The 131,679-nt window shown below is 38.0% G+C and overlaps 1 protein-coding gene across 1 annotated transcript; it reads left to right on the top strand.

Moving 5' to 3' along the window:
* The first annotated feature begins 27,816 nt into the window (after positions 1–27,816).
* Positions 27,817–69,578, top strand: LOC145996958 (uncharacterized). Its single transcript, XM_083133550.1, has 5 exons — positions 27,817–28,447; positions 43,991–44,295; positions 57,895–58,972; positions 68,372–68,561; positions 69,234–69,578. Exons 1-5 carry the CDS (start codon positions 27,993–27,995, stop codon positions 69,546–69,548), a joined length of 2,343 nt encoding a protein of 780 aa, XP_082989676.1. The 5' UTR covers positions 27,817–27,992; the 3' UTR covers positions 69,549–69,578.
* Positions 69,579–131,679: the final 62,101 nt, after the last annotated feature.

Below are 131,679 nucleotides of genomic sequence, written 5' to 3'. Positions count from 1 at the left end.
TGCCAAACAGTGTAAATCAGTTGTTAGTGGCTAAATAACATAAAATTTGAAGGCAGTAACAATATTTTTTAAAAATACTGCTTTTTACCTAACTTTGTAAATTAAATACTAGTACATTTTGTCAAATTATAAATAAAATATACCTATTTCTTTGGTATTTGTACTAAAGTGAAGAAAATATTACTAAAACTTGGCTAGTACAGTAAATCTAAGAGTTTTAGCTTTATTTGTCCGTAACTGGATATAATTGTAACTTGTTAATCTCGCCAAACACAATCTTTACCTCAATTTTGGAAGCTAGCTGAACTTTAGCGTTTCGAATTACATATAGTGAAGGCCTCTATAGTGGAAAAATACACCCAGTCTGTAAAAATTTAGAAATGTTGTCTCCTTGTCTGTCGAACCAGACCAAAAGTGTTCTCAAGTGTTTCAATATATTTCTTAAAATAACTAACTTTTCAAAAAAAGAATACCTTGTGCCCAGATAGCTTAGTTGGTATAGCGTTAGGCTTTTAACCTATCTGTCCAGGGTTCGAGTCCCTGTCTGGACGATAACAATTTTTAAATTTTGTCATCGGATCTTTTGCAACAGTAAGTCGTGAGTAAGCTTTTAAGTTTCTCAAATATCAGCATCTTTAGCTAACAGTACAGCATAACCAGTATTATTATGATAGAAATGTTCTGGTGGAAGAACCTACACCTACTGTAATATCTCTGTGGTATTAACTTACATGCAGCCCATAACTTTTGGGATTGTTTCTCCTCCGTTACATTTCCTGGCCATTTACCCTTAGCGTCGCGATTAACCTCAGAAGCAAAAAAAAAAAAAGCGAAATCTTATATTTGTTCTTTTTATATCTCTGAAACCACCTATACTATAGAACTACATTTAATGAATTTTGCAGTCTTCCTGTTTGATCTGTTAAATAATCCAGTCAATAAAAATATACTTGCATAGAAAAATATGTTTTTCAGATACTTTAATCGGGTAATCTGCTTTTGCGTACTTCCTCCGAAATATACACAATCATAGTTCTTTATAAATTTAGCACCTGATATAGAATAAGTCGAAGTCTAGTTAGTGTTGGCCTGTAAGTGCTTCTGGAACATGTAGTTACTTGAAAAGCAAATATTGGGTGTATAAAAAATAGCATTCTTGTGAAACAATGAAAAATCAACCTCATTTCCTCGTAGCAATAGTTGCAACTGCTTCTTGCAGATTAACAAAGCTCTGGCGTGTGGGCCTACGTCACCTACAATCCTTTGTAAGGTTCGTGTTGTCCTATAAATTGTCGATATACATGCTAAGTCCCTAGTTACAGCCTAAGGTTTTAGTTTCAATAAATGTATTTTAGTCCTCGGAGACATATATTGATCTTAGAGTAAAAAATAAACCTCGTATAATAAACCAAATGGAAATAACCCAAGTGTTGATGCACCCAAAAAAGCCAGTAATACTTCAAAAATACCTTGAAAAAGGCTATAAAGCTAAATTATTCTTCTAGCATAGAAAAAAATGTGGAAAGTGGACCTATGGTCCATATAGTCAGTCGTCTGTGAACTTCGTCTTGTCCTGTGAATTGAGAATATATTGATAAATGGTTATATATATATTTTTTAAAAAAAGAAACAATGTTGGTAAGCGTCCAGTTATGGACCCATCGGTAAAGGGATTTCAGTCTTTATAGACACACAATAATTTTCGTTACACTAAAAATTTGGCCTCGTATAAAAGTAAATAGTCGAAATGATAAACATTTCGTGTACTTTATCCAGTAAACCTTAGCTAGAAATACAATAACAGCGTTACAGACATAAAAATTAAGCAAGCTTTGATATTCTAGTAGCACATAATAAATATAAAATATCCTTTAAAATACTCTGACAAATAGTTGTGGGTTATCTGAGATCAAAATTTTCAAGCCCTCTCTCCTGCATAAATAGGCTCTAGAATTCACTAAGCCTCAAAATAATATTGGGTACATAAAATAAAAAGCAGATGGAGAGTGATGCTGATCGCATCATCTCCAAACAGCAAAAACAAAAGTATATAGAGCCCTTCCTGATATATTTAGAAAACTTTTACCTAGTATAGCAGTAACAAAATACTCAGCAAACTCTAAAATAAACAAACTTTCCTACATAGCAGGCGTAACCTGACCTAAATAAATACATATAGAAATACAGAACCAAAAATAGCATAGTGGAAATCAGTAAACCCTAATAATAATAATAATAATAATAATATATTCTGTGGCTTACATTTTAGCTAAAAGTACTTTTTCTTTAGTGTTTTTTGAAAAGATTTAAATAAATACTAAACTCTAAGTTAAAAATTTGTAAATGTATATATGATACGAAACAAAATAAATACAAATTAATACATACCCTGCAAAAAATCAGTAAAAAAGTTGAAAACATCTCTTTGTGCATCCAAAATATAATAACAAATCCTTCCTGACTGGATTAAATTGTGTTATTTGAGTAATATTAAGCCTAAACTTGTAAAATAAAAGGGTAAAACTTGTCAAAACATACTTTTGCATCCAAAATTTAATTCAAAACACATCTAAATTGTGTTATTTGAGTAAACTAGAGAATAATACTGTAAACTTGGAAAATATATCTGTGTGTGTGTGTGGGTGGCAGTAGCGGCTCGTGCCTAAAATAACAGGTGAAGAAGTACATTTATAGGCAATGAAAAACAAATAGTAAGTTGAACTGAATCATGCTTGACTCACCTACGTTTTGTAGATCAAATCGATCCTTCTATCTTTCAGGGCTGCAAATCTATCGATAATGTCTTCATGGAAGGGTACTCAGAAATGCATGCAATGAGTTCGTTTTGTAATGTCTTAGAGTCACCACTGAACACGTTTTTTATTTTTTTGTAATGGTTCTGTATTTCTAACGAACTTCTCGATATTAATAATGCAACAAGTTCTTTGAAATTCCCACGATTAAGCGAAGACACGCTTTCGTCGTGACCCCTGAACGCAAGTTCTTGTTTACATAAATACAGCGTTGCGTCAACTATTAATTGTAGGAAAAGCCTATTTAATCTTACATTTTCATTGAACCGTACATTTAAAAGCCTACTATTTTCTTGAAGGGCATCTGCTATGGTATTCCTGTTTTTTTCAAAAACTTTGAATTGTAATTTACACTTTAAATGTTCCACCGAATCATTGTGCTTATGCAGAGAACGCGTTATATTGACAAAATCGTTATACCCTTCTTTATTCCACACATTGTATTTGTTGCTAAACAGTAAACAAAGCCAGCAGAACAACGATTGCAAATATCGACTACTACACAACCAAGGAAAGTCGACAAACCAGGAACTTTTAAATTTAATGTTGTATGATTTCCCTGCCTTTTTGTTCTCTCGCTTAACTGATATTTGAAGAATGTCAGTTGGCCGCCCACAATTTAAAACGTCTTTTTTGTCTTGATCCGTCCATCTGGAAAATGGTGTCTGCAACAAATTACACACTAAGTCATTTACTGGGTTCATTGTACAAACCACAGCTCAACACATGAACACAACACACGATTAGGAAACGCGAAACACACACGCGGAACAAGATCTCGCGAGAACGCAAAGATTTTGTCACAACCACTGGATGCAATGTTTTCTCCGACGAGAGAACTGATTCACGTAGAGGGCGACACCATGTTCAAGGCCAACGCTAGGTGACGTCACCGTTGCCATGACAACCGGCTAAGTCTTCCGCACCCTGGCGAGGTTTGCTCTTCGACGAACTCACGTGCGTAGCGCAGAGCGGCGTAATTTGAGTATTATCGCGTACGTTCTGCTGAGAAATAGTTTAATTTAACAAGCAAATGAAAAATGTCAATATTAATTTGAAAATTAGGTGAAAACATCTGCACTTGTTGCACTTGGCCAGCCGCCACTGGTGGGTGGGTGTGTGTGTGATGGTGTGTCTGTGTGTGTGTCTGTGAATGTTTGTGTGTGTGTGTGTGTGTCCAAAATGTAATAAAAAACACGTTCAAATCGTGTTATTTGAGTAAATATTAGGCTAAACTTGTAAAATAAACAAATAAAAGTTGAGAACACACACTTTGTGTGTCGAAAATGTAACTAAAAATCTTTCCTGAACAGATAGAATTGTGTTATTTGAGTAATAATAAGCCTAAACTTGAGAAATAAACAGATAGAAGTTGAGAACACACACTTTGTGTGTCGAAAATGCGACTAAAAGTCTTTCCTGAACAGATTGAATTGTATTATTTTGGTAATAATAAGCCTAAACTTGTGAAATAAACAGATAGAAGTTGAGATCACACACTCTGTGTGTCGAAAATCCGACTAAAAGTCTTTCCTGAACAGATTGAATTGTATTATTTTGGTAATAATAAGCCTAAACTTGTGAAATAAACAGATAGAAGTTGAGAACACACACTTTGTGTGTCGAAAATGTAACTTAAAAGTCTTTCCTGAACAGATAGAATTGTGTTATTTTGATAAAAATAAGCCTAAACTTGTAAATAATAAATTAAAAGTTGAAAAAATCTCTTTGTAAATACAAAATTTAATAAAAAATGTTGCCTGATTAGTACAAATAGTGTTATTTTGGTAAAAAATTAATATAAAGTTGTAAAATAATAAGTTAAAAGTTGAAAAAATGTCTTTGAGTCCAAAATTTAATAAAAGTGTTGCCTGAATAGTACAAATAGTGTTATTTTGGTAAAAAATTAACATAAAATTGTAAAATAATAAGTTAAAAAGTTGTAAAAATATCTTTGCGAGTCCAAAATTTAATAAAAAATGTTGCCTGAATAGTACAAATAGTGTTATTTTTGTAAAAATAAGGATAAGCTGTGAAAATGTTTGACATAAAGTCAAAGTTTGGTAAAAAATAAACTCAAAATTAAGTTAAATAGCACACAGTAACATACATTTACTACCTAAATCAATAATCAAAGGGTCCTAGGTTCGTTACCCCGTGATAAAAGCAAATGGTGAAAACTGTAGGCCCCGTCCCTAATAGCTCTCCCTTCTTCATAGTACAGATAAAAAAAACCTGCGCTAAAGCGTCCTGTGCCTTGAAGGAAAACCTGAGCGGAATATTAATTGGCGGCGGAAACCGGTTCTACAAGCGACGCATAGCTTAAGAGATTTGACCCTTGCTACTTATTTCCAGACATCCTTTGTTGTCTGGTTGAATCCCTCCCCTGCCCTACGGCATTGCATAGCTTTCCCCTGTTCTTGCGTACTGGTTAACCTTGAAAAAACCGGTTCTGAAAATCTACCGACGCGTTCTCTGATTGGTCAATCAGGATCTTCCTTTGTTCTGACGTTGTGACGTCATTTGACCTTGAACGCACTTCCCCCAAATTCCTTTCTCCTCTACCTGCGCGGAGTTCAAATTCTGAGACAGTATTCTGTCTAGCGTCTGAGATCATCGTCTTTAATACAATAATAACATACATTATTACATAGTACTAATTAATAATATTACATATCGCGGGTTCGAGTACCGGGACCGTCTTCTTTCGTACCATTACCACCGTTCATAGCGGTTCATAAACCATAGAAAACTTATTTTCAATATTATAAACATTAATTATTATAGTTTCATACATTACATACTTTGCAGTAATATATATAAAACGATATGAATAGCGTTAAGTACCTCTAATTACCTTCTATATACATATTTTTCATAAAATAAATAAATATATATTCATAAAAGTTATAAACATGCAAATACTAAAATGTAAAGTATTCTAAGTACTTGCAAATGAATTCTAAGTACATGCGAATTAATTAAAACCCGTGCAAATTAGTTATAAATACGTGCAAATGAATTGCGAATATTAAATAGCGACAGACGTTATCGTATTTCTATACTACTACCGTAGTATTATGTCACGTCATTTCAGGTGCTTGAAATCAAATCCTCCTAGGTTTATTCTCGGTAACTCCGTCTGTAGGCACTTATCCTGACCATATTATAATTCATGTAATGTTTAATCCGCGTGACAGGTGTCACTGGGAGCGATTCTGCGTTGTTGCGTTGCTTAGTTCAGTTCAGTTATTTAAAGCATCGTAACACTGTATCTGCGCGCTCATGTATCCCCCCTCCAAGTCTTCAGTGATTTTGACCCTGGTGAACAGGTATGCACATACACGTATCTGTTGTAGGTGTGATAGGACATTTTGAATTGCTTAGGCAGGTCAGCATATGTGGATATTTGCATTCTCTCACATACAAATTTGTTATATCGTATTTGGATTACATAGTAACGTACGGACTTATTACTTGTAAATACATGCACTAAGTTCCATCTATTATTTAGAATTATAGTTGCATGCAATAAGTTCGTTCCATGTATGGGTTTTAGGTTGACTGTGCTGCCATCTGGTGCTGCTTATAAGGTTCTGTAAAACAGAACGACCTCGAACGTGGCGATAACAGCATCAGTGGTGCCAACTTTTGAGAAACATTAAGTGGATGCAATAATATATAGATAGGCTGAGGATTTGGCCTAAAATGCATTTTTTGTTCCTTAGCCAGAGAATGTATAGGCTTTTACGTTTTAGGCTGTTTTTACGTATAGGCTGTTTTTGTCTCTTTTAGCCATATGTGTCTATTTCACAGATATCTGCATTTGGAATGCCTAATCCGTGAAAATTATGAAACCGTAGATGTTCATTAATTTTAGTGCCTATTTTGTATTTTCGGTGCTTTTGCCTGTTTTGAGAGGTTTTAGTGTCTCTATCCAGGTAGCCAGGGGGGCTAATGGGGCTGAAGCTCCCCGCCCGAAATCCTACAAATATCAAATTTAAATATTGTATAGTGGTAATTAATTTTACTCCCTTAGCAAGATTAAACATTAGATCGAAAATAGTTTAGTGTATAATAGAGGAACCAGGTTATATTTTTATATTTTACCATTTAATATAATATGGATCCACAGCTCTCAAAAAGTGTAATTTTGTTTGTGAGAGGTCACACAATGTAAACTTCATGAGTAAAATTTGATCCTAAATTTTAAAGCCTTTTTTAACGGAATGTCTAAAAGTTAATAACAATTTAACAAAATACAATAACTATGAATTTCAGTGTACACTAACTGTACAAAATGTAAGAAAATTAATACACAATAGTTGTGTTGGATATTCACTCACACGGTGGATCGAGCAGCAAAGTTTCTCCATTTATATAATAATAACAATAACAAAAAAATTGGATTAAAATTAGTAGAAATTTAATAATTTATAATAGTTATTAGTGTAAAATGACAATTATAACCGTGGTAATAATTATTATTGTCATTATTATTTCTACCAATCAAGTATTATTAGTGGCCTGTCCGACTCTAGAAATATTTCTGGCGACGCCTGTGCTCATAAGGGATGAGCCCCCCAAATAAAATCCTAGCTACGGGGTTGTCTCTATTGGTTATAAGAAGCTATTATCCTCCTTTACTTTCCTAATAACGATGCACATGGATAGTGTAAATAATATACTGAAAAGTATCATATTGGAGATGTTAGAAATCAGTCGGTAATTAAGTTTGCGAGAATTCTTTAAAATGTAAAACGATGAAACCTTTTGTCTTATCAAGTTTAGCGACATTTTTTTCTTACGTAAGATATAACAACAGGCAAATTATTGAGTGGGCTCGAGCCCCACAGGCCCATATAAGTTGGCGCCAGCATCGAGCAAGGTCTCACATACCTGTAGAGAAGGGGAGAAAGCTAGTACGCCGAGCAAAGCAGAGCACGCTGCTGCAATCGGCTGATAGCTGCAGCCGCGCTTTCTCCTCCATGCACTCACTTTCCATTTCAAGCGTTCATTGGTCGAGTCCTGCTTGCGCAGAGGACTTGTTTTCGTTCGGTTGCTTCAAAGATTGCCGGGACAGAGTATAGATCCAATCGTTTGGATTTTAGGATATATTTAACACGAAATGAGTCCTTCATATGGGGGCGTGGGGAAAGTTGTTAGGGCTATGTATTAGATATTGGTTTATCTTCAGTCGTTATTATTAATAAAAATTTGGAAGTGCATACTCTTATTAGCTCAATTACGAGTTGGAATTTAAACAAAAGACGACATTTCATGTGTGTACACTCTACTTGAAGCGGAAAAACAGACGCAAGCCTGAATAAGAAATAAGCATTGGTATAGTAGGGGACACTTTGCAACACTTTTCAGTTTATTTTTTTTTTATTCAAAAACTGTTACAGTTGGAACAAGTTGCAAATATGCTATGAAATGGTACGTCTTTTGGCTACTTAAGAAACAAATATGAAATTGTAATTTTGAACCTCAAGTGAGAAAAGTATGTTAATTTAAAGCAGGTCCGAGTGTTGCTATGTGCTCCATGCATGGGGTAAGTTGCAACAGTGTTTGGGGTACGTTGCAACGGTGATTATGCATTGTCAGAATGACACTCTTTGCAATCAATGAACACATAATAAGGATTTCTCTCCGCACACAGCAAATGGGACTATTCTTTTCAAGAACTTTGGAGTAATGTTTTCTTGCACTCTAATTTTCTTCTTGCCCTCTCCCTTTGCACTACTCTTCTTTGCATCTTCCAAAGCCTTTTTTTCAGGTGTGTCTGTTAGAATGGCACTTCTTTTACGTTTACGATTCGTAGTTTTCCTGGGTTCAGCCTTTGGGTATGGACGAACATTTTCAGGAGAGAAGGAAACTTTAGGTCTACTCACTACTGAAGACATGTGTGTGCCACTTGGACTCAGCATTTCTATTTGCGAATGCAAAGGTTCACTTTGAACATCACCTGAAGATGATGTAATTGGCAGTGCATCGCACCTGGCAGTTTGGACCATGTCATCACTATCAGATACGGGAGGCCTACTACCTACCTGTCCTGCTGGATTTGGTCGAGCTGAAACGAAACACGACGCAAAGTCGCTTTCTTGGAACACCTCAGAATTGAAGAGAAATATTCCTGTTTGAGCAAAACCTGATGTTATGTTGGTAGGGGTAACTGTAATCAAAAATGCTGTTTTAACTATCTGTGGTATGTAGTAGATTGTATGAGTTTTCCTGGATGATTCTTATGCCAAGAATCAATTGCTCGGCCACACACTTTCTTAAATGGACCAAAAACACTGGCATCTAACGGTCATAGTCGATGCGAATAGTGTGGAGAAAACGACAAAAGGGTAATATTATTATTTTTGCATTCATCTAAAGCTTCACAGCTGAGATTGGAAGAGTGGTTATCAATGAACAGAAGCACAGGAGAGTTTTCGTTATGATTCACCTGAGAAATGAAGTGTCGAATGAATTGGACAAACGTTTCTTCAATCATCCAACCTGAACCAGTAGCTGCTGAAACGCAGTCTGTTTGGCCATCTCGAATGACATAGTCCCGAAAGTTTTTACGTGGAAATATTAGCATTGGAGGTATAAAAGTCCCTTGAGCACTAACTGCCACTGCAACTGTCACAAGTTCACCTTTCTCTGCACTGCTCACTAAGCCAACCTGTTTTGTTCCTTTTCGAGCTCCAACCTTATTTGATTTCATGACAGTTGTGACACCAGTTTCATCCATGTTCCAAATTCTTGAGGATGAATAATTGTTTCTGGACAGAACTTCGGAAACTTTGTCAAAAAATATGCGCACATTTCTTTTGTTGAATCTGTACATTCTTGCTAAAGAAGTTGATTCAGGCAAGCGCACCGAAAGATCTTTGTTTCTTTACAGGAATTCCCTGAACCATTCAATACCAGCCATTCCTTTTACCGACCACGATGAAGGAGCACTTATATCAAACTTAACTGCATAGAGATGAGCCAATTTTCTCACTTCCTGTGGTGTTAATCCAAACATAATCTCACTGGAACGCTGCAAGTACATTTTGAAGATATTCTATTCTTCCTCTGAAAACACTTTCCACGGTTTCGCATAACCACAACTTATGTTCTGTCCCTCACGAGGACCACTTCCTTGTAATTTCTTCTTTTGTATGTATCTTCAGAGGGTTGAATAATGAATGTTGAACTCTGCAGCCACTTGTCTTAAGCTAAGGACTAAATATATGCAATCACATTTTTCTTTTACTTGAAAAGATTGTAAAATTAGTAGACAGACAATAAACCGTACTTCGATTTATCACATTCGGGACAGTGAACAATCTGTTGCAACTTGCCTCACCGACATGTTTGATTACGAAAGCTATTCTTGCCTCCACAAAAATTGCATCACATGGAAAGCAATATCACGTTCCACACCTTCAATAAACATGCTTTCAATTGACCACATGTCGCATGCTGTGGTCATTTATAGGAATTGCATATTAGAAATTGTAATAGATTCTTGAAAATTATTCGCCGTCCACAAAATTCATCTTTCTTCCTCCACTCTGACAACATCTGAAAAACTGGCGTAACGAACGGTTCATCAGAGACACCTACCAACGTGTGTTGGAACGACAGTAAGCGCAACGCAGTAGAGCCATCCTACATAACCGAAAAAAACACTGTTGCAACGTGCCTCCTGTTGCAAAGTGACCCACTTTACAGTGAAGAGTGAAAATGTAAACAGCAGATATTATTTTGCTCACAACTTGGTGAAGGATAAATTCACAGAACATGAACAGCAGGTATTACATTCGTTCATCTTGTTTCGTTTATGAGCTGAAGCCTATAGCTGCAAGTATTTAGATTTAGAAAGTTCTTTCGTAGGAGAGCTTCTATATTTGTGCCTTCGCTGCCCCTGCTGCGACCTCTCGTTTAGACAGAAATCTACGACTTCGACGTCATCATCCACATTCCTTCCACATCTGCGTCAAAGTTCAACAGCTCCCAAATTTTTTTTAGAACGAAGGGCAGTTTTATTGCTTCGGCTGGGGTTGGAATGTACGGTAGGGACTATGATTCAATATTGTGCATTTTTCTTGGTATAAATATCTGCACCATCAAAAGGAGTATGGAGCATGTAGCAAGAGATGTTTTAGAAGATATAGAAAACAAGTATAGTATTTGTATGATAGGGTAGGTTCTTATAAGAGTACGTGGTCTTGAAAGAGTACGCAATCAGAGTACTGCAAAGTCTAGCTTTTGCCTACCCGTGCTTCTTGCTCCGCGAGAACAGGTTTACCTGCTCGCCTGCCCACGGCAACGAGTCGACTTGCGTCTTTACTCGGGTTCCTCGTCTTCAAGGTGCTCTTCGCTTACAATGTACCGTCTCTGTACGCAATGCCAATTTCCAAAGTCGGCAGCATTGTGGGATGGTAGCTTCTAGACGTTAGCAAGCAACAGTACGGAAGGTTGCGTATGAGCATGAAGGAAGTAACATGCGGCTGGCAGGCACTGGGTAATTAAGAGGTAAGTAATTTACTGCCATTTCAGTGTACTATTACGCTTGTAGAATATAACGTCTGCCCAATAACGCTAAAACGGGAAGACAATGACCTGTATAGTAAATATCTGTGCACGCCTTGATAATACATAGGTGTGGATTTCACATGTCTAGTCTGATTGATTCTGCCATCTGGTGACAAAACATTAAATGTGGCGTATGCATTGAACAGTACCCAAATAATTCGCATGCGTACTCTTGAGGAACAGGGCAGTTTCTACGTAGTAAATATCCTTGATTCTCTGATATTTTTTAAAAAAAAGTCTGAGGTCACATTTTCTCAATAATTTTCTGTAAAATTAGAAGAATTTACGTACAGTGACGTGCACTGAGGAGTAGCTAGTCTAGCAGAGATAGATCAATCAATCTCACATCTCGAATTATATTCAAATCACAATATTTATTGTCTTGTTAAAGCCACCACAGCTCATATGCAACACCTTCTTTTCCACGCGCTACTCGTCCATCGGTGTTCTCCGCGGGTAAAGCTGGCTGGATACCCAGCTCGCTCTTCTTCCGCCAGACCAGTTTCCAGGTAGAAACGGCCGGCCCAAGGAAAAGGAAGATTTCTACCTCTACCTCTCTTGTCCCCTCGCCCCCCGCTGCAATGGTTGAAAGCCCAGGCTTTCAGGTCCCCCAGTCTATCTCCTATAGGACAGATAGGGGATTGGTTTCTCATAATTTTTTTGTAAATCCTGTAAGGAACACAGGGTAAAATGTTCTGCAGTACTTATGTTCTCTGTATTTACACAACCTTTTACACGTTGTACAATATGTGTGTATGTATAATATGGGATGTAGTTTTATTATTTATGAAATGGGAACGTGTTACTCGTATGTGCAGACAATAATGTTATGCTTTCTTTCTTCTTTCTTTTTCAAATATGGAATATATAATGATTAAATTACAAATATGTGCTTAGGCTCTCTCTGACTCTCGTTTTAGTAGTGTTTTATTTAAATATACTACTCTTTGTCTCTAACAGTCATAAATACGGATGTATTTATTTGGGCAAGAGAACGCGTGTTCATATTGTTGTTGGTTTGGTTTATTTTACTTCGCTTTTCTGCCACATTTGGTTATCGCGAAAATGAGGATTGTGATGATATGATGAAATTGGTGAAGGGACCTCATATGAACAATCCAGGCCAGGATTCGAACCCGTGATGAGTGCGCATTCTTGTCCTATGTGTTGCAGTGAATAATGAAATAATTTGGAATGAAAAATGTATCTCAGAACTCAAAAAGTCAAATGAATATCATTGAAGAAACTACACAAAAAAGTGTGTTGTGTTTTGTTACCTGTTACCAAATCAACCAAGCGTGGGGGAGTGGTTATCACAGCGCGCTACGACACCAGGAATTCCGGGTTCGAACCCCGACCCGGGCATGGGCGTTCCCTATGTTCGTCCCTTCATCAGTTTCATCGTATCATCTTCGCAATTAACCAAATGTGACAAAAAAGCGACGCTAAGTAACAAAAATGAAATCAATCATTCATTGATTGCTCAATTTGGTTTATTTTACTTCGCTTTTCCGCCACCTTTGGTACAACAAAATAGATGAAGGAACACACACAAAGAACACAAATGGCCAATCCGAGATTCGAACCCAGGATCTCTGGCTTGGAGTCAAATCAAATAGTTTTTTATTTTCGAATGTGGGTGGGGGTTACGTGTACTTTTTTCTAGTACTCATTCATAATTTTGCAATCCTTTCCTGTTATTGACATTCTTCTTTTTTGTAGGAATACTGGCCCTAAAGGGAGGAGGGGTGTGACCCACACCAACCCCCCCCCTTGTGCACGCCACTGACTGCTACCCCAAGTGTCGACGTCACCGCACGTCACTGTTTACGTACATTGAATCACAAATAAAATGAACAGTGCACCAGGAGGAAACCAGTCAGTACTCAGATATTTCAATTCAGCCTCATGAGGATGATGTTCAGCATCCGAGGAATTCCAATACTAGTGCAGTATCTCAAAGTACAGACTGTCGAAGCGACAATGGCAGCAACAGACAGTCAGAAGTTGGCCTACGACTATCTCCTTCTGAATTGTTCCCCCTGCCCCAAAGCCAAGCATGAGTTGAAGCGCAGTAGATGCGGAAAGAAATCCGAAATAATAACATCATCACTCTATCAAGAAACATTGGAGTCTGCATCATCCCAAAGTACGGAGCCACGTAAAGGAGGCAAGCGTCGCAAAGGAAAAACGCTTGAAATTTGATGCTGCTGTACCTTCCACATCTAAAGACCTTCAAGAAGTTGTCAACTGTCCAGGATGCCACGAAATCTACGGGGAACTAATTACAGAAGACTGGATTCAATGTGGAGTTGCGAGCAATGGTGGCATGAAGCTTGCTCTTCATATGAAGGACAGGGTGCCTTTCAGTGTGACATGTGTTACAGGAATTATTTCCTTCATTGGCAAGTGCGTACTTTTAGAGGACGTGTGCGTACTCTTTAAGGACTAGTCCCCTAACAGTACTATTTTGGATCCATTTAAAAATATAATTGTATATCCTATATTTTGTTTCCATTTATTTTATTTTTAGTTCCATACGAAAGTAAAGATACTACTTAAGAAGTAGGTGCAGTTGTTTTGTGTTTATGTTTATTTACGTTTCCGTAATATGACTTTAAACACTAAGTGCGTACTCTTATAGGAATCTGTCCTATTTCTAAATTTTATATTTTATATTTACTAAATGGTCCTCAACATACACACACATAATTTACCATCATTTAATACTGTTGAACTTTTGAAAAATTGATTCGGTTTACAAAGCTCCCCCCTTATATCCTGTGAGCCTTCCCTGGAGATCAATTTTAGCTACGAGCCTACTCAGGACGTCCCAATTCAGGAACTTTGACAAAACATCCCAATTCAGGAACCGATATTTTCACGTGGAATGTTTGAAGTGGAATGTTCCCAGTTCAGGATCTATGACGAAAGTTCTCAAATCAGGAACCGATATTTTCACGTGGAATGTTTGAAGTAGAATGTTCCCAATTCAGGAACTATGACGAAAGTTCTCAATTTAAGAACCGATATTTTCACATGGAATGTTTGAAGTGGAATGTTCCTAATTCAGGATCTATGACGAAAGTACCCACTTCAGGAACCGATAATATCACGTAAATGTTTGAAGTGGAATGTTCCCCAATTAAGAATCTATGACGAAAGTTCCTAATTCAGGAACCGATATTTTCACGTGGAATGTTTGAAGTGGAATGTTCCCAATTCAGGAACTATGACGAAAGTTCCCAATTTAGGAACCGATATTTTCACGTGGAATGTTTGAAGTGGAATGTTCACAACTCAGCAACCGCTGGCTCTGGAGGAAAGGGGGGGAGGTAAGGACCGGTTTTTGAGAGGTTTTTATCGTTACTGCACGTTACTCTGAAATACTGCGTACAAATATCCATTTGCAGAAAAAGTACCGTGCTTTTCGGGGAGTTTCTTCTTTCCCCTAATATATTTGGAGTATAATGCAGATCTTTTGCTTGAAGGTTAGGTTAGCAGTTACACAGGTGTGTGTAATGTCAACTATTTCAAATGTCAATTCATCATAGTAGGACAATGTGAGTTGGGAAGATATTTCACTGAAATATCCAACGGTAAAGAGCAGTTCCTGAAATGGCAGTGTTTCCATTGGAATTTCCATAGTTCCTGAATTGGGCATAAATCGTTCCACCACATAGAAGCAATGTTGTTTTCAGCAAGGAAGCTTCCCAGAAACAGAAAATTTTGGATTCAAAAATAACTGAAAAGGGAATTAGGGAAAAATCATATAAAAGTGTGCATGTGAAACGGGGAAATGTGAAAACCAAGCATGGAGCAGATTTCTACTACATGAATATAAATGTTTCAAAAGGGGTACAGTATTGAAAATAAAGCTAATTTGATTAATTACGTTTTAACGCTCAAGTTAATAAAATCAATTACGTGCAGGATTAGCGCCGAAACCTCATTTCTGATTACATAAGAGAACTTATTTGTTTGTCTGTTTCTTGCACGCATAAAGGCTAATCGGGACTACACCTACAGTTTAAAGTGGGATCCGAACCATTATGTGCCTCCACCGCGGGTGTGTTGCTATTTTTTTTTTAAAAGAGTTGGATTTATTTAGAACTAACTAACTCTCTAGCCTTTCAAACCCGAAGGTTTATGGCTGCAGCAACACAAGCTTTCCATCTTTCCCTATCCTGGGCAAGATCAATCCAATATTTTCCATCCTTACCTATTTCCTTTAGGTCCATCTCAACGTTATCCCTCCATCTTCGTCTTGGCCTTCCTACAGGTCACTTACCATCAGGTTTCCCAACAAGAATCCTGTAAACTCTTCTTTCCTCTCCCATTCGTGCCGCATTGCCTGCCCACCAAAGTCTTTTTGATTTAATTATTCGAATAATATCTGAACATGAATACAAATTATGTGTCCTCATCCCTTTTACGTCCAAATATTTTTCTAAGGGTTTTATTTTCAAATACTCTCAATTTATGTTCCTCTTTTAATGTAAAGGACCAAGTTTCACATCCATATAATACTACAGGCAAAATTACTGTTTTGTTTATTTTAGTTTCTTAGATATTAGACGATATTAAAGTTTATGAAGAGAAAAGTAACACACGTTTCCTGAATTAAGTCTGATTTTTATTAATTTATTGTTTAGACCTACAAGAATTAATTGATGGGGGCCACGAAAGAAAGTCAGCGCGGCAGATGAGCTATCGGAAACGAAATAGCTCGATTTTCTTTAAAAATGTATGATTTCCTTACTCCAGTTATTATTTTCCTTATGCTCTGTAAGGTAGTGTAATATATCGACGTATTCTCCAAAATCTCATCTTTACATGGATGTACGATACACGTGCATCACAATTTTGTTTCAAAGCTGCTGTCGCTATTTTAAAAGTTGACCCTTAACATGGAAAATCGCATGCTCTATTCAGGCACGTATCTAGAAATATGTTTCGGGGGGGGGGGGTCCGAACCAAGTGTCTCAGGAATAATAATAATAATAATAATAATGTTTAATATAAAATAATTAAATTAAATCAAATTAATACTAATTACAATACATAAATTAATATTATATAATTATTACACGATTAGGTAAAAAACTGTATAAGAATTTACAACAACGCATACTATTTATTACGTAGCTTACCTGTAGTTAAAATCGGAATAATTTACATAAAAACAAGTGCCCTGGCAATGAAATTAATATCAAATAGAGGAATAATTGAATATTTATCGAATAACAAAAATTATGTTATGTTGGAAAAATGTAAGTTTCTGATTAATATTTTATGCATATTATTTTGAGTAGTAGTGTACATAAATCTTGTTTGTAAGGTCATTCAAAGCCGTATGATCCAAATTCATTACTTAATTTTAGTACTTGGTAAGTCTTTTTAGGGGCTCCGGGCCCTCTGGACCCCTAAATGCGTCCTTGGCTCTATTGTCTTGCGTTTTACTTTGAACTCAGCTGATTAATTGACATGAAAAGTGTAAGAACTTTCAATTTATAAGTTTAATTCATAGTAAAGACTGAAGGTAAAGCAAAATTTTGCAAATTTAATGTCTAGTAGAATGAACAAGAGTTATCCATCGCGCAAATTAACATACCAATCAAATTTTTGTGACAAGTCCCCATAAAAGTATTCACAAAGGCCCAATTTTGTGCTAAATGTGTCTTTACAGCCCCTCAAATTGTTCGTACTCCCTCTTAGATCGAAATACCAGGATAAACCCTGCAATAAGTGTTCATTTTTGTGTGTGTTTGTGAGACAAAGAATTTTACAGTCAGAAAGGGATAGTTTTGAAACACGACAAGGAAATTTCCATGTGTGCCAGGAACTGATTCGAACATACGAAGCAACAGGAAAACGCGAGGTGTTAAATTAAAACTTATCTTCGAATTTCCTTTTCCCTTCCTGAGATTACCAGGGGGTGTTCTCAACCTCCTGAGGCATTATCCCAGGAAGGAACTTCTACCGAATAGAATACCCTTTCTGTTGGTTTCAAGCAAATTCTCTTTACCACGACCCCCCCCCCCCCCGACCAACCCAGCTTCGTTCCCTTTATCTCTCAAACTAACTCTCTTCCTGTAAAAAAAATAAGTAGAAAAGATCAACAAACAAATAAAAAAAATAGCCTCTAATTTAATGTTATACCCAAATAAATAATTACCGTGATTTGACGTTTCAACAGGGGTGCGTGGGAAGGGCACACTTTCTTGTTCCCGCACTATGGCCTCTTACGCCGAAAGAAAAAGCGTCACCATTGCAGTGGCGACTCCTGGCTTTTTTTAGGTGTAGGAAGTTATATTAAATAGACCGAGGAAAGGCTTCGAAAGTGCGTTTAATTAAACAGGCCCACGGTCACTTGTACTATCCATTGCATTTAGAATATTAGCTCTACAACCCTGTACCCAAAGGGACCATGGACCTCTAACAATGAAATATTTATATGCAATCCTTAAAAATACATACGAAAATAACATTGACAATTTTTCAAATTCTGATAGAATTTCGATTTTTCTCTTTCGTGAATGAATGAATGGGTTGTTTGTGAAGATAGGCGAGACTGCAGACTTTTGTCCCCGCACTATGCTAAACATTATCTACAAAGGGAAATATACTGTCCTTGCCCCCCCTCGCCAATTTTTGCACCTTGCCACCCCAGTTCTGGCATCCAATCGCCGCCACTGTTTATGACCATTGACGGGAAGCTACCAGACGTCCAGATACCCGATTTAAATTCAATTTATTACAAGAATCACCGCTAATACATATAATTTAATTTATAAATATATTATTTTCTAAACATAGAATTTTCATAGCTGTTCAATGATAAGAAAATTATAGGAAATTTGAAAACATTGTAATTTGCGGAATACAGCACTATTCGGTTACTTCCGAGAATTGAGTGTAAATAAGAAGAACCAAACTGTACTCTGTGCGACAATCTTGATCTGTAAGCCATTGTATTGCTGATTGTTTGTCTGGTTGAAAAAGGGGGGTTTAGTATGAATGAAGAAATAAGTTCAGTATTGTGTGGTTGAAAAAGTTGGAGAAAATTTGACGATTGGGAACGGCGACAAGTACCTATGTTTTATTTGAGACCTCCAACTTTCTACCGATTTCCTTTCATAAAATGTTCATTTCATAATCGGGGAGATAAAGAAAAGATTAAAACAAGAGGATGAACCGGCATGTGATTGTATAAGATTTTCCTATAGTCGGCACTCTTTCTTGTTTGAAGCAAGTCCGCTAGAGAAGTACAAATAAGAAATAAAATATATTTGCTCTTTCCTCAAAGTATCTTCCTTTGAATTAAATGTATCTGTCTCCCAACAAGGAGCACTTGCCAAACACAGGGTGCTAGATTACAGCAAAGTTCAAATTATGCTAGGTATAGAACCATAATGCCAGGGTTGGTATCACTGATGAGGAACCACTCGACCCTTCCTCGATAGCCATTTAAACAAGCAACCCCCTCCCGGTCCCTTCCTAACCCCTCGCCCATCCCGTTGTAGGTGGAAGATCGAGATTCCTCAGCAGCAGGGAAGAGAGAAGACTGTCGTTTTTGGCTGTCAGCTGGAGCAAGCGAGTGATAGCGAACAGTAGCGAACCTAGTCAAATGTACGCACATTACGCTCATAATTTTATAACGCACATTAAACTCCTAAAAAAGTAGAAGACTGGAAATAAGTGTAAATGAACTGTAGGAAGTTCCTCACTTCCTACATGGAGGAATCGCCCCTGCACCATTGCATTTCTCGAGAATTTCTAGCCTGGTTTTATATACCACATCACCGTCTTCCCATTAAAAACAAATGAGTTGAATGGCGGACGTCCACTTGGAACACACCAATATGGTTTCCCCTAGGCCTAAACTGTCTCTATCATGACCATTTGCGCCCAGCCTAACTCCTTTACATTTTATAGGAGGTGTTAAGGGACTTTTGAATCACCCTGTACTATGCACATTTTAATGTTGTTTTGAACATCGATATGTGTTGTGTTGTCGGCGATAATTTTTTCAGAATCCTAGTTTTACAGCACTGATTCTTCAGCTTTCATGTTGCGACGTAATTTGTCAGGTAAAAATCAAATTTAACTTGGAAGATAATAACTGCGCGTCCAGCATCGAATCCCCCACGTATATTTAAATGTCAGAGCAGGGGCGCTTCAAGTATCTGAGCGCTCAGCGAGCAACGTGATCGCTCAGCTACTTGACGGCCAAATAAGCGTTGCACCGCGAGCGCTGCTCACTTGATCACTGAGCGAACTTGAACCTTTCTCACCACAGGTTTTAGCCACAGAATATAGCGTTTTTGTGTTTCGATTTCGTGAGGAAAAGAGTAAGAAGAGGAAAGCTGCGTGAGGATAGGCGGGCTGGCGGCCAATGAGGAAATATTTATGCTGAACGGCTTGCGATATAGTGTAATTACAGATATTCCAGTTTTTGTAATTGTACAAATGTATTAAAATGAAAGTGACGTAATTTTGGAAGCTATATTGATCACAGATTAATCAAAGGCACTGATATTTTGATCAATGAGCAAACAGCGTCAAGTAAATGATCTGTCTGCTCAACGAGCGAAAATCTTGCTCAGCGAGCATCCCTCAGACACTTGACGCACCCCAGTTGACTGTCTGAAGCGCAAAGACACAACTATTGTGCTGCCACCTACAAACCTTTGTCTGACCAGCATGACTGGTAAACTTCCGTGCAAAGATAATTAGGATCCATTCATTCTTTTTGCTTCCTTGGCGTATTTCTTTACACGGATTCAAATTTTTTCAAGGTCGTCTTGAGCACGACTGCACCCTGGAGGCAAAAAATCTCTGCTGCTTATAGTTCCTAGTTACACCGTTGCCAGATGCGGACAGCGATTAGCTTTAAATGGGGGCGAGTGTCTAACCTTTTTACATGGTTATTTCTGTATTTATATGCCTAGCTGTATAGGTTAGGCAAGCCAGGTTTGGTGTTGGTAGCATATATCTCCCAAGGTGCTAAGGCTGTCCCTAGCCGCTCGTCAAATGGTTTTGTGATTTGATTTGATTTATTTTACTTCGCCTTTTGTGCCACTTTTGGCTAATTTGCGAAGATGGGGATGAGGGATGATATGATGAAATTGATGAATGGGCACTTACAAACATCCATGCCCAGGCCAGGATTCGAACCCGGAAGCTCGTCAAATGGATCTGTTCTATTGCGAAACTATTCCGATGGCGGCGCCACCTTCATTGTGTCCCTAAAGAATTTCGAACGTCATTTGGTTGCCGTAAGCTTTACATTGGAGCGCGATTGGATGGCTATTCAAACTTTATTATCAACGAAAGTAAAAATTTCACGTGTAAGTCGATAATAAAAATGTGTTCAGTAAACCCAGTAGCGTACGCAGGATTTCATCAAGGGAAGGAGGTATTTTTAAATCTATCTCCAAATTCACATTGCCATTGTATTATTATACTTTAATTAATTAACAATACTCATAATTAATTAATTTTAATTACTACTAATAATACTACTAATGCAGCTGCTGTTACTACTATTACCACTACTACTTTTAAGTAGTAGAGATCTACATAAATATATTTATGAAAGCGACAGAACAAAATTATTTTCTTGTCATTCGATTTTTAACAAATTCCAGGAGCATTTCTTTTTTGTTCTTTGTTACGAAATAATTGTCTAGTCAACGGTTATTTGTATATGATAGGTGAGATATTTTAAGTGTGAAGATAATCCATAAATCAAGCAAATATATTAAAATAAATTGAAATAATCGAAGTATGGAACTCATCCAAGGAGCCGTGGTGATCTAGTCCAGCCATGTCAAACTCAATTCGTAATTAGGGCCTCATAACGATAATGTCAAAACTCTACGGCCCCCAATTTCTTGAAGTCTAAAACTAAAAAAATCGCCCCTGGCGGGAAAGGGGGGTGGGTTCCAGTAGTTAGACTTGCAGTATCAACAATTACATAAATTATGTAGAGAGTATATACCCCCCCCCCACACACACAAGTGCCAAAAATTAGCAACCGGAACAAGATGTAGGAATTCTCCTCACACCCATATCCATACCATCCTACTTAGAACTGGATGCGTACACGATTACGTAATGAAAAATATTTTATAATCCTCGTATGTTTTACTGAAATAGATTAATACAACTACTTCTCATAGTAAGTTATACTATTTTACATCTTTGTTTCAAATATAAATAGGTTAAAATTGTGCAAATAGTTTTGCAAGAAACAGTATATAGACAATTCTAGTTTCGTTTCCCAGAGATTGGACACCTTACTTTTTCAGAAACCAGCTTCTCAATGTCCGCATTATGCTTTTGTGATCAGGAAAATCTTAATGGAAGCAAAGCAGTCATTTTTGATAGTTCGGCTCTTTTATTAATATTCACAACAGAGAACAGCTGTTCACAAAGTGCTGCCAAACATCACTAAAATTCCAGCAGCAAAATTGCTTATTCGAGTATATTGCTCTGGGAGATGAGAAAAATCTATAGGAACACCCACCTTGTGATATTTCTCTTTCAATACTGAGTGGCATTGTAAGGCAATAAGTTCCATTTGATAGTTGGGATTTGCACCCGCAGCATCCAAAGAAAAGAACAAGAAAATTGCCCTTGGCACTCGTAAGTTTTGATACCTATTTTCAGATTTATCAAGTAGTATTTTTACTTGGAACCAGTATTGGCTTTTAGTATTCCAGAGGAGTTTGGAAATGACTGGAATTATCTTTGGAAAATGGCCAATTCCTTGAAAATATCTTCTCTTGTAATTCTGTCGCGGAGAGGAATTATGCCGAGCAGTTTTGTCACATTGAGATGAGAATTGTCACGAAGGAATACAGCTAACTGAGCTTTACCCCACAAACGTCTGTACTTTCATATATTACAAACGAAAAGGCAACAAAAACAGCAATTTTTGCTTTCCATTGTTCGTTGATATTCCCTGCTGAGTCATCAATCCTGTCTTCAACTGTACTTCTGATTTTAAATCTCTGACTTTGTTTTGATTTTTGTTATTGATCGTCGCTTTTCTGCCACTTTTGGCTAATTTTGACCATGAGGGTGAGATCTATAATGAAACTGATGAAGACATACCTACGCAGAACCCGGGACCCCTGGCGTCATAACTCGATACGATGGCCAGATCCGGATCCTAGCGGATCCGAAATCCGGATCCGGTTGGTTCCGGATCCTAAAATTTTTCGGATCCGGATCCGCGGATCCGGAATTTTCAGATCCGGATCCGGATCCAGAATTTTCGGATCCCGATCCAGTACTTTCGGATCCGGTTCCAGACTTTTCGGATCCGGATCCAGTACTTTCGGTTTCGGATCCGGATCCATTTTGCACCACCTCTCAAATGTCAAGATGAGGACAAATTGAAGTGGGGATCTGACCCCTGTGTTCCCCTCCGATTTACATGGAACGTGGCAGGTGTATAGTAGGGATGGTCAGATCCGGATCCTAGCGGATCCGAAATCCAGTTCCAGAACTTTTTTATTTTAATTTGTAGAATCGTAACTGTAGAACAATTGTATAATTTTTGTATAACATTTCTATCTTGTTATATGTGTTAAAGGTTTCATTCTGGAATGGAATGTCTCACATTTATGTGTGTTTTCATTCCCCCCCTTCATATGTCAAGATGAGGAGAAATTGAAGTGGGGATCTGACCCTGAAACCACGTAAATATGGCATAGGAAGGAACAGAGGGCATACGGACTCTCTATACACCTGTCAAATTTCATGAGAATCGGAGGGGGACACAGGGGTCAGATGATCCTCACGTCAATTTGTCCTCATCTTGACACTTGAGGGGATTTTGCCCCTTAAGACAGTGTTTAGCTGAAACAAAAAAACACGAAATTCTTCCTTTGGGCCCCTCTATACACCTGCCAAGTTTCATGGAAATCGGAGGGGGGCACAGGGGTCAGATCCTCACTTCAATTTGTCCTCATCTTGACATTTGAGGGGGTTTTGCCCCCTAAACCCGTTTTTTAGCTGAAACAAAAAAACACGTATTTCTTCCATTGGGCCCCACTATACACCTGCCAAATTTTATGGAAATCGGAGGGACACAGGGGTCAGATCCTCACTTCAATTTGTCCTCATCTTGACATTTAAGGGGGTTTTGCCTCCTAAAACAGTTTCTTAGCTTAAACAAAAAAACACGTATTTCTTCATTTGGGCCAGTTTATACACACACCTGCCAAGTATCATGGAAATCGGAGGGGGGCACAGGGGTCAGATCCTCACTTCAATTTGTCTTCATCTTGACATTTGAGGGGGTTCTGCTTTGCCCCCTAAAACCGTTTTTTAGCTGAAACAAAAAAACACGTAATTCTTCCTTTGGGCCCCACTATACTGCCAAGTTTCATGGAAATCGGAAGGGGATACTTAGATAACCTCCCTTGTAATTATTTAACACTGCATATATTATAATGTTTTATTTTAATTTGTAGAACTGTAACTGTAGAACAATTGTATAATTTTTGTATAACATTTCTATCTTGTTATATGTGTTAAAGGTTTCATCCTGGAATGGAATGTCTCACATTTATGTGTGTTTTCTTTTCCAATACATTCGAATGAATACATATTCGTTTCAATGGCATTTACAAAATCACCTCTGACATTTTATGTTAAACAAGTAAGATTATTTTTGTGCTCGAGTGTGTTAGCCGATGCGTAGCAAAGTATTTTAGGAACAACACTTGAAAAAAATTCTTGTAGGACTAACGAAAAATGTCTTTGTAATCGAAGATCATAATACCTTTTAAGGTGTGGTAATATTATAATGGGATTGAGATACGAAACTCTCGGATCCGGAACTCTGGGATCCGGATCCGAACGGATCCGGATTTTTCGGATCCGGATCCGTTTGGCCATCCCTACGATAGACTAATCTCGTCGCCAAGGGGTCCGGCTGAAGCGCTGGAAGTAGCTTCTTACAAGCACATAACACCGGCAATCTTCAGCGGAACTTTAAAACTCCGCTGACACGGGAATCTACCGGAAATCGTACGAAAAATAAGTAAACTCAGCCTTATGAAAAAAGCACGGTTAACGGCGGGATGCGGACTCGCCAACGGCTTTAACGATCGGAAATTTGAATCTCCCTTAAATAGTTCGAGAGAACATTTCTCAGCCAGTTGTAATCAGAAAGCTATCGAGTGTATAGTTGCTGCCTCCAATCTATCGTCTGATTTTCAATTGTTACGTAAGGAGTTACCACGGGAGTTGCGCTCCCGAAAGAGATTTCATTTTAGAACCGTTCCTTGTCTACTAAATCAACGAGACGATCATCCGTACAAGACATCAGAGGTAAACGAACATTCCTTTATTCGTTTTCTATTATTCTCATGACCCTGCCAGACCAGTCAACCTAAGTGTTAAAATCGAATGCTTAAGTGTTCTCCTTATTTCACAGGGCCGAGCCCCCTTTGCTTGTTTACGTGTTACCTTCGTTTCTCAGGGGTGTTACCCCAAGCGAGTAGCTTTACGCTGGCATAGCCTAAGTCAGATCCCAAAACCCGGGTTTTTTTTATACGATGTAAAGACCGGGATTCGAACCGGGGACCCCTGGCGTAGTAACGCACTATGCTAACCACTCCGCCACGGAGGTCAATAACTGTATTTCGTGACAAAGATTTTTTTTTCTGAATGGATTCACTTTGTTAAGACACAAAATTTCAACGCATTTCACTACTCACTTCACAATTCACTACTCACTTCACAAAGAAAATAGGCGATCTCTTATTTCACTTGAAAAATTCTATATTTATCTTTTATAGTCCTTTTCTTACTCCCACAGGGCTAAGGCAGCGACACGCTTATCTGAAACTTATCCAGAAACTGACTTTCCTTCGAGGCAAACCCTTCACAATCAAGAAACAGACTCATTGGCTACAGAACTACACGCTTCCCTCTCCCAGCCAGCAATATTTGTCTGTTTCATTTTTTAAAATTTCTGAACTAACTTACACATCTTAATGGATTTGATTGATTGATTGAGTTGGTGTTTTAAGTCCACTTTATGCACAGAAGGGCTAATTGGGACTACAGTTTAAAGTGGGATCCAAACCACTATGTGCCCCCACCGGGTATCAAACCCGGGGCCCCTTGATTACAACACCTTAATGGAATACAAGAATAGTATATATAATAGGTATATTTGGTGAAGTTCGGATGAGTCGCAGGTTGTTTCATGAGAAAAGGAAATGTGGGACAACTGCATATATATAGATAGATAGTCCTGTTTCCATGAAATGTACTTAGGGCCAAGGCTGGGGGCCGCATGTGCGGCTCGCGGGCCGCGAGTTTGACATGGCTGATCTAGTCGGTAGGGCGTCTGACAACTACGCGGAAGATCCTGGTTCGATTCCCGGAATTGGTTGGAATTTTTCAGCCCTTGTCCCCGCATAAAGTGGCTCCAGGGCTCACCCAGCATCCAGGCTGCCGGAGCGTGGTGTTGATCACATCACCTCCAAAATGACCGCGATCGAGAATGTGTAGGATGCTACTCCTACATGTGCTTTCATGGCACGGTGCTATATGCACGGGGAAATTGACATTACTTTTACCTATGTAACTCACCCAGGATGATGATGAGGCGCGATGTAGAATACATGTTGCTAAATTCCACTGAGTCTATTCTTGCGTTCAAAAGTAAGTTTAAAGACATTCCAACACATTTATCACTTCTAGGCGATTCACAAAGCACTTCAACATTATTTAGTGATGTGGATATAGATTCAGAGTTTACAAAGGGATGAGAAATCAGTACCGAGAAGAACATTCGTAATATCAGCGCCACACTGCGACGAAGAACTTGCCAATGGCGTAGAATTTTCACAATTCTCGCGAGAGTCACTGCATGACTTTTTACAATATATATATATCAAAATTTAACTTTGCGGTCGTTTAGATTGTTTAGACATATCGACGGATCCCAAATGATACGCGTACTTTAAAGATTTATGAGAAACGCGCCAACACCGCTCTCAGAATCTACCATGCACATGCACGATAATTGACATCTGGATTGTCTCGCTGTTCTTACCAACAAAACATTTTACAATAATTAAACTTATTGTCATTCGAATTCAGAAATTCAAATGTACCGCGGTAAACAATGGGAAGGCGTATTCTTGTCGGCTTAGCCTTTGATCTTTGTCTGCATTAGCCGCTTAAAACGAACCAAGAATTTTCTTTAGTTAAATCTCATTGTTCACAGAAAAAAAAAACATTGTTGGAGCTGAGATACAAAATAACTTTCTTTCTCTTTTAAATCATATTTGCCCTGATATTTTATTTACAATAATTCGTGTTTATTTTCAAGGCATTCATTAGCAAGTCATAAGTTTCCGAAAATTACATTCTCATGAACTTAAGAATTAACGCAACGGCATAGTAGTTCGAACGGGCTAAATATCGTATGTTTATGAACAAAGAGCACTAAACTTGATGTCACTTGGGTCATCCGTAGCTACTATGGGTCGATAATACAGAAATTTACATTTTACACCTCGCTTTGTTTCTTCTGGTTTCGAGCATGTGTAATTCAACGGTAGAGTATGAATCGGAGAAACTCCCAAAATTATAAAGAAAAATGTATTAAGTGCGAAAGCGCATGATATTTATTAATATACACTATACCCTACCTGATAATTTAATGTTACCGTATGGTTTCCTTGTAATAAGCAGGAATATCCCCGTCGTATTTTCGTCTTTTTTTTTTCTTTTTACAACACTTTAAAAAATATAATTCCTGTAAAGAAGAAATCCCTAGAGGTTGCGAGACATAAAACAGATCAAATATTTTTTTTAATAACCATTCTTCTCGATAAATGTATATATATAAAACAGAGAACCATATTTACTAGCCATGTGGAAAAGTATGATATCATGTAGAAAAAGAGTCAGTTATTAATAACAACTATAAAAATGAAAGTAGATTCGCGCGGAATTATGCATTATTCCTTCCGGATTCACAACATTAAAGCACTTAAACTGTTAAAATTGATGATGACGTAAACAAATACTGTACAAATTTTAAAGTCTTTTTGAGTTCCATATATTATCTGTAGTTGAAGATCATCTTTTTTTAAAATCTTAGCTTTACAGCACTGATTATTCATATATCATGTTCAATCATAATTTGTGAGGTTAAATTGAAATTAAGCTTGCAGTTTAATATAATAGCAGCACGTTCAGCATCAAATTTCCCATGTATTTAAATGGGAGAGCAATTGCTCATCAAAAGCTTGAGGACATAACAGGTGTGCTGCCACCTACCGTAACTTTCGTTGACTAGGCCCATTACATCATCATCTTCCGCTCAACGAGGAAAACTGCGTGGAATCCCTCTCCCCTCCTCTCCCATGCACACAGCATCATGGAAGAACGGCTTATTTTTTAAATTGCGTCGTTATTTACAGCGATAGATGCCTGTGCGCACTGGTGTTCATGTGGGATGTGGCTTCAAACATGCTCTAAAGAAATAATCACAAAGTTCGTGCAGTGGATCAACAACTAACGCACGAGTGAAGGTGTCAAAGCCACAGCATGTTATCAGCGTGTTTGCTCTTGTTATTTGTGCCGGCGTTTATTGGAGTAGTGTCTTCGACTGACGAGTGCGACGCTTTGGCTACGAACAGTTCGAACCTGCGAGTGGTTAAGTACGAGTGCGACGTTCTATCAGATTCCAAAGCAAAATGCTCGATCTATCTTGTGTCTCGGAACCCGAGAAAGGACGAATCTTCAGCGGATAGCCTAGAGGTTGTTTATCTGGATTATGACTTCCACTTTATCCTGCAGAAGAGTTCCAATGAAGCGAAGAAATGTCTGCTCCTGGACCAAATCACCTTCGCCAGACGAATGGACGATGGAAAGAAGGAACGAAAGGACGTCCCGATTCCCAGCCGCTTGTATTACATTCTCGGGAATGCTCACGAACTCGCCACAGACATCAAGATTCCAAAGAAGTTAGTCGGGCTCCTGGACTGTACGAAGAAAAGCGGGTAAGTTATGTTTCAGTGTTGCCAAGTAGTGTCAAAAGGCCTGCTTTAGACGGAAGCATTTCCTTTAACATTTATGCTACGAAGATGCTACCAAAATTCTTATAGTATTATTATTATTATTATTATTTGTAACAGACGTACTTTATACGGAAATATTTCATGTAACATTCCGGTTAGCATTTGCGATTGCGATGCGAAACGTGCAGGCAACAATAGATAATATATAGGCTGCAGGAGATGTCTGCCTACTGTTTACAAGAAAACAACTAAAGTATTCCTCCACACGTTATAAAATATGTATTTAAGCAGCACCATTGATTTGTGCCTAATACTGTTTCGTAGGAAACGTTTTGCTTCTCTGTTGAATAGTTATTGGGTTATAAAAATTTGAAGTGATGCATTGTTTACATCGCACTCGGACACCATTACAACTGAACTCATGGCGTAGAGCTCGCTTCTGATTGGTTGTGTCACGGGAGATGTTAAGAAAAGGTAGTGATTACTGCTACAACTCTTTTAAGCATTACTAGGGTTGTGCGGGATAGGATTTTTTTTGGTCGGGACTGGAATTTTTTTAAATCCCGACATTCGGTTAAGGAAATGATCGAAATTTCCAGAAGCTCTGGAAATCTCGAATTCTACACGTCATTTTCACCTTAAGTGATTGTTTTTGCATTTCTGGAATAAAAAGTAACAATTTCGGATAAGTTTCAGACACTTAAAAGCAGAAAACGTCGAGAATTAACTAGCTACTTTTTAAGAATGACCATTCGGTATTTCCCGACTGCTCGGGATCCCTGTACTAACCTGGGTCAGAGGGGCTAACAACTTTCACTATAGTGGAACCACAAGCAAAGAAAACTGCGCAGCAGGGGATGCTATTCCCGCTTCCCGCGCTGCGGCGGCACGTGAAGGTCTTCTGCTAGAGTGACGTCAAAAAGGGGAACCCTCAGCTGCGGGTCGCTTAATAACATGTAAAATCATACGAGTTTATCGCCTCATGGAGGCGATTATAACTCTTGGGAAGCAATGTTTATAACATGTAGTTCTTCTTCACTGCTTTCCCGTTACTTCTCAAGTTAACTGAGGATGGCAAACTAACAAATTCATGCTGAATTCAGCAAAAAGGGAATCCATGTCTTTGGTTCTTTAACACTATTTGTCTACACTTCTACACGCAGCAATAAAGTTAGTTGGTTGGTTGATTTGGTGTTTTAAGTCCACTTTATGCACAGTAAGGCTAATCGGGACTGGACCTACAGGTTAAAGTGGAATCCGAACCACCATGTACCTTCACCGGGTATCGACGCCGGGACCCCTTGATTACGAGACACAGCAATGAAGTTAAATGATTATTAGATGAGAGTCTCATCTTGAGACGAGCACGATAGATAGAACACCCGAAAAATTGTAAAGTGAAACAATTTGAAATGCCTGTGTGTGCTGGAGGGGGGTGGGAGTAGAGCCTCGTGCGCATATTTTCATGCAAATAGTTTACTAACTTAATTAATTATAGCGTGGACATAACTGCAACAGGATCGAGAGAGTAAGATTGAACGGAAAGGATTAAGCAAATCCCTCTATATGTATATAACCGGTCTCCATGACAGCATAACGCTTTAGGAAGCCAGAGGCCCCAGTTTGAACAATAGTAAGGCATATAGCAACGTTTGTCTCATTCTCCACTCATTAGTTCATCATTCATCCTCAAAGTAGCGATCAACCCAGTAGAAATTCGTCTTTAAATGAACGACACATACACACATATTGATTTGTTATTATTTCGTTTTTCTGCTACTTCTGGCTAATCGCGAAGATGAGGATGAATCGTGATAAGATGAGGTGGTTGAAGGGACAATCATAAACATGTAAGGACAACACAATACGAGCCCCACCAAGGATTATAATGGCCACGATGTAACGAGTGCACTCACGGTCCCCGAAATGACGTGTCAATCATACCCCGGCACGGGGCCAAACGTCGTTATGTGTACGGGAAACCGGTCGTGACTCACGGTCCAGTTATCAAGTTCGGTACTGAGACGGTCGTTTATTGTCATACTATTGCGAGACGGAGATTAATACCTTGAAAAGTTACACTGTTTTGTTTACCTTTGATATGTAGATTCGAACAATCATAAAACACTAATAGCATAATATCTGGTACCTGAAAAACGTCAAATAACAACACTGACGAACGGTAAAAAGTGAATATATATTGTAACAACAAAAAAAAAATATTGCAATCAACAACTGTTTACAAAGCCTCCTCACTCTCACAACATTCACTCTATCTCTCTTTCACACACATGAGGTATTTTTACATGTGAAGTATGGATACAAATCATGGATCCCATTAACATATCATTCCTTTTAATTTTTAAACCTTTATGTGAATTTAGGGCATTTGTCTGTCAGCTCCTGTGCTCTTTTAAATTAACTTAAGTGCCAGCCCTCGGAAAGCGGTTAACTAAGACAATTGGGTCGGCGTGGTTAAATCTTTCGTTCGAATGAACGTACGAGTCGTAAGCACGACATTATACAAGTTTCTCGGACGGGGGTATTACACACAAGCCTCTCTCGTCCAATGAGAACAACTACACAATTACATAGTGATGCAAAAACTTAATTGGCTCCAGCTGCCGGAAATACACTAATCAATCGTCGGCGCGAGCAAAAATTACCTTAAAAACCACTATGCAACAAATAATACTACTTCATGCGCACGACCTTGCAATAAAAAAAACTACGCTTTCCACAATTAACGAGGACCCCTCAGTCAACTATTGACGAATTAAATGGCGCGACGGGGCGGTCGGTTACACAAGAAATGGAGCACACTTTGACAATTTATACTAAATATTAAAGAAATGAAATGGAGCTTCCAACCCTGAATGCAGACAATTAAATTAGAACATCTGAACATGAAATTACCCTTTTTTATAACAATACCAAAAATTATCAGACGCGGGGGTTAGGTTCGGGGTTTCCTGAGTAACTTTGCGAATAAGTGAGACTTCGGCGTTAACTGTACGGTGTTGATACTAACGACGCACGTTTACATGTACATGAGACCCTCTGAAGTATACTGTACCAGACTCTGCTACGTGGCGTGGTCATTCATCTCTCCTGGACGCGGGACTTGCACACGGTTCCTTTGTGGCGAAATTGTCCTCCGAGGTCGATCGCGACGAAGAATAATTGCGACGATCTGTTGTACTTGCACCTCCTTAGTACTTCGGGCGTTCCTCTTGCCACTAGCGTCGGGTGTACGTGGTCACGCGTCGGTTCAGAATCTCTCTGGTGACGGGCTTCGATTCGGCGTCGTTCTGGAAGCGTCGTTCTGGAGTCGTCCTTCAATCTCTCCCTCTGGCTTCGATCGGCGTCGTTCTGGAGTCGTCCTTCAATCTCTCTCTCTGGTGACGGGCTTCGATCGGCGTCGTTCTGAAAACGTCCTTCTAGCTTTGGGCAGTGTTTGGCTTTGATGTCGTCTTGGCGTTGGCTGACTGGCTTCATCGGAAGATGGCGATGCATCGTTGCGGGGTCAGGGAAGTCGACAGATTCCCTTCTCAATCTCCTTTAGCCGCCCATGATTATGTAGTTAACGCTTGGCAAAAAACAAATCACCGCGTAATCTTCACCAAAATAAGGCGCACACTGGTAACTCTCTATCTGCAACTCGCTCGTGGTACGTAAGGAAACAAAGTCCACGGACACAAAACAATAATCACGCGAGAGTGTAGCGCGGAGCTGCTCTCTCTATGAAATCCGGGTGAAAAACTGTCTCTGGGATGGTAGCACCGCATATATATAAGAGATTCAAATTCGTCCGTTGAAACCCACGCTAAGGTGGCTTCGCTTCGCTTTCTCAGGGGATGGAAATGACCTCTGTCCATTGTCTTGAAAGGCGCGGTCGGCGACGCGTCCTGGATCCTTTCAGAGTTGGGCTCCAGCTGGTTTTCCTGGTCATCCGTGAACATGGGTTCGAACGCCTGCTGCGACTCGAGCCCGGTAGCGGCGAAAATAATCTTTCCTTATCTCCGCGTTGGTGCAAATATGTCATGTTCTAGGCGGCGGCTGTCACTCAGGAAAGACCCGGCTCCAACTCCCGACGTCTGGCTCGGATACAAGTTTATCCACAAAATAAAATCAAACCTCACACTTTCATGTTTGTGCATCAAATGAATCAATAAACAAAAATAATTTATATCGAACTGCGTTTCTCATGTCACTAGATACCGTGACAACGAGTCCAGACGCCAGAGCCTCGCTAGTCACTAGTATGTAAAATGCAGTCCAGGGTGTACTACGTGGAAATTAATACAATTGGGCACTCAGGATATATATATATATATATATATATATATATATATATATATATTGTGTGTGTGTGTAATGACCCTATATTTAGGCTTTTTTGTAGTCTTTGGGTCCTGTCGAGTTGCATCCACGGGAAGCTCCAAAATTTCGGTGTTGTGTGTGTGTGTGAGTAAAACTATTATTATTATGAAGTTACAGTTACGCAATAATAAACTTCTAAGCCGTATGAATGCAAATATTGCCATCAGTTTCAATAATACGAATGTCTATAACAGTATCCTTCTTATTTAATTTTTATTTAACACGTAGTGTTTTTTTTTTTTTTTGATACGGAAGAAACATGCATCAAATTATGTCAATATATTGTACATATATTCAGGTAGTGTTGTATTTTAAAAATTTCCAGCAGTAGAATTTCAGCAACTTCTTTGCAGGGGCGACTTATTGTTGACAAGAATTAATTGAAGTTACTGCTGCATAACATAATAAGTACGAGTATATTGCAAAATCATAGAGAAAATGTAGTGGGCGGAGGATGGCTATGCAATTTATCCTAGTGGGGGAATTTTCTTTAAGAGGATTTTCTTAACTAGAGAGATAGCATTCCAAAACCTTTCCCTCTTTGAGCACTGCTGCCTCTCCCGTGAAAAAATCTTGCGGGCCTCCTTGTCAAATTGCGTCATTACGAGGCAAATATTATTTTATTATTTTTGGGTTGCTTTCCTGTAACTTTTACCTAATTGGAAGGCGAGGATGAGTAATGAATAGATGAAATAGATGTACACCTACAAAGGGACACAATGTCCAAGCGGGACTCGAGCCTTAAACCTTCGCTGGGTAGCGAGATCGTTACTGAACCAATTAACGTTCTCATCTATTTCTATTTTGAGGGCTTCCCGGATGGCGTAGTGGTGGCGTCATCGACTTATAATAGAGGGATCCCGGGTTCGGTACCCGGTGGAGGCACGTAGTGGTTCGGATCCCACTTTAAACTGTAGGTACAATTAGCCTCAATGTACATAAACTGGACTTAAAACGCCAATTCAATCAATCTGTTTTAATATTTCACGTCGCTTTTTGACATATAGAGCAAACTAGGGCAATGAAATGAAAATGAAAGATGAAATAGATAAGACACACAATGATACACACCCATGCCTCAACCAAGGTTCGCTTGTGAGTCCATAGAGCGTTACGCTAGCGATTCCTCCAGATAAGGGATATACGATAGACGATTTGACATACACCGAGGGGGTTCATACCTGCAGTTGGGAACATTCAAATGGAAAGTAATTGCTTCCAGTTTCCGAAAGCGACATGGCTTTCATTGTTCGGTATAAGCCAACTTCGAGGCACAGATTTCTCCCAGATGTCAGAAAAATCTGCAGGTCCAGTAGTAGCGATCAGGTATTCGTTTACAGAAGTGCTTGTGCTGTTTGTCTTGAATACGAGTATTAAACCGAGTAATTTTAGGTCGTATTACGTGTATTCGGTGTCTGTACCATGAATAAGCGTGCCAAAGGTAAACATTCTTGTGCTCCCCGATGGCGTAGTGGTGACGTCATCGCCTTATAATCGAGGGATTCCGGGTTCGGTACCCGGTGGAAGCACGTAGTGGTTCGGATATGGAAAAAGTTATTCAATTTGAGATTGTGTTTGCATCCTTCCATGGGTCAATTGTTTTCAAGCAACATAAAGTTATGGACACTCTAAAGACAGTACTTCAGTCAAAATTTGGTGAAGTTAACGAAAAGATTATTTCCCTGTATGTCAGAACAAGAACTTTTATTAGAATTCGACATTTGAATAAACTAATGAAACTCAAGTCCATGGAAGCAAGTGCAGCGAGAAAAAGACGACAGTGGGTAGAATCGTCTTCAAAATCATAAGTCTCCAGGAAGGGTAAGTTGTAATGAATTTTATTCTTACTGATATTTATTTCCGCCTCGGCGTCCACCGTATAGTGATTAACAAATCACATTGCTAAACCAAGACAGATGCCAGGCCTATTGTTCATGTATTTGTTATTTGACGTCGCTTTTTTACCACTTTTGGTTAATCGCGGCGATGAGTGTTGATCACATAAAATTGATGAAAGGGCAGGCACAAAGAACATCAATGCCCACGACGTGACTCCAAGTCGGGAACTTCAGTGATGGGATTCAAAGTCGAACACGCGGTTGACCAGATTCGCCATCGAGCTGGCACGAGTTTCTTTGAATTTATTAAGTGATTACGCTTTCCAACGACATTGCATTTTATCCATTTATTATTTATTTATTAATTTCTAAAAAGCATATTTTGATGTTACGGTATTTTAAACACAAATAATTTTAGGTAGAATATTTCTGCAATTTTACCATAGTGTAAACCTTAATGTAAGCGAAAGCATGTGTGCATCACTAGTTAAAGATTTTCACATCTACAAAAGAAAGATATCCAAAACCCATTTCCATCTCACTCAAGGATTATGTTAATTCAATTCAAATTGTACGCGGGTTCAGTGCCATGAATCTAACCTTTACTCAACAGAATGAGATTGGTTCATAGAATGTATCGCCGAAAATCAATTTCGCTGATATCCCGTTGTCGCTGTTCTATTTTCATTAGATACGAGCTCCAATTACCATTTTAATCCTTCGTTTTAAAAGTTATTCAAACTCAAAAAAAATTATCGGGGGTCATTTTAAAGTTGTTTTTTTTTACTTCATTACTGTCTTCATTTGATTTTTTTTATTTTCTAAGAATTTTGGCGGGCTGCAGCCCCTTAAGCCCCCCCTGCGTACACCAGTGCTTGCCACACTCATCTAGCATACGCTCAAATTTATCATTTCATCATTCATTTTTATTGTTGCGGTTACCCTAAAAACGTAGAAAAGCGACGTCATATAACAACAGCGACAGCGACGTCCTATGTTTACTAGATATATAAATTATAATGAACAAATTATTAATAACAAACATCTGTGAAAATTTGAAGGTATGAAGGATAATAAGTATCGGTGTGGTAGCGAAATATTTAATACGTAAAATTGTATTTATTTACCCATATGCAACTTCAGATTTCAATGTAGGAGCGATATAAGAGGATAGTCGTGATTACTTTTTGTTTGATTTGTATAACGCCATTTATTGTAATTGCGTGCTGTAAACTTCTTCATATTATTGCCTAGGTCTTATTCCTTGCGTTTTGCTTATTATTCTTCTGCAAATGGTCAATAGAACCAAGATATGGACAATTAAAAATGAAAATATTTCCCGTAAGCTTACATTGCTACGCGAGCCTCGCCACTTGACAGATCCCCTTGGTCACGTCAGAGCTCGTTGCGGCTTCTGGCCAATGATAGAGCTCCGTGTCTCGGAATGCTCTTCCTAAAATACTTCTATATTCCTTGACTGCGCAGACCCACGAGTCCTGTGCACCGTACTCCCGCGTGGAGGGGAGGTGGGGAGTGGACCATGCTTCCTTACGTCCCGAGCTGAAAGCGGGGACTTTTCGTCGGAGCTTTTCTTCCTTGTGGTCCTACCCAGTATTTTCTTTGAGGGAGGGGCCATGCATATATACACATATGAATATATTTTTGTATTACGTATACATTTTTAGTGAAAATTTTTAGCCCCTGTGACCCAGGTTAGTACCGTGTATGTATATATATATAAAGATAGTTGAAATGTTTAAATGTTTTTATGAAGTGTTAGATTTTATTGAATTCTTTCTTTCTATTAATAATGATCAATAAGATTTGAAGACTAAAATTGGTAAACGCTGTAAGTGCCACAATAATTCAAACACCGTTTTCCACTTTAAACTGTGAAATGTGCCATGCTTTATAATGTGGTAAACGTGAAAAGTGGCTGGTAGCCCTCTAAATAGTTCAAAGGGCGTGTAAAGAGGTCACTAGTGTGCACGTTCTTATGGGCTGATGTGCGGAACGATGCGATTTCCCAACACTTTCGCTTTTGGCACTTACAACATTTACCACTTTTTGTCCTCATTTCATACTTATATTAGTCTTGCATTCATGTTTTATCTTTGTTTTGTATGTTTCTGTAAGGTTCTTACCAAAGCTTTTTTTTAAAGGGCAGGTTAAATCCGAAAATGTGAAACAAAGAGAAAATGAGAAATTATGCGAGGTTGATTAAATTAAGTTATTTTGCGATGCTTTTTTTTTTGGCCAAATTTGTCTATCACGATGATGAAGATGAGCGAAGATTTGATGAAAGAATACACTTACAAAGAATGCTCAGGCTGGGATTCGGTCCTGGAACACCTGGCGTCGTAGCACGCTGTACCACTTTGGTCGGCGAAATACTGTTAGAGTATTAGATGTGACCACCAATGCTATGGTAATATTACAGCTAGAGCTAATCGTACAATTGTAGAGTTGCAACATTATGGTTCAAAGTAACGGAAAAAATTCAATTCACAGATACAGTCACACATTGGCTTACAGACAAAGGCTGTCAGCCTGCCATATAGCGTACAGCTTAGTGCTTATTGTTAACATTCAATTCTCAGAAGTATCGAATAGTTATGCGTTCCGCAAATTAACAGTGTTCTCAAATTTCTTTGAATATTCTAAATCCAGCACCATTGAAGAGATGTTTAAAAATTTATAAATTAAATGATACGTATTAGCAATTATTATTATAATAAATAACTCTAAATTTGAGTTAACCCCCAAGCCTCCCCGATGGCGCAGTGGTAGCGCCATCGCCTTGTAATCAAGGGGTCCCGGGTTCGATACCCGATGGAGGCACAAGTGGTTCGCATCCCACTTTAAACTGTAGGTCCAGTCCCGATTAGCCTTACTGTGCATAAAGTGGACTTAAAACATCAAATCAATCAATCAATTTGAGTTACCCCCCAAAAAGAGATACATTTTTCGTTTTATTATTGTTGTTGCTTTGTTATTACCTACAGCAGTGACGGCGTCAAAGGGGGTACGGCGGCAACGGGCAGACGCCAGCGGTCGACCAATCCCCTCCCCCTTATCCAGCCAGCCAATAAACGAGAAGAAAATTAATAAATGATTGCTTTTTAGCCTAAATATGATTTTTTTTCTCTCCATATTTTGAGTTATATTAACTGTGACTAATCACCAGTAAATATGTCTGCCCTTTACTGCGTATTTACTCATATTTTCTGGCGCCTTCACTGCTTTGCAGTTGGGATGCCGCGGCTATAGCCTCCCCAAGCCCATCCCCCCTAAATCCGGATTTGGGAATGTTGTGGCACAATAAATGTACGATTACAATAGAAACGTAACGTCGTCGCCTTGTAATCAAGGTGTCCCGGGTTCGATAACCAGCGGAAGCACACGGTGGTTCGGATCCCAATTTAAACCGTAGGTCCAGTCCCGATTAGCCTACCAGTGCATAAAGTGAACTTAAAACAACCAATCAATCAATCAATAGAAAAAGCAGGGATATAAATTAGTACTAATATTTGTAAGGAATGTTTATTGATATTGGCTCTTCAGTAAGGGACTTTAACGGAGAACAACAGAAGCGTCGCCAACGTACGGGTGAGGGGGGCTATATCCCAAATTTTCAGAATAATTTAGATTAGATCAATAATCGCACACATAAGAGAGGTAGGACCCTGGGCTGGGTTACCTTCCCAGTGGCAGAGCTGCATGCCACCAGGCGCGTCCCCAGGTTGCGGATAGGGGAACGGCCAGCAGATATGTTGGCTAGCTGGAAACAGTCGCGGACAAGCAGCAGCAGGATTGGAGGAGGCAGTGAGATGTGGAGTGGCAACTGCATCTCGGTAAATGCTGCAAGTCTCCGAAGAAAATCCTGCGATGTGGCGAGGAGAGCCGCCACTAAATAAGCTCAGCTACTGCTGCCTTGCAGTAAGGGGAGGGATCCCCAAAGGCTAAGGGAAGGAAACCCTGACAGAAAACCGAGGGGCAGGAAGGACTCCGAAGGCACGCTAATGCCAACCTACCTAGGGGAGAAAACCCTATACAAACCTGGTCCTCCAGGTTGGGGGTTGGGCGTGGGGCCGACAACCCCACCCTGCAAAAAAATAAAACCGTTGTGAAACCAATGCAACAGCCTCGGATGATGGATGGATGTAATGGAATTCGAACCTGGCGATATTTACGGACTAGTGATTTATCACTTGCAACATGGAATGTCAGGACTTTGTTAAGACCTGGGAAAATGAATGAAGTGTCAAATGAGATATTAAAATTTAGGTATGATCTGGTTGCACTTCAGGAAATTAGATGGCAGGGACAAGGAAGAATTGATAAGCCAGGGTACACATTATTTTATAGTGGACCAGAGAGGAGGACCGGACAATTCGGTGTAGGCTTTATAATAACCAAAAAGATGAGAAAAAGTCTTATGGAATTTGAAGCAATTAATGAAAGGATGTGTAGAATACGGTTGAGAGGAAGATTTAGAAACATAACAATTATAAATGCACATGCGCCTACAGAAGAGAAAGATGAGAACGAGAAAGAAGAGTTCTATGACAATCTGGAACAAGCATGTGGAAAGATCCAAAAGTATGATATGGTAACCGTATTGGGCGACTTTAATGCTCAGATAGGAAAGGACAAGAATCAACAAGGGGTTGCAGGGCGGCATACTCTCCATGCAGAAAACAATGAGAATGGGAACCTTCTTTGCCAGTTTGCTGTCAGGAACAACATGATCATAACAAGTACCTGTTTCGAACATAAAAGAATTCACTTAGGAACATGGAAGGCACCTAATGGAACAATAAGCCAGATTGATCATATACTGGTTAATGCACGTCATGCCTCATCAGTTATTGATGTGAGAAGCTGCAGAGGGCCCAATTGTGATAGCGACCACTACCTGGTAAAATTAGTAATGAGGGAAAAATTGATAGCGGTGCAAAGAAACGAGATGGCCAAGAGAAAGAAGTGGAATATGAAAAAAATGAAAGAAGAAGAAGTTATTAGTGAATATGTAAGTAAGGTACAGAGTAAACTGAAGGAGAAAGAGAATAACAGACTTCGAGTGGTGGAGGAAGAATGGGAAATAATAGAAGGAGTGATAAAGGAGGCAGCACAAGAAACTTTTGGAGAAGAGAAAACTAAAAGGAATGAGTGGTTTGATGAAGAGTGCATACAGGTTATAGATGAGAAGAATAAAGCTAGAGAGAAAATGCTACAGAGGGAAACTCGAAGTAATACTGAGAGGTATAAAGAACTAAGAAGGAAAGCACATAGGGTATGCAAGGAAAAGAAGAAAATGATGTATAAAAAGAAGATGCAAGAAATAGAAGAACTAAATCAGCAAAGTGAAATAAGAAAATTCTATAGAGCTATAAATAGAATGAGAATAGGATTTGAGCCAAGAATAGAAGTATGTAAGGATAAAAATGGGAAAGTAATTGTAGAAGAGAATCAGATACTCAATAGATGGGCAGAGCACTTTAAAGAGATTTTGAATAAAGTGGAAGACCAAGAAGAAGAAAAGCAGTATAATAGGAATATACAAAATAGGGATGGTCATGAGGTACAAGTACCTAGTATTGAAGAAGTTGAATTTGTAATGAAGAAAATGAGTAATAATAGAGTTCCAGGCGAGGATGAGGTGATAATTGAACTTATCAAACTTGGTGGTAACGCATTGTTGGCAGCAATACATAGATTGATTGTAATGATATGGGAAAATGAAACAATGCCACATAAATGGAAATCTGGAATAATATGCCCAATTTATAAGAAAGGTGATAAATTGATATGCGGAAATTACAGAGGCATCACACTTCTTAGTGTGGTCTATAAGATCTTGTCAGGATTGATCAGTGAGAGAATAAAATGTTACACAGAAGATATACTGGGAGAGTACCAATGTGGATTTCGCCCTGGCAGGAGCACTACTGATCAGATTTTTATAATTAGACAGATGATGGAAAAGTTTTATGAACATGATGTGGATTTGCATTTTTTATTTGTTGACTTCAGGCAGGCTTTTGACAGTGTTAATCGAAATGAACTGTTTAAGGTACTTGAAGAGTATAATATTCCCATCAAAATAATAAGACTAATAAGAATGACTATGAGTGGTACTAAGGCACGAGTGAAAGTTTGTAGTAAACTGAGTGAAGAGTTTAAATTCAATGCAGGAGTGAAACAAGGGGATGGCCTTTCGGCAGTATTATTTAATCTAGCATTGCACAAAGTAATGAATGTAGTTGATCAAAAGGGAACCATCTTTGGAAAATCCAGTCAAATATGTGCATATGCAGATGATGTTACAATCATTTCTAGAACAATAATAACACTTAAGCAAATCTATGAGCAAATGGAAAGAGAAGCAATAAAAATAGGGCTCAATGTAAATGAAAAAAAGACAAAGTATATGAGAATGTCTAACTCTGAGATCAGAAGAGCACCTCAAGATCTGACAATTGGAGATAATAAGTTTGAGGGAGTTCCTTGTTTTAAATATCTGGGGACAATGGTATATAGTGATAATGATATGAGTAAAGTAATAAAGGAAAGAATACAGGCAGGCAATCGTGCATATTTTGCAAATATGCAGTTGTTTAGAAATAGACTGATCACAAGAAATACAAAGCTTAAAATTTATAAGACACTGGTACGACCAGTTGTCACTTATGGATCAGATAATTGGACTTTGAAACTGTCAGATGAAAATGCCCTCAGAATATTTGAGAGAAGAATATTAAGAAAGATATATGGACCTGTGAGGGAAGATGACGACTGGAGAATAAGATGTAATGCAGAGCTAGATGATTTAATAAAAGGCCAAGATATAGTGAGATTTGTCAAAGCCCAGAGAATAAAGTGGTTGGGGCATGTGGAGAGAATGATGGACAATAGGATGCCAAGAAGAATGTTGAAAGAAAAGCTTCACCACGTAAGAAGAAAGGGCAGACCACGGCTTCGATGGATAGATGACGTCGCTGCAAACTTGCGAACAATGAAAATTAAAGGATGGAGGAGAAGAATTGATGACAGATTGGAATGGAGGCTGATTGTGGAGGAGGCCAAGGCCCACCAAGGGCTGTAGAGCCAGAAAGAGAGAGAGAGAGAGAGAAGAGAGGTAGGACGAGAGAGAGAAAGGGGTGTAGAAGAAGAAAGATAAATAGAAATAAAGAGACAGAGGAAATAAAAATACAAAAGAGAGAGAGAAGAACAGGAAAAAGCGAGAGACAAAGGAAAGATATGGATAGAATACATCGTTATTTAATTGAATAGATGTGTAAAGTGAAACTCTGCACTTTTCTTGACGTTAAGAAACCATCAATCTCACCTATTTGCGATTCAAATTATCCAATATGCCATCTGGTGAGATTTGTGGGAACTACTATATGTAGGACACTATGCTGTGTTGAAGTCATTCAAAAGTCATGAAGCGTCTTTCCGAATTCACACGCATATCAATGTATGAAATTTGGAGCAAATACAAGGCATTAAAGGCGAAGATGAAAATAATGTCTTATTTATAACCAGAAATAGAAAATGGGTATGGTAATATTGTTGTTTCATTTTGTATGATGTCCCTTTCTATGTCCTATTTTGATGTAGATTGCGTGGTCATGAAATTGTGAATATTGTAATTATTAAACCAGCCTGCTTCTTTAGAGGAAAAACTGCAACGATATGTTTGCATTTTTCTTTTGTCCAAGCTTTGCAAGGACAGGTGAATTCCTTTGTTTTCAAATCATCTCCGCGAGCCCTACGTTATAGTCCTGGAATTCACATCTCATTCACAATATTTATAAATATCCCGTAACTTCAAAGGTTTTTTTTTTCCATAACAGCCATGACCACACGCTTCTACTACCTAATACTAACTCACATGCAGTAGCCATATTGGAAGCAACACTAGCACTCAGGTAGCAATTTTAATCGCGAATATATTGAGATATTTCTGTCTGTCAATGCCCGGTGCTTACAATTGAAACATCCAATGTACTTCTTCCATATGTATACCTTATGCCATTGGCGTAACTTGGGACCTGAAATCCCGCAGAAACTTAACGTTGGCTTGTCGTCAAACGAATCAACAATTGCGTCGACTACCATGCATTGTCATGTAAAAAATGTTGACTCCTAGTCACGTGACTAGCCACAGCCACTCCGGCACCGAGAGAACCTTCGAAGTCCTTCTTCTTGCCCAAAAACACATAAGAATGCCAACCCCCATTGCTCAATGGTGTCCCTTTATGGTAACACATTGCAACTATGAAAAAAAGTATTACTGTCACTAAACAAAAATAATATTGAACATGCACAATAACAAATAAAAAAAAGGATCATATAGTGATTCTATCATTACAATAAGTAACTTAGATGGGCGAAGCCAGGAATTTTTGAAGAGTTTCCAGTTCATAAACCTTGAATAAAAATAAGAACAATAAAAATTATTATTACTATAATATTATCATATCATTGGGGAGACTTCTACTAGAGGCACCAAATCAGTGAATATGCAGTACAATCATTTTTCTTTCTTCTATTATTGTTGTTACATTTGATACAGTTAGTGTACTAAAATGCATACATATATAAATTTATGAGCACAGAGTTCAAAAAAGCTCGAAAACTTAAGTGGAAATTTTAGTCATGAAGTTTATGTTGTGCGACCTCTCGCATAACAATCTTATTTTTGAATTTATTACATTGTAGAACCATGTGCAATGAAAAATATGTTCCTGCATTCTAACACTTATTTTTTTTTACTTTTGTTATTCTGTTCGAAAACTGAACTTTATTAATATTAGTAAGAATGAAAATAACAAGCGTTCTGTTTTTGTTTTGTTTTGGTTTTTTGCAGTCGGTATTGCTGCTACCAGCCATTGGGAATGCTTGAAACAGTTGTAGCAGCAATCACTACCTCTTTTTGCAACAGTGGAAATATCAAAGGGAAGAAGGCGAGTGATAGGTTCGATTCTCCTCCTATGACGCCCATGCTTACAGCTACTTTTCAAGTACATAGTTACTTTTTAAAATGAGTAACTGTATCAAGTAAATGTAAATTAGTTACCTTTAAAAAGTAAGTTTCCAATCACTGGTATTTTTCTATGAAACTTCTCTTTTCTCCATTGAATTTCCATGAGCCGAGGGAAATTTCTCTGCGTATGGCAACACTGTGCAGAGCCCAGGCTTGAATTTCACTGAGCAGTGAAATTTTCTATCTTGTAGCAACACTGCCTGGAGCCCAGCCGAACTAAATTCTGATACCTCCATCTCTATTTTCCAGGAATGACGATTCAGAGTGCAGATACCTGTTGCAGAAGTCGTCCAATGTGGAGGACAGCCTGCTGAACCTGGAAGGCATGAGCCTCTCCTTCACCTCCCTCAACTATTCCTTCCCGAAGGAGCAGTTCCCTGACCACACTCGCCAGGGACGCAGGATCTTGGAGAGCATCTCTGGGGACAACATCACCTCCTTCCAGATGAGGAACGTGGAGTGGAAGACGCTGGATGCAGCCACCCTCCCGAAGAACATCACGTGCCTCACCCATTTGGAGATATCCGGAACAAAGATCAAGGAATTTGAACCAGGTATGGTGGGGTAAGGTTGGGGCTCCAAAATTTTCACAGTGTATATCCTAAGCTTCGTGCCACATTAAGTGGAGACCACGTCTCCATTAATTTTGGATTCATTACATAAGTATGTGGATGAAATTAATTAACTTCTACAAAAATGTCTGACGGTAGAATGCTGATGATGTTATATCCACTAAGTGGGATAAAAGAGGCTTATTACAATAGAGAAGCCATTTTTTTAAATATAAGAAAACTGTGTTTTTGAATTAATGCATTTAAATATAAAGGGTATAGTACAGAATGTTATTGTATTTATTTTCTTGCTTTGGTGAATTACACTGTACTGTTAATAACTTTAATAATACTGCTAATAACACTGAAAATGAGAAACTTGAAAAACAATCTAACACTTAACAGAAAAAGCAACAATTCTATTTTTCTCCTTACACAACAGACCTCAATTATTGGTTTACCAATGAGAGCCTTGTTGCGGGAGAGAAACAAGAACATTGTTGAGACTATCAAATGGGTGTCACTCCACAATACTTTTAAGTCAAACTTACACATTATCAAAAGGGAATTGCTATGGTATCAAATCCGAGGCAAAAATAACTTCTCTTCTGGTTGGTTAAACATTTGTAATGGAGTCCCCTAGGGGAGCATCCTTTGACCTCTTTTTTTCTCCATTTATGGAATGGACTTGCCTAAAAGTCTCTCACATGCTCAGTATCACCAATATGCTGATGATACTCACATTTACATACATACAGTGTTATGTCCTAATATTAATGACATAAACAGAAATAAACATCTCAAGATTGGAACTTCATAATGAAATATATTCAAACTTGTAACAAGCTGGATTACATGATTAAAACTTAAACATCCATAAGACACATAAACAAGATGCATAATCGTTGCTATGCACAGACTATGTACATTGGCCATAACTGCTAGTTCACCACATACAATAATGTATTTTATAATATATATCAATCTTCTCCCCTTCTAGAGAAAACAAACTTATGAGGGGTAAAATGCTCTTGGCCTTTTTACTCTTCGAGATTTCCTTCTTACAAAATCACTTCCTCCCTTCGAAGACAAACTTGTTCCTGGACCAAGTCTGCTCGCTTCCTTCGAATATGATCTACTTTCTTGCTTCGGAGACGAACTGTGAGCATTGTGTTCTTCACTGTCGCTTAGTTCCTGCCGATGCATTTCATTTTTAATTGGAGGATATAAATATGCATGATATGCACTATCGTCATATTCCTTGGGTATTTCTGACTGATTTGAATCTCCTCCTGTTTCATGAAGAATCTTTAAAAATGAATAGTGTACATTTCTGTATCTGCCACTTTCTACATCTCTTACTTTATACACAGCAAAATTGCATCTTTCAATAATCTCTCCTTTCCGATATATCTTTCTTTCAGGACAGTAATAATATACTTTATTTCCAATTGAAAATTTCTCACATTCATAATGAACATTTTCAGTGTCATCTTTAATGATTATATTACTTGCAGTGTTGTAAGAAAACATTAATGAACTTGGAGATGTTCCAGTTGATGGCAATGGAGTGTTGTTATGCCAGTGTATTACTTTACGCAGTAGTGATTCTACTTCAGTATTTAATTTTCTAACATCCCCTTTTGGAATATCTCCTATGAGGGTTAGATACCTTTTCACGGTATTGACTGTTCTCTCAGCCAACCTGTTTCTTGAAGGTTTATATGGGCAGGAATGCTTTAGTTCAATGCCCAACCTTTGGCAGAACATCTTAAATTGTTCACTTGCAAAGGGTTGTCCATTATCTGAGACTAACTCTTTTGGAGAACCAAGTATGTAAAATTGGCTTTTTAAATGTCTAATTGCTTCCTGAGCCGTTAAATTAGAACACTGCCAAACATTCAAAAATTTCGTGTGAGCATCAACACACAACAGGAATAAATAACCTTTGAAATAGAAATGATCGACATGTACACGTTCCATAGGTTGTGATGTCAGTGTCCATGATATAAATTGTCCTTTTGCTGGAGCTCTTGCATTCGTCTGACAAGCATCACATTTTGCAACAAAACTTTAAATGTCAGAAGTCATTTTAGGCCACCAAACTAAATCTCTGCAAATCTGTTTTAATCTCACTACGCCACTGTGCAGACCATGAATTTGAGTGAGAAACTTGCATCGCAGTGTCTCTGGCAATACAATTCTATTTCCCCACATCAACAATCCATCTTCTGTTGACAGTTCCAGACGTTTCTTCCATAAAGCTACTTTTGTGGATCAATTCCTCTTGGCCAACCATTCTTAACGTAAATTGTTATTTTAGACAACAAACTATCGCGTTTTGTATGCTCCTTGATCTCAGATATGCGTAACGGTCGTAACTTTTGTTCTAGATCTGCATCCGCTGTCAAAACCAAATCTGATTGCAATTCTTCAGGTAGTGGTAATATTGACAAAGCGTCTGCTATTGGAACCTTCTTAGAAAACACTATTGCGTAATTCAGAGATGCCATGGATATTTTCCATCTCTGCCAACGTGCATTTTGTTGCATTGGCACTGCTGTATTCGAATCAAGCAATGATTTCTCAGTCGTTGAATCAGTGTATATTGTAAATTTTTGACCTGCCAGATATAAGTAAAAATGTTTCACAGACGAAACAATGGCTAATGCCTCTCTTTCTCCCTGACAGTAATTCTTCTGAGCAGGTGAAAGTGTAGCTGAAAAACACGCCACTGTTCGATGTTCGCCATTTATCTTGTGCCCTAATCGTCGTCCAACACCGTAGCAAGAACTATCCGTTTCTAGGATTATTTCTTTTGAAGGATCGAATGGAATTATAGCAGGTGTCTGAACAATCTTATCTTTAACAGCCTTAAATTCCGACAAACATTGATTAGACCACAACCATTTTTCGCCTTTCCTCAGAAGTCGATATAGGGGTGGTATTGTAGATGACAAGTTGTGTAGAAAACGGCTTTGAAATGCAACCATCCCTAAAAAAGAACTTTCTAGTTGAACCTTATCCTTTGGCTCTGGACTTTCTAAAATAGCACGCACATGCTTTTCAGTTGGTGTGATTCCATTTGCCGTGAAACGTCTTCCTAAGTAAATCACTTCTTGCACTAGGAATTCAGATTTACTTAAATTGACTTTAACATTATAATCTTTAAAGCGTTCCAGAACTTGTTTTGTTCTTTGGAAACATTCTTGTAGACTATCTCCGGAAATGATAACATCATCAATAAATGCTGCAACTCTTTTCAATCCTGTTAAAATTGAATCAATTACCTGTTGGAAAAGCTGAGAAGAAACATTTGTACCAAATGGTAAACGTTGCATTCTGTACAAGTGAGAACCATAATTTAAACATAATATGTTTTGTGAGTCTGGATGCAAACTAACTTGTAAAAATGCTGAACGTAAATCAAGCCTGGTGTAGTAATTTCCTATTTTAACTTTTTGTAAAATATCAGGAAAATCTGATAGAGGATACACCAAACCATCGGTTTGAAAATTGACCGTTTTCGAGTAATCTACACAGATACGTATAGAATTATTTGATTTCTTAACTGGCACAATAGGACTTGCCCATTCTGAATGTTCTATAGGAGCTATAATATTCTGCTTACACATATTATCTATTTCTTCTTTTATTTGATCTCGTAATGAATATGCTATTCTTCTGTACGCTTTCCTGAACACAGGCCTAGCATTCTTCTGTAAAGGTATTGATACCTTGAAATCTTTAATGGGTGTACTAATATCCTCATTAAACAATTCTGCAAAAGATGTCAGTAATTGTGAACGACAGTCTTCAATGTTCATTTGTTTTACATTACTTGAATTATGTACGTCGGCTTTATGTTTGTTCAGAATCATGACTTTGCTAGTTTGCCCTTGCACATTTGATGTTCGTGAACATTCACCCACGTCATCAATCTTCTGTACATGTACCTTTGGAGTATCCATTATGCCTGAACGCTGAATTTTCGAACAAGCATCTGGTAGCGAATCTTTTGATTTCAGACCTAAGCAAGCATGTGTAGAATCTTCATTTTGAATGTAATCAGTTTCAGGAAACTCATTTAGAAGTTTGCTGCGCCAATCACCAAATAATGTTCATTCCAACTCTGCCAATTAATATATTTGTATTAATCTTATCGCCAACAACAAAAGGCATCATGTACATTTTGCCATGATAGTAAAGTTTTAAGTTTAATTGGCCTAATAAACACAATCTTTCACCTGAGATCGACGTATATGAATTTAATAACGGACTCAGTGTGAAGTTGCCAATAAGATTAGTTAACAAATCTTTTGAAATGAAATTAGCAAAACTACCAGAATCGACAATAGCTTCTAACGATTGGTCTTGTATTATAATATCAATGTACAAAGGTAAACGTTCATTTCTCAATGAAATCTGATCAGATGCGTGTTGCAAATTAGAAATAGATTCGTTTGCTTTTTTATTGTACATTTGTTGTGTGTTTGTAGTTAAAAAAAGTATATGCACTATCTTCTTGCACAGATAATAAGCTAAGTTGAGAATTGCGTTCTCCATAACCATTACCTTTGGTATCCAAATTACTGTTTCTCATTTCACAATTTCCTTTATAAATACTAGATAAATTGACTGCAGGTTCCTTCCATTGTTTATTTCTTTCGAAACAAGCAGCCAATAAATGTCCTTTCTTCTTACAGAAACTACAAATAGCATTTAATGCAGGACAGTTCTCCTTTAAAGGAACAACCTAACCTTGCACAGCGCTTACATTTTATATCATTTGCCTGATTTTGCCGTGATACAAATTTTTGGCTAAATGCAGCATGGGGTTTAGATTGTGACATGCCTTTGTATGCATTATTTGTTCCGAATGTTGATTCTGTTGTATCTTGTTGATTCTTTGAAAAATGAGCTTTAGCAAACGAATTGTTTGTACCGAATCTACGTGAGCCTTGTATTTGTTTATTTTCACCTACCAAAAATGCATTTTGATTGACTTTATTTTTAATTGTGCGTATTATCTCATGTTGGAGTACTACATCACAAACCTTTTCGAATGTGTTGGGCATGTCTGACAGTAATCTATCTTTTAGTATACTATCGGGTGGTCCAAACAAGTTTTTCTCTAAGACGAGTGTCTAATTCATCTGTTGTAAACTCACAAGTTATTGCAGCAACTTTTAAACTATTTATGTCCGATGTAGCTGTCTCACCTTGTTCTTGCTTTATTTGCATAAAAGCGAATCGTTGAATCCATTTATTAACCTGTGGTGCATATATTTTTCGCAATGTATCAAAGAGTTCATCCAAGGTGCAATCTTGTGGATCCTTTGGACTTAATCTGTGTTCCAGCTCTTGATATGGTAAACTACCGATTACAGAAATAAGAGTAAACACTAGTTTCCTTTCTTGTATATCGTTAGCCTCAATAAAAGCCTTGAATCTTTTAATATACGAATTTATATCCTGGCTTGGGTCATAAGCCTCAAATGCAGGTATAAAACTTATGTGTTTTTCCATACTGGCTCACTTGGACTTAATTACTATAATTCTACTTACAGTAGTAATTATGTATCTTCTTTAATCCTCGTCGCCATTTTGTTATGTCCTAATATTAATGACATAAATAAACATCTCAAGATTGGAACTTCATAATTAAATATATTCTAACTTGTAACAAGGTGGATTACATGATTAAAACTTAAACATCCATAAGACACATAAACAAGATGCATAATCGTTGCTATGCACAGACTATGTACATTGGCCATAACTGCTAGTTCACCACATACAATAATGTATTTTATAATATATATCATACAGGCAGTGTGGTATTTAAGAAATATCCAGAGAGGGGGAAATTCTATCGACTGTCTAGAGGACAGCATGAGATAAGGCTTATATATTGGTGCGTGACACGATTAAATATATACATAATAATATATATAATGCCTCTTGCACAACAGACCTCAATTATTGGTTTAACAATGAGAGCCTTGTTGCGGGAGTAAAACAAGAACATTGTTGAGACTATCACATGGGTGTCACTCCACAATACTTTTAAGTCAAACTTACACATTGGTTTTGATAACAAAATGCATATCTCATATTACTCAAGACAAGCACATCGGGATCATCCAAACCAGCAAAAGTTCTACTAAAATTAATTGTACACATTACTACAAAATTATTACAGTTGTCAAATGATAGTGATAAAATGCTGAGGGGCACCTTGTGTCCATACCCTCTCCCCTCCCCAGCATTACGTTCCCGACCACGTAAAACCGGAAGTATTTGACCATAATAAGCTCACTGGAGCAATGGCCAAATTACATAAATATAAACTAAACTAGAGTATAAGGTATATGCTAATGAGTAAGCTTAAAGCCCTCCAAATAAGGGCAGCTGATGACTGAGTAGTACATCTGCACACTTTTGGAGTCTGTGTCAAAGAGAATGAATTGTTGTTGTAATTCTGACAATGGGAACAGTAACATGACGTTAGGTCATTTTTTTACTAAATAGATGATGTCCATTTTTGGCATATACGAGTACTTACATTTATCTCAAGCTTTCACTACATCATGCGGCTTCATCAGGAGATAAGACAAGAATAGTCGAAGTTAAAACGTGAGAATGGTAAGAAACCACACGATGTGGTGAGAGCTTGAGTGAAAAGTAAGTGCATGCCAGAACTGGACTTCATCCACTTAGAGAAATGATGCCATGTGGTGTAAGTTGTGCCTTATCCAATTTTTCTTTTACCCACTCTGCTTATTTTACTAATATGAAGTTTTTAGTTTAATCTCAATCTCAATAAAAGAAAGGTTTTATAAAATGACAATTAAAGAGAAACTTGTGATAAATATTGTAGATAGCAAATATTCCCTTAGGCATATTCACTCATTGTTACCTTCATATATTTTTTTAGAAATAGATACATGTTGAGATCAACTTCCCCAAATAACTAACTTAACTAATTCTCATGACTGCAGCAACACAGGCCTTCCATCTGTCCCTATCCTGAGCAAGATCTATATACTCTTTTCCATCCCTACCGATTTCGTTTAGGTCCATCTCAACGTTATCCCTCCATCTTCGTCTTGGCCTTCCTACAGGTCTCTTACCATCAGGTTTTCCCGACAAGAATCCTGTAAACTCCTCTTTCCTCTCCCATTCGTGCCACAAGGCCTACCCACCTAAGTCTTCTTGATTTAATGATTCTAATAATATCTTGACATGAATACAAATTATGTAGTTCTAAATTACACCATGTAACAAAAAAAAAGTTTTTTTTTGTTTAAGTGAATTTTTGTTTTGTTTATGATAAATTAGGTCAAAACTAATATGTATGTGGTATTGCTACCTTCATGTAATTATTTTTCTGGTAATGGTGGTCAATTATATGAAATGTATTGGCTAACATGAATTAAGCATAGGAAAATTCATGATAAGATAAAACTGTGCAACCTAGTATTCTAAACCCTGTTTTGTTATTGTTTTGGAGGGTCCCAGTATGTAAGGATGGCATCTTCCCGTCGTTATAAGCATAATACAGACAGTTTTTGCTATGTGTGTGGCGTCTTCCTTAGTTCAAAGGCACTAAAACATAGGATAAAGGAGGGCAACAACTTCTGCTCAGTGTTCAAATCTTATTTCGGTATGTCTGTGGGAGACCAAGACAAAAAATGTGCACCACATGTTGTGTGCGGGTGCTGTAGATCCACTCTCAAAGCCTGGTAAAGAGGAGAAAACAGGAAAATGAATTTTGGCGTACCTAGAATTTGGCGAGAACCTACGGATCACCTATCCAACTACTATTTCTGTGTTGTACACTTGTCCCATCACAAGAGGGGTAAGAAAACCTGTGTTTTTGAATATCCTAACCTGCCATCATCTCTCCGTCCCATTCCACACAGTGAGGAGCTTCCTGTTCCTCCTCGTCCCCCAGTATGGGATGAACGTGTAGATACCAGCATTTAATCGGATACCAACATCTACCACGAAGAAGGCCTCTCAGGGGATGCAAATAATACACCTCACTTCCCCACGCAAATTGAGTTAAATGACTTAATCAGGGATCTAGGACTAACAAAATCCAATGCAGAAATTTTAACATCGCGATTAAAGCAATGGAACCTATTTGATAAGACCTGCAAGATATCCCTCCAGAGGAAGCGTCATGAAACTTTCTCACAAAACTTCACTCTCACAGAAACAATATGCTATTGCCACAGTGTGGATGGCCTTTTCAAAGAAATAGGGTTTGAATATAACCCAAGGGACTGGTGGCTCTTCATTGACATCTCCTGCAGGAGTCTTAAAGCTGTCCTTCACAATGGAAATGACTGATCATCAATTACAATCGCTCATTGACTCATCTAAAGGAAGATTACTGCGGTGTTCAACATCTTCTGCAGGTGGTAAGCTATGCTGAACATCAATGGGAGGTAATCGGTGACTTTAAAATGATTGCATTTTTGATGGGCTTACAAGGGGTAAACACAAAGTCTCCTTGTTTTCTCTGTCTTTGGGATAGCAGGGATACAGGTAGACATTTTGAGACTTGAGTGGCCATTAAGGACGGAGTTAGAGATTGGACAGAAAACCATCAGGTGGGAACCCCTTCTCTAGCAGGAAAAGATTCTAATGCCTCCCCTGCATATTAAGCTTGGTCTCATCAAGCAATTTGTGAAAAGATTATTACATACAAATGTGGAAGCTTTCAAGTACCTCCAGACTGTTTTCCCCAAACTATCCGAGGCTAAGATAAAGGGTGGAATTTTTGTGAGCCCTCAAGTGAAGAAACTTAACGCTGACGACTTCATCAGAAAGCTTCGACCTGTTGAAAGAAATGCCTGGAATAGCTTCAGGGACATAGTGAATAGTTTCCTGGGTAATCACAGGGTGGAAAATTACAGCGATGTAGTACAGGGTCTTCTGAATAACTACAAAGCAATAGGATGCAGAATGTCTCTAAAGGTGCATGTACTCCACTCCTATCTAGATGTCTTCAAATCCCATATGGGTGCATAGTCAGAGGAACAGGGCGAAAGGTTTCATCGGGACTTACAATTGTTTGAAAGAAGGTACCAGGGACAGTATAATGAGAGGATGCTAGGCGATTACATCTGAGGACTGATCAGAGAAGCTGATGGACATCTCAATAGTAAAAGTAGGTAAACAACACATTTTTAGAGACCTTATTATCTTTACATGGAATCTACAGGTCTTCATGTACTGTAGCCCTTTCTTTATATTTCTTCACTCCATTTTGACATGTGTTCAAACTTGTTTATCAGTGTAAACCAGCTCTCATTGTCCCAAATACATGCATTTACTAAAAAATCAGAAAATCGTTGTTATTTCATTAAAAACAATTTCCCACATGTAAAATTGTGTTTTCTAGTGTTTTGTAGTAAACTGCATCGGAAACAGGAAAAAAATTCACTTAAACAAATATTTGTTACATGGTGTTATGTAACCTTCTCCACTCACCTGTCTCCTCACCCCTTTTAGGTCAAAATATTTTCCTAAGGATCTTATTTTCAAATACTCTCAATTTATGTTCCTCTTTCAATGTAAGGGACCAAGTTTCGCATCCATATAACAATACAGGCAAAATTACTGTTTTGTATATTTTAACTTTTAGTTTCTTAGATATTAAACGAGAAGACAAAAGTTTATGAAGAGAAGAGTAACATGCATTTCCTGAATTAAGCCTGCTTTTTATTTCCTCTTTAATATCATTCTCATTTGTTAGTATTACTCCTAAGTACTTGAATTTGGAAACTGGATCAAACGAGTTCTTATCAATAATTAGATTTTGATTACCTAACACTTGGTTTTGGCCTGTAAGCATATATTTAGTTTTCTCTTTGCTAACTTCCAAACCTATCTCTTTAGTGGCTTTGAAAAATATTTTAGCATTATTCTTAATTGTATTTATATCATCCCCTAATAAGTCTACATCATCTGCATATGCTAACAACTGAGTCACACCGTTTAATTTTAGTTCTTCGTTAGTTTCTTTTACCTTCCTAACAGCATATTCTAAGGCAAAATTAAAGAGCAATGGAGATAATGCATCTCCTTGTTTTAACCCATCATGAAGTGTAAATTTGTCAGACACATTAATACCCACACGAATTTTACTTTCTGTTTCACTGGTGCATACTTTTATCATATTAACAAGCTTCTTAGGTATTCCAAACTCGACTAATATATTATATAATTTATCTCTTTTGACCGAATCATATGCTTTTTTGAAATCAATGAATAACTGATGGACGCTTTGATTATATTCCCACTTTTTCTCAAGTGTCTGTCTGATGTGAAAAATTTAATCTGTTGTTAATCTGTTACGTTTAAATCCACATTGATAATCACCCATAATTTCATTAGCATATGGGGTTAGTCTTGTTAAAAGAATGTTAGATAATATTTTATATATGTTGTTGATTGCAGTTCATCTTATCACCTTTTTTAAACACAGGAACAATTATGGATTCTTTCCACTGTTGAGGGATTTCTTCTTTATTCCATATTAAACAAATTAATTTATGAATTTGACATATAAACGAATTTCCACCATATTTAATTAACTCAGCTGGTATTAAATCAATGCCAGGTGCTTTGTTATTCTTCAGCCTTTCAATAGCATCTTTAACTTCAGTCAAGTTAGGTTCTGCTGTGTGTACTTCATTTACTTCTGATTTATCTCCTACATGAACATTTAAAAGGTCATTAAAGTAATTCTTCCATCTATTTAAAATATCGCTTGGATCGGCCAAAAAATCACCGTTTTTATCCTTTATCAAGTTTACTTTAGGTTGCCACCCCTTTCTAAATTCATTTACACCTTTATATAAATCTCTGATATTTTTGTTTTTGCTGTTTGTTTCAATTTCGTTAATTTACTTTTAAAGTATTTTTTTTTACTTCTAAACCTGCGGTTAATTTCTCGCTTTATTCTATTATAAACCACCTAAGTCTAGCCTGATTTCTTATTTCTATTAGATTATGACATTCGTTATCAAACCATGGCTTACTTTTTCTTGGTTTATGGTATGGCATGTGCTCCTAATTCTTATTTACGTCTGTTTCATATATATATATATATATATATATATATATATATATATATATTCATCATTTAAATCCTGCAAAACATCGAATCTATTTGACAGTTTAATTTGGTAATCTTCCTTAATTTTCATCAGCAAATTTTCCTGTATTAAATTTTAAAACTTTTCGATTTTGTTGTTTATGATTTATCACTGCGAGTCTTTCTCTTAATTTAGCAATTACTAAATCCCGGGTTCGAATCCCGGTCGGGCTTGGTTGTTTGTGAATGTCCATTCATCAATTTCATCATTTCATCACTCATCCCCATCTTCGCAAATTAGCCAAGAGGCACAAAACGCGAAGTAAAATAAACTAAATCAAATAAAAAAAACAAATAAAACAAAGCAATTACTAAATAATGGTCACTGGCACAGTCACTGTCAGCTCTACGCCTATACCCCCAATATGCACCTGTCGTTGGTCAGCGGATCCCTCAGTATCACATAGTAGTCCATCAACCGTACCCGACTTCTGCCAATTGTGGGACACTCATAGAGCCATGACAGGACAGCTCTGTAAATCTCAACACAGCAAAATGTTGACCATTTCACTCTGTTGGTTGACTAACTGCAGTGAACAAGCCACTGGGCGATGAGGTCGTCACATCCCTACGCCGACAAAATAAATTAGCCCCTAAGTTAAGTGTATCAACTTCCCCAAATAAAAATTTAAATATTTCAGTATGTAACAAATTTATAAATGCAGGGATGAAAATAGAAGGTTCTATGACGAGTGTTGTCATAAGGCTCATATATATATCTCACTGTTTTGCTTTCGTATGATGCCGGAAGTTTGAGTTAAACATTTTACTTCCAAATGGTCATACGTACATGTGGTGAAGAGAATTCACGATAAATGGAGTGCAGCTGCTGAAAGAAAGCATCTCTGGTTATGTTAGTATCGGAAAGAATCGCTAGATGGCACTGGCCACTCTACATATTTAAACCGTAAATTATTAAAATACGTCTCACCTGTTTGTCAACGATATGACAAAATCAATTTCATTGTTATTTTAGTTTCATTGTAGTGCAGTTCGACCTAAGTTTATCGAATCTTTCATTTTCAAAAGAATAAACCCGTTAGGCTTGGTGTCGTCTTATGGACAGGGATGTTTCGGTCTGACAGTGGTTTTACGGGGGGCTGCAATCTGCACACGTAAACATAGATATTAAAATATACAGCGTGATATACTCCATGCTATTGCATAAATAGACAATTAGAATTATATATGTTATAATTACATAAAGGTCCTTGAGACACACACATACATCCTTAGAATTCAGTTAAGCATTCGTTTATATGTTGTGCTATTTTTGGTCAAACGTGCTGTGAAAGTATGTAAAAAACGAGTGGGATGATGACCCGAGGAAAAATGGTGGAAATGGAGCTGCTTCGCAGTTGGAAGTGTGGGCTGCAAATCGTCGGATTTCTCAGTTTAGGAAAAAGGTAGTAGGTGCCTATGGATTGCCGATCGTCAATGAACGTCTGGTGAACGTAATAACGTTCACAGAACTTTCGGTGCGTCAGCTGGACTTCCATTGCAGATGAAAGAATAAGGTATTGTAATGGACTGCTTTGTATCCTCACCGCATGATGGAGGTAAGCCAGCTTTCAGTTAATAGTGTTGCATGAGCTCATGTGAACGTACAGGTTCGGTAGATCTACCCATTTCCTCATCGAAACAAAGCATGCTAGCGTGTGTACCGAGTGTCGCATGAAAGGAAGATTCATATCATCGCTTCGTTCCGCGTGGCTCGAGCGCCATGGCGAATGACGCCATTGCAAGAAAAAAAATAATTTTCTTGTAACTTGAACGTAAAACAAGTGGAAATATTACAAAAGCAAGTATTTGGGCATAATTATGGTCAGACATTATTCACATCTCTGATTTGTATCATAAGAAAACGCATATTTTATGTTAAAATATTGTCAAGGTCACATGACCTTCTTTGGAAGTGCTTGCGAATAGCGTATGCACCTTTATGCTAGAAAGATTGGCGGGTTGCATACAATCTCACGCAAAGGCGTTGATACATATTTTAGAATAAGGCACAACTTTTATTCTCATTATTTTTTTCCAATAGTAATGTAAGGTATAATGCAATGTGTACTGGGTTATTATTCTTCACAATAAAATATTATTAATTATAATATTTGGTTCGTGTGTAAGGAAGATGTCACACAAAAGCAACAAATGACAACTGTTGCCTGGAAGCGAACCCTCAGTAATCAATCAATGCAACCATTTGAGTCGAAGAGACACAACAAGTTGTATGTGTTGCTCAAACTGGGCCATTTTCTCAATACAGATCATCGTGTCGCCTTAGTCTGTTGTTCGCGGATGCACGATGAATGTTTTGCTTTAGACTGAATTGGCTCGTGTCACTTGTTGTTTTGGTGTGAATTCTCCATGTCGATTTGGTGTGAATGCTCCCTAAATGACAACACACTTTCGTGTATTTGCAGACTTTCTCGCCAATCTGTGTGGTGTGCAATACATGAGCTTAGCAAGAAATGAACTTAGGGCCATCCCAGAATTCGCAGCGAAGCAAAGCAACGTCATCGAGTTCGACTTCAGCGGGAACGCAAATCCCCCGATAGCGAACATCACGGCTGCCATGGTGAACATGACGAAGCTGGTCAAGCTGAACCTTGGACAAGCCAGTATCAAGTACTTTCAGAAGAGCACCTTGCACAAGCTACCGGACCTGACGTACCTGAATCTTACCGGATGTGACATACTCACCATTGACGGCGGCTCATTTGATGGGTTTCCGAACCTGAGAGTGCTGGATCTGTCCACTAATGAAATCAGCAAACTTCCTTCTGGTATATTTGAGAACCTGCTTCATCTCCAGTATCTTGACATGTCTTACAACTACTTCCTCACTGGACCCAACATCATCATCAACTCGAAGCTAGAAGTGCTCGACCTGTCGTTCAATCGTCTGAATCAAGCAGAGGACTTGGTCCACTCTTCTAGTAGAGGTACGGTGAAGTACCTCAACTTAACCTCCAATAATCTTGGAGAACTGAAACTCAAAGGAATAAATCTGTACGACTCGAGCTACAAACCACGATTCGAGTACCTCAACCTTTCTGTGAACAGAATTCCTTCCTTCTCTTACGACGTGGGTCTCCAGTTAAAGTCTCTTCAGGAAGTTGACTTGACGGGAAACCTTTTCAACTGTGACGACTGTGAACTTCGTGGCTTCCAACGATGGCTCAACGAGACCAAGAACCTCAGAATGAACGGTAAGATGGAGGATGGTAGGAACCTAAATTGCATCCATCCACAGAACAAAAAAGACACGAAAATCGTACATGCCGAATTGATAGACGACTGCAAAGGACCCAACCTTCTACTTGTGATAGGCCTGCCTGTGATGGCGGTTATAGGAGTAACTTCTGTGATTGGAGGAATCTTGTACAGCTACAGATTTGAAATCAGCTACATCATGCATTTGTTGAGGATCAAGAAGGAGTCTCAGAAACAAAGGAAACCAATCGAGGAATGCCTCTATGACTGCTTCGTATCTTACAGGTAAGGTGTTCATATCTTACGTTACACTGTATTTTCAATTGCTGAACATGTAATATTGTAATACACTAATACAATACACACATCGCGTTACGACGCCAGAGTCCCTGGTTCAAATCCTGGCCTGGGCATGGAGTGTCCATTCATCAATTTCATCATAACATTACTCATCCCCATATTCGCAAATTAGCCAAAAGTGGCACACAAAACGAAGTAGAATAAAGCATATCAATCAACAATACACACATTAAAACATTATTTCCATAAATTATTTACCCCATTACAGATCAAAATATATTTACTGTAAAAAGTTTCTTGGGAAGAACAGACATAGAATTACATACTTCTCATTATTACTAAACTTCTACATCGACACCCTGAGTGGCTTTCACAATATCAAGTCTATTGATGAATTCACTCCAGTGATGTGGATCATTTCCAAAGCTGATTGATGGCAAAGCCTCCTTGATCCAGGACTTCAATTCCTTTCTTGCTGTAGAGAATTTCCTTCACGTAACTCCACAGAAACGCTGAACAGTTACAGGAGATTTTGTTTCCCGCAACCACAACACACACATTGCCTTTTCCTGCACCATCGCGATTTTTACTGCTTTGCCGCAATGCATGATGGTACCAAGTGTTGCCAAGTACATGGAAGACTTTTTTTTTTTAGATGTTCTTCATGTTAATACTAATAACTCCACTCCATTTGCATAGAAAATTGTTAATGGACATTTATGTGGTGAATAATATCTGGATACGCTGTACAATACAAATGTACAAGAAACATACGACCATCACAGTTTAGTAAACCATAATTTATCTATAAAATACGTCAAGTGATCTAAAAATATTACATGCACATTAGTTAGACATGGCTGACACACTGGCTACTATGTAGAAATTAGTGTTGCTCACGGGACGGGACATGTCCCGTCTCGTCTCGTGTCTCGTCTCGAAAACGAAACGAGACACGAGACGAGACAAGCCTTTTGAAATTCGAGACGGGACGAGACGGAATGCCTTTCTCGTCTCGTTTTCGAGACGAGACACGAGACGGGAAGGGACGGGACGGCTTTTGAAATGTCTCGTCTCGTCTCGAATGTCTCGAAAAAATAAAAGCAAAATTTTTAATCAGTTGCAAATACTTGTTTGCTTGGAATAAAGTATTTCAATTAGAAACGTTGATAAGCGTGTATTAAGTCAAAATAAGAAGACTATTCTAGAGAGAGGCATGAATGAATACCTAAACTTATTTCCTATACTCTCGAAACACAGCGTTACTCCCCATTTTTTTTAAAAAAATATTCCAGGTTAATAACTTTATGTTACGATAGTACTCCAGATACTAATACAATTCTGAATAACATCAAGTAAAAGGGCAGGTAGAGAAAGTGGAAGGAGGGGCCAAAAGATCGTGGAATGTCTGCGTCCGAGGTTTATCTTGTAAAAATAGTCTCTGCTCTATAGGTTGGAAAGATAAACGGACCGACGGATAGAGTTTATTTTTATTATTTAATTTTTACATCAAAGGGTGTACAGAAGTGATTGTTATTAGGAAGTAGGAAAAGCATTGTAGGAAACATGGCAGTACAAATTGGTAAGGAGTTGTTGGGAAAGTTATTAAGGAGTCCAAGATATAAGCAAGACTAAGAGAAGGAGATAATTAAGGACAAATAATCTTACATTATCCCACTCTGAACAGCTGAGAGCTAAAGAGGAGGAGAAAATACGGGAAATATGGAAAGATGTAATTTGGTGATTTTAGTGTTTACAGGGAACCACGACAAGATTTTACCACATGATTATTTGCACGGGTTGCGAAATTATTAGAATGTTATTGAAATTTCGGATATGTCTTTGTTGAGAAAATTCTTGTTATTTCCCTCAGGCATTCTACAGGTGGTTGGATTCGATTTTTTTACGTCCGTTTGAAGATTATTTCCAATGTTTTTTTTATTTCTTTATTTGTTATTTAAGGAGAATACTATTCCTTGGATTGTAATAACGAAATACTGAGGCTGATATAGAATAGATTTCAAATGAACTAAGTTCTGTATAATCGTCGTAGAAGGAAACTTTGTTCTATGAGGGGATTCCCGATGGTACAGTGGTAGCATCGTCGCCTTGTAATCAAGGGGTCCCGGGTTCGATACCCGGTGAACGCACATTGTGATTTGAATCCCACTTTAAACTGTGGGTCCAGTCCCGATTAGCCTTTCTATAAATCAGATGAAGGAATGTTGTAGCTGTTCTTTTTATTCTGTAAATTTAGCCTTCAAGTTTATGAGCAAAATACATGTAGTATCTACTGTCTACATTTTCACTCGTTATTAAACACATTTCACAAAGTAGTTTTATCGAACTTCAGAGGGAAGCTGACAGCAATGTCAGGGTGGCGGGAGCTTGTTTACGACCAGGGTGTATTCCGAGACTATTTTTCGCCGTTCCCCACTGACAAAGGTTTCACTTTGAACAATGGACACCGTTGCTTCAGGGGGCAAACACCAAACATAGCGCGAGGTTGACCTGCAGTAGCGGGTACGTGCCATAAATCCAGGCCTAAAGTAGGAATGAAAGTTGATGCAAGGGAGGGGCAATAAAAATTCCGTAATTTGGTTTGCTTGCTGACAGGAAGTTTTGCAGGAAAAGCTGAAAAGGAAAACGGCAGACTTTGAATGAAAGAGGGACAGTGAACACAAGTTCTTTGCATTATTCGCCGACACACAAGCTTCCATTTCGAAGGTGAGGCTATCAGCAGCAAAGTTATTAGAGGGTTGGAAGCAGTGACGACGCCAGAGGGGGCAGGGGGACGCCCCATGTCAGACACTTCGCCCCCCCTCCACCCGGGCCCCCCAACTGAAGTTAATAAAATATCGAATAATAAGAGAGTTCATTTGTAAGAGTATGACGATTTTCACCTTTTTAAAGTGGTGTATTCTGCATGATATCACTTTCCTGCTTATAATACCAACTTGATTAACAAATATTAATTTGCTTCGTCCAAGATTCGAGCGCCGACCTGGGCATAGGTGATTTCTCATTCATTTATGCCCTGTAATAGCCGAGATTAACCTACGTTTTAACCAGTCTTAAGAACTGGGAAAAAGTGTTGAATGTGGATGATTTTAAAACATCGCGAATATTTTCAGGACCACAAGACATCATCTGTAGTACGGGCAAATTATTCTAATCGTGGTCGTTAGTGACAACGCCAATTATTAAAAGACATTCAAAGTTGATTCAAGATTTGGTTGGTAGGTTGATTTGGCGTTTGAAGTCCACTTTATGCACAGTAAAGCTAATCAGGACTGGAATTATAGTTTAAAGTGCCTCCACTGGGTATCGAACCCGGGACCAAAGGTGATCGAAGAAAACCCGACACTACATGTCAGTTGTGGATTCATCGCGGTTTCTTACTCTTCAGGGACTTGAATTTCGAGATGATGAGTCTGAGGAAACCTTAACAAAGGGGATTTCTTCGATACTCTTGAAGTTAATGAGGGGATATTGTTTAGAAATGTATTGAACGTGAACCTTAAAATGCAAATTACACTTAAAATTCGATTCAAAACATATCGCGGGCAGGTAAAAGAACGCTTATTATGATTTGCCACTCTTCAATCATTAGATGCAGGTTCGCTCATTCTCGTACATATCAAAATCGAAGAACTTCTTCCCACGAACCCCATACGTGCCTGTAATTGTGTAGCATAAACATACGATGGAGTGGTAGAGTAAGAGTAAGTATTGCCAGGGTCAGAATATTTCTTGAATTCTGAGATAACTGTAACCTTTGTCTGATTTTTTATCCTGTGATAACATTTCCCTGAAAGGTGAAACACAAATTTTGCCCAAAACTCTTCAGCGTTAAGAAGATGGTTGTCCTTAAAATCTTTGAAAAGGCTTGCTCGAAACAGGATGCTGGATGCAAACTGCCTCATTTGGCTGTTCTTGCCATTGAGAAGAAATGTCAAGTCCTGGACGTACCAAAGCTGCGCAATGTGTTCTCCAAAGAACCTAGAGCAGAATTCTCCTACAGGAGAATTGCACTTCACTAAGTGCCTCACATTGTTTCTAATACTTAAGAAGATTCATTTCTTCCAACGTCACGTTTATTTTGCAAGAAAATTAAACTCTTAGAAGAATTATTTTCATCATTTATATTATTATCTTATAACTGAAATATTTATATCAGTAGTTTCATCTCAAGAAAGACGATGAATTATAAAATTATGAATGTCTTTCAATACTGAAATAGGGGGTGTAAGGGGTAATTTTCCACGTAGTACACCCAACTGTCAACCTCACTTCTACGTAGTACACCCTGGACTGCGTTTTGCACACGAACGAGGCTCTGGCGACTGGCACTCTGGCCAGTATAATTTTGTGTGTGTTGTCCTGTTTTTTGTCCTTATGTGTGCTGAGTGCCCCTTTACAGCCTCAGATTTTAACGAAAGTCAGAACATTTTAAGCTTTTAAGATTTTACTTATGCAACGTTAGAGTTGTTCTTCGTAAAGATAAGGGGCTGGACCCCGTATAATGTGACGGGTGCAAAATAGCCTAAGTGCTGAAGCACCCAAAATTTTAAAATTAAATCAAATACTGAAATAGGCCACTAGAGACAACGCAACTTACCAATAAAAAAGAATTAATGTCTTTATTAAAACGAATCATGTGGAGATAAACTCGTAATCAAGAAGTAAATTTAGGCAGTAAACGTCCACTCTAAATAAAAGACACACAGAAAACACCATACATGAATATAATAATAATTATAATAATAATTATTATTATTATAATTATTATTATATAAATATATATATATATGTAGTGTTTTCGGGCGTTTTAATGTGACTGCCCCCTTACAATATTTTGTTGCCAGCCTTCCCCCCAGTCAAATTTCCCTGGCGCCGTCACTGGTTAAAAGTAAATTTATTAGGACGAGGAAAGTAACATTAGCTGTTGACAGTGTTGCACCAAAGGACGTGATATGTGCTAGTGTTTGTATAAATGATAGGAAATTTAAGCAAAAATTTATAATTGTTGAGACTTGAGAGTTGTTTCCTTCATTTGATCTTAGGAAGAGGTTTTCTGAGACAGAGTGGGATTATTTTACACATACATGAGAAAGGGTGGTTGTTTAAAGATAGAGACGTATTTTGCACATTTTTTAAAAGTTCAGATAAAACGAGAATTTAGCCTTACTGTTATGAAAAGAAATAACGCAGTACAGGGAAAGAATAACTTCACGTTTCTCGCACCTGGTGGGATTCAACACAAGAGTATTGCAGGAAGTCTATGAACGATGATGAAGAAGGATATGTGAAATTTGACTTACCTGCGGGTGAATTAGTGGATTCAAATATTCTTAAGGTTGATATTGTTTATTTAAGTCCACTTGATTCGCAAATAGGCTAAATCGCGAACCGACCTACAGTTTAAAGTGCGATCCGATCCACTTTGTGCCTCCATTGAGTATCGACGCGAGGACCCTTCATTACAAGACCTCGACGTTATTACTACGCCATCGGGGAGGCACCCAATTTACACAAATATGTTGATTCCAATAACACGTTATATGCATAATCTGATAATGATGCACTTTTGGTGCATCTAAACATATTTTTTTCAACTATAGCATGTCTAAAAGAATCATTGAAGTTGGGATTTTCATAACTTCAGGAGGCACGGCTCTGTAAACGTGCGATATAAACTTAATGCAGGTTTGCCTTCCATACGTGGTGGTTTTGTCACGTTTCTTCGCTTCGTAAAACATACACTTTTGCAGGAAAGGCTTCTTGCATCCTCCTGGGGCTTTGCTCTAGCTAAACAAAAAATATATTTGTTTAGCATAATCGAGGGTTACATATTCCTGCCAAACTTACTAGAAAACAAGGATTCTATTGGATCATACTGCTTTGAATGACAGTATCAATGAAGTTTTATGTACGCTACTACTTATAATAATGAGCATAAAATATTAATCAGGAACTTTATTTTTCGTCAACTGGATGTAACATATTTTTTTGTTATTCAGCAAATATTCAATTCATCACCTTTTTTGACATTAATTTTCTTGCCAGGACAGCTGTTTTTATGCAGATTTTGACGATCTTAACTACACGTAAGCTAGATATTAGCTAATATTTGTGCTGTTATATTACTATTCTTCTACCATCTTTGTAACATGTCATGCAATAACAATAATAGAATTGATTAATTTACATATTCAAGTGAATAGACCTATGAATTATATTAATGCATTAATTTAAACATTTGCTTAATTGTTGTCGTTAATGTTATTATTATCATTTTTTCTGAAACACTTGGCTCAGACACCCTCCCCCGACATATATTTCTAGATGCGTGCCTGCCGAAGGATAAATTAGATCAAGCGGTGGTGGTACCGGACTTAGAGGCTAAAGGGAAACAAAGAAGTATGTGAGTCATAAGCTGAGCATAAGAAACAGCACAATATCACAGAGAAACACTTGTTGAAACTTATGTCATAGAAGATGTTTAACAATATTAAGAACAATAAATGCTTTCTATTTGTAATATACTAAATATTGAAATTTTAAATAGTCTTTTGTGTTCGTACTACACATTTAAAAACTTTTTTGTTGCTCCCAGCGCCAAGCTTAGAATTTAAAGAAAAAATGTACATTTTCATAGTGCACGGAAGTTCGACATTCAGAAAGAAAGAAGGTCTATTGGAAAACATTTCAAGACTTCCAAAAGGTATAGCAGTAATGAAAAAGAGCACTCACTTATACCGTGGTTGTTACAACCTGTCCGGGGGGCCTCCCCGATGGCGCAGTGGTAGCGTCGTTGCCTTGCACATAGTGGTTCGGATCTCACTTTAAACTGTAGGTCCAGTCCCGATTAGCCTTACTGTGCATAAAGTGGACTTAAAACACGAAATCAAACCAAACAACCTGTCCGGCTTCCCGCGGTAGCTGATCGCTGGCTTTTCTAGCATAAACCAAGCGGTGTTGCTGCTGAAGACCGCCTGAACTCCGTGCTAGGGAAAGCCAAAGCCAGGCAGCAAATTAAAATACGCAACGTGGCAACAACGTCTACGTAAGCTCCTCTCTTCTGGCTTCCATTCGCTCCTATCTGCCCAGCAGACGACTTTTTTCTCGTTTCTCATTGGCACCAAAACTGTCGAGCGATCGCTAGCGCGGGAAACGGGACAGGTTCTAACAAACTTGGTATAAATGTACGATGGATAGACAGTTGTATGAAGCGAGAAAAACCACAAGGTAGATTTCATAAGATACCTAGCAATCAGTAACCAACAAACTGCATTTTTAATATTAATGTCCTCATGTTTAACGAACCTTATTTATTTTCACCACGCAATGGGTAAAATATTTGGACCTTTATCCCACATTCCGGAAAAATATTTCGTGTTTCTGCTACTTTTGACTTTATTTCGCATGATATCCCGGATCACTTTTACGAGACGAGACGGGACAAAACGAGACGGGACGAGACGAGATGAGACAGAACCCTTCGAGACGGGACACGAGACGAGACAAACGAATATTTTCGAGACGAGACACGAGACGAGACAGCATTTCCACGAGACGGGACGGGACAGACCAAAGTCTCGTCTCGTCTCGTCTCGTGGGCAACACTAATAGAAATATGATCAACTTTGTCTACTTGCTAGTTTTAACATTATGGCTTATTAGTTAATATAACACAGGGACCCTCGAGCACACTGAAAATATGCATTTCATTAACCCAAGTTAGGATATAACCTCCTGACACAAAAAAAACTAAAGAAAAATTACACAAATATGTCATTTTTGTTTACAAGAACATTGAGATTATTTAACAGAATGTTTTTTTCCCATTACCTTCCAACAACATCAGTGAATTGCATGTTCAGATGCTATGCATCTGTATTCTGACTCCTAATTTTGTTAACATGTTTTTGTTTCCCACTATGAGGGAAAAGTAGGACATGCTGTCCCAAACTGTATGACACTAATCATTCTCAATAAACATGGACGTACGCAGGATTTTTTCCAGGGAGGGGCAAGGAAGGTATTTTTTTCCAGGGGGGGGGCAAACGAAGACAAATTTTTCCCAAAAATAGTATTGTTCTCTAAAAAACATTGCTTAAATTTGAATTTATGGTGTTCATGCAATAATTAACACATATTATTGTGGCTAAAATGAAATTTTATGTGTGAAATACATATTTTTTGGTTGACTTTCATTTCCCAGGGGGGGCACGGCCCCCCTTGCCCCCCCTTCCGGACGCCCATGTCAATAAACAATGCTCATTGCTAGAACATGTTATCAAATAATGTAAAAATTATACATTTTCAGTTTAAAAAATTAATGATTTTTCCATATTTTCTTCAATACAAAATTTCGAAACTTGTAATGGATACTAAGCAATACACTTCTTACTACGCGTGTCTTAATTTATACTTCTCAGACCAGCCCATTTTTGTCTAAATTTCAGGATTAGTCAAAATATACTTATGAAACTCTGAACAGTCGAACTCTTCAAAATTCTACTGCAACCAGTACAAAAACTTGTACAGACTCTACACGAAATGTATATATATCTCATCAGTCCATTGTGCTGATATTAATGAAAATACTCTCAATAGTTGCATTATGAACTTGAATGGCAAACAAATATTCAGCAATTAACATAACTTGACATAACTTGAAAATGTTCCAGAAGTTTCCTTTCGTGCGATTTTTAGTTCAATTACTTTGTTCTGTATAACCCTTGATGGGACTCGGTGGCAATTTTAGCCTGTGGAGTTTCATCAAAGACAATGTTTAATTTTCTCCACGTTATCTCTCAGAATTACGAAGGCACATCGGAAATGTCCCACAAGACATGCTTGAGAAGATTTGGCTAGAATGTAAGTACCGCCTGGACATTTTTCGTGCCACGCATGGGATACACATTGAATGCATTTGAGGTGTGTGTAAAATGGCAAATATTCCTCTTTCAAATGGTGGTAATATCATGTATTTCTGTTCTTCGTGAAAATATGACCTTAAAAAATCGACCAATAATTTTTGCACTTCCTGTATTATTACACAAAGTGTCCATCGCTATGTCACTCTTTTTCAAGCAATGCAAGGTCCAAGAATTGAAACAAAACAAAACAGATTCTGTTTCAGTTCAATTCCATCCTTCAAAAACATGTTTTGCATTAAACAGCCTGTCTGGTTTGTAAAACTCATTACATCGTACAGTCACGGACATTGCTTGGTTGTAACGATTCCACTGAAAGTCAATGTATTCATTATTACAACCCGACAGTGTCCGTAACTGTACAAGGCAGTAGATTGTTGTAATAACTACTTTGATCATTAAGGTTCTAATTTCTTTTGTTTTATGCTTTGATTTACAGTGGCAAAGACCGAAACTTTGTGTTGAAGTTTCTTCAGCCGATACTGGAAGAGTCAGAGGAGAAATACCGCATGTGCCTACATAAAAGAGATTTCCGTATAGGAACCATTATCACACAAAACATTGTACAAGCCATCGACAAAAGTCGTTCTACACTTATTATTCTAAGCAAGAACTTTGTTGAGAGCCAGGTAGGCACTTATTTATTTCATTTAGCATTGGTGTGTAAGCATGTTATGCACGATTATGTGCGGTTTGCGAACATGACATTTTTCATAGGGTTAGTAAGCTTGTAGACACCCACAAATAACCAATTTGATGTCTTTTAAACAAAAGAATACGACAGTCATGTTGCATTTCAAATTTAAGCTCAATAAAAACAGAAGAGAATGAACCAAATTGAGCTTTCTAGGTCAAATAGTTTTTTGATTTACAGCTGTTTAAAGCTTTCAAAATGTTAAAATCTTTTAAAATGTTAAAATATTGATATTGTCGAGTTTTTGAGTCAATAGCTCAAAAACCAATAGCCAAATAAATCTGAAATTTTATAGTTTTGTCAACTTTACGGGTACTTACTACCACTGTACCAAAAATTATCAATTTCCGAGATGTCAATATTCTTCAGATCATTGGTTGATTTGACACGGAATGACCCATTAACAAAAGTTGTATCCCTTTTAATGACATGTATATGGTGTTTGTTTGCAGTGAGATGTATATGCTGGGTGCACAATATCCTTTACAACTCAAGTTGAACTGACAATTTCTTGTTTTGACTTATCTCGATAACCACAAAAATACCTCTCTGACAATACTGTTCATGGTAACACACGATTCACGTCACTTTAATTCTCTCATTTCAGTGGTGTCTATGGGAAATGGAGATGGCCAATCACAGGATATTCACAGACAAGAGAGACTTTTTAATCCTAATAGAACTTGAGCGTCTAAATCGAAGAGATTTACCACGCCATCTGAAATTTCTCATGGATACCAGAACCTATTTGGAGTGGCCTGGCTTTGACGCGGATCAGCGCGACTTCTGGCGACGGCTGAAGGAAGCTCTGGGCCGTAGTCTCTACACACAGAGCCAGCAGAAGGAAAATGAAGAACGTCTACGAAAACTCGAAAGTGGTTTGCCCCCCATGGACATGACACTGCGTCCTCATGTAGAATAATGCTTGCTTGTATTTGGTGTGTAAATAAAATACAGAATACTTTAAAAATCACTATTTCAGCATGTGTGCAGATTTTTTTCTCTCTCTCTCCAAGAGAAACAAAATCTATTCATCTTATTCCTCTATCACTTCACTTCACCTAAATGCAGAAACGAGTGACATACATTAAGATTACTGATGTAACTTCTGAGTTTGTTTTAGTGTATTAATATTTCTAATTTCTATCAAGACAGCCAACAGCTGATATTGTGTCACTCACAGAAAATATGCTTGGTTCTCCAAGGGGTGTTGAATCATGGTGGTTTTCTAGTAATTATTCAGTGTCACTTTTTTTTACCTTACCTTTTGCGTTGATTGTGGCAATAAGGATGAACAATGATTATCTACCTAAGATTCAAACCCAAGATTTGGCTCTGTATTGGATATCCAGAATAGGATGAGTTTTAGGTATTGAGATCTGGATATCCCATGGACGTCCAATGTACCGGGTGATCCGTTTGAGATTTCAGAAAAGTTAACCTTTATACACAAGAGGTTAATGTACGTATCTGTGAGCAGTTTGTTGTAATATAAGCACAAAGGATGTACGTTTCGAATGAATGGAGGTTTACTGACTTCAGCTGCGTGGCGACAGTAGCATGCATGTAATACTCGAAAATTTCGCATACCATACGACATACTGTGTACGCTGTTGTGACGTGACCACCATCTTTGTTACCATGTACATTAGCGCCGCCATGTGGAATACATTTGGAATAAAAATGGTATATTTTTATAATATTATAATAGTTATTATTGTAAAATAACAATTTTAACCGTGGTAGAATTAGCGAAATGTCGGGAATTTTCTCAGCATTTTCCGTCCAGATAAATTCTCGTGAAATCTCAGACATTCCCATTCAGGATCCAGGGTGTGTAGAATTATTTTCTTTCCCGTCCGTATTCCGTCCTGCAAGCCTCTAATTTAGAAGAATAAATATGTATGAAGAAATTTTTGTGAAAAGTCGATGCGCATAGGGGATAAAACGGATAATCTAGATAAATTTACTGGACAAATGGGGAGATTAAAACCGTGCAACCCCCCCCCCCCCCCGCCCTCTTAAATACGTGCGCCCTCTTGGCACGCCACTTGTCTTGTAAGTGCTATACTTATAAAAACTCTTCTAATGCGAAAACTTGCATATCACTGGGTTTTCATGCAGCCTTAGAAAGAACCGTTTGCTAGTAGTACGACATTACCTCAACAGATGGTGCCATCAGTTCCATAGTTGCTTGGCCAGTTTTGCAATGAGTCAGTGTATGCTTCTGCCATCTGTAGGTTCAAATAACAACTAAAAGGGTCTTTAAAATTTCGAATAAATTATGATCGTCCTTCATAATCTAACATGGGGGTACTACCCCCCTTCCTTTTCACTTCCTACAAAAAAAAAAAAAGAAATCCTTGGATACGCCAGTGACGATGCCTCAGAGTATCTATAGTGGAACCACAAGCAAAAAAAAAACCTGCTCGAATCCTGTGCACCGTGCTCCCGCGTGGAGGGGAGGGGCAGAGTGGAGCATGCTTCTTTATGAACGGAAGAAGGGGAGACTTTTCGTCGAAGGTTCTTTTCCTTGTGGTCGCTCTATTTTTTATATATATCCCCTACCCTGCTCCGTTAAATATAGAAATGGCTAAATGAATGCTGTTTTAGTCCAAACGTGCATTTTTGTTTGCTACTTAGGTGTACACTAAACGTGGCGCACCTCCCCCCACTTTGGCTCCGTCCCTGTAAGCCACTATTTTGTATTTTTGTTATTTAGCGTCGCGACGACGAAGATGAGTAATGTTAAGCATAGGCGTGCGCAGACCTTCTGATTAGGAAGGGCAAATGCCTTGATGAAAGTTCAGTCGGGGCAAGGAAAATCTCCTTCCACATCACTGTTTTATTGTATCGGTGGATACAAAAACAGGTCATGTACAGAGTGCGTCTGGAGCCACCAAAAATCCCATTAGTGTAAATTTAAGTGTAACATATGTATATATATATACAGGGTGTCCTAAAACAACTTCAACAACGCTTTGGTGCTGGTAGATATAAAAACAAGTACATTTTCCTTATATAAGTATAAACTCGAAAGCTGTTAGTTTCTGCGCTACAAACTCTTACAATCTAACCTGAACGTATGCAACTCAACACAGTCATGGACGTCCGCAGGATTTTTTCCAGGGAGGGGCAAGGAAGGTATTTTTTTCCAGGGGGGGGCAAACGAAGGCAAATTTTCCCCAAAAATAGTGTTGTTCCCTAAAAAACATTGCTTAAATATGAATTTATGGTGTTCATGCAATAATTAACACAAATTATTGTGGCTAAAATGAAATTATATGTGTGAAATACATATTTTTTGGTTGACTTTCATTTTCCAGGGGGGGGCCACGGCCCCCCCTTGCCCCCCCTTCCGGACGCCCATGAACACAGTAAACGATAGCTCTGACGTAGCTCTGACGTAACTTCCAGGAACGCGTGGTAAGGCTTGCCAAGGGCTTCCTTTGTTAAGATAAACGACTAGAAAGCAACATAGAGAATCTTCCCTGAGTAAAATACAAAAGAATAATGATACTTGCGAAGTTGTAATACGGACCTTACACGATCAATAATATTGACAATACCTTATCACATTGACAATAATATTGACCGTGTAAGGTGAAAAATTGGATTGACGGTCGATATTGATGGAGTATTGAAGAAAATCCGGATTTTCTGTTTTTCAGCCATCAATACTGGAAAGTGGAGGGGATATTGTCAATATTATTGGCCGTGTAGGGGCTAGCGTCAATATTTCCATCAATACTCAGTTCAGGTCACGTCGCACTCCGGTGAAGGTAAGAAGTGTGTTACGATTTTATTTGTTACGGCTTTGTTCTTATGCCAAATGTTGAAAATTGTAACGCGGCTGTATTACGCATTTAATGTTCCGCCAATCAGTGCTCAGATGAAGTGAGCGTTAAACCTGTACATAACTGTTTTGGTCAACGGATTACTGTAACTTGTAAATTATAATGGTTTCTTCAATTAGGTTGGGGATTTTCATGGTGGTATCGTTTGGATTCTGTGTGAATAGCGTGTTGAATTGTTTGTTTTTCTAGTTTGAGATTAATTAATTGAAGTTTGATTTGAGAATAATAGTTCTAGAGTTACAAGATTAAATCTCTCTATACATTTTACATTTGATATGTGAAAGAGAAAAGTGAAATAAAAACGCTTGTGATTTCCCAAGATGGCTCAGGATGTGAAGATTAATGAAGAAAATTTAATGCAAGCAATCCAGAGTGATATGAATGTGATTGTACCTGAACAGTTAGCGGAAATGGAAGTTAGTGATAAGACTTCTTTCAAAAGAGGTCGATCTAATGAAGAATGCACGGAACCTGAAGTGGAGAAAAAACCCAAAAATCCGAAAGTAAGTGCAAGTACAAAGGTTGGTGTTGCTAAATATAAAAATGAGGCATATGATATGTCTTTATATTATGAGGGACATCAAGGCCCATATATCGTGTTGGTGGACAGTACATTACCTGGATCACAGAGCCTGAATACGGTAAAATTAGGTTATAATTTGTGTAAGGAGAAGGTTGATGTTGAATTCGTTAAACAAAGTGGTTTGAAGCAGGCAAAATTGTCATTTCGCACAGCATATGATGCAAATAAATTTGCTAAAAATGAATTCATCAAGGAAAAATACCATTTAGAAGCCAGAATTCCTAAAGGTCTATTAGTGAGAGAAGGATTAATATATGGTGTACCTACCGACATCCCAGTAGACGAGATAATCGAAGACATTAGAGCTGAAGTTCCAATAATAGATGTAATAAGGATGAAGAAAACTTTTTTCAATGAGGATGGGGAAGTAAGACAAGAAACTAAACTGATTAGTGTAACATTCCAATCTCAACAGTTACCAAAAGAAGTGAAGTTGTGGAGACAAATATTTGAAGTGAAGCCAAAAGTAAGATCTGTGATTTTATGCAAGAAATGTTTCCGTTTCTCACACTCACAAACACAGTGTAAATCCTCTCCCGTGTGTTATAGATGCGGTCAAGCGGAACATGGAATATGCAATGCCAGTCCTAAATGTATTAATTGCAAAGGAAACCACTTATCTACCGATAAGTCTTGTGTAAGATGGGAGCAAGAGAGAGAAATACAAAGGCTGATTGCTTATAACAACATCTCCTATCAAGATGCAAAGAAACAAGTACTTTTTGGAATTGATCCACGAAATGAACGGCGAACATATGCGACCTCTGCTAAAGACTTTCCTAAATTGCTGGAGATAAGAAAGGAATCAATAAACAAGGAAAGCCCTTGCACATCAGAAAATTATACTACAAACAGATTTAATTCTGTTACAGATTGGGAAAATAGAAGAAATGACACATATCTAAGTAACTTCTGTTGGAAGAAAGTGCCACCAGAATCTGACCGGTCTTATGAAAGTTTTAAAAAACAACACGGGGAAAATTTTAGACTGCATTCTGCTTCACAATTGAGAAGCCTGTTTTGATAAAGGACAAAAATAAACACAAGGATCCACAAATTGCGTCAACATCATCAGCAGTTGGTAATTCAAGTGAACCTGTGAGCACGACGTGTTCCTCTAAGGAACAGGAGAGAAAATCAGATTCGATTGGACGCAGGACAACAGCAGAGAGTCCTTCTCAGAAAGAATCGCTAGTAAATCTGCTACATCTAATAGCTGAACTTACCACAACAATTTCAGTGAGTGATGATTTATTATATATTAGGAAAATAATATTAAAATGTAACGAAATTTCTGTACAAATTTTAAAACTAATTCAAGACTTACAAGATTTCGGGGACACCCCCTAATTTAAAACAACAATGTGTTGCCAGCAAAGAAAAATCTTGCCATTAATAATACAATGGAATTTAAGATCCTTTTCTGCGAGGAAACTTCAATTAATTAAATTAATAGATGAGTGTCACCCGTTAATTATTTGTGCTAGTGAGGTATGGGGTTTAAAATCAGAAAATATTCATATTGCTCACTATCATACTATATTAAATGATTATAATGTGGGAAATAAGGGTGTGGGAATTTTTGTTCATGAAAGTGTACCATTTCAACAAATTCAGTTTAATTCAACACATGATTTATTTTCCAAATATAATGTAGAAGTGGTCGGTATAAAAATGCAGTTAAACAACTTACTTTATAATATTATTAGTTTGTATATTCCATCTCATTATACTTCTCAACAAATACAGAGCTCTCATCTAAATTCTCTTTTGTCTGGCTTTCAACATCCCTTTATCATAACAGGAGATTTTAATTGTCATAATACATTGTGGGGTGATCATAGAATTGATACTTTGGGAAAGACAGTTGAAGATTGGATGGATTATAATAACTTGACAGTTATAAATGATGGATCTCCAACACATGTACCACCAAATGGAAACAATATGTCCTCAATTGATCTAACTTTAATATCTGATAATCAGTGTTTTGAATTTGTATGGGAAATAGACTTTGATTTACGAACTAGTGATCATTTTCCATGTTTCATCATGCTAACATCATCTCAAAAATTTCCAAAATTAATAAAACAAAAAACAATTCGTAAGTGGAGCGTAAAGAGGGCAGATTGGATGAAATATAATTCAGTTTTAGACTTAAAATTTTCAGCTAAAGAATATCAAAACCAATATACTGTACAATATGAAAAATTTGTGGATATAATAACTCAAGTTATGGATTATGCCTGTCCGCGACTGAAACCGCAATATGATCGAAATTTTCCTAAAATAGATTGGTGGAATGAAGAATGTTTTCAAGCAAAAAGGAAGCGAATACAAGCATTGAAACAATTTGTAAGTGCTCCTTCACCTGCAACTTTGATAAATTTAAAACGAGCTACTGCAAAATCTAGAAAAGTATATATAAAGGCTAAGAGATTTTCATGGCAAAAATATTGCGAAGAAATAAACCCTAACACAAAATTAGACGTCATATGGCGCAAGTTCAGATCACTTAGAAAAGCACATGTAAGTCGGACTTTACCTTTGTCCACTGAATGGAAAACTGATTTTATTAATAAAGTAATTCCTACACCCTTTACATCAGCCTGCGAACCTCCTAATATATTCTACACGTTCTCATCTACATCAAAATACTCAAAGGGGTTCACATCCTCTATCACTGTAAATGAAATTCATGAAATTCTTCAAGGGTCTAAAGATTCTACTCCTGGCATTGATGGAATTACGTATTCTATGGTACGAAATCTTCCACAGAATGCACTAAGCATTTTATGTAAAATTTACAATCAAATATTCCTATCGGGTAAAATTCCTGTTGCATGGACCTCTCAAATTATTATGCCAATTCTAAAACCAGGAAAAAACCCTTCGTTGGGTCAGTCATATCGTAGCGTTCCTCTGAACGCGGGATCTTAAATAGGGATGTAACTATTAGTACTAGTTGATGGTAGAGACAGCCCTGAACGGGCAGGTACAAATATCTAACTATTCATTAAAATAGACTCATGATTCGTTTCTAGACTGAAGTGAGCAATGCAAATGGCAGAAATGGGTGTAGACTAGCTTACCCTGTTCGGTTTAGAAATAAGACCAGTAGCTCCTGCTTCTCCGATGATTCCAGATTAAAAGACCTCGTGTCGCTCTCATGCGCACGTATTTAAACACTCGCTTGGCCTCTCGTCACCTCTTGCCAAAGGCCAGTGTTCTTACCATTTCCTGTAGAATGCTTATTCTACACATTCTGAGCAGGAGCTGACAAGGTCTGCCAGGGTCAATATTTCTTAATCGAACGGGGTATGGTACGACACCCCCTCTCGCAAGACAATTTCTAAAATTGAAATTGTAGTCATGAAAAGTTTAAATTGAACCTTCTGCCATTCACCAAAATTTAAAAGGTTTTTGTTTATTACATGAAAAAAAAGGTTACATAAAATAAAATAATAAAAAAAATGTCGGAGACCCTTCACCGAAAATTAAATGAAACAGAATTAAGCTCAAGCTTGAATGCTGAAATAAAGTCCTATGTTTACATTAGCCACACGCTGGAAGAGTCTTTCGTAATCAACAATGCTGACGGTTGGTCAACATGCGATATAAAGTGTTGTTTGCAGGTCCGTGGAGTCAGCGGAAAGTTCAACACACTGCATCGTAACGCGATACATGCGACTTGCTTCTGAACAAGTGCTAAATAAGCACAGAACGTAATCCGTAAGAAACCTTAAGGCCGCATGCTCGCAATCTTCCGCCTCATCAGGATGACAGTTCGAGGCGAGAGCAAAAAGACCGTGGTAAACACCAAGCTCTACTGGACTGAGCACAACCACACGAAGATTAAAAAAAATAGTTGAAGATTATGTTTTCACTGACGTTCGTAGCACACTATGTGTGCGCACTATGACCTGAGAAATCAAAAGGCAGGGCAATCCAAATACACTCAAACCCTGGAGTCCTGGGGTACGAAGCACTGTTCCGGGACATACACGGTCCTTGACCGATCACAATTGCACTGGGGGACCGGATTCGAATCCCGGTGTGGAAAGTTCTGAAATACTGTCCAGCAAAGGTCAGATGAAAAGACGTTGGCCGTGGGGCGGGCGAACACAGGGTAGTCCATGGGAAGCCACTCCAAGTAGCGTTTCCAAGCCCCAAAATATGCGTTGTCCAATGGCGAACACTGGGGGGTATTTATGATAGGCCCCCGAAAGTTCACAGCAGACGCCATTGCATATTTCCGGCACACATCGAATGGCGACACATTTCGTACGCTGGTTCCATGTGAAAACGGAAGGTGTACCGTGCTGCTATCACTCCAAAAGGGGAACAGTAAATATGGCCACTGGTAGGATTAAACTGTTCACAGGTGGCCTGGCAGGTTGCTGATCCACAGGGGTGGGTCTCAACACATTTGGGTCGTTGACTGTACCCGGAAAGTTCCAATATGTGGTGAAATACACTGCCTGGCCTTACAGAGCAAAAGGGGACGATGTACATGAAAGATGTTCATGCTTCTTCTTAAGGGGGGTTAGAGTCGTGGGGGGGGGGGGGTTTGCTCTGTAAGATGACATTTCTTCTGATGTTTCTGACGCTGTTCCGATCCTGGGATGTCACTTGGAATAGGATTTTCGGTGCTGCTACGTGACATACACCGCTGAAAACCAAAGGAGGCTGGTGAGCTCCAAAGCCTTCAGGAATGCGTTCTTCTTCCGGCCTCAAAAAGAATCGCTGGACTACTTTCGAGATTCCTTGAACTCGTGGAATTCCCGAACAGGGTAGGAAACAGGTTGGACATGGTAAAAAAAACTACATTGCTCTCAGTCATTCAATATTTAAAAATATATAAAAAATGTGTAAAGGAATCGTCTTCTATAGGCAAGTGAAAATCATGAGTAAAGATAAGTAAACTAAAATAAAATAAACTGCCCAATAAGTGATAAAAATTATAAAACAAAGTTTGAATGAAGGCTAAAGAAAATAAAAGGCGGAAAATGTCATTTGACGCCGTAACACTGGAACACCATTAAAATGAAAAATCTGACTTCATCAAAAGTAATATATGTATATATTGACTAAATTATATATATATATATATATATATATATATATATATATATATATATATATATATATATAGCCCCTGGCTTCTCCCAAAAATAATGTGCAATATAAAACTAAAGTTATGACATGGCACTATAAAATAAACGAAAATATGTAGGATTAAATATTGATAAATATATAAAAGTAGTATGTAGATGGTATCAAATATATCCCCTGGTATCAGAAAATTAACCCGACGAAATCCATTAATATCATGTCAGAAGTGTCAAAGCATTGTAAAAAATGAGGAACTGACGAGAAAAAAAATTAACCCAAAATTTGGTAACGTCACAGCTGTTAAAACGGACCTAACGACAAGTAAAATAAAAGAGTAAATGACATGGCTCCAATGACCTTAAAATCATTAATTAAGAAAGGTACATAATAGAATGGATGAATAAATCAAGGCGACATAGTGACGCACTGTTAGCGCTCACTAGTCAAGGTTTGTTTGCGCTTGCATACGCCTGACGTATAGCATAAATAAACAGTTAAAATGAAGTTCCAAATTAGTAATAGGATAACAGTAAATTCAAAACTGAAACTAAACTGGGTTATTGATTTAGAAAACATTTCTTGGCTATCTGTGAAGTAAATTTACGGTTCTGAGAATAAAGGGGAAAAAAATATATATAAGGCATTGCGTTAAACAGAAAAGAGGAATAATAATAATGCTATAACCCGCCGTGGATTTTCTTCGTCACTTAGCATAAATGCTCGTCGCGTAAGAGATTACACTTGACCCATGACAACTGTAGGCGTCTAAATCCACTCTTTTGAGTTTTTAGCCTAATAAGGTAAACAAAACTACTGTTTATGGTCGCCTTAGGAAAAAAAATTGAAACGGAACCGTAAATGAACATCATGACGCCGGGCCGGGAGAAAATTATAGGATTTCGTATGATATTACTTCAACTAAAGTCTATGACGTGTGGGAGATTAAAATATAAGCACAATTACTCGCTATTACCTACTTTACGAAGATTAACATGAAATTAATCTGTAAGAAGTAATTAAATTTCATTCGGGAAACTTTTGAAAATTCTGAAGGAACGAGAAAACGTCGCATAAATAAGCGCCCTTGAAAAGACTCTTATTCTCGCCTCTTTGGGAGGCTAGGAATTTCAGTGTCGACGCCAGCTGAGTGTAAAGTTCATCTACAACAAAGAAATGTGTCATCAAATTCTCTCTCTCCGAGACTGAAATAAGATATGTTTCTTCCGCTAACTCGAATGTGAAAATTTCCGCACGGAAATCTGGTGACTTACATGGGAGGAAAATCCTGGACTTGAGTCTTGCGACTGCACATATCCTGAGTTCGAAGGAACGAAAGGAAAACAAGGAATGAATCGTGCTTTCGGTGCAGAGATTAAACTTGCGTGTTTAAACCTATCGTAAGCTGACGGAATGTAAACGTGATTATACCTAAGGGGAGGGCTTGATTGATTACACTATTCGCAATACTTCATCGTTATTTAATGAAAAAAATGACAACCAGTTTTGCCTTAATTTAAACAACCTTTTTAACTTTTATCGCTATTTAGTGATTTAGTGATTTGCGATGCGATTAAATAACCACACGAAATCTGTTGAATAACGCTAAAGAATGTTTATTTAAACATTAAGGAATGCCGTAACTTGAAATATAAATATCATAATATAAATACACATGAAATTTAAGGTATTTAAAATTCAAAGCTAGAAAACGCAAAAGGAGGAATATTAAGCTATCCTTTAATAAATAGCTGAAGGAGACAATAAATATATGGATAATAACAAAAAAATCTCGTTAATATGTGAAATACTCCACGCCTTGAATACCGCTTACGTCTCGTTCTACTTTTCATTACAAGTTGGCTTACGCCTAACTATGGTGTTTTAACAAACTAAAAGTCATGCAGACTAAGTCATTCTTATGGCATTGCGCTACAATGACAGTGTCATTCCTCTTGCTACGGGTACCTCTGTGTACACAATTAATTCGTAGGGGAAGACATAATTAACCTTAAAACTAATGGAAGGGAGCGTCACACTTACTACCTTTAGTAGCGGACATCATTGCTCCTCTATTCCTTAAACATATATATAAACACTTGCGCACTCTTTTATATTTCACTACCGGTATTTCTGCGCGTACAACTAAAAACACCTATTATTATCCCTTAGCTAGAACATTGAATCAACGAGCGGGTTATACTCTAGCCGAATGGTAGCGTCACTCTTACTACTTACGCCAGCGTATAGTAGCGGACATATAATTGCTCCTCTATTCCTAGAAATATAATTAGCGTTTCGTTTTTTCACATATTAACTTTACTTTAGTAAAAAAAATATTCCTTAAACAAGGTAAAAATAAAAATGCTCTGCGACTGACTCGTGTATTCTCTCGACTATCTCCTTATCAATTTGCACTACAATTATTAGTACCAAGGCTCCCATCTTCGGGGCGAGGAGATTTCAGTCATTTTAAATTACGAGTGAGTCGACCACTGATCCTTGTGCATTTCAAAACTATACGTGATAAAATTAAATACCCTCCTTGCGATAATCTTTAACAGTTTAACTTAAAACACATAAACACAAACGGCGTTACTTTTCGGATCATTAACAAGTTACGGTCTGTTTTAAAAATATATATGAAATTGAAACTTTAAAGGACTTTAATTAATTAAAACACAATTAACTTCAGCAATACTCTCTGCTGTGACCCACTAAGTACACACATCATGGTGTGATTGAGTCGTATCGTTTATACCCGAAATATCATAAGTCACGCACCAAATTTACGTTTAAAAAAATACCAAATTGTATTTCAAGAGACTACTGCAAGGACAAGGGTCATCAAAATCAAATGCCACTTTCAAAATTTTGATAAAATCCTGGGAATTGATGATAATTTCCCAGGTGGTAGTTTTGTCATAGCCATCAGGCCCTGACCGAAGGTACCGGGTTCGAGCGAACCACGGCGTTACTAGGAGCGGAATGACAAGGGATTGTCGGTAGACGTGCCCGGGCTGGCCAAATTCTGGGCGGAATATGACACTCGAATGTCCGACATCGAACCTTCCGGCGCGCGGAATGACGGACGTACCTTATGCCACATCGCATCGACGCGGAAAACCGCGACGAAGCAAAAGCGCCCGTGGCTACCAAAGGAAACATTCTATTTTCGTTTCCTCCGCATTGTAATGTGCTTTAATGCAGCGGGTGATTAGCCTATTGGGTGGGTGTGGTGGGTAAGGACTGAATTAAAGCTGATTATCGACATTAACCATCATTAACATTAAAACTGCGTGCTACGCAGCTTTCCCCAAAAATAAAGATTCGCGGAGAAAAAAAACAATTCTGACATGTCACTATTTAACAAATTTCAATTTTCATTTATTTCAGAGTGAAATAAATGAAAAAATTCCGCAACTCCACTACGTAGCGTTCCTCTGAACGCGGGATCTTAAATAGGGATGTAACTATTAGTACTAGTTGATGGTAGAGACAGCCCTGAACGGGCAGGTACAAATATCTAACTATTCATTAAAATAGACTCATGATTCGTTTCTAGACTGAAGTGAGCAATGCAAATGGCAGAAATGGGTGTAGACTAGCTTACCCTGTTCGGTTTAGAAATAAGACCAGTAGCTCCTGCTTCTCCGATGATTCCAGATTAAAAGACCTCGTGTCGCTCTCATGCGCACGTATTTAAACACTCGCTTGGCCTCTCGTCACCTCTTGCCAAAGGCCAGTGTTCTTACCATTTCCTGTAGAATGCTTATTCTACACATTCTGAGCAGGAGCTGACAAGGTCTGCCAGGGTCAATATTTCTTAATCGAACGGGGTATGGTACGATATCGCCCAATAGCTCTTAGTTCCGTATTGGCAAAAATTTTTGAGAAGCTTTTATTAAAGAGATTAGAGTGGTTTATGGAAGGTCAAAAGGTATTTTCTCCCAGACAAATGGGATTTCGTAAAGGTTATGGAACCCAGGATGCATTAGTAACATTATCTTCTCATATTTATAGCGTTATTAACAAAAAACAATCAGTACTTTCAGCCTTTATTGATATTCAAAGTGCATATGACAACGTAGATATTACTGTTCTATTGAGACAACTACAATTACTAAAAGTGCCTCATTGTATACTCATATTGACATGGAAATTGTTATCTAAAAGACAACTTTATTTTCATTTTGGTTCAGAAATGGTAGGTCCAATATATATTGGACAAGGACTACCACAGGGAAGTCCTCTTAGCCCATTATTATTTAATGTTTATTTATCAGATATTAAAACAATAATAGATTCCCCATTTCAGTTTCTACAATATGCTGATGATGTATGTATATATTTAGACTCAAACAATCACTTGAAAGATTTTTCAATGTTTGAAGATAAATTAATAGAATTTAACCAATGGTTAAAGCAGAAGAAATTATCAATATCTTTAGATAAGTCCAAAATAGTAGTATTTAAACAAAATATTTTCAACATTAATCATAGGAGATTACAAATTCCAATTGTTTCACAAGTAAAATATCTAGGTGTATACTTTGATGCATCATTATCATGGCAGTATCAAATAAATATGATGAAAAATAGATCCGATAAAATATTTCATTTATTTAAAGCTATGGCGAATACAAAATGGGGAGCACATCCTACCAGCATGCTTATGTTTTATAAGAATTATTATCGAGCAGTATTAGATTATGGATTAATGGTCTTGTGTAATCTTCCAGTAACAAAACTTTCTCCACTAGAAGTCCAGCAACGAAAAATTCTAAAAAGATGTTTGGGATTAATGAACAGTACTCCTAATGTAGTGGTATATATGGAGTCAGTACCCAGTCAACAAGGTAATGTTACCACAACGTTGTGGCAACTTTAGCCCCTAACATACCTAACGTTGTTACAACGTTGAATGTATGTTGATACAACGTTGTGAAAACGTTGTGTCAACGTTTAAGGGTCATTTTTTTTCAACGTTGCTGCAACGTTGGTTGACAACGTTCTCACAACATATACTGAATATTATGTAGCAACGTTAGGTATGTCAGGGGTTAACGTTGCCACAACTTTTTTGCAACATTACCTTGCTGCCTGTGTAATTTATGAATATAACAATGCATATTTAAAATATGGTTATTTCGCATGGTAAGCTATTAGCAATCTTGCCAAGCCATTTTTGTATATAATACATATGCGTAACAGGCAAAACTCATGTTTGTAACGTCACAGTTTCTCTTTACATATTATAAAAACTTCTCCTGCTCCACCACAATAGGCAATTGTTAGTCTGGAGATTGTAATGAATTAACCAATCTCTAACTACACCTGGTAATGTTTCTTTTTGCAGTACTTAGCTCCTGATTATATAGTCTGGAATAAAAATATTTATCATGGGAGTTTCACTTGTATTCAACACATTTCATTTTCTGATCTTCCTTACAACTTCAATATTCACACATCTTTCGAAAAATAATAAAACACATTTTTTCACTAATTACAATCGAAAGTATCCTTATTTGTTGTTACTAAAAGTTATGTTTGTATTGCATTTAAGTCGCACTGCCATCTAGTGTACACTGTAGGAAATATAAGGTTTGGTGGTCAGTGCACACACAAATTCAGATTAAACAAAACACTCCGATCTGACGCTTCTGGCGCTCATGGTGGTGATCATCCAAACTAAAGCGTATTCAGTGGAATGTTTTTTGTAACGTTGATGCAACGTTATCACAACATTGTTCCCCTACATACAACATTCATCATAAATACAACACGCATACAACGTTGTGGCAACGTTATCACAACGTTGTTTCCCTACATACAACATTCATCATAAATACAACATTCATACAACGTTGTGGCAACGTTAGTGTGTTGACTGGGTAGAATGTTCGGTTTCTGTGAGGATAAAGTTAATTGCAATAAAAATGTTATTTAAAATACAACATTCACCATGGCATCCATTCAATGATGTTTTATTAAATCTTTTAGAACTGCATGATTCAGGAATAACCAATGATAAATCAGCTACCCTTTGGGTACAACTATTTAGTAAATATCACCATGAATGTAGTCAAGTACTCATAGCAAGAACATTGCCAGTATACTCGTTAGAATTTCCCACACAACCAATTCAAAATATATATATCCCGAAATATAATAATTCAGCTGAGTTTAGAGAATCTTGGGAAGACTTTTATCATATATATACAGATGGGTCTAAAACTGAAAGTGGAGTAGGAGCAGCTCTTTATGATACTGAAAGAAATATATCAAAAATGTTTAGGTTACCAGTGGAGGCATCCATATTTACAGCAGAAATATATGCGGTATATCAAGCTTTGATTTATATTGGTACAGTTCCTGAACAGAAATTTCTAATACTGGTTGATTCGCAAAGTGTTTTACAAGCAATACAATCTAATTATAAAAAAATATTTAAAATATCACCATATGTCATCAATTGTATTCGTGCAACTAATAGCTTAATTAGCAATGGAAAGGTAGTTCATTATGTGTGGGTAAAATCACACATTAATATTTACGGAAATGAACAAGCAGACAGATATGCAAAAGAAGCTGCTCAAATGAATGAAACAATCCAGTTACCATTGCATTATACAGATCTTCTTCCGAGGGTTAAGAAGAAAATTTTTGAAGAATGGAACTTATGGTGTAATAATGCATTAGAAAGCATTGGTGAAAGTTATCGTCATTATGTTGATTACAATAGAAAAAAACCTTGGTTTTATAATTGTAAAGGATCAAGAAATGCAATTGTTTTAATAAATAGACTAAGAAGTGGTCACGCGAGAACATATCATCATTTATTTAAAATACACATTTTAAAATCTCCGAATTGTGATTGTGGTGATTTAAGGGGTGATGCTCATCATATTATTTTGGAATGTCCAATTCACTCAGAGAGAAGAAAGACTTTATACAAAACATTGTCAAAAATTAATGTTCCTTTCCCTATTAATATGACTTCAATGTTGTATGCTCCAGATATTAGAATTGGATATGTTATACTTGCTTTTTTGAGAAAAGCTGATATAAAATTATAATATACTTCTGTTACTGACTGACTTAATGTAGTTACATAAAATTGTATTTAAGAGCGTTTATGAACTTTGTGTGTAAAATTTATATTAAAAATGTTTATTATGTACTTATAATGTATGCTGGGCATAAACAGCCATCTGTAAAGCTGTAAGTCCAATAAATCTTTGTTGAGTTGAGTTGTAAATTATAAATTCTATTCTTTGTGAAGCAAGATAAAAGAAACATATTACGACTCAACTTTTAAAGTTGTTGAGTTAAAGTCAACCATTCCTTCATCCAGCGTTTGCGTTGCACTCGACGAGTAGTTCCAAGGTCTAAAATAATGGCTATGAACCCTTTTTTACTATTATCCATGTTTTGGAAGGACAAAACCCAGAAAGAACAGAATAAAACCACACAAACACACAGATTCACCCTGCTCGTTAGGCAGAAAGAGAGGTACTGTGCAAATTTATTGACAAAAGTATTGTCAATAATATTGATCGTGTAAGGTAGGGCAGTATTGAGACTGGTTGGCACGTGGATTGATGGCTGTATTGTCAATACTGATATTGTCAATATTATTGATCGTGTAAGGGCCGCTTTAGAAGTATTTACAGTATTTACAAACTGGCCAAGACAAAGAATTTCCAATAAATGCAGACTGAAATTCAGGGGAGTAGGTTAGGTGTGTCGGGTTTGGTGCTGTTAGTACTGCAAGTTGCTATTCTCGATTAAAATTACCACCTAAGCGCTAGTGTCGCTTTCAATGTGGCTGCTGTGTGTAGGTGTAGGATACGTCCTTTGTTTACGTTCAGTTAGTGGTAGGTAGTAGTAGCACGTGGTCATTGATGTTATTGAAGTTACGCGATATATTTAATATTGCGAAAACGACGTGAAAACCAGGAACTATAACGAAGGTAAAGCTGTGCTAAGAATGAAGCATTTAATTATGATAGGCAAAAATAACACAGAAAGCGCCGACGAAACTAATAATACAGATTGGTCCTTTATAGCATACATACAAAGCATAAATAGAGTAGTTCCCGAAAATCCCACCAGATGGTATATTGGATAATTATAATCGCGAATAGTTGTCAGCCGTTCGTCACTAATAGTTTGTAGTTCCATTAGTTCACACTAGAGTGCAGAACTCTCAAGACAATAAACTTTTGAGGATAAAATTAGGACATGGAGATGGTATTTGAATACTTTAACCTATAACGTGTAGTTCTATGCACCATATATTACATATACAATAAAAACTGAATCATTTAAATTACTTTACGGCAATTTCCGTTAACTATGCAGTATCCTGTAATGTATTATTAACAATCTCAATTATTTTAACGGTAGTTAAATGGTAGCTTTATAAATTACAAATCCTGATAAAATTCTTCCAAACGTAACAAAATAATTTATGAAGATCATTGCTACCACATAATATTGTTGTACTGAGATGTTTTAAACTGCCTAATGAAAACTTTCCCATCTTTCTTAGTTGGTTTGGTTATGCACAGTTCAGGAGAAGGTCGCTCATGGTTCACAAGCTCCAACTTTTCTCAATATGTTCTCGAATTCAATGGTTTTGAAAGAAGGTCCCTAATCAAGTCCTTACCTGCACCACTGCTAATCGATGGCTCGTCTGGTATGTCAACCATGGTGGTAATTTTCAATGTAGAATCATACTTTTACACCAGGCACAAAAACACGACACAAAGAACAGAAAAACACAGCACAATATCACAGTAAAAAACAACATGCATCCGCAGAACCCACGCTTCTTCCTTTTCACCCTACCTGCAGTGTTACATACCCTTCATATTTCCGAATAAATGACCACATAACGGATATGTTGAAGTACAGGCTGTGATTTTATTTGTTATAAATAGCATACGACTTGTGATCACTGGCTAACTTCATAATGTAATTTGTTGATTACTATAGAGTTTCAAACATGAAAATCGTACGGCGTTAGGTGGTGCTACGTATGCACAGAAAATTCTGTAAGTTAGCAACACTTGTGGCCAGTATGGATGAATTCTTTCCAACACCCTTGCCAAAGACAGATGCGGTCTTGGTGTTGCTTTCCCTCGGCCTTTTTTCTTCGTGAACGGGGATGGACAGTGACCATGCAAGAACTGCATAAGTCACTCGAAAAGCGGGTAGTCCTCTTCTTCTATACCCTGTCCCAGCTAACAGTAGAGCAGAGCTGCGCATATCGGCACAGAAGGAGGAGGAAAATCTAGTGGTGAAAGCACAGCGTTGCCAACCGTACGGTCCTGACCGTACATGTACGGATGTACGATCGAGACCTTAGTCCGTACGCTAAATGCACGGCTTGTCAAAATATGCTCTTGCAGTTTTATCCCTAATATTTCCCTAAGAAATTCTTAAACCAATCGTACGGACCTGGAGACAAAAATACGGTCCGTTTGCCATGTGCGTTCGGTATTATTCTTTTCAAAAGTTGGCAACGCTGCATAGCGAAGGGGGAAATCGGGAAAACTCCCGTCGTCCATTACGCAATCCTGTTCCTCTCACTGTTCATTGGTGGAGCCGTCTCGCGTCACTACTTGCGCAGAGACTTGTTCTCGTTCGCCTGCTCTACAGTTAGCTGGTACGGATAATAACGCGGCCAGTCGTGCCGCATCGCCCAGCGTCGTCAAGGGTGTAACCGGTTTATGTTTCAATCCAATACAACAGGAAATAGGGCAAATGAAAATTCTGCAATGTAAATATCTTATAGCAAATGAATTCCATTCTAAGGTGTATAAAGGCAATGAAAAACACGAACTTAAGATATCAAAAGTGTTTTATCGCACGCTTCTGCAGGCTACAGTGACTTGAGCAATTTTTATAATGCAGTGAAAATACATGAACGTTGCCAGAAGCACATCTGCGCTTGCATCCAACTGAAGACAAGTCATGATTCATAATTCTAGCCAAGTAAGAAACCGAAACCCGTCCGTCTAAGATCGAAACTTTATGCTAATAGGATGCTTAATATTTTCAGGGTTAAGAAAGACCGTAATTTAATTTACAGTTGCCCTCAAATATCAGGTAAATCATTATTTTCTTCATGAACTTACAAGTTTATATCGAGAGGTTGTTTTTCCTTCTTTAAAAACCGTGCAGCGAAGATTTGATTTTACGGTATGCATGCACTTCATACACTCAAGCCCGATAAGTCATCATTATGCACATTATTGTAAATGGGGATGTGTGTAGGGCTATATTATATTTGAAATTGTTATAATTAACCGAAACGAAACTAAAATTTCCTCCAAAGCTTAAGAAGTCTTCTCGTTTCACAGAATATCTCATAGACGCATTTTACAGTGAACTCTTTTTAATTGAAACTCCAAGGTGGCACAAAAGAAATCGAATAAACAAGGAATCATCATCTGTTCGAATTACCAAGTAATTCAAGGTATTTAAGTTCGAATTCAACGAAGTCCACTGTATCAGATTTGCCATCACCATCAACGTAAATATTTTGGCGTAAGGGAAATTTCCATTTCGCCGAATGTTTTGGAGGGAGGGATTATCCCTCTGCTGGGAAATTTCAGGTGTTCGAGACCAAAGTGCACCTGTTTAACAGAAAACTTTGATTTTTTTTTATTTTGAATCTAAAATTTTTGGGTGCGTCAGCACTAAGGCTATTTTGCACCCGTCACACTATACGGGGTCCAGCCCCTTACCATAAGTGTAATGCTGTGTTGTAACTAACATCTTAAACATTTTCTGATCAGTTAAAAGCCGAGGCTGCAAAGAGGCACTCGGCACATACATGTACAGCGACAAAACACAGGACAACACACAGAACCTCCAGAGCCTCGTTAGTCAAATGCAGTCCAGGGGTGTACTACATGGAAGTGAGGTTGACTTTTGGGCGCCCAAACAGAAAACTTACTTTAAAAGTGATATGATGGGGAATGCCTAGATAAAGGAAATATTTATAGTCTTTGTGGATTTGGAGAAAGCACTTGACAGGGTGAATTGGATGGAACTTGCACAGATACTGAAAAGGATTGGTCTAGATGGAAAGAGAGGAAACACTTAAGCAGCCTGTAAGTAGTGGTATTTGTGGTACTATAAACTCGAGAAAGTACGAACCCTCCTCCAGCAGATTTGCTATACTTAAAACAGGCTCAACATGCCTACATGAGTTTTTTGCTCAAGTGTGGAACTCTTGCATAATCCAAGATTTTTGTAAAAATGCCCTCAAGAATTTTTCGGAAAGGAAGAGCTTTTTCGGAAAGGAAGAGCCTCCTTGTCTATACTTACAAAAGGCACTTCTGTGAGATTGTTGTCCATAAACTTGTCAAAAAAATGCCCCTCTTGACCACACTTAAAACTAGGCCACCCACACCCATACACACACCCATACACACCCACACCCACCCACACCCACCCACACATATCCACTTCCGGTCCACTTCCGGTTTACTTCCGGTCCACTTCCGGTCTACTTCCGGTCCACTTCCGGTTTACTTCCGGTCCACTTCCGGTCCACTTCCGGTCCACTTCCGGTTTAAGTTTAATTGGATACCAGCTTCAATTTGTATATCTAGCATTAAGATAATATAATTCTTCTAGAATTGCTCCGTGACTCTCTCATTTCTTACGTCATAAACATATGATTTTTCCCCTATGAGAATAATACTACAAATGGTGTCATCAGGTAAAGCCTCGTGGAATTCACAGATAATTTTAATGTTTGTCCTGTCATTAACCACAACCTGTTTCCTTTTTGAGGTGTTAATTACAAACATGGGTCTCTGTGTTTTGAATTCATCTGGTGTGTAATACATGTCAGTATTGCCTGTAGTGACTCTTTTGAAAGCCGAAAAAGCCTCATATAATTTAAGAAAATCATCCTTGGACATGTCTAAATTGTAATTTTCTCTAGGAAATACCTCATTTCTGCCATTTTTAAGATATATGTTCTTGATGTTGCAGCTATCAAATTTACTTGAATTTTTTTCCTGATTGTTGTGTCTCCCAGTCTGAAACAGTACCACCACAAAATCAGGCATGTCAAATTGAATACTGGAGAATGAATTTGTAGCATCAAACTCATAATATGTGCCAGATGCGGGCTTCTGTACGCATTGATATGTGTAAAATTGCAGAGGAATCTGTGGATTTTTTAGGATATCAGCTTTGTATTTAAGAGCATAACTGGCCTCATATTCAACAACCGGGATTCTTAGCTCCATAGTCTGAATAATGCACTTGCCTGCATCTGGTAGGGTATTAGGCAGAGCTTCCCCTGTAGGGTTTATTGTGCTGTACCTCATCAAAGCATTGTTATCATTTGCAGCTCTTCTAAATGTGATTCTTAAACCACCCTTCCACATAATATCTTTGTAATCTGAGAAGAATCCTGGCAACAGGCGCATAGGGAACAGCACTGTATGGTTCTTAGATAATATCTTATCACCAGCTTCAAATCCACCTATTTTGTAGTAAGATGCTTCGGTTTTGGATAATTTTAGTGTGGCCAAAGCTGTGGAGGTAATGCCGGGATAATCCACTCTGTTTATAACAACGCCATGCTTTCTGATCTCAATTTCAGAGAACAGATGCGGCACAAAATTGTCCACCAATCTTATGTTTGAATTTGCCGGATAATCTGTTCCATCGAGCTTTACAACATCAAATTTGATGTATAGATCTGCTCTGTGGGGGTGTATAAAGCCGTCCCCTACATCAAGATCAACCTCAATTTCTGTGTTGGGTTGATTTAAATTTGCAAATGTCCTCCTGTTTGGGGGGAATGATTGTAGCTCATAACTCTCAATATTTTCCATTGTATGTATTTTTATTTAAATGTTAATCTCTATGATTGCAGTTGTTGTGGCTCCAGCAAAATCAACTAATTCTTCTTTTTCATTAGTGACCATCAATTCAATGTAATCTATTCTATTATGGCACACAGGAAAATATAATGTTGGGGATGGATTGTAGATGATGGGCTCCATGAATTCGGAATTAGGTTTGAATGTTGCAATGATGCCGGTTTGTTTGTGAGTGCCTATGCCATTTGATTTGGTAATCATACCCTCAGCCACATTACAGTGAATATTCAGAGTCTCTATGGCTAAGAATTTGGGTATATTCATAGCAGTGTGTTTGATGGCCGGTTCGAGTTTTGTGTTGTTCTCAAAGCCTAACAGCTCTCCTATAGTACCCAGATACACTGTTTCTGTAGCAGATACAATCTCTACTCTGTGAGTGACAGAATTTTGACTTAACACTACACCTCTGGGTAATTGAGCATTTAGAGTGGACAGATTATACTGCCCTGGAGTGATGACAATTTTTTGATCCCCTACTGCAATTGTATTGTTGTGGTGTGTAATATTAGGGATCAGGTACATGCCATAAAATGCTCTGAGAGCTATTGTTTTGGGATACACTATATCATCATGCAATTTGAGTTTCAATATTGAATTTTGGCTGGTGAGATGGAATACCCCCATGATGTTTCAGATACCACAAGGCTTTTTGAAAATTTTCAATTGATGGTTTATTTATTTGAGACATATATCTGAGAACAGATAAACACAAATGTCCGCAATTAACATCTTTAAAGTTTTGAACACGGGCATTATTGTAATAAAGATTAGGTGATTTTAGATATTTTATTAAATTTTCAGGAGGAACACCTCCAAATGAATCAAACACAAATGCCTCATTTTTTAAATATTTAAGATAACAGATCCAGTGAGTGCCCTGATTTTTGTACTCATCCAAATTAACAATGCCACACTCTTTGTTGAGTGGTTGCTCCGGTAAAGAATCAGACATGTACACACCTCTAAAATGTTTGATGCCCAGTGGCTTGATTAAAGCTTCAATATCTTGGTTTGTAAGCGGCTCTTGTTTTTTTTAAACTTATTCATGGCTCTCTTAACACCTTTGCCTTTTTTCTCCATTGCCAGGTTATGGCGCCTCTGCTCATCTAATTCTTCTTGGCATCTATTACTGTTTTTGCTATGGCAGCTGATCCCCCAGCCAAGCTCCCAACAGCCCCGAGAGCTGCTAAGATGGCAGGGATGGTAAATATGAACCCCCCTACATGTGATTTTTTTCTAGATTGCTGTAATTTTTTTAATTGGGGGGTACTAAGCAACAATTTCATACCATGTCCCTTGGCAAGACAAGAGCTTTTTTTTCTTGCGCTGCTTTTTGGTTAAAAGACTGTCAATAGTTTTAAGAGATTTAAGACCTGCATAAGGTATTTGATACATAACACCCTTGGCCTTCATTCTAGGTTTATTATATACATATTCACAACCCCCACCCCAGTTTTTGTTTGGTGCTCATAGCTATGGTGGTCCCCAATGCTGCTATTTTTTCACTTAAAGAAGCATCTTTGCTTACAAATCTGCCAAATGCAGCCTCTTCTAATTTCTTGTCTGCAACATGTCTCTTGTCAAGATCAGAATCTGTGTTGTATGCTATGTCATGGTCTCTACAAGCAGCATCTAGGGGATTAACACCAGGGTCCCCTCTGTTTAATCTATGATCCAATTTTGTGCCTGGACCACAATACTGATAGCCTGGAATGTGTAGTTCAAATGGCAGCTTGTTTATAATGTCATTAACCAGGCCCCGACCCTCAGAAATATTCCAAAATTTAGGTGGTAGAGTATTAATAATTTTTATAAGATATCCAATCCCCTTAGGGTCATTCACTATAAAATTAGACAATTTGGTGCTTATCATGTCCATAATTCCAACCTTTTCATTGTAAAAATTGTGGTTCCCAGCATTTTCCTCCCCAGCTATCACCAGCAACCTATCTACAAGTTTCCTGACATCATCAACCCACACAAATTCTTTAGGCAGGGTGTTGTATTGTTTGATTCCACTGCCAGTCTTGATCTGTGACCATATGGGCTTGATTAAATTATTGTATTTTGCCCCACTGCTAGACTTGACTCTTTTTTGTGTGGGATCATTGTTCTGGTACAGAGCATCTGATTTTATTAATATTTCTTTGTAATGTTCATAATCTTGATCTGTATAGCTGCCAGGCCTTTTCCTAGTCATCAGTTCCCACAATCCAGGTGTGCCGGGGTACTTAACAAAAGCACCTTTTTCTCCAAGTCGAGATTCAGAATATACAATTATATCATCCCCCATAAAAGTTACTCTGAAATTACCGATTCTATGAATAATGCTGCCATCAAGCTCTGTGTCAGCATATAAGCCAAAAACCTCATCTTTATTGTCTTTAGGTGTGGTTAAATATTTTTGAGCAAGAAGACCCAATTCAATAGGATCCTGAGTAGCTTCAATTCTTCTAGGAGCAATAGGACTAGGTGTATGAATACTGGAAAGTGGGGTGAATGGATAATCTAATATGTTCCTAGCAGCTACAGGCACAAGCTCTGTGATCAAATTTTGATTCTGCTCTGTAACAGTTTTGATATTCTTACCTAAATTATTAATAGCATCAATTACAGGCTGTTCTGTTTGTTTGTGTTTTTCATAAATTCCACGGTTCTCTGATTTCCATCCCTTAAATCTTTTTACAAGATAATCTCTTAACTTAAGATCATCGATGATTGGTCGTTTCATGGTTATTTATTTATGTCTCAACGTCTAGAAAATCGTTGATTTTATTTCTGTATTTGCCGCTATTGGGTGTTCTTGTCATATCAATTGTGACAAACCCATAACTGTCCTGGCTCCAGCACCTGCTGCAAAACTTGGAAAAATCATTGTAGCTCAAGTCCCCACCTACATATTCATCATGTATGTGTTTGAGGTTGGTATGATCTTGATGAAACACACATATAAAATTGCTGTTGTCTCGGATCAGTTGTTTCGGTATTTTTGAAAAAGTCTGTGCAAGGTAGAAGCAATCGATGTTTTTGTGTCGGCCCTGTGTAAAGAAATTTCCAACCTTATTTTGATTATCCAGTATAATGTCATCAAACACAACAACAGAATTATCGAGACATTCATGAAGTGGCTTAACATCTGGTTCAAAAGTGGCAATATCCAATCCATCATATAGCTTCATCAGCTGCTGATATTTTAATTGTTCCAAGCTCTTAGAGAAAACATACAAGTGCCTGTTTTTCCAGTCTAACCAGTTGGGTGCCAATAAAAAATTATCAACCATTAGTGTAGTTTTACCACAAGCCGATGGCCCAACAATAAGACATCTAATATTTTCAGGCAGCAACTTGCCATTTCTCTTAATCTGCTGTTCAGGTTCTGGCAGCCTCTTTATAACATCCCAGGTGCTCATATTATCACTTTGTCTGCATCGATCCAGCTGTGTTCTGGAAGTCCTAGCCATTTGACAAATAACTTGTTGCCTTTTCTGCGGATGATTTTTTCTATGAGATATGTGTCAGGCTGTTTAGTTTTGCTGAGCTCTTGTTCATAGAATCGGCCTTTGAGAATTTCTCCTCGGTGATCTTTTATTATATATGTGTTAAGGGTCCCGGGTTTAACTTGAACCACTGTAAATAATTCAGTGCTCCAGTTTCTTGTAAAGCCTCTCTTGAATAAGTGCTTATATTTGCTGATTCTTACTTGTTCACCCACCTTGTATTTGGCCCTTCTTGTTGTTGGCTGGTATCTAGGATAATAAACAGTGCTGATCAAATTTTGCTCATCAGATGAAGTTACTTCAGAGGGTTTCATGTTGATTGTGGAATGGACCGAGTTGTTATATTTATGTAGAAGTTCTGGAAGAATATTAACCCATTTATAATTACCTTGAAGTGTAAATTGTTTATACATAAGATTTTTTAAGGTTCTGTTGAATCTCTCTACAATTGAGGCTTTGAGGTCACTGTAACTCGAGTAATGTTTTATTGCCTGGCTTTTAATAAATTGTTGGAACACAGAATTATAAAATTCTTTGCCATTATCTGTTTGCAAATAGCGGGGTGATCTTCCACTCTGATTGATGATTGTTCTGATGGCTTCTGTAACACATGCCCCAGTCTTGGATTTGAGTGGCACAGCCCAGGCAAATTTTGAAAATGTATCTATGACAGTGAGTAGATACTTGTAGCCCTTGTTGATTTTGTCTAAGTTTTTCAACTGTCCACTTGCCATTTCAATCAAGTCGCTCTGCCATAAATCATCTATGCCTTTTGTGACTACTGGCAGTCTCTTATAATTATGTCGGGCCTGTCTGTGTAATTCATCAACAATAATTTCTCTAGACATAATATGAAAACAAGAATATTGCAACTATAGGGTGTTCAGCAGCTGATACTGCAGGATTTTCTAAATATAATTTGTCTCCTATTTGTATATTAAATTCCAGAGATCCATCATCTTCAGCATAGGCTGTTTCTAATGTATTGGGATCTGTAAAATCCTCTAACTCTACACTGGTGATTTTTGGTTTGTTGTCAGCATTTGTTATTGATAAGGTAGGGTAGTGGTGTGCCTGTGGCTGATGCCAATATTTGATCTTGATTGGTCTCAGTGTGCCCCCAACAAAAAACTGGTAATAAAATTGTGCAGGGGACAGCATATATATTTTGCCACCTGGTGTAAATGGTGAATCATATTCTTTGTTGGGGATGCTGTACAATTCAAGAATTACTGTATGTTTTGGATTCTCGATTATGCCTGTTATTTCTTTTTCTGCTGTAAGCAATCTGCTTGTTACAGATTCAAGATGCTCATTGATGGTCCTAACAACATCATCATGGCCTGGCTTGATCTTTATGTCCACAACAAGTTTCTTGTATTGTTGCACAATTTCTTGTAGCTGGGTGGCAAAAACAGACAAAGCATTTGCTTGATTGGATTCCATGGTCCCTAGCTGTTGCTTGATATTAGCTACAATTTGTTGCAAATTTTCAACAACTGCCAATTTTGAATTTTGAGCAGTAAGATCATGGACCTGTCTTCTGATATCCTCAAACAAGGCATGCAGTTCATTAATATGTTGATTGGTTGGTAGAGTGGCCACTGTCTGAGTGAGTTGTTTGATCTCTGCCTGGATATTCTTGATATCTTCTGATTTCAATATGCGATTCACTGCCCTCTTAATATTTTTAAGTTCCTGTGATGTGGGAAGATTTGAAACAGTATTCTGCAAAAATTCAAGTGCCAATTTCACATTGTTTAATTCAGAAGCATCAGCCACATTTTGCATAGCATTTTGGAGCAGGGCTATATCTGCCTGAGAGGGTGTTGATTGTTGTAAAATTTCAAGCTTTGTTTGGATATGATCAATCAAGTGATGAAAATGAGATAGTTCAGATTCAGTGTTGAGGTTTTCAAGCTTTGTGATTTGTTGCTGGACACTGACAAGTGTATCTACAATCCCGGGCAATCTGGATTCTAGTACATTTGCCAAATCACTTTGCACTGCTGCTATTGTACCCTCAAGATGGGTTATGGAACTTTGAATTTTTCCAAAATCTTCATATGTTTCAAGTTGCAGCTTAATATTTGCAACACTCCGAGTTATTGCATTCAAAGCATCAGAAGATGGCAAATTGTTCATAAAATTTTCAAGTGTCTCAATTTTTTCTTTAACCTCGGCTATGGCATTGTACAGAGGATCCAGATTAGGTATCTGGAGTGACTGAATCTGTTCTTTTAGAGTGGAAATGACTAGATCAAAATCTTCTTGTGATTTTATGCTTTTGACAATTGTTTGGAGCTGTGTCTGGACATTATTTATCTGTTCCTCCAATTGCTGTTTCAATTGCTCGGAGTTGGTGGCCTGGGTCTTAAATTTGGCTTGAAGAGCTGCTACAGCTTCTTCCAAACTTTGAAAATTATCTAATGTGGCCAGATCAGTATATTTCTGAAGCAACAACTTGAGTTCGGAATCAATTTTAAGAAGAGGGTCCATGCATTGCGATTGCAAATTTGTAATTTCTAATTGAAGACTGGCATTGAGTGTAGTTTGTAAAGCTTGTAAATCACTTCTTAATTTCTTGACTCTGACATCAAGCATCAGAATCTCATCACTGTGATCTTCATGTCTTGTATGGCCAAATATATCATTAGGCATTTTTGTTTTAATGGTTATTTATTATAGAGTATCTGATTCTTAATTCTATAAAAAAGGGTGTAAGCTTGTCATAAGATCCAGGGACCTCAATATATAAGCAGTCACCAGCAGAAACAGTATATACAGTGCCAGAAATCATGTTTGAGTGCTTAATTCTATAAATATTTCTCCCTACTGAAATCTTGACATCACCCTCAGGAGTTGTAATAAATTGCAATTGCCCACCTACAGGTAATTGGTAATGATTTAAATTATTGTTAAATATGTACAATGTTTTGCCTGTTTCATCATTATTATCTGTAAATATGCTGTTCAGATGAATAATTAACAAGCCACTCAGTTTAGATATCATATCAGAAGAGGGTTGTGGTGTTGGCAGCTCCATAATAGCCTGTTTTTTGAACCCAAATAAGTTCATAGGCATGTTTATTTATTTCAAATCATGCTCTGTAATTGGGCATTGTTTGCCACTTTTCAAATCACAATGACCCCATGGTAGAGTATGTATGCCACATGATAAAATACATCTCTTATCATCATGTGGGTCCAGGGCCACTTTTCTTACAATATTTGAAGTCAGCAAGTGATCCTCACTCTGAATTCTATTTTCTGATGTTCTGATTGAACTCTGGGATTTGATGCAATTTTTATAATCTTCAAATACAAGATCTTTTTCCACAGTAACTCTGCCAATACCCTTGGCCTTTTTGACAACAGCACTACATGTTTTAAAACTGTACACCTTGGCACTTAACCCAGCAAATTCCACAATAACATCACCACATGTCTCATCTTTTAACTTGCCAGGCACCTTTTTGTTGTGGGGTTGAATTATTGTATGTTCACTGGTATCAAAGTATTGAAACAATTCAGACTGTGCAATATCTTGATAAACATCTTCTGTTTGAATATCAAGAATAAAACTATCAGTGTCCATGTACAATAATTTTACACGATCACCATAAAAAGGTTTCAGCACATCATAATACAATGTTAACATATGTAATTTGGACAATTCCAATATCGCAGCCCCTACATAAATAGGTTTATCAAACTTGATCTTTGTTTTCATCATGTTGAAAAGTGCCATGTGCTCATCATAAATTCTTCTATAATTGAAGTTGGGCTTTGCAACCAATTTTTTGCTCCGGCTGGGGTCAGTAATTATTTTAACATCGGTATGTTTTCTGACATTTTCAATTGTTTTGCCATACACTGAATTCACCATCAATTTAAACAAGCTCTTATCAAATTGGCTCTTTGCAGATGTTCGAAGCTCCGTGTTTGTATCAATATATGGTTTCAACCATTCTGAGTGCCTGAACCTTAAGACTTTGCTAATTTTGGTCACTTGAACACCATGTTTCATCAGGAACTGGAGGTTTTTGTAATATATAACATAATCCTGTTTCGGCTCCAGGGTCATCATGAGTTTCTTCTGTTTAGAGCCAGGTGAGCACTGAACCTCGGGAATTGGGGACAGATCAGAAAATTTGTTGTGCAAATGATCTGGAATTATCAGATCAACCTCTAGGAAGAGGCCATATTCACTGTCATCAAAATCCTGAAGATCCTCAATATTGAAATCTTCGACCCATTCAAGCCCTGCATATGGCAATTTATCCATCATAGCATGACCATAGAGGTTGTTGGCATCTACATACAGTATATAATTTGATGGCCGTGCTGGATCATAATCAGGCATATGCTTGTTATTTGCTCTGGCATATCTCTGGGAACATTGCACCATCCCCCCTCTTATACCTTTCTCCATAAACAGATACGTATCTTGATCGTGGATCAGATCCAATTGCATTTTAGTGTTCAAAAATGTTGCAGACCATGCTAGGCCCGGGGCACTGTAAAAATACACTGGGTCCAGTTTATAATTTTGCATGGAAGATTTTCTGAATGCCTGCAATATATCAGCTAAGAGGGTGACGTCAAGTTTCAAATATGCCATGTGATAATCACCAAATGTCTTGCATTTTAAATTGTTCCACATCAACTGAGCATGGTGATAATCTTCATCACTGATTCCAGATCCTCTAATTCTGCTGTAAAACTCTTCTTGTGGTGGCAGGGAACACTCATCAAATTTAGAAAAATCTGTAACATAGTCATATGGATATACACCCTTCCGCCTAATTAATTTCAGGTCCTGATTTGGAAACAATGCACGTGTGATTTTGAATTGATCATCAGATAATTGAGAGGCCAGTGTAGCCAGGCTAGCAGATAAAAATCTGTAAGAATCAAGAAATCTTATGTGAATAGGAACACCATCAACTTTAATTATCTTGCTAATAGATATATATTTCTCATCATTTTCAGCTAAAATATTTAAATTCTGCTTCTCAAACCCCTCGTACCTGATCAGATGATGGAAATCATAATTGGATGCTCCATGGCAAAATATGGGGATAAATCTTGGTCTCTTGATCTTAATATTACAGCTATTACACAGGGCCTGTTTATATCGACCATCTGTATGAGAATGGTGTTTCACCTTGATATTTGTATCTGAAAATTCAGAATCACATACCGGGCATTTTTCTGCATTGTCGAAATCTTCAATCTGTTCCTCTGTTAAAGGCAACATAGGCTTTGATTTTAATAAGATGTTATATGCTATGTCACGGCACTCATTTTCTATTCTATGTGCAAATATTTTGATGGCATTTGGTCCCTTGTATGAATATTCTTTAATAACAACACCATCCTGTACAACCACATAACAAAAGCTGGAAGGTTCATGTTGCTGGTATGATGTAATTGAAGATTCTTCTGGATCTGGGCTACAGAATGCAAGAGATTTGAGGTTCGATTCAGAATCCCAGACAATATATGCTGGGTGTTCCAACAAGGCTTCATTCTTTTTGAATTTGCAATTTTCACTTGGATTGGGCATCACCATATGAACAGGTTTATGGTTCCCACAGTATTTCAGATGCTCAATTAACTTGTTTTTAGCAATTTCTGCATTCTCTTCCCGAACCCCCTTCACCATTTTTCTACCATCAAATTCAGTTAAACATCTTCTGCACAACTTGAATATTGTATGAGTTTTGTCTAGTTGTGTTCTCACCAAAGCTTCAAGATTATGTATCAGAGTGTAATGATATGTACCATCCTTTTCAATTAAGAGCAGATCAATCGGAATTGCAGATTCATCATCAAGTGTACTGATTCTGAGAGGATCTATCAAGCAATTGCCAGTGGAACAAGTAAATACATTAATAGATAATTGTTTGCCATCGATGTGCCTGGCTTTTTTTTCAAATTTATCAATATTCTGGACAGACATTGGATATTCCAAACCCTCCATTGCATCGTCAAAATCGTGTTCATGTTGCTTGTAATAACTTATTCTCTGAGGATTCCTTGAAACTGGATACAAAGCAGCTAATATACACCACAAAAAGCATTTCTGGTCGGTATTTTCAATATTGACCACGGCTCTTTTGTTTTTGATATTGGCAGGTAATGGCAGATATGTAGATCCTTGTAATGGGTTGAATTCAGAAATATTAACATATAACTTGTGCGGAGAGCCGCATAGGCTCCATCCTGATTCTTTTGCCGCAAATTCAGAGTGTTTGATATTCAGTTGATTTATCAAGCTGCTTATTATTGTGTCTAAATTTGCATTTGAATATACCGGTACAGTTTCTGTTATGTGGGGGTGTGTAAATTTTGTAGCGTTTGGCTTCTTATATTGTATAAACAATTTGAGAGAGAGCTTATAAGAGCCATTTTGTGCATTTAGAATTGCCTGCACTTTAGGATTTACACTGTTCAAGAAATTCTCAATGCCGCATCTTGGCTCTGATACAAACCGGTGATCCCTTAATTGGCCGTTAAAACTGCTACGGATAGGTTCATGGCGTGGCTGCTTTGCTGCTCTGGCATTAAGAGGTGCTTCGTGCCTTCTTTTCAGACCAGATGTTGATGGTTGTGCAGAGCAAGTATCTTTATGTGTATATGTAAAGTATTTCATGCTATATTCTCTATGGCATTTGGGGCAAATTTTTGTGGGAGTTCTGTATTTGTCCGGGTTACAAATTTTTTGGTGTCTGGCCCAATTAGAGCTAAATATATTTTTATTGCACTGATTACAATATTTTTGATTCGGCATTTTTGTTGTTGTTTATTATATACAATTTCCTGGGTTTCAATTCAAAACTTTATACTGAATAAAAAATATCAGTTGGGTTCAGCTGTGTGCTTTGTGTGTGTGTGTGTATGTATGTATGTGTGTATGTGTGTTAATATTTTTTGGCTTTGGTATTTATATAAAATTTCTTGGGGTCCAAATCAAAACTTTATACTTAATAAACCTATGACAGGTTGTCAAAAATTCTGTATATTAAATCAAATAGATTTGTAATTCAATTTATACAAATCTGCAATATTTTTGTGTTTAAAAAATATGAGCAGCACTGCAACAACACACCCTTTCTCTTCAACAACTTTCTCAATACTGGCTGATATGCAATGCAAAATCTCTTTATATACCCTAAGCACGGACCGCATTGAAAACATCTGAAACAATAAGCCAATCAGAATATAACACATCATTACATTATGTCATAAGCAACCAATCAGAAAACAACACATGTCTAATAATTTGTTGCAAAACATGATGCAATAGAAATAAATCAGAAGTAGGTCACAAGTGGGCCGGAAGTAGGCAAACCGGAAGTGGACCGGAAGTGGACCGGAAGTAAACCGGAAGTGGACCGGAAGTAGACCGGAAGTGGACCGGAAGTGGACCGGAAGTGGACCGGAAGTGGACCGGAAGTAAATATGTGTGGGTGGGTGTGGGTGGGTGTGTGTGTGTGTATGGGTGTGGGTATGGGTGTGGGTGGCCTAGTTTTAAGTGTGGTCAAGAGGGGCATTTTTTTGACAAGTTTATGGACAACAATCTCACAGAAGTGCCTTTTGTAAGTATAGACAAGGAGGCTCTTCCTTTCCGAAAAAGCTCTTCCTTTCCGAAAAATTCTTGAGGGCATTTTTACAAAAATCTTGGATTATGCAAGAGTTCCACACTTGAGCAAAAAACTCATGTAAGCATGTTGAGCCTGTTTTAAGTATAGCAAATCTGCTGGAGGAGGGTTCGTACTTTCTCGAGTTTATAGTACCACAAATACCACTACTCCTGTACATCAGGCATGTCAAACACGCGGCCCGCGGGCCGCATGCGGCCCTCGATATATTTTTGTGCGGCCCCTTTGCTATTACCTGTTTTTAAGTAGTAGAGCCTTCAGATGTAGTAGTTGCTGAAATATCTGTGTTATTATATAACACGATGTGACATTTCACACGTTTTCCTCTTGGACACGATATACCAGTCGGTAGGTGAAAAAAGGTGGTCGTGTTGCATTATTGGGGTGGAATTGGAATTAAAAATTCTGGGTGCGTCAGCATTAAGGCTATTTTGCACCCGTCACATTATACGGGGTCCAGCCCCTTATCGTTACACACAACAACTCTAACGTTGCAGAACTAAAATCATAAAATATTAAAATCTTCTGACTTTCGTTAAAAGCTGAGGCTGTAATGGAGCACTCAGCACAAATAAGGACAAAACACAGGACAACACAAACAAAATTATACTGGCCGTGAAGCCAGTCGCCAGTGCCTCGTTAGTCTGCAGTCCAGGGTGTACTACGTGGAAGTGAGGTTGACTATTGGGTGCACTACGTGGAAGGAGCACCCCTTACACCCCTTATTGGGGTGGTTGACGAATGTAGTGTAGTCGGAGTTGATAGCTAAACACTCAAAACCTTTTGCCGAAGGCGAGTTTATTAAACGGTGTTTGGTAAAAGCTGCTGATATAGTTAATCCCGCAAGTGTAAAAGCTTTTCAAGGCATTTCACTATCCCGCAACACGGTTGCTGAAAGAGTAACCGAACTGGCCTGTGATTTGAGAGATCAAATTAAAATAAAAGTGTCAAATTTCATTGCTTATTCCATCGCTTGTGTTGAGAGTACAGACATCGGTGGTGTAGCTCACTTAGCTGTGTTTCTTCGTGCTTGTGATGAGGAGTTGAACATTTTCGAGGAGCTATTGGACATTGTACCGTTGCATGACACTACTACCGGTGAGGATATATTTATTGCTGTTCGTGAACTTTTGGGGAAGTATGATTTACCTTTGTCAAAGTTATCCTGTGTAGCTACGGATGGTGCCCCTTCAACTTCATAAGATCCCGTGGCTTAACCGGCGACAATTTTCTGCTTTCTTAGCAGATTTAGAAAGCGAATATTCTGGAGTGCCCTACTACACAGAAGTGCGCTGGCTATCGTGTTCTATGGTTCTTGAAAGATTCTGGAACTTGAAAGATGAAATATGCCAATTTTTGGAAACGAAAGAACAAGACACCAGCCTTTTTTCGCAACCAACGTTGTTCCAAGATCTTTCCTTTCTTGTTGATATAACGAAACACTTGTCAGATTTAAATTTGAAACTGCAAGGAAAAGATCAATTAATCATCAACATGAATGATCAAGTCAAAAACATTCGAGCGTTAGTTATTGCTTTGGGAAAAACAGTTAAGAAACGAAGACTTTACGCAGTTTCTAAATTGTTCTAAATACAGATCAAGTTCAAAGGACCCTGTTTTGTACAAAAAGTACGCCGAAAAAATTCAGCTTTTGAATACTGAATTCGGGAAAAGGTTCCACGATGTTCGTTCTTTCGAAGACAAGATCTCCTTGTTTTCAGCCCTGTTTACGACTGACGTAGGAAAAGTGGCAGCACATTTGCAGATGGAAGTAATTGAAATTCAGTGCGACTCAACTTTGAAACAAAAGTACAGCGAAGTGTGTATCCCTGACTTCTACAAGTACTTGCCTGCACGTTTTCCAGAGACCCGCACATTTGCGTGTGGAATAATTTCATGTTCGGTAGCACTTACCAGTGTGAAAAACTTTTCTCATTCATGAAAGGAAACAAGTCACCAACGAGATCCGATTATCAGACGTTCATCTTAGCTGTGTTCCGAAAGTAGCTGCTCTAAATAAGATGTCGCCTGATATTGATAAGTTGGTGGCAGAAAAAAGATGCCAGCTGTCAGGCAAGAAGTAATGATCAAGTTTCAATGAATGTTCAATATACTTTATTAAGTGTGATGTTAGTCATTCTTTAAAATAAAGTATTAAAGATAATTGAATTTTTTTCCTTGCGGCCCGCCCTATCTAACACTACTGACTATTTGGCCCAGTTCAGATTTTGAGTTTGACATGCCTGCTGTACATGAATCAATGAGTATAAGTGAGAATATGAGAAAAAAAGACAGAAGGTATTGAAGTTGGTAGAGGACAAGTGGCGGCTGGTGGCTGGGTGTGCACTTCAGCTTCGCGCCCAGAAGTGCTATCACCTCTCTCAAATACTCGCACTCGTTTTTGTGTACATAATGATGCTAAATGTATTGCCAACCCAAGTTTTGACCACCATTTACTGAAAATGAGGCTATGGCAGAGTTATATTTGATGGAATCTTTTTTAAATATTTTTTTTTGACAAATTTGAAATACCAAAGAGATTTTCCCGCCAATCACGAGAAAGAATCTAGGACAATTGCGATGAAGCCAAAATCACGGTCAATTGCGATGATTTTGACGGTGAAGGTCATTTTACAAATTAATGGTAGGACAATTGCTACGATCAGGACCTAACCTAACCAAAGGCGCCACAGAACTAAAAATGCTGTAGAGGGTTGGAACAACAAAGTAAATAAGTGGCTTGGAAGACCGCATCCAAAAATCCCTGATGTTCTGGCCTGCCTCAAGAACCAAGCACAAGACATCAACATCAAGTACATGCGGATGAAACTTAATCTCGAAGGTCAGGAAATGAAGAAGCGTGACATTAAAATCGACGAGACTTGGGAAGTGTATTCGCACTTTTGAGGAAACGGGTCAGTTCAAAAGGTGTCTGTTGGCTCCAGCCCATGATCAAAAACTTGATTGAACCAAATTCCCAGCCGAAGATATCAATATTTCACATAAGAGGTATTGTACAGGGTGTTAAGTCGCCCTTCAATTTGATAGAAGATTTAAAATGCCATCGCAATTGTTCACGCGCCCTTTCACTTGTAACTGTGTTCATCGCAATTGTCCGTCATCTCAATTATCCGCCATCGCAATTGTCCGGCTACCCAAGAGAAGAGCGGTGTTATTGTGCTATACATAATTAAACATTCGATAGCTTGACAAATTCACTCAAAATCATAGAAATACCGATTTATAATTTCAATACTGTTGTCAAGTTAAAACATATTTAGTAAAAAATTCCTCCCTCGCCTCAGTGATAATAGTGAACAAGGAGAATAACAACATTGGCGTACACCAAAGAAGCCGATCCAACTATTTGTATGGAGTAAGTCTCTAGCAGTTGTTTATTTCTAGTGACCGACTGACCGAACCAACACAATCAGGCGATTATACATTTTTAAAAATAACAATACTCACTCAGTCACACTGCCCTGCTTCTTACTTCAGATTTATTATTTCCTTTCCGCTGTATCCGTATTATTGCTGCAGTCGCTGCACGCTTTGTAGCTAACTTCCCTCCAAATATTCAACAAAGTTAAACATTACGTCACCGCTTTCACTATGTAGTGTTTTCCCTTTTATCATGAAATCAAACGCTTCGCACTGAAACAGGAATGAGCTTTTGACAGTGCGGAACAATTTGCAACTCAAGAGCAGGCACAGAAAGGTAACAGATGACTAACATACCCTACCTCCGCGCGCGTTGATAATTCGACTACAGCACCACAAGAACAGTTAATTTTGGCCAAGGCATTGTTTAAAACACGTGTTTTGCTTTCAGTTGCCCCCTGCCCCCCCCCTTCTTTCTTCCCCCTGCCATGCTTGGAGCAGGGTAGGCGAAGATACCATAAAATTTCCCTTTTCTAAAAAAAAGAAATCCCTCAATTTGCAATGGTTGCCTCGACTCGGTCACGCGTTCTCGAATGGAATAGGTTTGCAACACTGCTACTAACACACAAGCCGCTGCGCTCACGAGTTCCCTGAATCCCCAGGCATAGCGCCCACGCCAGAAGAGCCAATTAGCGTTCTCTACGCGAGCGTGAGTGAACAGAACTCAACTTGTGCGAGTGGGCCATGGTCCACACGGATTGATATCACTGATCGCACGCTTCTCCACCACCTTTCTCTGTGAAGCGACGTGGGAACGTTTGATGTTTTAAAGGAGATAAGAGTTCAGTGAATAAGTATAATAATAACTATTTTCATTCTAGATTTATTTGGGTGTGCACGTGTGAATGTGCGAATACGCAGAAGCCGCTACTGGAGGGGACTACAAGAAGGATGTTGCCTATCACCTGCGTAATTGAACATCGACTTAGAATAATTAGTAAGGAACTGTTTGCAGAATACAGAAGGGGTAATAATAGAAGCAAGAAAAATAGAATGTATATGATTTGCGGACGTATGGCTTTGTTAGCAGAACGAAGGACGGCGAGAATTTCAATGCCTACTGAAAATTAATGAATATGTTTACTGGGAATAAACCAAGGAAAATCAACATGAGAAGGCCAAAGTATAGAATAAGTTCACAGTTTCAGATACTCGGGCAGAGACGGTCCTAGGGAGGGGCAACTTGGGTACATCAGGGGAGGGGCCCGCACTAGGAAAAATAATTGTTTGTGTACGTTTTTTTTTTTAAGAGCTAATCAGACGCTCGTGCTTCCAATTAAGGAACTTATCTGTAATGCATTTGTGGATAATTTTGACATACTTACACTTATCCAAAATGACTGAAATCATATTCCAAACAATTGATCCAGCTAAATGTGTAATTTTGTTAACTTTGAAATGAACTTGTCTGATCTTCCCAATTGATGCATTTTTAGTGCATCACACGGAACACCAGCTGATTTTGATGTATTTTGACACACCAAAAAGTGCATCATTTGCAGTTTATGTAAGTTATTGGAGTCAAAATATACTGTGTCAATTGACACGTTTTGGGTTCTAGGGTGGACTGCGTGGAAGGGAGGTTGACATTTGGGAGTCCCCAGGAACGGTCCAAATCAAGGGACAGCATTGAGCAGACGATCCAGGCTGTATGTAGGGAGGAGAGGAGTGATATAACGAATGAGAACATGAAAGCCCTGTGCTCCTATTTACATGCAGTTTGGAGGGAGCGCAGGAAACTGCTGCAAGGAGTCAGTGAAAGTGAAGGGTACGGAACAGTGGCTCAGACATAGGCCGGGCGTGTAATGCAGTGTTGTGAAGGTAGTGACAGTGAACAATGTCAAATATTACTATCAATGGGATATAAGTTGAAGGTAGTGTGCATATATAACAATACAGGGTGAGTCAAAAGTATTTGAACACCCATTTATTTTGAAACCTGACAGGAAAATGTGAAATCTGATAATCTGAGATGGTACTACTTGTAGGCCACATGGTGACTATGGTCGCCATCTTGAACGCAGGTTCGAAATTTCAAATGGGAAGGGGGCATGTAGCATATCAAATTACACTAGCGTGACCTCAGGAATTCAAAAGTGTAATTGTTTCTTTGATATCTTGCATCGTTTGCAAGTTATGAACACCCAAAGTATGAAAAGTCTCGTTGTGACTGTTACGTATTGTAGGATGCGCTCAGCCCATGGCTTGTATCTTAAATGGCGCAATAAATATCATATCAGAAACGGCCACCACTAACACCACCATCTGCATTGTTCAATCGTGCAACAACAAAACAGCCGGTCCCCGTGGCGGAGTGGATATCACATCGCGCTACGACGCCAGGAGTCCCGGGTTCGAATCCCAGCCTGGGAATGGGTGTTCTCTGTGAGAGTTCCTTCATCACATCAGGGCTCATTCTCATCTTCGCGATTAGCCAAAACTGGCAGAAAAGCGAAGTAAAATCAAACCAATCAAGCAAGCAACAATGGAACAATTGAAAATGGCTTCTTATGAAAAGGCCCCAATCGCGCCTCTCGGTCGACCTTGGCTATGGAAGACAGTGGGCTAGAGAGAGACTCGCCGGGAACACAGGTGTGCCAAATATGATGTATCACTCCGACCACACATGACACGCGGATTATATGTAGAAAAAGGTACAGTGTATCTACAATCTGACCTTGAACGGATGTGACGTGTGAGAGAAGTCATTGGCTTCTCCAGTTTGCATTTTGGCCACTCATTGTCTGACGCCTGTAGATAAAGGGGGGGAGGGTAATTCGCTTCCTCTGTGTTTCTTGGAACCCCCTCAAAACATCATCTGCCGCAAGATTGAGAGGGTATGAACAATAACGACCCATTCACACTGAGAAAGGCGCCCTTCTTATCTTTTTTTTTTCCTTTTGTAATTCGTTAACAAGAAAGCACTGGCCAGCTTGATTACACCGTCATTTTAGAACTATACATCCCTAATGATCAAAAAGCAGGGGTGGGGATTTGTTATAACCCTCACGTTCTACAGATCGCACCACCTTCTGGGTAACTTTTGAAAATGAATAACTGTGACCAGAGTGTGCATTTCCCTTAAGACAGTTCCCTCAAATTCGTTCATCGAAATCGGTACTAGAAGACAAAAGCATCCTGTGTGAAATAAGTTTTGAATTACTTCCATTTTTTTCTACAATAGTTTGGATATCTATCCTGAAAGGAAAGTGTGTGTATAGTGTTCAATGGAGCGACCTCCAATATGCACCAATCAAGTTAAAGTTTTACACACAACACATAAGTAAGTCAAATGTTTTGAACTACTTCAGTTTTTGCTATAATAATTTAAACCACCTTAATTATGAAGGGTGTCCCAAGATGAATGCGTGACTTAAATTGTGCGCCATGTTTTCCAGGCAGATCTGGCAGCGTTTTGCGAAGTCACATGTTGTACAAGTAGTAAAAACATTGCGGTTAGTCAATATGAAGCCCTACATGAGGGAGGAGCGAGTAACGATTGTAAAAATTCATTACAAGTACGGAGACTGTGGGCAAATAAATTACCTGAAATTTTCGCCCCAAATGAAACAACTGTTCGACCTCACTCCTTTGGTGATTCATTAAGTCCAAAGTTTATGCTGCGAAGATAACAATGATTACTGAATTGAAAGCAGAAATTCAAAGAGCTATCGACGGCATTGAGCCGCAGTTATGCGAAAAAGTGATTCAGAATTTGATCAAAAGAATTCGAGTGGGTCAAATGCGTCGTGGAGGACATTTGTCAGATATCCTCTTCCAAGTTTAATGGCAATATTCATCCTTTCAAATAATGTATTAACTTTTCCAACTAATAAATATATATATTATTTTCTATTCTTAAATTAAATCCTGCTTTTCTTTTGGGACACTCTTTACATGTAACACATAACCAGAAAATAGTTTCTAGGAATCAACCATTAGTTTAAATGGACAAAAAACAAATGACTGTTCAGCAGTACCAAATTCCTTTAGCAAATGAACACATTTGTTTACTTTCCAACAAACATCTTGTTTATGTTTGCGAAGATTCTTAACGAAACGTGTCTTGCTGTTTCAAACAGATAAGTTTTTCCTCTGATGTAACTGTAGTTTAAAAGTAGTAGTTAAAACTTAACAAGAAACAAATATGGTGATAGGGGATTAAGCATGCAGTAGACGTGTATTAAGTTATTTTAGGCGACGACTATAAAGAATACATGTAGACGAATCGTTGAGTCATGACTGAGAATAGTGTCTCGTCTTTGTTGAGTGTATTTAATCCTCCACGGTGCGTCCAAATCGTCCCGCAGCAGATCTAAGATAAGTGTCTGCCTCGGTGACTCAGGGCTTGCTGCGACACACGATTCTCTAGTGTCACACCAGAGGGCAGACGTGGGCTTTATCAGCCCTCGCAGCTCTTTTTGCGACTGCATATTCGTCATCTGATTTTAGGCACCAACGCGAACATGCTTCATTAGGTCTTCTGTCTGCACATTCAATATGGCGTTATATCCTCATCCATTGTCCGTATGTTAGGAGGCGTTAGGCTCGAGTTCATTACAAGCATTCATGCACACCGAATAGATTTTTGTTATCGAGGGTTGGTCGAACAGAGATTTTCAACAACGTATCTCCCATTGTGAAAGCTGATGATTACATTATAAGTTTTTTTAATAAATTAATGTATTTTTGTAGCGTTCGTCAATAACGGTATCGTTGGACCGTGTCTTGCCGTTTCGCCGAATGGCCCAAAGGCGCATTATATAAGATTTCCCACCTAGGTAAAATTTTCGGCGAGAGAGGAATTCCCGTTCCGCCGAACATTTTGAAGGAGGAATTTTCCCTCCGTCGGGAAATTTCAGGTGTTCAAGGTCAAAGTGCACTAATTTCATTTTTGTAAACAAACAATTTCTTTTTTTAAAAAAAGTTATATAACGAAAGATGCCTAGAGCTTTTGATAGAGTGTGCTGGATGACGAGTCCGTGTCGTTTGCGCCGAGTCATTTGCGCCGAGGCTTCTTATCGGTTCATTTCCGCCGCGACATATGTCAAGACCTTCCTTGGTGGGTTTTCCCACAATCGGGAGCGTCATTACCGCCGCGCGCAGGTGTGTTTATGACGTTGCCCAGCTCCAGCTGTGTTTCTCTTCGATTGAAAAGGAAGGACATTGGTAAATTGATGTAAGATGAAAGTATATATTCAGTATTTATGTAAAACTGAAACTTGAGAGAGACGACAAGATGGCTGAGAATATGGAAATGATAGAAACAACGCGTGCAATGCCTTCGAGCATTTGCATACCTACAAGAATTCAAACAACGTTTGTATTGTTCTTGTGCAAGTGTATCGAAATATTGTGTTTATATACTGGGTGGTCCATTTATAATGATAGTATGGAATATCGCATGCAGAATGCATCCAATCGAAAAATTATACAGAAAAAAAGTTTGATACTATTGAGGGGGTAAGTCAGTGCCGCAAAAATTTCGTCGCCGCCACCCACCCCTTAGTGGGGGTGGGGTGGTAAATGTGAAATTTCAAATGGAACACCCCCATTCGTTTTACACATTTGGATTCCGTGTTGAAAAAGAAGTATTTTTGTTCCAAAAATTTTGTAAAAAAATTGCAACCTTCAAACATGTTATTGTTTGAGTTTCATTTTGTTCCCTTTATGTAATAACAGTTTTGGTTTCCGTTGAGAACATTGCAAAAACTAATTTTATTCAAAAAATGTGTGAAAAGAATTCGGCAAAAGAAAATTGTTTGCAATTTATGTTTTTGTGTAATAATAGATAATATTAATTTGTTACAACTCTTTGGTTTCAAGGAACAATTTACTACAAATTAGTTATCATTTGAGGTACACAAATAAATGTTTAAAGGAGCAAATGTTCAAAATGATGACCGTTCTCTTCAATGCATTTCAAAACACGGTGTCTGAAGCTCCACACTGTTCGTCCCAAAATGTCAGGAGTGATAGAGGCATAAGCATCAATAATTCGTTGCCGCATGTTTTCTGGCGTTGTTGAAACAATTCTTTGAAGACAGGGTTTTGTAGACACACCCAAGGTCATCCTGTTCATTTTGAACATTTGCTCCTTTAAACATTTATTTGTGTACCTCAAATGATAACTAATTTGTAGTAACATAATTAATTTTGTTGTTCATATGAAATTGTTCCTTGAAACCAAAGAGTTGGAACAAATTAATATTATTTATTGTTACACAAAAACATAAATTGCAAACAATCTTTTGCCGAATTCTTTGCACACATTTTTTGAATAAAATTCGTTTTTGCAATGTTCTCAACGGAAACCAAAACTTTTATTACATAAAGGGAACAAAATGAAACTAAAACAACCAAATGTTTATAAATGTTTGAAGGTTGCAATTTTTTAACAAAATTTTTCGAACAAAAAATACTTCTTTTTCAACACGGAATCCAAATATGTAAAACGAATGGGGGTGTTCCATTTGAAATTTTACATTTACCCCCCACCTTCCTAAGGGCTGGGTGGCGGCGACGAAATTTTTGCGGCATTGACTTACCCCCTCAATAGTATCAAACTTCTTTTCTGTGCAATTTTTCAATTGGATGCATTCTGCATGCGATATTCCATACTATCATTATAAATGGACCACCCGGTATACGTAGCTATTACGTATATAATGTTTGCAAAAAATTACACTGTATTTATAATGTTTTTGACGATTTTATGTAGTGTATAATAATTAAGTGTAATAGACTGGCACATTTATGTTGCTTCCAAAGTGTACATTTACTTGTAGAATGCTTTCAATATTTTAACAATACTATATTTACAATCTTTTTTTGACGATTAACGATAAATGATTAAGAGGTTATAGGCTGATACTGATTTATGTATTTTGTGTTGTGAAATAAAATTGATAGAAGTAATTCCCCGTTCCTGGGAAAATCGGTTTGCAACACTGATGCGGTTGTTTGCGAGAAGTTCTGTCACGTTTGAACGCCCACGTCACCCTTCTGCTTCGTTTTGCGAATACAAAGAAAGTGGCCGAGGTTTCCAACTCCTAAGAAACTCAGGTTCATTTTCTTATTGAAATAGACAATTTTATGCACATATTCTGACAATTTTTTCCCCCGTGTATTTTGATCTCTGAGACTGGGCTTCGCAGATAGCGTAGATAGCCCTGAATATACGCCCCTGGTGTAGGTGTCTCACCGAACCCGAATTGCGCACAGGACCGAGCACCGAGCTACACTTTATTCCACAGTACGAAAGTCACTTTATACCCACGAGTTCAAATTAATGTCACAACTGCAAATGAAAGAAATGGCTTCACAATTTAACAGATTTCACATTGGGTCAAGCGTTATTTGCTGAAATCTATCAATGGCACTTTAACTTCACTCCTCTGTTCGCAATTCGTGATAGACATCCACCTGCCAGCGCAACTGGGCCTGCCCCTATCATGTGCCGCTCTGTGCGCAATTCGTGCTTGGAGATTAGTGAACCCTTATCAACATCCATCTCAGGCCAGGTTTTGTGCGCCCGTTGACGGCGCCGCTTTCTTTAATCTAAATGACCGTGTACAACAGAAACCAGGAATTTGGAAAATCACATTTTGGGTCGCCGGAAACATAAGGGAAATAAAGAGTGGAATTTTATAACACAAATATAACACATTCTGGCTACAGTACATAGCAGTATTGTATACTGAGTCCAAGATCTGAGCTATCTCACGATGTCACGTGGTCCTAGGCTATGAATAGAAATAAATTTACCAACTCCTAAGAAATCAGGTTGCCAACTCATAAGAAATCAGGTTGCCAACTCATAGGAAATGAGGTTGCCAACGCATAGGAAATTAGGTTGCCAACTCATAGGAAATGAGGTTGCCAACTCATAAGAAATGAGGTTGCCAACTCCAGGATCAGCATCATCTCACTGGTATGAATAATATTATTTACAATTTCTGATCTATTTTTCTCCTGTATTTTATTCTCTAGACTTCAGGCTTCGCAGATAGCGTAGCTAGCCTAGAATATACGCCCCTGGTACATAGATTGCGCATAGATTGTTCCTATGGAGGACCGGCCGTCGACTTTCTGTAATCTCACCATGTAGATATTTTTAGCTACTCTAGGTACCCTACTATTTACTCACAAAACTGGAGAATTCACTTCACGTCTTCCAACATTTCTGTAATTATAGGCGTAAGTGCGTGTAAAAGGTCATTCAGATTTGTGACCACACTAGAGCAATTAGCATAAATTTAATTTCTTCCTTACAAGACAAGAACTACCGACTGCTTGGGCAATAAAATTACGAAAAGCGAAAGATAGTTCTGTTTTTAATGCAATACAATGCAGAGTGAATTTCGAAAACCAGGTAAATAGACATTTATGGGCATTATACACTAAAAACAGGCATCATACTCGAAAGTAGGCAAAATGAACATTTATGTACGAACACCTAACACCCTGACATATACTTCTACGCATGGCCGTAGGCAGGAAAAAATTTCGGGGGGGGTTCATTCATAATTATTCCCATGGGCGTCGCCAGAAATTTGAATAATAGAAATAATAACAATAATTGTACAATAATAATTAAAATTTCATAATAAAACAATTTTATTCCATACTAATAATAATTATTATTATATTATTGTTATATCCTTGAGGGGGCTTACTCAATCCAGCAGTTGAGTGAATATCCAGCACAAGTTTATTTTTTTTTTTTTTTTACGTTTCATATAGTGTGTACTGAAATCCACAGTTATTATACTTCGTCATTAAACTTTAGATACCTTCAAGAGAAAAGCTTTAAAAGTTAGATGGAAATTTTAGTCATAAAGCTTTTGTTGTTTGACTTTAAAATTAAAGTTTTGGAATTTTGAAAAGTGTGGAACCAGTTATTCTTTTTAAAAACTTAGCCTGGTGCATGGATTGTAACCTCAATCGCGAACGTAATGCGCTACGAAACTGGAGATCCTAGGTTTGAACTCCTATCAAGGGGGATTTTCGACTTTATCGGACAGGGAATTTAAAAGCTGGAAAGGGAATTTTGGGGCAATCATAAGGGAATCTTCAGTCTATATTCCTTGTGACGCGGGAGCAACACTCGAAAGATGACAGCAGAAGTGATAATGGAGGGGTCGCTGGTGGGCTACGATTCTGATAATAAATCATGTTTCACTCAAGTTTCAGAATTCCAAATGTATGAAAATTCTAGCTCGATCGTTTCAACATTGTCTCCATGTATTTTTGTGATGCTTCGAAAAAAAAATGAAAATTTGTTTCAGATTTTGGTTTCTGAACTTCCATTAATCCAACATGTCAGAAGTTTCGGGGGGGGTTTGAACCCTAGAAACCCCCCCTCTAAATACGGCCATGCTTCTACGAGTATTTTTTATGACAGCAGTAACAATAAATTATAAGCATTTTACCTAACATCTGGTGTCAAGTCAGACACATGAAGGAACACGCTATGCATACCCTGTGCGCTCAAGAGCAATTAGTTCAACCTTTCGTTCCTACATAAAGGATGATTGTCATCACTGATAATTGAGTTTAGAAAAGTAGGCTTTTGCCTTAACCAATAGGAAAACGGTGACTGCAAGACCTTAACAACCTTTGTATGAACCCTTAAGGCAACGCCACCTATCAAAGACACACAGAGCCAACATGCAGAGGCGTTCATATGTTAGCTGTTCCGCCTTTGACAGACAAAACACTGTCTCTTTTCTTTGTACGTGAGGCCCCACCCTTGCTCGAGGGGACGTCGCCCCCTCCCCCCTTCACTCTGCCATTGCTTCTGTGCCCTACCAACTTCTGCAGGACCTTGGAACGGGTCAGTAACACTGAAAGAAATATAACCTATGGCCATGCAGACAGGGAGCTGGATATCCGGCAAATTAGAACCACCGTCGAACCAATTGATACGTGAGCGTGGGAGTGAACTTGATAGGCTTTTTCACCTTGGCCGTTCGGAAGCGAGTCGCCGGTTCTGTACTGTTATTCATTGATGTGTGTCTGGTCGCGAACACAGCATAGCGACCAATGTAGGATTAACAACGAATAATCCAGCGTTCCAGTTGTTGAAAGGGTGTAAAAAAGTATGTTGCAGTCAGGCACGTATATGTTTCGGGGAGAAGTCCAAACCAAGTACCTCAAAATAATAATAACAATGTTTAAACTAAAATAATTATAAATATATTAAATTAAATAGTGTTAATGTATTCAAATTAATTAATATTATATTTTTATTACATAAATAGGTAAATGGGCGATATAAGAATAGTGCACGTATTCATCATGTAGGCTACAGGTCGGCAAATTTGTAAAAAAACTGTCCTGGCATGGAAATTAATGTCAAATAGACAAAGAACTGAATATTTTTGAATTTTAAAAAGGGTGTTAGATCCAGATGACGATAAGGGCTAAGAGGAATACCAGGATGATATTCAGATTATCCGAATGCTTACACAACATGAAATATTTTATCAAGATTAGGGTCAATTTTATTAAAGTTCCTGATGATATTTTATGAATGTTACGTTATTATTAGTAATAAATCTTGCATAAATCTTCTTTGGTAATAGGGCCTCTCCGATGGCGCAGTGGAACCGTCGTCGCCTTGTAATCAAGGGGTCCCGGGTTCGATACCCGGTGGAGGCACATAGTGGTTCGGATCCCACTTTAAACTGTAGGTCCAGTCCCAATTAGCCTTGCTGTGCATAAAGTAGACTTAAAACACCAATTCAATCAACCAATCAATTCTTTGGTACTGCCATTCAAAGTAGTATGATCACAATATAATCCTTGCCTTCCAATAAGTTTGGCGGAATTAAATAACCCTAAATTAAACAACTAGAGTATTTTTATTATTCAATTTCAGTTATTTTATTATTTCTTTAATTTCATTATTCAATTTTTGTACTTGGTGAGTCTTTTGGGGAGCCCGGACCCCCCACTAGCAAACACGTCCTTCAATTGACTGCATATCACAAGAAAACGTTTCCTATTAAGTATCAAACACAATTTATTCTTGTGACTTAGGTGGAGAGATATACTACTTTTGTACTTGATACAGACTACAGAGTCTGATGAAGACCTTGCTAGAAGGTTGAAACGTTACGTTTAGTTTACGTTTTTAATAAAATAAATTACTGCCTTGGTCAGCATACTTAGTTTTTCATAATCATGGAAACAAGGCTTAATGGTGTTATAACTACTTTTTGTCTCGTGTTTATTGTATACGTTTAACATCTCCAACAATTAACGCTTGAAAGGGAATTCGGTAATCCTTTGTTGTAAATGGGATTGTTTTCGAAACGATGTTATTGCAAAATGACATTTACCTTCAAAACAGCCTTGTAAATTAATTTTTCTGTTAAGTTTGCATTGCCTACATATACAATAATCCAATCAATGCATAGATTACATGCAATTGTCACCACTGTTATTTTACCAAAAAGCTTGTACATAAGAAGAAAACCATGTCCCAAAAGTAGGCATGTGAAACATCTTACAAATTCAATTAAATAACTCGGAAGTATTGCATGCTTTTTCATTGAAATAAACTACAAAGTTAGTAACTATTACTCCCGTAATCGTTGAATACCAGGAGTTATTCTGTCGCTAAACAAACCAAAATTCTTAGATTATATTTGTACGGTACGCTATGAAAATGAACACGGACAATAAAAAAAATCAAATGCGCCAAAATAGGCAGTAAATATGAACTTGTTCATTTTCGCAGACTATTGGACTTCAATTTGTCTTATTTTCACTTCGCATTTCTGTTACTTATGGCTAATCGCGATACAATGATGAATGGTTAGTTACAAATTTTCAATAAAATATGTAATTAGAATTGTGAAAAATGGCAATTTTCATTAAGAAAGCAGTTCGCCTAAGTAAATAAAATGCATTAGGCTCAAAGGTCATTAATTGTAATGCAAAATTCAAATATAAAACGTGCTTAATTTTTTTGTTACAAAAAATCTAACTTGGTTTAAAGTGTTGATTGATTGATTGATTGATTGATTTAGTTTATTTTACTTCGCGTTTTGTGCCTCTTGGCTAATTTGCGAAGATGGGGATGAATGATGAAATGATGAAATTGATGAATGGACATTCACAAACAACCAAGCCCGACCGGGATTCGAACCCGGGACCCTTGGCGTCGCAGCGCGATGTGCTAACCACTCGGCCACAGGGTCGGGCGGTTTAAAGTGTTGAAACGTGAATCTCCTCCACCTATTCTCTCTAAATACAGATTTATTTAGGCTACATAGGCTGGTCATATTCAATATTATGGATTTCAACGCGATAACTTTACCTTGCAGTTTTAGATACATGGTGTATTGTCAAGAATTAAAATGCGTATATATAGAGTACAAAATGAACAGAATGCTAACGAACAGAAAACTTTAGGCATTTAACACAACAATGAAAAATGTACTAACAGCATGAATATGGAATACTTATATGTCGGAAAATATTTGAAAATATGAAAATTATATGTAAAAAATAACTAAAATATGTAAAATATACGCTAAAGCTAATGCAGTGACACTATTAATTCCAACTCTCTGTATTCGAATACTCTGTAATTCGAACAAAAGTTTATTCTCCTTGAAATCATCTTTAATGACGTGATGTTTTTGTTAAATCGAATTTTGGATAATTCGAACCTTTTTCGTGCCCCCTTGGAGTTCGAATTAAAAAGAGTTCCTCGTATATGTAAAAATGTGGAAAATAAGAAAGGTATTTTTCGAGCTCCCATATCACAATTCGCAAATATAATGCAAATTAGCAATGCTTAATTGCTTGATTGAGTTAGTATTTTTAAGTCCACTTTATGCACAGTAAGGCTAATCGGGACTGAACCTAAAGTTTAAATTTCGATCTACCACTGCGCCATCGGGGAGGCCCACAAATTAACAATGATTTTGGTATCATATGGAGATATATATATTTACATAAATCCGTTTCCTATAGAGTTATAAATAAATATGTACAAGTATCTATGGTTATGTCAGAAAGGAATAACGAGATGCCTCTACAGCGCACATGCATGGGAGTAAAAGGGATCGCAAATATGTTAGGGAAGGGGGATGAGGGGAGCACACCCCTCTTTCGGGGACACACCCAGTCGCAATCAGAGTTGCAGAAACGCCGACGCCGATTTGGGGAGAGTCGTGACCGCCACTCGTGACCTGGCGCCTGGAGATTCGCATTTCTGACGTCACCCTCTTCCAGGGCGTGGTCCTTCTCTTCTTCCACATCCCTACGCAGGATCCACACAAGCACGAAGGTGACATTGAGCCATGAATGTGTTCTTTTCCATGCAGCGTTCCGCGCTTCTTTGCTCAAGGAAAGGGGGAGGGGGGAGCGATTCAAAATCTCTACACAGGGTACGTGGCAGAAACGCTATGTAAAGGCCGAATCAAATGGAACTGGATATCCAGTACAAGTGCCTTACTTGGAGCTGGACTGGTTGCTAGACTGGTATTGAGACTAGACAGTGTTCTAATTGTAACTGGCTTTCTCTGTTAGATTCTGCTGAACAGCCAATCAGAGCGAAAGTTTGATCATGTGTAGAATCTGAGAGTTTGGCAAAGAAAAAGAGTTTTTTTTTTCTGTGGTTTCCGAGTGTTGGTTGCTTTTGTCCGCTGCTCGATGAAAGAAAAACAGATTGAATTGTTGTTTGAAGTCCACTTTATGCACAGAAAGGCTAATCGGGACTGGACCTACAGTTTAAAGTGGGATCCGAACGACTTTGCCAAGTGCCTCCAACGGGTATCGAACCCGGGACCCCTCATTAGAAAAAACAAACAAAAAGAAAACAGACATGAGGTGCAATCGTTATTTAGGAATTTATCCAAAGCGATTAGTTTTGTACACGACAGCCGATAATGAAAATCCTCATTATTAGCAATGTATTAATTGCAAATATTTAGTTGAACAAGATATGTTTATGTGAATGAATCCTGCGAATCTCATGTGTGAATATACATATTCGAGTTCATTGAAAAGTTTGTTGAGTAACCTTAATTCCATATTTTCTTTCGAGCCATTGAATAATAACAGCTGTAATTCTCCTAAAACGTTCATCAAATTGCTTGTCCATCTTTTTAAATTGTGTGCTCTGCGCAGTGCCTTGTGGGAGCAAAAGCATACCGACAAGTACGATAACGAGTAATGTGAGGCGAGAAAAAGCAGATTAGCAAGCACCAGTCCAACTCCACCCAGGCCCGTAGCTAGAGGGGGAGCAGGGGGTGCAACTGCCCTACACTTTCCTACCTGGAATTCTCACTAATCTTTACAATTATATCCTGTATTACTCTAGCAACATAACAAAGACATTTATTGATTTTGTAATTTATGAAAATGTGTGGGATTCCGTATAATGTCGTATCAGGATTGACCGGGGGGGGGGGGGGGGCATTCCCTTCTAGTAGATTCAGACTTCGGGAAATGATTTCGCAATTTTCAGTATCTAGAACAGTTGTTACAATTTGAGTAGTCTTGTATTAAAGGTGCTTAATGTGTTCGGATGTTTTTCTTGGATGTGTTGCTATGAAGGTTGAACTGCATATTTTTTTGTTTCTCAAGTCTACCTTTTGGTAATAGCGATTCATGCGATAGAGAGAGGGAGTGGATATTTGTTTTTTACTTAGTGTTGCTTTTCTGCCACATCTAGCTAATCGTGAAATTGATGAACAGACACTCATAAACAGTGCTGCAACCACAGGGGGAGGGCATTACCCCTACCAATCTTGGACGGAAGTCCAATCTAGGGGGGGGGGGGGCAAACATTAAAGTAAAGAAACATGACTAGCAGAATCTAAGAATAGCAGGACAAATGGATACTCAAGATGGAATTAGTTTTCAAGTGTTTCTTGCACTTTTCTTCCAGACGGCTAAGGGCACTTGCAAGGGCACAGAGGGGCAGTTGCCCCCTTGATTTCAAATTTTATACAAATAAAAGTACATTTCGTAAAATTTTCTTTCTCGCTTCGCTCGCAACCACATTATCTACTATTTTTATAATCCAAGTTCAGAGCCATAGCTAGGTGACGGCGGGAGTCAGCCCTGGGAGCCAAGATGATCTAAATGGAAAAAAAATGTTAAGGAGAATGTGCCCCGTGAAATTATTCGCGCCGTATTAAATCAATATTGATTCAGTTTGCAAATATTTGAATCTAAAGATATCCCTGCTCGCTTCGATTCCAATATCATTCTTTTCTGTAATGCATTCTAAATTACCCGAGAGAGAAGTCAGGCCAGATATATATACTTCAGACTGTTGCTGCTTAAATGCATGAACAATTCTTTTGAGGAAAAGGAGCGTGCACATTTGAGAAACAATTTGGCGGATGAATTGATTAAATAATATAAGATATTAAAGAAACTTTGAATACGTACACAATTTAGCGTTAACGCGAGGAGATACAGTTACACACCATGTGTGCATTTATTTGAATATCGTCGTGGAAGAAAAACGTGGGGGTACAAGAGAGTATGAATTTCTCCACATGTGGCAGGTCGAAGAGTTTTTCAAAGTTGATTATTACGCTAGACACGACCTGTAAAATATATTACGAATAAGAATTTTCGGAATCTCATGTATTCCTTATGGGGAATCAACTTCAACATCAAGTTACGGCTAATAAAATGGGAGTTTCGACTTTTCGGCTAAACAACCACTTCTTCGAACTGCCCTCTTCCCGTTCATATCATTTTCTATTCCATTGGAAGTTTGAAATTCCCAAGATAACAAATCAAAAAAATACTCCCATATGCCCAATGCATTTCTCCTTGCCTCCTGGCAGTGTTGCCAAACCTGGTGCGCATAAAGGAGCTAAATTTCACCTTAAATGGAGTTAAAACTGACTTTCAAGGAGCTAGATTTACGAAGTGCTTCTTAGAGTAATGTTAATTGTCAAAGGGGTGGGACGCTGCTATTACCGTTAACTCTAAATTGATGACAATTTATTTGTAGTTTTCACCATCTAGATCCGGCGGCATCACCCATCTCATGGTCGTACGAAATCCAAAATAAAGAATTCCCTGATAACAATATTATGCCAATTACACGTTAACACGGTGCTATAAAAAAAGTAGCTGAGCATATAAGAGGGGCTGGGGCAACGCAGCCAATATAACAATATCACGTCACGTGAAAAATTTATAATTATGGCAAAAGTTGGTCTATGTGGGCCGGAACCAGTGATGATATCATAGGGAGACACGGGGGCGGGCGCCCCAGTTCACAGGCAAACGAGTGTACGAAAATGCCAGATCTGGCTCCAAGAGAGCTAAGTTGGCAACACTGACTCGGAGGGAAAAGCCGGGCGGAGACTGTCCCGCATGCCCTTAACATGTTGCATATGTATTTTCTTATTTTACGTCGCTCAATGTTGCATATGTGTAAAAATATGTTGTAAATGAAAGTTATACGTGTCATATGCACAAAAAGAATGATGTTCGTCATGCGTATTATGTCTTTCAAAAATACAGTTTGTGTGCTTGTTTTCCATTATTAGCTAATATGAAATTGAACGAGTTGGAAAAATATTTCAAATCATTTGTTCAAACACAAATGCTTCAGCACCGACTTCTACCACCTCTTGCATGATTTACGACGATAATAACGTCTTTTAATGCTGCTATTATTACTACAACTACCACCACTATATTACTATTATTATTTTTGGCACGTTTGTCTTGGTACTTGACCCTTCTCTCCAGATAAAAATTTGTGGTTTCGCCTCTGCTCACAAAGAACACTCATGCACAGGCTCGAACCTGGAACTCCTGGCTTCGTAGTACGTTATGTAACCATCCCACCATGGAGGTCGGCTAGAGGAAGATGTGGGACAGCTTAGTGGCTCAAATTATTATCAAACACGATGAAAATGTGATAGTGTTTCACATTAATTATTTCGGTTAGAAAGAGATAAAATTTGTAGTTTGATACGGGTTACACTAAGCATCTTATGGAGTGTAAATATCAATTTCAAATCTTATGAATCATTTCTCTATGCAAACGCATCAAATATGATAAGCAACATAGGTGTGTGTTATGATATCCGTTTCATGAAGGAAAAGTTAAGTTTTAACCATGACTGTTTGCATGATATCGTTTTCATATCATGCTATATATTGCTCTGAGAATTTTAAACGGCAGTAAAATTAAATGACATTTGCAACGCGAAGCTTACAATGGGATTGCATACATTATGGACAGAAGATGCCACATTTCGATTGCTTGAAAGAAGAATTAGACGAGCAAATAGTGACTGAGAAAAGTTGCTTGCCTTGACGTCCTGTACACACTGTGAAAGTTGTCGATGTTATCAGGCGGCACCTTATGAATATAGGTTCAAGAAAATGGCAAGTAGAAAAAATCTGCAGTGAAATAAATAAGATTGAAAATTTGAAAATCTCTCAAATTATATTCTATTTATTTTCTTATATTTATAATATTGCATTGTGTATGTAGCAGACGTTGTCTGTTAAAGTACCTCAGGCACAACCTAATTTTTTGACAAATAATTATGTCAACTCTTCTGCTATGGAGTGGATTCTCCTAATTTTATTCATATATCTTAAGCCATTCTGTGACTGGCAGAAATCAGTATCAGCATAAAAAAAACTGATAGTTGGGGTTTGCACGCATCTGCTCAAAAAGTGCTGACGATAAGCGGCCCAGAGACCCCCTGCCGCGGAAATGGGCTAACGCGAAGGAGGCCCTTATATCGTTCGGTTTCGTACCATAGTCATTAAGGAAGGTATTTTTCATAATGTAAATAGGATACAACATTTCCCTCTATAAAACTTGATATGAAATATTAATGATGACACTGTAATCCAAGAAGTAATTGATCAATCAAGGGATTCCTATTTGTTTGTCGGGTGTCAAACACATGTATTTCAACAACACACTATTTTCCAAATGGTTAACGTAACCAGCAGTAGTCAAACATTGTCTGTAGTGATGCAAAAGTTTTTCATTTGAAGCAAATAGAGTCCGTGGTGGAGTAACGGACCCATGTTTTAATGTTTTAGCAAGTAGGTCTACAAAAAATGTATTACAAATTTTTACACAATTCATCAAAGTATAGATAATATGTAACCATTATTATTTAATTAATTCGATTTTTCTTGCATAACACAGCACAATGGTGTTGTTGGATTCTCGTTAGATTCCTTTGTGTGTAAAAATTTTGCATACTGGAAACTAGAGGGAAACATTATGAAGCACGATTTATAATGGACTCCCTTAATCAGTTCTGCAGAGAAGCCCAAAGCTGTTGGTACATATTAATCGTCTATTAACATTATTGACCTGTAAATGTAAAGTAGATGCAGTCCCGATTAGCCTATTTATGTAAAACGTTATCTTTGTATTCTTTGGTAGTCCGAAAGGTCATTATCGAAATATTGTTATTTGATATTGCTCGAATTTTTTGTTCGTTGGAATTTTAAGATATCATCCCTTTTCTGTTACTTATCACTTTTGGAGGAGGGAAGCAAGTGCCCCTCTGTACCCTGCTATATCTGCCAATACAACACAATATATTAAAAATTTGCCCTCTCTAGGATTGACTTTGCCCCCCACCCCCATACTAACAATTCCTGGCTACGGGCCTGAGCACGTGGAAAATCCAACAGAAAATCTAGCCTAGTGTGATTCCGGCATAATGAGGCTGGTTAGGCAAAACTAACTGTAGGTGGCACCACAATAGTTGTGTCCTTGCGCTTCAGACAGGCAAATGTTCTCCCATTCAAATAAAAGGGAGAGTCGATGCTTGACGTGCTTTTATTATACATTGCACGTTTCAATTGATTTTAACCAGATAAGTTATTTCGGAACAGAACAGATTAATAAAATCGGTGCTGTATATCTTGGATTAAAAAACATGAAAACAATCGTAAACAACAAAGTTTCCGGAGAATGTGTCCGAACCAAGTATCTCAGAGGTAATAATATTAACTAATATGTTAATATAATTTATAATGATAATACATAAATTAATATTACATTTTTATTGTTACATGAATAGGTAAAAAGACGTTATAAGAAGAGCACGTATATATAATAATATAAACTATATTGGCAAGGAAATTATTAATTATACATTTGTTGCATAAGAAGTGAGGGTGTTAGATCCAGTTGATAAAAAGCCCATAAAAAGCGTAAAACAGTACGCTAGTCTCCTAACATACAATCCTTGAGCACGGTTGCCATTTTTAAAGTTAGTTTCTCATGCATACGTCTGCTATCTAGCGACTGCTAACTGAATATCATCAAGCTAGATTGTGCTGCCACCTAATGACACCTTTAGAAACTACTCACTACTATTTTCAGCTATCCTCCATCAGTTTGTGTCCTATTTACTGAATTCCCCTCGTAAATGATCCTGGAAATTTCTCATTTGGGCGAGTTAAGACAAGGTTAAAGGTGGGCCAACCCTGTGATGCCGCCTCACACATTCGGATACAGTCTAGAAATGCAGGGTGTTCCAAAAGTCAGGAACGGTAAACTGCCATAAAGTCCTCTGTATATTCGGGAGGTGCCCATGGAAACACACCAAGTGTACAAGTGTAATAATTTTATTATTATTACTACATGAGGTAGTACTGCCTCGGTAGCGGCACACGCTAAGTGATTAACGTAAAACTTTGTCACAAATGATCCCAGTTTCGAGTTCTGGAAGTGAAACTGGTGTTCCTTTGCGGGAGTCCCTTCACCAGTTTCGTCCAATTGCCATTCATTCAGCCTTGTCTTTACTACACATAATAACTAAGGGATACATAGAATTTACCAAGGAAGTCCCGGATGATGTAGTGGTCCTATTCATCAAAGAATCACGAGTTCCATCCCCGGCTGATGGAGTAATATCTTCCCAAAACCCTTGCTTATTATGGCACTACTTTACCCGCATATCCTTAAAATCGATTGTTCACACCCTTGAAATGCAAAATTCTGAATAAACGCTGGACTTGAATAAGGGCGTTGTTACCAGGGGGACAATGGGTCTCTAGTGAACGCCCTGAGAGACAGAGAGAGAGAGAGAGAGAGAGAGAGTAGGAAAGGTAGAGAAAGAGAGACAAAGAGAAGAGATAAAGGAGAGAGAGAGGAAGAAAAAGGATAGACAGAGGAAAAGAGAAATAGAGAAAAGGGAATAAATAGAGACAGAGAGAGAAAGAGAAGAAAAGAAAGCCGATGAAAGTTGGAAAAAGAGAGAGAGAGACAGATAAATGGAAAAAGAATGAAAGAGAAAAAGGGAAAGGAAAAGAGAAGGGTAGAGAGAGAGAGAGGAAGAAAGATGGAAAAAGACACAAAGGGGGAGAGGGAGAATGAAAGTGAAGAATTGATTGATTGATTTGGTGTTTTCTAAGTTCAATTTATGCACAGTAATGCTAATCGGGACTGGACCTACAGTTTAAAGTGGGATCTGAACCTGGGACCCTTTGATTACAAGGCGACGATGCAACTGAAGAAGAGGGTGAGAAAAATGGAGCAAGTAAGAAAGAGATAAAATATAAGAAAATAAAAGAAAAAGAAATAGAGGGTGGGTGTGAGAAATAAATAAAGAGAGCAAGTTATGCAATAGAATGGAGAAACATTGACAGAAATACATAAATATAGAAAGTAAGTAATAATTAGTTATGCGGTAAAGGCAGAACGATAGTAAGGGAGAAAGGATGATAAATATAAACAGAGAGAAAGAGAGAGGAAGTTAGAATAGAGAAAGAAGAAGAAATTAGGCATGTAGATGGAGAGATTGGAAGACAAAGAAGAACAATATGAAAACAAGCATGTGCAGCAATGCAGGGCAGATCAGAAACAGTAGCGTGCCTGGGATTTTCGAAAGGGGGGGGGTATGTATAATTTTTCTTGGTAGTCAGCCCTCATTTTGTCATATTTTCCTACCTTTGGCGTTCTTTTTTTTTTTAGGAATTCTGGGCTAAAGAGGGGGGTTATAACCCACACCAAACCCCCTTGGGCACGCTGCTAATCAGCGTGGGCAGCATAATGATACGAAGAACCGAAAAGAAGGTTCCTTCAGCACCAAGACTGGACGTAAGTGCGGCAACTGGCCAATCTACAAGATCAAGGTGTTTGACGAGGCAGCAGCAGCGTGGGTACCAGGACGAGAGGGAAAGTTGCCGTGGGGCTTCAGCTAACAGGTCTTGCAATTTTTTCCTCCCACCTCGCTCGGGACTCCATCTAGCGGCAAGTTGAAGACACTCTCAAAGACGCAGAATGTCAAGATCAAGGTCACCCAGTGACACAGTCATCAAAACATCTGCTTCGATCGGCGATTGCTTCCAAAAGATGCTTCGGGAACTTGTGATTTGGTTTCGCTGCAAATGAGGAGCTCATGTTGCTCCTTGAAGCATCCTCGCAGTGTTGCCACATGCCACGAATATCACCTAGGAGAAAGAACATTTCGGACCAGTGTTACTGTGGAAGTTTTAGAGAGAAGGAGAGGAAAGAAATTGAAAAAGAGAGAAGGGAAGAGAAAATGATAGATAGAGGGAGCAAGAAAGGGAGAAGGAGAAAAAAAAAAGTAAGAAAGAGAGAAAAGAAGGAGAGAAAAGGGAAACATAGAAAAATAAGCATAAAAGGGAGATAAGGAAAGAGATAGAAAGAGTGGACAATAGAGAAAAGAGATAGAAAGGGAGAGGAAGAAAGGCGAGCAGGAAAGAGAAAAGAAAGAGGAAGAAAAGAACAGAGTATGAAGGATAGGAAGAAATAGAAAATAGAGAGAAGGAATGCGAAAGGGAAAGAGCTAGAGAGGCGGAAAACGAGATAGAGAGAAGTGAGAGAAAGGAAGGGGAAGAGGACAATAGATTAAATAAAGGCAAAACAAGTTATAGAATAGAAAAGAAGGGCAGAAATAAATATGGAATGAATGCAAGAAATACAGAAAGATCGAAAGGAAGAAATTCTAAACAGAAAGAAAAATAGATTAGAGAAAATGAATGAGAAAATTGAGAAATGGAGAGAATGAGAGAGATAGAGAAGAAAAGAGACAGGAGGAAAGAGGAAAAGAGAATTATTCTCGACTTAAGGGGGAGTTTATCCGATTCCGACACCCGCCGTTGAATTACACATACTTCCGGTGGCGTGCCAAAGAGGGTTTGGTGGGGAACCTAAGTTCAGGTAACCCACCCCCTATTTTGAAAATCCTTGGCACGCTACTGCATACTTGTACCAGTGGTGTATACTGAGTTAAGAACCTGGGTTATCGCACCATATCATAGTGTTCGAATGTAAAAAAAATTGCTGGTGGGGGTGTTTTTGTTTTTTAGCTCATTTGGGATGGCGGGTTGAAGTGATGTGACTCTGTGATTAAAAAATATATACCTCATAAATAAAACATGGAAATGTACACTGTCAGTAAGGAAAGGATTTCAAGAATTTCACTTTCCCCTTGCCTGCGATAATTTGGCTTCAAAATTACCCAGTCCTGGGGAAATTACATGCTGGGAAAAATTGGTTTGCAACATTGATCGGGTGATTCTTAAGGTAGCCCTGTCAAGCTTGCCCGTCACCCCCGTGGAGTTGGGCCAGCCGTCTCGCGAATTCAAAGAAAGCGGGCATTGTTTCCAACTCCTAAGAAATCAGGTTCATCTTCTTATTGAAATGAACAATTTTATGCACATTTTCTGATAGATATTTTTTTCTGCATTTTATTCACTGGGTCTGGGCTTCGCAGATAGCAAAGATAGCCCCAAATATATGCTTCTGACTTGTAACCAAAAAGGAACATAAAAAGTAGTGCAGAATCTAAATTATTTAGTTGTCAATCTACTGCAGGTGGGAATAACCCAAATGACAATAGATTTAGTGTTCTTTATACATAAACATACACTGTTTAGCCAGTTCGATTTGCCCCGGCATGGCGCTTTGAAATATTAGTTCTTAGATTCACAATATTGTTATTTTCGGAAACTTGTGTCTTACTACATTATCTAAAAGGTTTATGAAACACATTATGATTATCGATTTATAAGAGGAAGTTTTCACTTCGGTCAAAATAACGTTTCAATAGCACAGTGCATCGCACTCCAATGTAAAGCTTAGGGCAACCAAATGAAGCACGAAATTCCCTGACACAACAAGGGTGGCGCCGCCACCGGAAAAAAAATCAGATACGGAATGCCTACGTTTTTTAAACAGGTTTTTTAGGTTTGGTTCTCTTAGCACAAATACACTAACAAACCTAACCTGACAACTCAGACATTTAACCTTACAATGAAAGCATTCCGCGGTGACGTCAGAACGCAAGGTTGGTAGCGTGTTGTGCGATAAGGGAGAACCACAACAAGGGTGGCGCCGCCAACGGGAAAGTTTGACATTGAACAACCCCATTAAAAGGAGCTGAGTCTGTGCTCGTGCCTTTGCAAGGACATCCAGAAGGTAGATCAATGTGGGAGGGGCAACCCCCTCCCTTTGAAAGAGGAATGTCCACCTAAAATGTATATATTTCACACATAATTTCATTTCAGTCACAATCATTTACGTTCATAATTATAAGGGCGTTGATAATTTCAGACTCAAGCAGTGTTTTTTTGGGGCTGCCTCACTATTATGGGGGAAAATATGCCTCCTTGCCCCCTCCCTCTCCGCCATGAATACGCCGATGACTTCTTGGCGAAATTTGTTACAATGAAAGGAAATTAGAGGTAAGAAGGGATCTTTTAGAACGTGCGTATGGCTACACTGCAAGTAATCTACATTTGGGAAGAAATGTTTTGAAATACGCCCAATTCAAGAGCAGTAAGTCATTACGTATGCTCTTCAGTAATTTGAAACTCTGCCAAAAGATGGTGGGACCGCGCCCTTGTTTTAATCCTCAGCGCATTTATGCTAGTCAGTACCTTGTGAGGAAGCCACTGCGCAAAATAAATTAAAATAGTATCATTTCATTAACATTTAAAATTTAATTTCCTGATCTATCCGTTTCTGCTTCGTCAAAAGTACTCATGTGAGAAGTCTTTTGGAAAAGATAGTACCAATATCGTACAAAGTCAGACAAATATGCCAAGTATACAAGATAATACAAATTTACTTTCAAAGAGGTCATATAGTATCTATGCGTTTGAAGTAAGAAGTGTAATTTTGTTGTCGCCTTGTAATCAAAGGGTTACGGGTTCGACAACAGATGGAGACACATAGTAGTTTGAATCCCACTTTGCAGTGTAGGTCCAGTGTTCTTCGTGAGCATCCCTTCATCAATTTCATATCATATCTCATCGTCATCGTTGCGATTAGTCAAGAGTGCCAGGAAAGCGACGCTAAATAACAATAATCAAATCAAATAGCCAAACAAATGGGAAAGCAAAGTAATTACGCCGATTTAATATGTGAAATTCTTTAATTTATGATAAAATATTGAAAGGAAACTTTTGACGCACAGCTGTTCACCCCGATTAACGTTATTTTTTTTGTTGGAGGGAGGATGATTTCCACTGTAAATTTACACATGCTCATATGGAACTTTGACTCTTCTGCTTATTTATGTGTTAAAACTGCTCTTCCATCTATATTCTTCGACTGGGAATGTTAAGACCTCTAATGGAGTTAGTAAATAAATACATGCATCGAAAAAATACAAAATGCAAAGGAATACTTGTAAATAGGATGTACGAAAAATAATAATCTACACCTCAACTTCTTTTCAGCCCCCATGTTTACAGCCCCGGCAGGGTCTCTGTTACGTCATCAGGATCAGACTTCGAGTGTCTACTATTTCCAACACAGGCGGCAAACAAGTCAACGGACCTTGATGTCACTGATAACCGAAATTCTCGTGCTTGAATGTTCGGGAACATGCCAGAGAAAGAGAAGGAAGTGGAGGAGAGACCAATAACAGAGAGAAAGAGAGAGGCAAAGTAGAAAACAGAAAGAAGAAGCGGGTGAGAGAATAAGATTATAAAGAAGGAAAGAAACAAAATAGAGAGAGAGAGAAGGACAAAGAGAAAGAGAGAAATGAAGAAGAAGAGAGTAAGAACAATGGAGAAAGAAAGTAGGAAAAGGAGGGGGAGAGAAAGAAAGAGACAAAGTACAGAGAAAGAAATAAAAAGAGAGAACGTAGAGAGCGAGATAGAGGATGAAGGAAAAAGCGAGAAAGGGGAGAACGACAGAATGGATGAAGAGAGAGAAAGGGAGAGGAATTTCCACATGAATCGAAATTTCCCTCACAGGGAAACTGAGGTAAAATTTTAGGTGAGAGGAGAAATGTTAAGAAAAATATCAAAATTGCATGGAAATTTGAATAGTATATTGGGCTCACATAGCATTCAATCTCTTGGAACACTTCCGCCGTGTAAATTATTCCCACCAAAATAATAATAATAATTTGGTATCTATCTAATCCCATTACTTACTTTTTAAAAAAATATTCTAATAACACAGCTAGCATAAACGTAACGAGATACGTTCTCATAAAAATTACCATATTTTGTATATTTTTCGCAAGAATGTACATTTTGGAATCAACAATACTCTTCATTTTCAATGTTTCTAATATGAAGGCTGGAATTGGATAGAAAAGGGTAATTTTGTAATTGGGAAAGGGAATTTTTGACGTCAGAAGTGGCAACACTAGAACATGCTCTGAATCCAAGTCACGTGATGTATCTGCGTTGCAAGAAAGGGCGATGATTGTTGCATAACATATTTCCTGGAATTCACCATGTTGTTGTTGTTGCGTGCAGTTAGGAAAGAAATCTCCATCAACTTTCTTCGTCCTTGCAAATGTTCGCCCAATAATAAACAAATGCGAAATAACACCCACGTCTCTTTAGCAGAGTTGAGTAAAATTTCCCTCTTCACGTGCAAAAAATTCCTTTATTGTTCAGTATTTTTCCCTTCAACTTGGAAAAATGGAAAATTCTATTTTTTCTGCTTCTCAAACTCTTTCTTCTCTCTTTCTTGCTATCTTTATTTT

The sequence above is a fragment of the Lepisma saccharinum genome, chromosome 13 (genome assembly GCF_977018435.1).
Source record: "Lepisma saccharinum chromosome 13, izLepSacc3.1, whole genome shotgun sequence".
NCBI classification, from domain to species: Eukaryota; Metazoa; Arthropoda; class Insecta; order Zygentoma; family Lepismatidae; genus Lepisma; species Lepisma saccharinum.
Note: the sequence above shows the minus strand (reverse complement) of the source record. Positions and strands in the feature narration are given on the sequence as shown.

Bases quoted from the DNA above. Each gene is read 5' to 3' on its own strand.
- LOC145996958 (XM_083133550.1), top strand. From the start codon at position 27,993: ATGTTATCAGCGTGTTTGCTCTTGTTATTTGTGCCGGCGTTTATTGGA. The intron at 44,296-57,894 runs GTATGGTGGGGT...GTGTATTTGCAG, and splicing joins GATCAAGGAATTTGAACCAG to ACTTTCTCGCCAATCTGTGT. The intron at 58,973-68,371 runs GTAAGGTGTTCA...TTTGATTTACAG, and splicing joins GACTGCTTCGTATCTTACAG to TGGCAAAGACCGAAACTTTG.